We start from the raw sequence: 144,179 nt of genomic DNA, 5'->3' as shown, positions 1-144,179 counted from the left end.
AAAAAAAATCCTATGTGTTAGTTAGCACAAAAAAAACCCTATGTGTTAGGTAGCACAAAAAAACCCTAGTAGGTAACACAAAAAAAAAACCTGTGTTAGGTAGCACAAAAAAAACCCCTATGTAGTAGGTAACACAAAAAAATACCTATGTAGTAGGTAACACATATCTATGTAGTAGGTATGTAGTAGCTACTACAATTGTGTGTACCTTATTGTAAAGTGTTACCGAGAAACCTAATGAAAATGAAAGAAAATGTAATTCCCTTTGATCTTGTTATTTCAAATCAGTTAATTGGTATTGTGGCGTCCTTACATTACAACAAAGGCTGTACTTTTTCCTTTTATTTTTAAAAGGTGCCATTACTCTGAAGGTTTCTCTCTTTGAGGTTCTGCCTGTATCATGACTTTTCCGTTCTCACCACCTCAGCAGTGTATGTTTGCTTTGGGAGCCAAGAGCACTTCTGTAGGTCTATAGGTATTTCTACAGAAGGTTTTTTAGTTATCTGGGTTTTGCAGGCAGGTTTTCAGTGGCAAGCAAGCCACTGATATAGGCTATGTGAAGGTTCTTCATTGATGTGTTGTGATAGAGGCTTTGCTTACCTTTGGCTGGCAGTGCAGTTTGCTGGATAGGCGACCAAGCAAGTCTGCAGTGCTCTGCCTGTGATGAATATAATAAAACTGCTGAAGAAATGAGACAGATTTCATGGTCAATTCTCTATGCAAGTCAAATATTATTGAATCCCCTACGTAGCAGCTCAAGAAGTGCCCACACAATGTTTCAGTTTTAGATTTTACTGCTATGAAAAAACCTGGGCGTACAGCAGAAGGAATTACATCCATGCGCGATCACCGAAGGCTTACTGGATGCACCAACATGATGTTGTAATTACTCACAATTCCTCACGAGGGGGGGTGACAAAAGTTACGCACTATAGCTTTAAACATTTATTCGTCATTTATGTCATCAAAACATCTCTTTTGAATCCATCTCAAATTGTTGCCTTCGAAGCATTTGAAGATGTGTACTTATTTATGATATATTACAGAAAAAACATAATACAGGCTATAATATTTCTCCATAAAGTGCATTAAGATAATGGATAGAGCCAAATTATAGTATGTGTGATCCAGTTGATGCCAATGCCGAATGGACATTATTCCTCATTCTGCCATGTGCTGGCAGGCCATGCAAAGTGTCCCAGAGACCCCTTCTCCCCTGCTACTACTTCCTCCACCCCCTTGAGGCACTCTCATGTCAGATGGGATATGTAATCCCTCAAGCATTGTCAAGGCCATTCCCAGCATCTCCTTCAAGATGTGCCAATAAGGCATTCTGATAAGATTCCTCATCTGGCTCAAACAAGCCCCTGTCAGATAGTTGTTGTAGTTTTACTCCAAGCTCCTCAGCAAGGGCGACATCCTGCAGAGGACACTCAACTTTATTGCAGGGATCAGCGGTCGCACTCTTTCTGTCACAAGGCACAGCTGTGAGGATATGAAAACAAATTGGGAGCGTCACCTTCATGCTCAGCCTCCCCTCCACCACAACAGTCCGATGCAACCATTGCATTACTGCAGATGCTGTACTAATCCAATCATCGATCCCAAACTCGACAAAATAACTTTCTGATCCATTTAGAGATTCTGTTGCCAGACCTGCTATTGTGTGATAACAGGGAGACTTGTGAGCTTTCTTACAGAATGACAATGAATCAATCACTTGACTATGCGATTAAGAAATTACGTCATAAAGATATACTGTATGGTCCCACCACGTCAGACTCCTTGGCTATCTGTGTTAATGCTTCACAGAGAAACCATTGCAGAAAACATCCCAGAAGAGAAATACCTGTCATATTGACATATTTAGCAACAATCCATTATAATTGACTTCATTTTTTAGAAGGGCATTGTTGAATGTTCCATGGCAAGTTTATATTGGTTGACAGCAGGAAATTAAACAATTGGCAGCAAAGTTATATTGCTTTGCTGCTTCCCATATGTAGATTGTTTCAAGGGATAACACTTTGGGATGCCCTCTTACTCAATTGTCTATTAAAGTCTTGGCTGACTAAGGCATTTTTAACTACTTTGTCACTTTTATTTATCCTCATAGAGAGAATAATCGTTCACCAGTCAAAATGCACTTTTGATTATATCTCTTGACATTGACATTTGAAAATACATTTTGGGCTTTAATAAGAACCAGAACTCTGCATGATTTAATTCAAATCAATCATTTTCAAAGCAGCTCAATAATGTGTTTCTGCCTGCTGGCTGCAACAGAAGACATTTGTTTTGTACCCAGGTTCAAAGCAGAATTCTAGATTTCTAAAGGTGCATGTGTCAATGCATGTTTGCCAATCCTCCACTAGCCCTGATCCTCATTAAACTGATGCGTTGTGCTTGTACACGGGTGGCACAAACTTGTTTACAAGTTCTGTGTAATTACTAATGGGCCACCACTTTTCCCTGCTCCAATGTACATGAGGCTGTTGAGTGAGAGTTACTGTACAGTGTACACAGACGCGGAACATGCAGAGCTGCAACAAAAGAGGAAAGAGAAAGGAGACGCTTCAGTGAGTGGCCAAAACAAATTTCACTGATGGATGCCTTTCAGAGATGCACACAGTGTCCAGGCAGGCTGCATACAGAGTCTCTGTCAAGAAGTTGCCTATCACCTTTTCAGTGCAGTTTTGTTATTAGTTACTAGGATGATGATTTGCAGACAGAAACATCAGCCAGACAAAATTGACTATACTTACATGCGCAGCATATTCTGATTAAGGTCCATATTCCGGTTAAGACAATATTCCAAATAATGTGTTTACATCCACAGCAGCTATGGGGATATTCCGGTTTACATGTCAATCAGCATATTCTTAATAAACCAGTGACGTGGTAGAAGCGTCATGATGTCTGACCTCAGCGCATTTTTTCCGGTAATAATTCCTGTCCCATCCATGGAAAATTAACTCACTTTATGTCATTAGCATTGTCTGGCATTGTTTCATACGCTAAAAATGACAACACTTTTTTAAGGAGCCTTGTTGCATGTGTACCAGGATGTGTACATGTAACACAATGAAAACGAGTAGTCATGAGCAGTATGGATGATGATTTGCTTGCTGTGGTTTTGTATTGTTTGATGTTGTAGACTTTCATAATTTTGTTCACTTCTCCCATGAACTGCCTGCTACATACATCATGCCACTAATTGACACACCTGAACCTTGTTTAACAATCAGCAATCCAATTGGCTAGTTGAGAAGATCCTTCCTTTAAAAGACATGAAGGAACCATAGATGAGGGGAAGGAACTGGGGTGAAAGGAACTCCGAGAGAGCGGACTCTCGGAGGAGCGCTCCCGGAAAGGAAAGGAAAGGAAAGGAAAGGAAAGGAAAGGAAAGGAAAGGAAAGGAAAGGAAAGGAAAGGAAAGGAAAGGAAAGAGGAGCGAAAGAACAGAAACTACAAGAGAGGGCTCCCTGAGGAGGTCTCCGGGAAGGAGGGGAATGGCCGCCTGGAAAAAGAGGCGACAGAGGCGACAGAGGCGGTAGTGGCGACGGCGGAGCGGTAGAGGCGATGGCGGAGCGGTAGTGACGACGGCGGAGCGGTGGTGACGACTGCACCTGTTGATGGGCTCGTATACATTCACGTTAAGGAAAGTTGTCACGATAACCCTCAGAGAGTGAATGTGTTTTTAAATGTACCGCGCTGCAAGGCACACATTGATTTTCATGTCTGTCTGACAGTGGCGGAGCGGCCCCTAGGAATCGCTGGCGCAAGCGGAGCGGCCCCCAGTAATCCCTGGCGCTGGACCTCCGGATTGGAGCAAAGCTGTTTCACTGAGTTCCTATATGGATTGGAGCGACGGGAAAACAAGGAGCCAACCAGGAACTGGACTGAGCTTGGTATTTCCCCTTTGGTATAGAACATTGGACAACCAAGAAGACCTTGCTTTTAAATAATTCCGTCCTCTTTTAAGGGGCAATTGATCAACAAGCTTGTCTTTTAAAATAGCGTAATAAAGTGTATATTTTTATAAGAACTCTTCTGTCATTTTTGCCTGTGTTGGTTTGGCAGGGAATCCGAATCTCTTAAAAATTATACAGTAACCCCCGGTGTTACATACACACTCTAGATAACAGCCATAAACCAGGGCATGCGTCACAAATTGCGGCAAATGACGAAAAACGCAGCCACAATATTGTGATTAAGATCCGGATACTCCAGGTGTCTTATTTCGATTATGGCTTACTCTGAATATGAGCTCATGCTGATTACAGTGAGCAAGAACTGCTGTTTAAATGGCGATGTCTTATTCTGAATAATATGACCTTAACCTGGTTAATATCAGAATTACATAGTCATTTATGTACAGTACATTCAATGGATCTGTTCATGATAATTGTGATATGTAGCCTGACAGACATCTTTCTTTCTAGCTATGCCCAGCTTCTGCAACCTTCACGTTAATCTCTGCGTATCACACTTTAAAATAAGGTGCTAAAAAGTGGCAGGAATGAGAGGTTCAGAGACTTAGAAGTTTTGATTATCTGTAGCTGTCTATGACCTCCAGAGTTGTAAATTGGAAGGACTAATTGCAATGCTAGTCGGTTGGTTCCTTGTGGAAAAAGCAACCACGTTGTTCCTACAACAGTATGGTTGCCACAGGGAGCAGCGGTGTGTCAGTCCAACATAAATAGTCAGACTTGGATGACTTTATTTTTAGACATAAATGCAATTACTCTGTCATTTCATTTTTCACATTGAAGTTGAGTCAAACACAAACTCATCACTGAACCCAAGAGAGAAAAAGCACACAAAAGGGTCATGTTGTTCAAGACGAAAGGGGAGGAAAGAAAACGAGTCATAAGAATTCTATTTTGGGATATGATTGTCGTAAAAGGTTCCCCTTGGGTTCTGGCACAAAAAAAGAAATAAACTAATGCTGGGCTTACACTAGAGGACTTTTAAAATACTTTGAAAAGACTGAAGACTGAAACCCTCTTACATCTGAAGACAATCAACTCACACCTGAAGACAACTAGTCATTAGTTTTCAGTCACAGAGTGACATTTTTAAAAGACAGAGGGTCTCATATTGCAAGACTACGACTAGATTCCTTTTGAGATTTTTTATTATTTCCGCAAACGCGATTGTGATTATTTAATAAAAAAAAAAGTTAATTCAATATTCCTAGCGGGGGACTTCCTTTAGTTATTTGACCATCTTTATGTGCTGATCTCGTCCCCCAATAACTTTAACTCCTAACCCTAAATTTGACGGTAAAGTGTTGAGGTTGCGCGGCTGTCAGCCTGGTTCTCCAGCCGAGGCTTCTAGGAAAACGTGTCCGAAATAAGTGCCTCACAGTTGGACACAGGTTGCGACTAATGCCGCTCCTCCTGCGTCGTGCTTGGTGCATGCGAGAGTTTGAAAGTGTTTACGTAATTTCGCCTGAGCCAACAATTTAAGACTAACGAAGACGGGAAGACGACTGGCTGAAATCGGGTCGGATGACCACCTTTCACCAAACGACTAAGATTACGGGCGCGCGCCACAACTCCAGCACGACTCATGTGATTTCAGTCCGACATTGGAAGATTGTCAACGACAATAAATATGCGGTGTTCGGGAGAGTGCAGACATAGAGAATTTAAGGATCATAGCCTTGAGGATCATAAAATACATCATGGTTTTGTGCTACAAGAGATTGCAAATCTACAGTAGAGAACAATGTTAACCCATTAACGTAACTGCAGGACAGTGTGGTGATAACTAGGTACTTAATGAAAAGATGAAAAGTAGTTAGTGGTTTACTTGCACTGTGGTTTAAAGCCCTCTTGAAGAAATTATGGATCTTGTCCATTTGGAGCAAAAGACGTAAAGACTATGTCCCATAATTCAAGACAGCAATTTATTCAATTGAAAATTCTAAACATATTTAACACACCCAATAGAAACTGCACAAAATGGGACAAAAACAATATAACCTGTTTACACTTCAAATGACTACTTCCATTCCAACAGGCTCTTCCGACCTTTTTAAGCATTCAGGACAAACATTACATAAACTCTAAAACTAAACTACTAATCATTAACTGTAGGTCGCACTATTCCGGTCCCCACATCTGCTTGGAGATATTTCCTCATTTGGACTGCCACTAAATAACAAACGAGATATACTGGCCACCTACACAATTGCGAAAAAGGCAATCTAAGCTGGAAAGACAGAAATAACCTCAACATGGCAGTGGCACCTCCCACTATAAGATTGGGTTTCAACAGAAAGATAAAAAGGAATAACCAACAAAATAGGCTAAATTCACACCGCACCATTGAATCTCATCATTATAACTTGACTATCGTGTTTTTCATAATCAATTTGCATACACACACATGGACACATTGGAATGACAGGTAACAACCTCTTACTAAGTGGCTTTGGTACCTCCACATGTTTCATGTTAACTACCAGCAGTCATGAGTAATTATTTGAACTAATGGCCTCACCATCAAGTAATTGTTGTGCCCTGCACTAACTTAAAATGAACCACAAAGGTGTTGGATCAGAAAAGGCATAGGTGATTAGTAACATTTTCACAACGTCAGCCATCTAGTTCTTACATTCTCTTGGTAGTACCTTTTTCTGCCATTCCTGTCACCTGTCACCTGACCCCCCGCCCCCCTTACCTGCACACCTGTTCACATTCCCATCAGCCTTGTTGTAGTATTTATACTGGCTCAATTCACATTAATTCAATGGCAGATTGATATTGAGCTTCTGCGCTCCAGCCTTCTGTTACTGCCTGCATCCTAGCCCCCTGCCTGACCCTTTTTGGACTAGTTTGCTGGTTCTTCTCTGCCCCTCTCGTTTTGACATGTGCTTGTCCCTGGCGACAGGTGAATGTAATTTTTGCTTTTATCCTGTCGTCCTCTGAATGGTGCTTCTGGTATCTGACAAGTTTCTGCAGGGCTTTAAAAGCAGACCTGTCATTTTAAAGGGCAGTGACTTTTTGAAACATTCCATAGATATGTTGGCCATATTCCCAGCTGGCAGTTACGAAGCAGCTTGCAGTTGGACTAATATTCACATGAGATCTTTGTTTCGGTTTGTTTAATATCCTCTGTGTCTTTTGAGATAGCTTGAATTTGCAGAGAGCAGGAACTAATTTGCCTTCCTCCCTTGAGTGCTTTTTGCTATAGCTCTGTTTGTGTCAATGACCTAAGAAGCAGATGTCCTCTTGCCTTGACCTACTTATATTTTATCTTCCTTTTCTCTCACTTAAAAAGTTTTATTAGACACTTTTTGCTCTCTGTATTACCTCTTTCATCTCTATTACCTTCCTAGTCTCCTCCATTTTCCAACGGGGAATAGCATTACATCGTTTTCCCACACCCAAGGACACACACATACACCTCGACGAAAGAATTGCACAATCAAGGGCCAAGTCCCAATTCTACTCTAAGATTAGTAATGGGCTGGGAAAGCTGTTGCTGTGTAGACACTTTCAGATTAAAGTTAAAAAGCAGAACGTCTTACACCAGCTATACCAGGCCCTGTGGTTTATTTTCCTCCCTACCATGCTTACAACCCGGCAACCACCTCTAGCTGAGTGGAAGAATTCCAAACCATCATGAAAGATCTACCCATAGATATAAAAGATACCAGCAAAATGAAGATGTGTGACAAATCACAAGTTTTTTAATAGTTGTATGACAAACTGATAAAAAAATCTCTGAGAAAAAAAGAAACAGATAAAAATGGTCATGCCTGTTTTACATTAGAGTTTTTATGACTTTCCTTTTTCTCTCTCGGTCACTCTTTCTCCAGTTTTGGCTTCTTGTAGGGTAATAAAATGGAACAAAAGTCATAAATGACATAAGGAATCGATGGGCACTGCTGGAAAAGAGGTTATAGGAGGCTGTGCGGTGCACTCATTCTTGGCCACAGCCTCTGCAGCCCTTTTTAATTAGTTTATTTGTTTCTAAATGCAGACAGAATATTTAAGCCTGCTCTCTTTACTTGCTTCTCTGACCTAAATGGAATAAATTGCAACGGGATTACTTCTCGGCACAACACTCACACAGCATGTGATTGGTGAAAAATGATTCCTCCCACAGGACATTGTAGAAAGAAAGATATAAAAAGCCTGAAGGAAAATAGCCATCCTTTGATTGCTAGGACTTTCATTTGCTCTGAATAAATGCAAATAACTATAATTTTCATGTCATAAGTTGATCATTACTACACTGTTTTATTTATTTATTATTTTTACGGTTCTTGTCTTTTTTAATTAAACATATCTTGTTGTAATTATGAGTAATGGCCACCTCCACAGGTGCTGGTTTATTTTTGTACATAATGCACTGAGCAGCATACCAGCAGATGAGAGAGACTGGACCACTGTTGCCATGGTGCTGAAACAGGTATTGTGCAAACACATGGATCTCCAGGTAGTTCAGGTACTAAAGGTGGAAATAAACCGCAAAGAAAAAGTGTGTTTTACCAACAGAAATACCTAAAATGGTTAAAACATTTTCTTTTTTAGCTTTTCCCATCCAGTAAGTTGTCAACAACATAGTGATGTAGGGGGCGCCCTTAGCTCAGTTAGGGCGTCCCCCCATGGGCCTCGGCCAACAGCGGACCCGGGTTTGATTCCAGCCCGCGGTCGTTCTCTGCATGTCACTCCCCTCTCTGCCCCATTTCAACTCTGTCTCTACACTATCAATAAAGCATAACAATGCCCCAAAAATATCTTTAAAAAATAAATAACAACATAGTGATGCATTTTAAATGCAAATTGCATTTTGATTCCATGTGGGAAAACATGGATCAAGGGAGACAATAAGAAATGAACAGGTTGTTTGTGTTTTGTTCCCATTGTTTGCATGCAGACTGCGTGCACTGAAAGTGTTTCATTTCACCAAGCTGATATAATATGATTGTTGCCTTGTGGTGTTGTGTTGCAATTTTACATCGGTAGTCTCTTCAGTTGCTATATGAATACCCCTCAAGCCTGTAAAAGACACCACAGAATTAAGCTTTTTAGCATTTTCGTCTGTCTTTGTTGTATTTATTTAGTTAAATAATCATGAACATAACACAGTATATGTATAAGCCATTTATTTGTAAAATTGTACCAAATCAGTCAAAATAGATTTGCAGGTCTAAAATGAAAATATCTTAAATGTGTCATCCCAAAAACTAGGAGTGTGCTCTGATCCAAAAATCTGGACATTTTGACCCAAAACAATTCAGTCTATGAGAGTCATACAGTTCAGAAATCCAGATCCAACACACTGTGTTGTCCTGGATGCATTTTACAGTCACTCAGTGGCTCATAAAAATGTGCTACTTGCAGAATGTTGAAAATTCTCCATGGATGTTTGGCACTCTTCTTATAGTAGTATAGGAAAGGTTAGAGTCAACAAACAATGAAAAATCAAAATAGTGCAGGCTTTCATCCTCACCCAGTTAGGACAGAGAAAAGTGAACACTGAAAAGGTTTTAAACCGCAGGCACCTCAGCTAAAAAGTTGAATACATGATTTTAGTACAGAGTGCTTGTGAATTTTGCAGATTCCGGTGAAACCAACTTATGATGACATAAGCACACTCGCTGCATGGCCTGGAATTTTTCAAAGGGGCTGTTGTCTTTTGTACTCCCACAAAGTAATGGTAATTTAAATTGTTAAACAAGTTAATTGAAACTGCTGTGTAGATGCCCATTAGTCGTAAAATATGATAAATAAGACAGAGGAACAATTTTTTCAAAAATCGGATCAAAGAAATTCCCATGAGAGACTGCATCGAGTCAGCCTGTATGACCCTTTGAAGACACTGAAAAATGTCATGAAGAAACTTTGACTCATGGAGCTATTAATGCTGGTTGGTCAACTATGCCAAACACTTCAGCAGAATCTGATTTCTGAGGACATCAGCAGGATCAGTGTTGCTGAAAGAAACCGAAGAAGAGGATAGTATGCAGCCTGATTTCCCTGAGCTTATGGAAGTCTTGCCCCCCCCCCCCCCCCCCCCCCTGCTACTCGAGTGCAGCTATCAACCTTTTCAAGGTCGCTAAATGGATGTGTACTGAAAAGATTAAAAAGAAAAGGATGACTGTCAAACTAATAATACGAGCCAGCGCAGGTATAATCTATAGTCTTTTTGTACCAGTGTAATGAATAAGAATCAGCATGTGTGTCTGTTTGCTGCACTAGCTTTGGACCTACAGTATATTCCTAAGATTCAAGTGGCCCATTCCTACACAGTGGGTGTGTAGCGACATTTGTTGATAATATTTCCTGTCTTGCGGCTCTGATGTTAACAGTGTTGCTATTTATTTGACTGGGACGTATGTGTCTGCCATGCTTTGTTACAGCCAGCTAGGCCCAGTCCTTGGGGAAGAATGTCATATACACGAAGGCAGCTTTACACCAAGGGCTCAAGGCTTTGGCAGCCTGCTTTAACATCTTGACACAACTCAGCCAGTTAATGAACAGCATTAGACACCCATGGGCCAGAGCAAACAAACTCATGGACAAATACACTCACACATGTACAGCTATGAAAACATTTTCTCCTCTTAGGGACTCACCACAATTTTGGTATGCTTTAAGATACAGTCTTATTCACGTTCTTTAATTTTTAAACAATCTTAATTCTCTCTGATTCCTTGTTCCCATTTCCCTCGTTATGTTACACGTTTGTGTGACTTTAATAAAGCATGAAATAATTAGAGACTTGTTCTATTGGATACATCAAGCAGAGAAAGACAGAATCAGTTTCCTTCTCATCCTTGCAAAAACGTCAACACTTTAAGTTCGTTTTTTTGTTGAACTCTGTATTCCAGGCACACTAGGTGCAAACATAGATCACAAAGGTGGGCTTTGGCACCTGCCATTCCGAATATCAGAGAGAAACTGCCCCTTTTCTGTGGGGTGTTTTGTTTTTCTTCAATAGAAAGATTCCTGTTTGTGCACAGCATGGCCTTCCTAACAGATATAATGATTGAATCAATGTCAGGAGATTGGTGCTCCCACAAGATGCCCTCTACCTCCCCTTCCTCCTGGTTTCATGCCGCAAAGTGGGCACATTGTGAAGGGACACACATAAAAAATCGCACACAATTAAAAGTCGGACCACAGGAATGAGGTGTAACAATACTGTTCTCTTTTGTTTTATATTAATATTGATGCTTGACACAATTTGGCATGTACGGTATGTGTGCATGAAGTATTCAGCAGCTGGAAATGTGTCAAGTAGCTAGGATGGCTAGGTACAAGCTAGGCCGGTTACCATAAATGCATTTTGATATCTGTTTACCAGTCGTCATTCCAGGTATATATTTATTGAATGATTTGCAAGAATTGCCTTTTATGAATCTGGATCCCGCCCTCTGTGACATTCTCTGCACCCCCCTGCTCTGTTCTATCCATCCATTTTTTGCTGTCTCCTCCCATTCTCTTCCTCATTTCCCCTTATTGAGTTTCCACCAAGGTTATTTTGGCTATTAGTCAACTATATAGTATATACGGATGGTCAAGTTGTATCACTACTTCAGGTGGGCAGGGCTATAAATCTATACTCTAGTGGACCGGGTCAGTTCGTTATTTGGAGCTGAGGAGAAGAAAAATCCTAAATGTCAGGCTAGGTAAGTATGTTTACAGTGACACCTTTTCTCCAGTTTTTGTCACCGACAGGACTGTTCCTACTAAATTGGAAAGTTGGAGTCAAGTTGTCACTTGACTCCATACTTGCACTTACAGACACTGCAGAGTTAAAGATGAGATTTTTCTTGTGCTTTGTAACTTTGACAACCTCCGTAATCTAATAATGCCCGTGAGCGGCATGCTGCTTTTTCGATCCACTTACTGTGAGACAGAACTTGTAAACAGCAGGATGCTTCCATTAATACCAAGCAAGTACTAAACACTCCGCCACACTGATGCTTGTTTACAGCCAATATCTATCCTTGATGTGTTTGGGACAAATATGATTAAAAAAATGATGGATTAATTAAGCCAAATGGCTACAAAGCAGTCAGCTCCCGTGGACCATAAAATACTTTCACCTCTAAAAATGCACACTCTGAGGGTTGTTTTAGAACGACAGGAATTTATTGAGATAGCTATCAAACTTTTGACATCATATCACACCTAAAAGCATCAACAGAAAAGCATGTAGGGAAAAGGGTGTTTTAAGTGTCCATCTGTAAACCCTCTCTGTGATCCCATTGGTCATATCTTAAAAAGAATCTTGTTTGCTTACCCTTCTATACCATTGAATGAAAAGAGCATAGTGTAATAGCACTATTGATAACATGTTTGAGGTCAATGTCAATCCATTGCTTTCTCAGGTTACATTAGTTCAGAGTTGTCACTAAACCTTGACTGGAAACGAGAGCATTATCGTAGGGAACAGAAATGTGTCTGATGCTGTTTGCTCCATTCATTCTAATGTTTTTCTTTCACTTATAATGAGAGGGATAGTTCTACCTCCTCATCTCATTGAGGTTGAAAACATTGACACCTGCTTTCACAAGAGGCGGAGCCGGGGCCATAAGGCAACTTGCGTAGTGAGCATATAAGGCCACACAGGTGCGAGCCCCAGTGCAGGTTTTGAGTTTTAAGAATGCAGCATTTTGATTGGCAGTAATGGATTTGCATAGCAATTCTGAAAGCCTGTCGTCACACATGCAGAACCGCAAACCCCATGTTGTGAAATCCAACACATAAATTATTACTGCCTCAGCTTCTTTTCTTCATAATTAAACAAAAGCATCAAGAGTTGGTGGCCATTGCACCTTCTTGATAGATTAGAGGGTCAGTGGATAATCCTCTGATGCAAGCCATTTAGCTGCTACATATCAACAGAGCCTGTCAAACCTAGCTAATTAAGGAGTGTTAAAAAGGAGATGACAGAGCTTGGCAGAACATCACCGATGCTGGTCTCTGTGGATTTCTCTGCTGCTGGCAGGAATTGTGTGCACAAGAGAACAAAGACGGCATACTTAATATCCTAATAGAGACAGATTTTGCTTGTATATATTGGTGTTCATGACTTTGCCGTTTGTATAACAGAGTATGCATTTTTACACTTTAGTTTAAGCCTGATTTTCCAAAAATATTGGTTTACTTTGTTTATTATGTCCCCGATTGGGCTCAGCCTGCCAGCTCCACTGTCGATCAAAGATGCTCACCTACACACTTCATCAGAGGCGGGCAGAAAACAAATACTATTTCTAATATTTGCTCAGACATTATTGTATTCCCTAAGATGAAAACAACACAATGTAGAAAATATTTCATATGGACTATAAAAGGATTGGATTTATGATTTTATTAAGATGCATGTAAACAGAAAATCTGCAGGCTGTTAAGTGTAACCATAGGTCTCAGCGGCTCTAAGAGGAATCAATAGCATGCCTCCCAAGCCTCCCTGTTGTGTAATACAAATCTGAGCACAGAGCAAGCATATTAGTTGATAACATTAAAAAAAGCCATGCAATTATCTCCAAATGACTGCTAGGCATGTTTGCGCTGTCAAAGAAATCATGTTTCAACTTGGAGAACAATAAATAAGTGACAGTATTCACTGAAGGGACATGGTCTCAACGTTTTTAGGAATATTAGCACGTTGAAAGGAAATCATTTGTCATTGTTATAGAAAGCAATTAGAACTGAAAGTCTAAAGACAGGTAACATGCAATTTGTTCGTATGACTTTTATCGCTTGCGAACTTGGACCTGGCTCAGAGGATTGTAGTTCGATAGAAAATATTATTTTATGTTCAATCTAAATGGCATTGACCTATTTGGGCAATTCACTACAAGTAGTCCTCGTCATGTATTGCACAAACGCTGTGTTAAGTAGAATGCTTTGTCCACATACTGTGCTATGTGTGGAGCAGACATTTGGAGTTCTGGGGAACAGCAGCCAGGAGTTACCATTTGGGACACAGCCATGGCTGTTCTGAATAAGGTGACCCGAAGCAGATTATTTGCAGACAATGAAATGTGGATTCTGCCGGCTCTGCCTCTTTGTCTCTTTTTTTTCTCTCTATCAATCATGACCAACTCTTTGCAGCCGTGCATCCTTATCACACACTTCCCTTCATGACTGGCTGATGATCTAACCCAACCATTTGTTGTTGTCACCTGGTTCTTTTATCATACAAATGATGTACATGTCTCATCTAACCCCCTTTCTCACAGAGCTTCTTGTCTCGCATTCTTATTTCCACTGAATTCCTCTCCTTCCCTAATCATTCAACACTCCCTCTCCTCTCCTCACGAAGACATCTCAACTTTTCGGTCTTGACAGAATAAGTTTCAGAGACAGGCTGCTTGTCCTTCTGGTATTGGGACACACTTTCAGTATGTGAGTTCCAAAATTCCAACCCTGAGTTTACTTGCCTATTGTTTTATTATCTCTCCTTTAAGCCCAGACACCAGATAGTACACAAACGGAAAGGTAGCATCATCCCCTTATCTCTTCTTCTGCCCTGCATTTTTCCTGGACACTCAATCTTGTGCTGTGTGCCTTTGTTTTTATTTTGCTTCTATTATTTCTCTTTTTGCCATTTCTGCTGTTTCCTCTTCAATTTGTCATTTTTCTTAAATATCGTCCTTCTCTCTCATGTTATAGCCCATAGATTCTAAGTCATTTCATGTACAGAACATACTGACAGGATGATGATGATGATTATGCTGATGATGATGATGATGATGAGAAAAGAGGATGGAGATAGATATAGAGAATAGCCCACTTCCTCATAGATGAACAGAGATGGATGGCTTTATTCATTATAGTGAGAGTGTATATTCATAAAATCCCAGGGACGTACCTACTCACACACACACACACACACACACACACACACACACACACACACACACACACACACACACACACACACACACACACAGAAGATCACCAGAAGTGTTGCATTTCAGTTTAAGGAGGGCAAGAACATCTGTACCAAATATCATGATCATTTATGCAAATGTCATTGAGACATTTCACTTGATATCAAAAATGTTAATCATTACGGTGGACCTACAGAAAAGTCAGAGAATCACCAAATTCATCAGGTTTTTATCCTCTGGTAATCCATCAAAGAGTTGTAATGATATTTCGGAAAGGGCCAAGGTGGTGTATTTAATGACTGGACAAGATTGCCAACCCTAAAAAAGTCTGCAATAATTGTTGGACTGTGACAGGATGATAAATTGTGTTCTTCCTAAAGTTCGATGCTTACAAAAAAAATCTACCACCCAACTGTCCACACACTTACTTTTCACCTAGCCAAATAGTATGGCATTTCAAGTTGACATTTGACAAACTGCAAAAAAAAGGAAAAAATAAAACAACTCTGATATGAATGTCATTCTTTGGGATTATACATCCTTTTAATTGCACAATGAAATGTTGTCATTACTCAAATGATGTCAGTGTATACAACAATAAACAATGGCATAACGGACATCGTTGATGACTCATGTCACATTTCATTAGTATCCTGCCATGTTGCATAATAAGGCATTCATGTTGATAAAATGACACACAAAAGAAAACTTCTGGTTCCATTATTTACTCAAGGCCCTTGAACACACTGTTCCTCATGTTTCAGTCGAGAGGATGGACCAAGTCGTTCAGCCTAACTATTGCACAGCATGATATTGCTGGAGATACGATGCAATTAATTTTGATATATCCTGACACTCCTAACTTCATCACTAGCTAGATGACTATAAGGAGGGTTTCAATTCTCCTTTATAATGTTGTTATTTCCTGCTGCCCATTTCTCGCGATCACTTCAGCCACAGCAGTGCAGCTGCAGTTTGGTAAATAATGACCAGAATCAGACAGGGATGCATCATTCCTAAATCTACCTTTGACTGCTCTGTATCAGAAGGCTGGAGTGCTGTCACTGACTATGTCCCAAACTCTGTTGAAAAGAAAAGAGATACTGGGCTACAGCCACATTCATAGTAATGCCTACCTGTGATGTACTGCAAGAAAGTAAAATGTTATATTATAGCATCGTACCTGCTTTGCACTCCCGTGGTTACACTAGCAATTATTTGGAAATAATTGTGTTTTCCAATTCAACTGTCTCAATTACCCATTATAGTTAGCACCATATGGAATGGTCCTCTCCAGGAACGTTAATAAAAAATTAAGGTGTACCAGTTTTTGTCAATTTGATAATTAAGGTCGGAGCATTGTAAAACAAGGCTCAAGCGGTGGTCCATGATGCAATATTCATCAATATCGTAATTGCATGTCAGCATTCAAAATGCTATCTCTAAATATCAAGTAAATATGTGGCTTCAATTTCAAAAAAATAATTCTCAGGGTTGCTGCAAGAAGAGTGTAATGCTTTTATAAGAACTGCATTTCCAAAATTATCTTCTAGCCATGATCATGAGCAAAAGGTTATAGAATATTGCTTTGTAAGTAGACACCAAAGCTTGTCAATACTAGCATATCCAGCGCCTATATTTAAGATATTAAAAGGAATACAGGGCTGGCATCTCACCTTGTCCCTGTTTAAAAGTGCATCTTCCCAATGTTTTAAATTAAATTATATGTTTAAGTGAATGCTTACTCCTGCTTTAGTGCAAATAATAACACCCACTCTACCTACCAAGGATTTGTCAAATTAAATTATCGAGGGCTTGGAGCGAAAAGGGCGTAAGTGACATTTTCAGAATTTTACAGGAGAGCAAAAACAAACTTTTTATTGATCGTACATATTTAATAAAGAACAGCATATGGAAGCAATCTCTACCTTAATAGAGATTAGGCTTCAAGGAATTCATATTTTAGAAAAAATTTAAAATAAAATAAAAAATGTATTAAAATTAAAATAAAGTGTTTATTTTAGTGTCCATATTTTCTCCATCATATGTGGTTATGTCAAATTCTCCAAACACATTCAAAACACTTTTTCTGTAGTATAAATGATGGTCTTTTCTGCAATCCCTCCATATTGTCAGCTCTTTTAGCCTATTTATGATGCACTTACGCCTTTTGTGCGCCAAGCTCAGTGCACTTACGCCTTTTTTGCTCCAAACTCAACTGAAGGTTTTCACTTACGCCTTTATTTTTTCAGCCTTTATTTCAAAAAGTAAAATGTTAAGTGACGTTATACTTTTACCATTTGATAGAACTTATCAAGACCTTTAAAATTATATATAAAAGTCATTTTCGCAAAATATGTCACTTACGCCCCTTTCACTCCAAGCCCTCGTTATATGGTTTGTATTTAGAATACATGGCTTTTCAAAAATCTTTTTCCGAGTATAATTATGTTAATGCAAGATAAAGGAACATTCTTACGAAAGGCTTGAATACTAAAGGTTCTAGGGTTTGCCTTTTTCGCACACACCCAGTAGAGCGGGCTACTAATGGCCAGTAAGACACAGCCAAATGGCCCAATCCTTTTGTTATGTGCTTTAATAATGACCTGAATGAGGGTTTCATCAATGCCATTACAGGCCTACTGTATATCTCAAAGGTTTTACATTACGATGGAGCTCAATTTTTCATGGAATTACTGAAGGAGTACGAAATGAGTCACATATCTTCCGTTTTGTGAAAGAAGCATTATTTCACAAGGCTGGGATGGCAGGAGGAGTTTTAATATCACAATGAATTGGTTTGTGACTCTTGGTAGGCCTTAGCTCAAAGACATATAACGGGGCATATAATGTTCCTTTAGAAGATCATTTATCCTCAGGGATCTTTGGTCAGACCTAATTTTCTCGGTTTTAAAGGGAGCAGTAATATCAAATGAAGAGGAGCAGACGTGATCAAAATCGCTAAGTAACTGTAGCGCCTCACAGATCTTGCTTCATTTGTATCTGTTTGAGTTAGCCATTTGATGTGGGAATTTTCAAAGTGCGGTCTAATTGGCGGCAAAATGTATTTTTTTCTTGGGGGTGACTATATACTATATTAACAAACACCACACTCTCTGCTATGTGTGCTTCTAGGTCTTTTAAACCATTATTTGTGACGGTTGGTTGGTTGATGCCTTCATCAGAACTGTTGCAATGACTGTTTGGGATGTTTCTGTGCTGCTGAAACTCAAAGGACAGACAGACACACAAACACACACAGATGTCTTCCTTTATATCTGCCAGTAGAGACATGACATGAGACGAGGGAAAGATAAATGCAATAAAAAGGTCCCAAGCTACTAAAACCACGGACATTGCCGTTCATAGCTGACATCTTAATCCCTAAGCCAAACCAAGCTCTTTGCAGTATAAACTGGTTAAATTGTCACAATTAATGAACACAGTGGGTTCCTGTTAAAAGGCCATCACTGGTACCTTGTTATAGTGCCTTCATTGTGCAATTAACCCTCCTGTTATGTTCCGTGACAAATTGACCCGTTTTGAAGTTTGAAGATCTAGGAAAATAGTTAAAAGTATTTTTTCAGTATGAAACTTATTCTGCTTGCCTTAGTTAGGGTAATCAACATATTCTATGAAAATAGTTCATCTCACATATTTGCAACCACCCCCTGCATGTTTATATCACATAGATACTGTTCGGGTCAATTTGACCCAGCAGTAAAACTGGAGGTAAAAGGGTGTCAGAAATGACAGACTATTTATTTCTTTACAACTGTGAGACATATTTCACCCAAATCACACACACACACACACACACACACACACACACACACACACACACACACACACACACACACACACACACACACACACACACACACACACACACACACACACACACACACACACATACACCCACACACAGGTGCAAGTGCTATGACTTTTGACGGGAACCATTATGTTCTCGCGGGAACACTCCAACCACATTCAGTGGACACTCAACAGGGGAGGGGAAAAACGTATAAAAGATTATCTGCATGGGAGTCCTACCAACATTACACTGTCAGACAGACCTTTACAAAATGAGCAGAAGCAACATGATGACAGTCCAGGAGGCTCTGGAAGTCATCATTGATCATGCTAGTGAAATAGAGGAGGATGTATCTTGAGCTAAATTCTGATTCTAATGATTCTGATTTTGAACCTATTCCTCCAAGCAAGACAATAATGTCAAACAATGGTGAAATACAGTGGTCTTCATCCCCAAATATGCGTCAGGCAAAACTGTCTGCAGAAAACATAATAAAGACAGTGCCAGGGCTCACTAGGATGGCAGTGACTCGTGTGACTGACATCAAGTCAGCTTTTGAGCTGGTCATGCCAGATTCAATACAGAAAATAATTCTGGAAATGACTCATCTAGAAGGGAGGTGTGTTTTTGGGGAGAAGTGGAAGGAGCTGGACAAAACACATTTAGATGCGTACTTGGGGCTCCTCATCCTGGCTGGGGTCTAGAAGTCAAATGATGAATCGACAGCCAGTCTGTGGGATGCAGAGACAGACAGGGCTATATTTCAAGCCACAATGTCTCTTGAAACTTTTCACATTTTCTCCAGAGTAATCAGAGAGGGAACTGACCTGAAATAGACAATTATAATAATAGATAATGGATCATTAAAGAGAGTAATTGGACCCACGTGAAGAGAATGTCCAACAGTGCAGTACAATGTTTTTGTTGCCCTTAATTTGCCCTGCACTTCAGTTGAGGTGTCTTATATAAGAGATGATTTGATTATATCATACTAATTTGTTTATTAGCCAAACGACCAAGGCCGACGTAAAGTGTTTCCGGTACAGTCAGTTACACTATGCATAATGGACAGCAGCAGACAATCCACATATCACAACCCAATATAAGGAAACTGACAACATGTCATCGCCAGGGCTGGACTGGGACAAAAAATCGGCCCTGGCATTTTTGGCCATGGCAGCCCACCATGATTATTTATACGATATGCGGAGGCAGGAGCGTTGCACCAAATTCTGGGCCCCTATACAGGAAGTCCTGATGGGCCCTCTGAGAGGCGGTCTTACAACACAAACATGTAAAAGCTATGTTTGTCTATAGTCCAAAACGTATGAGTGACTAGTCCCTCTCTGAGCCAGATAACAACACAATGTTTCTATTGATGAATGACCAAATCATTACGGGTACTTGAACACAACCCCTGGTCTAATGACTCTTAGTAAACATGCACACGCACAGTGTTTCTCACAGGAATTTGGGAGACTGTGTCGTGGACCCTGGACCTTCTAGGGGGGTCCGGGGGAATGCTCCCCCGGAAGATTTTTTTTTAAATGTTAAAGTAAAATTCATCAATCTGGTGCACTTTGAGGAGAAAACTAAGGCTAAATCAACTATTTCCTATGTAAGCTATTTAGTACTATTTTCTGGAATAATTTATAGACACAGAATGACCAAAAAGCAGAAAGAAGAAATGTACATGTTTAAAAAATCCAGTCAGCTTCGGGATTTTTTTTACCTTCGTTTGTATTTTTTAATGGCCCAATATAGGCCCCTGATCTTCGTAGCCCTGAACAATGTTAATTAAAAAATAACAAATTTACTGACGAATGAAAGGCCCCTGATATCTGTTTTTTTTCTCCCCTAAATAACATTTGTCGGGCCTTCAAAGATCAGGGGCCTATATTGAGCCAGTAAAAAAAAAAAAATTATTAAAAAAAAAACGTTTTTACTTTTTGAGTGCAGCCCCCCTCTGCCTTGGGCCCCCCAAGCCTATCCGCCGTCCGACGGCCCTGAACGTAACTGACCATCGTCAGATGCTCATAATTACCGAGTAGAAGTTGAATTCGTGATAGTACAATTCAATGCAGCCTCTGAATGGGCGGCCCTCTGCTGTGTGTGTGTTTGGGCCAGGCCCAGCCTAGAACCATTCATAATGAGTAATGGCCTGGGACAAAGTTTTATTTAACTTTTAGGTGAAGTTGACAGCCTGCACGCACATATGTCCACGGCACTCCCGAGAGGGAAGGTACCTCGGCCCTCGGCTGTGTGACTTGGCCGGGCCGGGCCGAGTCACACAGCCGAGGGTCCATATAAAAAAAAAAATAAAAAAAAAAAAAAAAAAAGATTTTTAATTTATTTATTTATTTTTTTTTTTGGACCCGGCCCGGCCCAAAATGCCTGCCGGCCCACCGGGACGATGCCCGGTATGCCAGATGGCCAGTCCACCCCTGGTCATCGCATATACATACAGTAGTATACAGTGCAAGAGGTGCATGGTAACACATGTCAGCGTACATAACTGGCTGAAGTCACGGTATGCAGCCGTTATTTTAGTATAATTTACTGTTCAATGTAAGATTTTTCTAGCCAGCACTATTCTGTTCTGTCAAATATTTTAAAGTTTGGCGGTTTAAGGCTACATTAGTTCCCAGTGGCTTTACAGACATAGATAATATATGTTTCTGATGAATCAATTTTTCTGACCAATTTGAGAAAAAAGCTAGAGGCGGAGTACCCTTGAGATTTTAAATCTCATTTAGAATGTATGAGCTTAAGATGGAATAATCCTGTTGTGTAATGTTTTTTCAGCCCACAAAAACTGTTGGGATTCAGATGTTTTGTGAATTACTTATAGGAGCTTAATGACTCGAGTTTAAACTGGGAATATTCACAAGTGGAGGAATTATTTAATTCACTTTAATTCTGCCATCTGTGGGTTCTCTTACTTGCTGTACCCACATTCTCATCTAACATTTATTTTCTATTGCAAATTCAATCCAATTTGTCATTATCAGCTGGCTGTAATTATGCCTACTTTAAGCTGCCACTCTGATGATCCTTTGAGCAATTTCTACAGATGGATTCACTTAAGTAACTACATTTGAAACACTTACAGTATGTGAACTAGCCAGAAATTAAGAAGATCTAAGGAGGCTGTCGTGTTCTTCCTTTTTTTGTTGTTGGTCTAATTGTCATTCCTCTTTCAGATTTCCTGTGCAGTTTTTTTTTTTACTTTGCTCAGTAATTCTCTATCCCCTTTTCTCGCTGTCCTTGCTGTTTCTATCTGTCCTTCAATCTTCTCTATTCATTGATCATCCTCTGCATCTGTCATTTCTTCTCCCTCCTTATTAGTGAAGGTTAAATGAGCAAGGCACCTTTCTCACTCTGCTGGGCATATTTTAAAAAGATTTTAATAGGATCTGTCTACCTCTTGCTCAGTCCATCTGTCTCTTCTGTCACTCTGTATCACAAATATAAAAAAATGTTGGCCAATGCAATCTAGATTGATCCATATGAGTGAGTAGAAATGAAACCGATGTTCTATGTTTTATCGTTTGTCTTAACATTCTGTTTTTCACCAGTTTGTTCAGTGTGTTGTAAGGTTCAGGCATCGAAAACCGCTTGGTTAAGGAAACCAATGCTGACTTTTGCCTTAACAAAGTCTTGAAAGGCAGCTGTGATTTTCTTTAAAGGTGGTATTAGTAATAAACAGTATGTATTTAGGTGTAATGTACAGTAGAAATTAAAGGCACTTTATTACATTTTTTAAATACATTATTTTTTTTGTCTTCTTTGTTCCTTCCCAAACCCTTTGTTTACCCTCCAGATGTCTTCCCACATGCCCCCGTCTTCCTACTAATTATTAATTAGCTCCTGTATGTCCCTCTGTGGGGTCTTAAGCTGCTGAAACTCTGAGAAACTATGTCTAGCTCTGTACTGAAGTTTAGAGCTGCAACCTTGATATTTCCATCAACATCACCAATTTTGGCAGAATGACCAGCAAGACTCCCCTTGACAAGGCATATTGCCATCAACTACATTTATGGATGAGAACTGTGTTAATATCAGTGGGGCTGTATCCAGAATGCCAGTAAATGAATGAAAAAACACTTCAAAAGACCAGCACAAAAAACTCTGGATTTCATCTTTCTTGTATTTATCTTGGTGACGTGTTTAGGGACATTATTCTATTCTATTCTTTCCCTTTTAATATTTGCTTTGCTAATTTATTCAAGACAATATCTAAATTTGAGACATACAAAAGACAACAACACAGAACAATATAAAGTAAAAGAAAGGGTGTTGTGACGGTGATTGTCAAATGGGAGAGCAGCCACTATTCCAATCCTCCAACAAATTGGCCTGGTCGCCTCGCTCAAGCAGAGATTGCTGAGCAATAGCCTTTTACATTAGAACGAAGCATCAGTATGCTCATACACAATTACCAACTAATCACCAAGGTACATGCGCTAGCAAGTGCTTTATACATTCAGGTTATCATTTTCAACAGCAGACAAGGCCCCCGAAAACAACTACACAAAAAATTCAAAGAAAACGCAAAATAACTTAACAAACTATTGTAAACATGGTCTAACTGACCTGTCTGCAATGCCACTATTCTGCTCGTGCTGTTTCTGCTTTCTCCATTGATATCAAATCCAATCTTTAAGCCAATTCTCCAAGCAGAAGCAATTAGTTTTTCTCAGTTTCCAATTAGTAAATGTTGTCCTCTTTACTGAGAGACATGTTAGATCAATTAGTCGTTGCATCACCCGTGTCTATTCATTTATAAAACACATTTTTTAGATAAAACATAGTTCCTCAGCTCAGAGAGTTTTTGCTGCTGGGCAGTACCAAATTGATCTAAATACATTTAATTTACGACAGGCTGTAAAGTCTTTTGTTATTAGACCCAATAACACTGCCACCAGAAAGCAATTAACATAGTAATTATATTCAGCTGTCAAACCTTATTAAAAATCCTCCACTATTTATGGCATCTACAGATCTATATTGGGTTCTCTCACGTTGAAAAGAAAGAAAGGACTAAGCCAGAAATAGAAAGTTTCTTAAGTTTATGTCATATGATTGGAAAATTAAGGAGTTAAAGGGGGCAGTGGATATCTACCATGACAAATAACATGACTGAACATCCTGATTACCCAAATTGACCCGGTTTGTCGTGTTGGTGAGTTTTTTTGATTTATCCTTGATAATTTGTCTTGTCTCTCCATGAAATAAATCATTGTAAGCAGTTTGTTAATTTCCTTAAACCACCACAGTGGAAAGCTAAGAAGAATGGCAAAGATAAGAAAAGATCAACTGAGGACTAATTCATTTTGAAACCCAAATACGATAAAGGCGAATGTATCCATGTTTTTTTCTTTATTGTTTTCAGTAGCTTGGGGAAATTCAACATTCATACATTTTGTCAAATGGAGATATGATTGTATTACTCAATAATGTTATCTTTTGTGATTTCCATGCAATAGGGGGTTCCGGCTTTGTAAGATGGTTAAGCTGGATGGCTTCACAGTTAGACCAATTAAACTTGTGGCCTTTTTGAAGTCATAAATGAGCTTCAAAAAGGTGAGGAGCTGAGTCAACCACCTTAGATAGTGTCAGCAAAATGTCAACAGCATAAAGATTGGCTTTGAAATCATAGCCATGACGATGGTTGCCAGTATTGTTCCTCATTATCTCTAATAGCATATCAGGCTAATAGTTCAAGTGTTGCAAGTATGAGTAGAGATGCAGGACAAGCCAGAATAGTAGCTCTCACAGCTGAAAAGGAGGTTGAAATAAACAGTTGGTTTAAACAGGTGCTGTATGATTACAATAGAGAACATTAACCAGTATACACATTGGACTAAAGAATATTAAATAAATACGGCCATCCTATCCTGTTAAATTCCAGTCAGCTTCTGGACACTGTATTGACATTCAATGATGTATCATTATGTAACTAGAGGGGAGGTTCCAGCAGTGAGACCCACTTGATTTATATAAATTACCTCTTTCTCAAGAACTATTGCGAATATCTTTGAAAACACTTAGTCGTCATTCAACAGACTTTGACAGAAAAAATGTATCTGCTAATGGTCTTTGCCTATTTCTTCACATAGATAGATCACAGCAGAACTCATGCGGTGTGCCATTTGCCTAATGACAATAATGTCAGTTTATATTAAAGTGAAGAAGGGAATTAGTACATCTTGAAAGCATTTATAAAATGAGTACAGTAATAGTCCTCCCCTGGTGCTTTACCAATGGCAAACATGTCAACTACATTCTTTATCTCTGACCTGACAATTGTTTCTAAATATTCCTTCAGCAAAACACAAGCAAAGACAACATCAAAAATCAGCCACTTTCTTTCTTTTTTCTTCTCTTTTCTTTTATTTAATTTCCGATTTGGTTTGATAATATTTCTGGAAAGTCAAATTTACATTAGGTTGAAATATTAGGCAAGTCTTTTCTCTGAATAGATGAAACAGAAGAGTGTTTCAAATGTACATCAAACAAGTGTGCTTTTTTTCTCCTTTAGTAATAAATCAAATGTATTGTCCACCAACAAATTATTACACTTCCAATATTTAGTTTTTATGTAGATTCAGAATGTTCACTATTGTCCCAGAATAAAGGGCATGGTCAGAAAGTCTTTTTGAAAATAAGATACTATCTTCCCTTGAAGCTGAGGCAGAAAACACTAGGCTCGCCCCTCATTGCTTTTATTTTGGTAGATTCCTGAAGCAGCAGCATCATCATATGCCAAGGACTTTAGATGTAAGATACTTTTCTATCGTGTTCATTTATTTGAGACCCTATTCAAATGTTATGACATAATTTAAATAGTGTTAGACCTAATATGAAATACTAAAATATTATTTATCTGGTTAATACTCACAAACAAAATATATAACCTTGTCTGTTATCCAACAGAAACTGGATACGGTAATTGTAGACACCACATGACTAAAATGATAATGTAAACTGGGCTATGACACTTTTGTCCATACAGTAGAAAACACATTAAAATTCACATATTGGCAGATACTGAATGTGCAGCTTACAATCATCCAATCTTATTATCCAACTGCAGACACGATAAGACTCTTTAGATCTCTGTATGCCTCATCAGTTGATTTATTTATTTATTTGATTCCCTCCATGAGTCTTGTGGGATAGTGAAGGCCATATAGCTGATACCTGCTGCGTGGAGCTTCTCCTTCATATGCCCATATGTCGTATACCTTTGATGTAGGTCAACTGGGAGATCGTTGCGGACATGAAACGGACTATCCATGACCAACTCCTTCTTGGCTGAAAAGCTCCAGGTTGTTCCTCCAGCTTCATGATTCAACATAGGAAGGACACTTCAGTTTTAGGTCCTTTACCTCCTTGGTGAGTTGCCAGGATCTTAACTTTATGTCATCACTTTATACGACCATATTCTGCACACCTTTGCTGTTTTCCATTGGGAGATTGTGGTAGAAATAAAAAGGCCTCTACGAGACAAATCCTTTTATAGCCCCAAAAGCACCAGGTTGTTCCTTCAGCTAAATGATTAAAGGTAGGAGATTTCCCTCTACCTCCTCTATGAGGTTTTTAACAACGTCCTCATGGACTTAATGCTGATCCTCAATAACCCTATCTATCTATCTATCTATCTATCTATCTATCTATCTATCTATCTATCTATCTATCTATCTATCTATCTATCTATCTATCTATCTATCTATCTATCTATCTATCTATCTATCTATCTATCTATCTATCTATCTATCTATCTATCTATCTATCTATCTATCTATCTATTCAATCCATCCATCCATCAGTCCATCCATTCGGCAACCCTGACTTTAACTGGTATGACTCCTTAAACTTATTGAAGAGATGTTGATCCCAAGAAGGTGGTTGGTCTTTTGGAAGTAGCACACAGACGCTGCTCGACTAAACTTATTCCACAATTTCCTTAATTTCCCTACCGTTTCGTGTTCTTGACATTCATGCATCTGCATTATAAAGTTGCTATCATGTGGGTTATGAAAGAGTTTTATTGTTGGAGGATGTTATTCTCACTTTCTCGATTGCCCGTCAGCCTCACACACAGTTTTGGTCATGTGGTCACGCTATCCATTACTCCTTCTATTACTCCTTTTATCTTTTCATTGGATACATCCTTTACCTTTTTCTGTCAGTAAGCTTGGGGTTTAGTTGGAAGCAATACCTCTACTTCAGGAAAATTGTTTGGCAAGAGTGGGATAAAAATGGTTTGACTGTTTCTAAAGCCCCCATGTTACAGGGTGATTAAAAAGTCATCTTCAGAAATCTTGGGAAAATGTGACAATGTGTTTTTTGATTACTTTCTTTCTAATAAATGTTCTCTTTGTGTGTGTGTGTGTCCTTTATTCATTATACCTTGTTATGTTGGCATCAATTTAAAATCGGCCATTGAATTGAAATCCAATCCAATTAGAGAAAGTCGGAATGGATTGACGGAAGAATGAAGGCACAATGTTGAGGTAATGAAGGAATAAATAAGTGATGAAAGAAAGTAGAGCTTACTCATTTGTGAATGCCATTCATTTGCCCGGCTGGAGTCAAAAATATTGAACAACAGGCAGCTTTGTGCTGCCATCTCCTAGTGAGACGGATATCAACTCAGTCGGCATTCTGTTTGGTCTTGTTCCATTTCTTTTCAGTTTCTGTTATTTCCTCACAAATGTGATAGTTGATATTAAAGTCCCATTTAGGTCATTGCTGATGGGTGTGCCAAGGAACTGAAAGGATCTCAGTTATTGTTATTAGCTGGCTGTCGATGAGGATAGGTACTTTTATTGTTTGTTATGCTCTGAAGTCGATGATCATTTCTGTGGTTATACATGCAGGGTCATTTGCCCTGCACAAGTTGACTGACCCCCTTTAAGCAATAATCTTAAACAGGAAGGAGGCTTTCTTTTTAACCCTGAGTGTTTTATTTTGAAATTGTAGTCATCGTTGGAGAATCAAAATTAATTGTAACCGCTTATTTTAAACAAACTTGAAATTTGAATTATTGACCACCCATCTGTCTACACTTATCCTAAACGCTGCAGTGCAACAGCGTTTAGGAGGGGATTACAGGGTTAACCTACATAAAGAATTGTATAGGATTGCTGTATGGTATTGTAAAGTGTGACAGATTTATTAATATGATTAATTAAAAAGAGAACAACCATTCTACAAAAAAGAAAATCAAGAGTTAAATGTATGTAGTACTCTTGTGTATGGAATGTAGCCACTGGACCTTTTCGAAATGGACTAATTAGCTCGGACTATCATTTTATATCAGCATCCAGTCAGAGCAGTAAATCATTAGCAGTAACTTACACTGCCTGTTTTACTTGTAAGAGGCATTCAAAGAAAACAGTATTGCATTGATGCTAGATAAATAGACGTAATTACAAGTAAAATGACGTAAGCTGTGTTTCAAGCTTGGTTGTGGGTGTTTTTTCTCCGGTTATTGGAGGAATTGTTGATCTTCATCGCAGATATCTTCTTCAGACATGCTGTATTGGTATTTCTGCTCACGTCCTCTGATACAGTGGCCTACAAACTGAACTGTGGCATTTTGTGTGGAATAAATTGTAAAAAATGAATCTGCCCCAACAGATTGAATTTTGGATTGATTTAGACTGAATCCTGCTCTAGCATTGTAAATCTGTGCCCTGAGTCTTCTGGTGTTTTCCCCATAAAAGTGTAGCTTTCCGCATTGAGTTTCTTATGTTTTGCATGAAAAATTAGATAATGGTATGTTGTTTTGATTGCTTAAAAAGATATGGGAAAAAGCTAACTCAGACACAGCTTCTTTTTTTGACTCCAAATATATTTAATGTGAATACATAGCATGTAAAGGTCTACAAATTCCCACTCAGGGCACTGATGAGAGAGGAAAAGCTGCTCCCTTTTCATCCTCAAAGTAGTTGCTTTACCCCATAAAAATAACGCTCTCCACACACATTTTGCCGGCAGATTATATATAGAAATAGCTTTTGGAGGTATAACTGATAACACTCATTGCATAAGGTGTCACTTTTTTTTTCCTGAGGGGTCTAATAATCTTGAAATACGGGAAAGACAATCACAATGTTGTGTGTATTTTCTGACATTAAACAAAATAGTTTTGCCCACTGGCCTTTCTTGTGCTCTGTGTGAAAACAGTGTTGCAGGAAGACAGAGAGCTGTGTTGATCCAAGGCACCCTTACTGTGCTGTATACATATACGAAGTGTGAACATTTTGTAGTGATCCTAACTGGAAAAAGTCTGTCAAAAATAAATTGACAGACATACACTTTTTTTTGAGTGGAATTTTGTTTGGACACGCTCAACCCATCTGGTCTTGGCAGGCAATTTCCAGAATCAGCCACCACAATATTTCACTTAACTAATAGGTTTTCAAAGCAGCAGAAAATACAAATGTAAAATAAAATTATCTAAAACATTAGCCCTACCACAAATACAGTATCACTGGTGATAATGAACTGTTTGTTTTGTTGTCGCAGTGATTTGTGATAAAAGGTGTTCATATTGTCCTTTCAGCTATGTATGTCTTTGCAACAAAATCCAAATAATGAACATCCAGAAATACGGCCAAAGGTTGCATGTGTCTATGAGGTTAGTCTTTCAGTTACTACTGTTTAAAAGGAAATCCAGATGGCTAAAATCTCAGCATTCCTATTTTTCTCCTTTCCCTTTATATATAAAAAATGTAATGGATTTCATCATCAGTTATAGAATAACACCGTCATTTACTCACTGCTTAACTACTTTCATTATAAAAAACCCAGTTTGTAAATCACATAAGCATATATCAAATAAAGTCCACAGCATCATCTAAAACATATGCAGTGGGTAAGAGGAATACAGTAAATCCTGTATTTAAAGGAATAGTTCAAAATGTTTAATTTTGAGCTTTTGGCCTCACTCTCCGCCTCAAGAAAAGGTGATGCAAACGGTTCCTGTAACTGGGCGTGCATTTTTGATATAGAAATGGGCAAAGGTCACGTGGTCAGGTTAGCTTAGCCCAAACACTGGTAGTCGAGGAAAGCAGGTAAAAAGAAAAACTTTACAACATCACTAAATGCTCCTGTGACTTAGTTTATTCACCACATTATGTTTCGCTCTATATTTTTACCGATTATGTTATTTATAAACAAAATACATACTGGAATGAAACCAGGAACTGCCTGTGACGGTCAGGTATGTATTTCATTCTAAAATGACTTGACGTTTAAAAATATAGAGCAACACATAACGTGCTGAATAAACAAGTCCCAACAAGCACAACACAGTTGCGTTTAGTGATGTTGTAAAGTTTATATTTTGACCTGCTCCCCTTGACTACCAGTGCTTGAGCTAAGCTAACCTGGATGAACAGCCTTTGCCCAGTTCTGAATAAAAAATGCATGAACAGTTACAGGAATGGTTTCTGTCACCTTTTATTTGTAAAATATTGAACTATTCCTTTAACACTTGCAACTCGATGCATTTACATCAGAATAAAATCGCTTTGAAGAATAAAATATTTAACACAATTGCAACTGGTCTCAAAAGGTAGTGCAGCTGTGAATGCATACAGCTTGCTGTGTGGGTCAGTGTGAGTCCAAAAAGTGCCAGCACTCCCGCTGATGAAGTTCCACAGAGTGTGAATGGAGTCTGATTTTGGCCCCAGCATGCCTGCAGCACCAGCCACTCACTGAAAAACAGGATTGGCTTTCACTGTACTAGATGGAATTTGGAGCTTATTCTCATCTGGCGATGGGCCACAGCATGACTTACATGTGTGTGTGAGAGTGCATGTGTTTGTACGCGCATGCACACACTTGTGTTGTGTATCTGTGAGTCTGCACCTTTCCACACGTTTAACTCTGCTACTCTCTAGCCTTTCACTCAGCTCTGATTAAATGGTGGTGTCCACGTGAAGGCAGCTTTTCATTTCCTCAAGTTTAGAATTAGCCTCCACCCGTGCGACTCTAATTTGTACCCGAGTCAGCTTTGGTCCAGTAGTTGTCTCTCTCCCTTTTATGAATTTATAAATGATTATACAGTATTTGTAATCTTATCTATATGAAAGATTACTGAATTTCTTCTTATTCATTTGTTCTGCCTTACGTACCTAAGTACACAATTTCCTGCTCTGATTTATCATAATCATTTCATTTCACTCCCTCAGCATTTCGTTCTTCCTGCCGCTGAAATGCAAATAACTTTATGCAGAATAGTCAGCTCTTCACTCTCGCAAGGATCCTAGAGGGAGCTTGGGAGTTTGCTCATCCAGTCTACATGTGTTTTGTAGATCTGGAGAAGGCTTATGACCGGGTTCCCCGGGAGATACTGTGGGGGGTGCTGCGGGAGTATGGGGTGAGGGTGTCTCTTCTCAGGGCCATCCAATCTCTGTACGCTCAAAGCGAGAGCTGTGTCCAGGTTCTCGGTAGTAAGTCGGACTCGTTTCCGGTGGGGGTTGGCCTCCGCCAGGGCTGCGCTTTATCACCAATCCTGTTTGTGATATTCATGGACAGGATATCAAGGCGTAGTCGTGGTGGGGAGGGGTTGCAGTTTGGTGGTCTGAAGATCTCATCTCTGCTGTTTGCGGATGATGTGGTTCTGATGGCATCATCGGCCTGTGACCTTCAGCTCTCATTGGATCGGTTTGCAGCCGAGTGTGAAGCGGTTGGGATGAGGATCAGCACCTCTAAATCTGAGGCCATGGTGCTCAGCAGGAAACCGATGGATTGTCTGCCACAGGTAGGGAATGAGTCCTTACCCCAAGTGAAGGAGTTCAAGTACCTCGGGGTCTTGTTTTCGAGTGAGGGAACAATGGAACGTGAGATTGGCCAGAGAATCGGAGCAGCAGGGGCGGTTTTGCATACGCTTTACCGCACTGTTGTGACGAAAAGAGAGCTGAGTCGTAAGGCAAAGCTTTCGATCTACCGGTCGATCTTTGTTCCTACCCTCACCTATGGTCATGAAGGCTGGGTAATGACCGAAAGAACGAGATCGCGGGTACAAGCGGCCGAAATGGGTTTTCTCAGGAGAGTGGCTGGCGTCTCCCTTAGAGATAGGGTGAGAAGCTCAGTCATTCGTGAGGAACTCGGGGCAGAGCCGCTACTCCTTTGCGTTGAAAGGAGCCAGTTGAGGTGGTTCGGGCATCTGGTAAGGATGCCCCCAGGGCGCCTCCCTAGGGAGGTGTTCCAGGAGCGTCCAGCTGGAAGGAGGCCTCGGGGAAGACCCAGGACTAGGTGGAGAGATTATATCTCCACACTGGCCTGGGAACGCCTCGGGATCCCCCAGTCAGAGCTGGTTGATGTGGCCCGGGAAAGAGAAGTTTGGGGTTCCCTGCTCAAGCTGCTGCCCCCGCGACCCGATTTCGGATAAGCGGTTGAAGATGTATGTATGTAAGTATAGTCAACGGTGACAGTTTCTTTCTCAGAGGAACAGAATTGTTCCAACATTATATGTTGCCTTATATGGCTCTCAAGTCCACTTCTGGCACAGGCTTGTACTTTTTTTTTATACCACCGCCTAAGTGAAACTGCTTATATTTAGTGTGCATTCTCTGTGCTGATGCCACGTGTTAACCAGGACCTTCAACATATACTGTCCCTTTGCTGCCGACAACACAGTAATTTCACGCTTGTCTCTATGTTTGTCGGTATGTGACTGGGGGGCCACACACATGCATGCAAGGTCTGTTCCAGTGGAGATTCGGCTATTTTTTATCTATCTATCTATCTATCTATCTATCTATCTATCTATCTATCTATCTATCTATCTATCTATCTATCTATCTATCTATCTATCTATCTATCTATCTATCTATCTATCTATCTATCTATCTATCTATCTATCTATCTATCTATCTATCTATCTATCTATCTATCTATCTATCTATCACTCCTTCCTTCCCCACAATATTGCTTGACTAACTGGTGCATGCTGTGTCCAGCTAATGTGATAATGGTTGGTTCCCCAGCTGTCACTTCTGCGCTTTTTCCCTTGTGAGATGTGTGGGGCCTGTCTGCTATTTGTGACAATTCCTGGTATGACTACAGAGCACTCATTCAACTCAGTGTTTGAAAACTGTTTGAAAACTGAAGAACGCAGTGGGACAGAGGTTGAGTGGACTGTTCATATTATGCTTCCAGAATCGACAAACAGAGACATTGAGCACAGAGCAAATTGTAAAGGACTTTTGAGTGCTAAATGGCTCAAACAAATGCTATTTAGACAGGTGAGTACAACAACACAATCATTGATGGACATCAACAACAGCTTTGTTGCCTAGCAGAATTGTTGTGTCCCTTTCTCTGTGTGTGTATGTGCATACAAACACTTAAATGCAAACATGATATTCAACGTAATTGTAGGATATATAACATTGCTTCTAATTGTCCCCTAAGACCTGAACCAGACGATGGATAATTCTGTTAATATGAACCACTGGATGTGGAACCATTTTCTATAATTACTGTATATATCAAAGAAATTAATTCATGAGACTGTTTCAGTTATTGTTCTCTCATATATGGAACTATTTGTCTATGCTGAAGCACAATGACGCAAATATCCAAAATTGGTACTTTAATAATCCAAAAATGTCATGTTGATGCATTATAATTCTGGAAATTAATTATCATCTCCCAGCAGTGGTCCCTCAAGCTGCCACACCAGTTTTGCCACCATGAAGGGAATCATTTCATCTCTGTCCTCCAGCAAAAAGGTCTGCATGACTTAAGTGGAGTCAGCGATTCTGGGGAAAGCTTGTTGTCAAAATCACTTTTTGTCAAAATCAGTGAATATCTCATCTCCGCTATCTGTGTGTGCACTGAGCGGCTGAGTATTAACACTGGATTTATTTTTTCAGGACACACACAGTACGGACAGGTACCGGATCGGGAAGTGATTTTGACAACAATCGTTCTCCAGAATCACTCTGTTGTGCGTTTCCATGGCACAACTAGATTGGATTAAGACATATACCGAACTAGACACTCGAACGGACCGTGTTACTTGTCTGAGAATACATGGCCCTTCAGTAATCGGATACATTTCCGATGCATGGCTGTCTCCACTATGCTAGGTGGCGCTGTAGCCCTTTCAACAAGTGGTTAAGAGCCACGTCCGGTTCCCTTCCGGCAATAATTTGTATATAGGGGAGAATGGGGGAATCTGAGGCATCGGGTAATGTGAGCCACCCCCTGTATCTAGGCAATGGAAAACATTTGTGGTCATGTGAGATATATGTTTTCAAGCCCCTCTCATTTCCCCATGGCCCTGAAAAAGAGGACCACGTGGTGCTGTGGTAAGCATGTTTTTTTCACCAAAATAGGTATTTTGCATGTAAAAGTACATTTTCTTGCTGTCAACTTAATCAACTGTTGTGCCAAAGCAAATGTATTCACGTAGAACAACTTCTATCATACGTGTTGATGAACTACCAACAAATGAAACCATGTGATGCTGATAACTGAAGATTAGCCTGAAATGCTAAGAGAGGTAGTTTTTTCTCAAATTGTGGTGGTGGGGGAAAGTGAGCCAAACGCTGTGGGGGAAAGTGAGCCACTGTCTCACTTTCCCCCACCATGAGGCACAAGTTAAGTTTAGTCTTAAACATATTTTAATGTAATATTACACAACATATGTTTTATTGTAATGTCATACCCATTGTAAAAAAGCCATCATGCCAAGGAAATACACCAGGAAGACGACCTGGGGCAACCACACGGAAAGAGCACCTTCTCATCTGTCCCTGTAACCTTCAGGGCTGGAATGTAGAGTAGGCCTAGTTGTAGAGTATGACTTACTTACTTACTGCCCTTTATGCCTAGTGGCATGTAGGGCAGCAACAAAGGATCTCCACTCCTGTCTATTTTGGGCAAGCTTTTGGATAGAACTCCAGGTCTGCTTCATGGCTTTCAGTTCTTTCTCCACTGTTCGACGCCAGGTCTCTTTGGGTCGTCCTCTCTTTCGAGTGCCTTCAGGTGTCCAGTGTAGGGCGGTTCTTGTAATGTAATCCTGTTCTTTTCGCATGATGTGTCCAATCCATCTCCACCGCCTTCTTGTAATAATGGTCTCTATACTTTCTTGGTTTGTCCGAGCAAGTAATTGCTGGTTGGAGATGGTGTTAGGCCAGAAGATACGTAAGATTATTCTGAGATTTCTTGTGTGGAATGCAGAGATCTTGGAAAGGTCTTTCTCCGTCATCCTCCAGCATTCAGAGCTATATAATAAGGTGGAGAGAACACAGCTCTGGTATAACTTGAGCTTGGTGTTGATGCTGTACTTCGTGGATTTCCACACATTGTTGATCATTCTGAATGTGTTTATTGCCTTGTTGAGACGGCTTTTGATGTCATTGCCTGTTCCTCCATCATATCTTAAAGTGCTTCCCAGATATGAAAACTCTTCTGTTGTGGGTATATTTATTCCATTTATTTGTATAGGTGGAGGGTTTTGTGTGTTTAAGGTCATCACCTCTGTTTTCTTCAGGCTTATGTTCAGTCCTATTTGTTGTGCAAATCTGTTGACACGGGATGTTTTTTCTTGCATATGTTGGTGTGTATGGGAAACCAGTGCCAAGTTGTCTGCAAAGTCTAGGTCTTCAAGAGTTGTAAATAGTGTCCATCTGATGCCCCTAGGTTGATCTTCAGTTGTTCTTCCCATCACCCAGTCTATGACGATATTGAAGAGTAATGCGGACATCACGCATCCTTGTCTCACTCCAGTCTTGACTTCAAAAGTGTGGTTGCTGTTTCCTACTTGGCATGTGAAGTTGGAGTTAGAGTATGACAGGCTGATGTTATAATCCAGTTGGGTCTTCTCCTGTGTTCTGAGTCCCAGGCTGTTCTCGCTGGTTCTGATTTTCCTATGCTTTGGCCCCCAGACACTAGCTGGCTCTAAGGGTCCTGTGTTCTGACCCCCAGACTGTGTTCTAATCTAACTGGTTCTATCTTTCATTTGAATCTTATTAAAACCTTTTGAATTATAATATGTTGTATTTGATTTTGTTCGGAGTTACTTTCAAGTGTTTAGAAAATTTGCTTTGCTTAATTGACCAAACCCCATCATTCTTTTACTAGTCCGACATTAGTTCTGGAATGTGTGGCTAGCTTTCAGGATTCTTACTGTTACAATATGTGTTGTTATTGTAGTTTCAGAGTGGAAAAAGTAAGTGGATCAGTTTACCCCACGCCACATGACAACTTTTTTTAAAACAATCATATTTTCACTGTATATATGTACACTGTACACTGTATATATATTTCATATATATATATATATATATATATATATATATATATATATATATTTATTTATATTTATATTTTTATATACTATCCATGCAATAACCCTACTATTTTTTTTACGTTGTCTCCTCCGCAGGGATTCTCGAGCAGGCGCGGAAGCAAACTCCGATTTGCGATGTCCGATCCCTGTATACATGCAGAGAGAATGCCGACTATGAACGAGTTATCTAGGTGTTCTTATCCGACTTTGCTTGTCCGTTTATGTGCCGATTTGTGTGCGAAGTAGATCGGATAAAGGTGTTTACATGCAGTTTACAAGTCCTGTTGAAGTCTTATTTGTTTATTTACCCGATTATGAGTCTGCATGTAAACGCACTGATTGACTCCATCTTTAATGTAACTAGTCTTTACTGCACTAGTGCTGTTGAAAATAAAGTGTGCAGTTGTCTCTACCTGAATATGGCTATGAACAGTAGCCTAACGGCCTCCACACACATCCTACCTCTACTGCGCATCTGCGCCTGACTTTTTGTCACTGACTGTGTAATCAACCAACGGCCATACATCGTCATATTGACATCATACTGGCAGCTTTCGCTGTAGTTTCACCATTTCCTGGTGTATCCTTGTTCCACAAGCGAAGATGTGGCAAAAAAAAAAACAAAAAAAAAAAAGGCAATGGGGCGCAGGGATTACTGTACAAACTCAATATTTTAATCAATATAAATCATATGCATCATAAATGACACGAAATAACTTAATTTTTAATGGGAATTATCTATGAAAATTCTATGTAGAAAGATAGGGCTTTTAGAAGCAGCGCTGCAGCAGCAGCTGCTGAGACGTTCCATGTGTGGCCGAGAAAAGTCCGAGAGAGGCAGCAGTAAGGTAAGGCGACGCGCTCCAGAGGTAGACGCAGGATGTGTGTGGAGGCCATTAGCCTTTGCGTCCTTCTCCTGCATATTCTTTATTTATTTGGCTTAATATATTTCCTCCTCCTGTGTTCATCCTAGATTAATTGAATCCGGTGCCTCAGCGGCTTCATTATGGGTACGTCATGTGTTGGGCAGCGTTGTAGGCGAGAACTAAAGAAAGCTCACCTTTAAGCAGACTGTCTGGTTTGATACCTGCTGAGAAAACAGCTCATCAACTGCAAGGTTGACATGTGTTTTGGTGCAGAGAATATTAAGTAGGGTAAATAATTCATACACTACTGAGTCTTGGATCCTGTTTTAAGAAAAGGGATTTTTACTTTCTCCCAAGTGTTGATGACATTCTTTGCAGTATTTCTTAATTGTGAGACTGCCAGAGGGCTATATTGTATCCTTATGTTAAGGGCTATGATTATTTTATTTTTGGGTTACTTTCATTTCTTTATGCTGTTGTTTCCTCTCTCTCATTCCCTCTCCCCAGCTGGCGTCCTCACCAGTTTTACTTTTTTCCTCCTGTGTGTCTCAGCTGCTGTTGTACTGCCTTTACTTTGTAACAAACTATAGTCATGCCTTTTCTGGGAACTGTGCATATAGACTGAGTGTTGAATATGAGTAAATGGCAGAAGCGGCTGTTTTCTTGTGGGTTGCGAAGTGTGCAAAGGTGAAGGATCAGTTAAATCAATGTTACCCAATTAAATTCATGACTGATTTTTTTATTCGCAGGCAGTTGCAGATATTGCAATATGGAGATAATGATCGAAGCGGAAATTGCTACTTGTTCCTGCTCTCGACGGCGACATTTTATGTTGCACAATCTTTTTTGAATTAAATACAATCTAGATACAGTGCCTTTTGCTATCGGAAAAAAGAGGAAGGGCAAGACAGAAATTAAATTAGGAAATTATATTAGTTGACTTTGAAAAAACTCATGGTTTAACAACTTTTATTTTGTGATTGAAATAAATAAATTGTTTAGATGAGGCCAAACACCACTGTTACTCGTTAGTTGGACCTCTTAACCTACATATACACTAAACATTGTGACCAACATGTTCCTTTAAATCAACATTTATTTCACATTAACACAGATTATCACATAAAACATGCATTTAGAAACGTTTATGGATTTTTCACTGTTTTGAGCTCCACAAACAAAACTAAAATTTTAGTTATTTGGCTTAATGCTTGTGCAAGAGTTCACACAAAGGCTCCAGGTTATGGACGTGACCCCCTTGGGGACCTCGGTCACATAGGTACTCTATTCATATTTGTTGCATAAATGTGGAAATACTGCAAAAGAAAAAAACTATCAATGTTTGTGTCCAAACAGTGACCTTTAGCACTAGAAACATTGGTGGATTTTACAGCTATTCCATTGAGACACTGTGTCTCTATCAGATCATAAATATCTATACACGAGTGCCACTCAAGTTCACACTTTTTCCTTTGCAAATGGTCTTGTAACTTCCGCTTTAACATTATTTCTGCATCTGGGTGAATAAATACCACCTTAGCAAACTATTGAAAAGGTCAATGCAGAATAATGTTATACGAATCCAGGGAAACTGCTCCATTAGCTAAATCATTATTCTTTGTCAATGTACAGTCACTCTCGGGTAATTTACAGTGGCAGGGGAATGGAGGAATGTTTCCACTGCATTCACCACTGCTCAATGAATATCAACGTCTGCTTGATCTAGGATGACTATCTGGACATTTTTTGGACTGAAATCCTCCAATAATCCTAAAGTGTTTTGGATCTCAAAAGGCCTAATTTTCTTGGCACTCCTCACTCCCCTCTGTGAGTGTCTTGCACTAATACGGTATGACTCATGGGTTTTCTTGGCCTGTGTGTGTGTGTGTGTGTGTGTGTGTGTGTGTGTGTGTGTGTGTGTGTGTGTGTGTGTGTGTGTGTGTGTGTGTGTGTGTGTGTGTGATTATTATTGCCTTAATCTGCCTCTACAGCTGTGCTGGCTTTGATAAAGCAGAGAAGTGGGGCTTTCTCAGTCCGGAATTGTCCATTGCCACTGAGGAATAGATAACTTTTAGTAGAATCAAGAGTAGTATACAGCAGGCCTTCTCACAATAAGCCCATATCCCTTTATTACCCATCAGATATCCGTATATCCCTTCTAAGGATGTGAGAAGATGGTGTGACATTCAGTTCTTTAGCCAATATTCCAGATGTCAAAAGGAAAAGGTCACTACTGCAGGGCATCTTCAGCAGGTGGAAAACATCTAAATGCCACATATAATTTGACACAAGTTAGAAGCCAGACTAAAGCTGTAATGTCGAGAATAATTTATACAGCCCTCCACCACACTTTCTTCCAACACCAGTTTCCCTTTCACAGCCTTTTGCCTGGTTTTAATAAGGTCTGATGACAGAATAAGCTGTGCACGACCGTGTTGCCAAACTGTCACAGGGATATAGTGTATTTGAGAAACTCTGTACTCTTTAATAAAATCCAGGGTGAGAACTACGGGGGATCCAGGGGTCTCCTCTTAATAAGGCAAGAGCTCCCCTAAGAATTTGATTTGTGAGGTGTGTATTCAAACTTCAAAGCTGTTCAATTCACGCACAATCTAACTGGGAACAACCTACTATACCATGGCAGTACAAACAACTATGTGCTCTTTCAACCGTAGTGTCAACAAGTATAGTTGTCATCTCATTGTAACAGCCTCTTCAACCTTGGAAATATTCATTTAAAACTGGTGCCAAAAATACAAATGAATCAAGTCATAAGTAAGGAGTCATATACATATTTTAATTAGTTGGCCATTTTGCTATTGTCGTGACTCTGTGATTTAGGTTGGAAGGGCTTTGTCATTCGGGTTTAACAACTTGTGTGGCGTAGTTATCAAAAGGTAGAGAATAGTCCCACCATCAACCAGGAATGGTAATAAAAAGGGATGAGGTGAAAAATCTTTCCCCTCCAGGCACCCTAGAGGTGTTATGATTTTCACTCATTTTTTATCGTTGCCATTTCTTTGTACATCCCTCTGTATGAGGCTGTCTGCTAAATGCCTAAGCTGTAAATCCCAAAGGTAGGCAGAATTGTACCCGACCTGGGAAAATAGAACTGAACAGTGCTTCAGTTTTCGAGGGGGGAGAAAAAAGAGGAAGGAAAAAGATTTAAAGTATTATTTGAAGTATTGTTACCAACTGAGGGGTAAGAACACACACACACACAAACACAAACACAAACACACATACACTTATTTACACGGGTACACCATTCACTGATTACCTATAAACACATTTAATCTAACATTTTCCGCTGCGTTTCTGGTCATTCTCAAGTGTGAGAATATCTGAGTGCCTTCAAGTGCACGCTTCAATTGTTTCCCTCCTCTTTAGTAGGGCTACACAGTGGAGACACATCATTCCAGGTGCTTTTAAAACCACTTACCAGCTTGTGCACTTTGTACGCATAAAGTGTTTAACTTAGCCATTCAATTTCAGCCAGTCACGTGTTGCCACAACAGCTCTCATATGAAGTATTTTTCTTGATCCCACTCCTCTAATCGTGTCCTCTCCCTCTTTCTTTCTTTTTCTCTCTCTCTCTCTGTTACTCATTGTCTTCCAATCTGTTTATTTCTGTATGAAATTGTTTCCCAGAGTCCACCCCAATTTCCCTAACAAAGGGGACATTTAGTTGATGTATAGAGTATAGTGAAAGTAGGAAGACGGATGGGCAACACAGAGTGCACACAGGGACTTAGTCAAACCCTTCAGTCTAACTTGCTATTGTACTGTATGTGCACTGGGTCGTGTTCTGCTTAGGATACATTTTCCCTCAAGATCTCAGCTTGACGTTCCGTGGTGCCTGAGGGAATGCCAATCGGCCCATCAGACTGTGACAGAACACAGGGGGAAACACTGGAGCTCTTGGTCAACTCAGTGGACAGTGCCCCACCTCCTATCTATCCTGTCTCTTTCCTCCTAGTGTGGAGCAAAACAGTCATTGTTCCCCTAAAACATTCTCAAAAACATCCCCAAAACTCCTTAATTTCCCTCTCCTCAGGCTCTGGAACATGGGCAAAGCTGTCTAAACAATGGCCACTGCACAACTGTGCCATTAAAACGCAGACGGCTCCACCGTAGTTTGAAAAGACCTCCAATGAGTGCAGCTGAATGGGCAGCCAAGCCTAAATCCCCAAAGAGTTTGGATTTTATTTCCCTCAGAAGGGATCGTATGTGAAAAATTCAGCAATGTACAGTATAAGTGCACTGCATTTCTGTGAGTCATATTTCTGTGGGATATCCCTTAACGCAAGTACAACCTCACGTGCTAGGATGGATTGGAGATTGGAGTTTGATTACCTACAGGATATCGCAGTAACAGTAGTGTAGTTTCAGTAAATAGAATAATTACGGCCTTCAAAAAATTTAAAATACACTTGCAACAGAACATTCACTTCAGGGTAACATCACAATAAGTACCAACTCTACGTTGTGCAAACACTACCATTTACATGTATACTTGTTTCCTTGTCTTTTCAGCTTTAGAGTGGATCTAGGTTGCAAAGATCAATGACAGACAAAAGTGGTTTCCCTCCGCAGTGGGTCCAATTCCGCTCATGCTTGGTGCGAGTGTCGAGAGACGAATGGTCTTAATTGGTGGTATTTTTACTCTGAGTTCATGTGACCTGCATCTTACATAATTCCACTGCCTTTGTCTCTGCTGCCAATCTCTTTCTAACCGAATCCTCTCCTCTCCATGGTAATAACCCCTCTCCCTCTCTGTCTGCCATTGCAAATGCAGCAGTGGTTTCCTGCTGGCTCTAATATTACACGCCAGATATCACATTCAACAAAGAGTGAGGTCGCAACCTGTCTGAGCCTCATTCAGACTGGCATGCATGTTGGGCCCTGCTGGTTTTCCCTTGGCAGAAGTGGTTTTCATTTACTCTCGCTTTGACATAGCAAAACTTCCACCCAATTTATGACCCAGATAAGACGCATGCAGCAAAAGCAGCAAAGCAATAACACAACTTTGACACTGAGCCCAGTCTATTTCCCGGGGAGAGACCAAGTGGTTGTGCTCTCACACTGTTTTGACAGTTGTATTGACCTGCTGACCGCTGTGTGCTCTGTTTAATACTTATAAATATACCCCGTTGCAGTTAGATCTGCTGTTATTATTCCTCATGTCAGTAAATCAGAGTGAGGCAAGTTAAGCTACCTTCCCACATGTAAGTGAGAAATTGGTCTCTCGAGCCTGTTGATGATTTGTGCATAACAAGTCAATGCCTCTCTTTGCATAATTTGGATGACTTTTTTTAGCTAGAAGTATCTTGTATTTGGGATGTTTTGACATACCTTTTTTGATAATATATCAGTTTGTAAAAACCCAGATCCCATGCAATATGTTTAACATTTAATGGCATCACTATGCTTACATTATCCACACATAGTAAGATTACCGTAATGATCATACAATTTAAAAGAAATACATTCAAAATGTTGGTCTACTCTTAATGTATATTGTTAAAATTGGGGAAAGATTTTGGTCATGGTTCAAGGACCTGAAGGCAAAAAAAGCAGGATCAGTTCTTGAAGTCCACGGCCCCAAAATGTTTATGTTCAATTTGAAAAAGCCCTCCAGTGGCAACAGATATGACTCTTGTCCGTCGGAAGGAGACGAGTGAATAAGGTCATATTGTTATAGTGTGGCGGTCAGGGTGGATGAATGGGTCAAACAACATTTTAGTCAGCATTGTTTATTTAGGCATGACCACAATCTTCCTTAATCTTTACCAGATGGTTCTTATTGTAACCATGACGCCGAAGCCTCCTACTTCTAAGAAATAAGTAATTTTACGGCAAACTGTGATGAATTTAACTGTCTACCGTCAATCTAAAATGACTGCCTACGCCCTACGGTATTCTACCCTAGACCTACTAAGTAAAAAACAAGTCATATGAAAACGTCCTGATAAAGTTTTTTGCCCTGTAGGAGGCAGGAATCTGCAGTATTGGCATCCATGCTCCCATACATTAGAAGAAGAAGAAGAAGAAGAAGAAGAAGAAGAAGAAGAAGAAGAAGAAGAAGAAGAAGAAGAAGAAGAAGAAGAAGAAGCTGGTCTTGTTAAACCACTGATTTAATGCACCACCCGGAGTGAATTGAAACAAATCAAACACACCAAAGATGTTGTGTGACCAACAGATGCATCTTGGGCCAGGCTTACATTCTAAATGCTCAAATACTTGAGGTGGAGCCTCAAGTATTTTAGCTCTTTGATTACTACATTTGCTACACTGCTTTGGAACTCCTACCTTCAGGGAGGTGTGTGAGGCCTTTCTGCTGCTGGGGACCATTTCTGTCACACTGTGACCGCAGAGCGCTCAGCTCCAAATGTTTGAAATCTTTGCGGAGCGCAGTGGGACAGACAGGCTTAGTGGACTGCTTCTATTTTTCACTGAGAATGAACGAGCAGAAAAGATGAACCTGGAGCAGACTGTTGTTGACTATGTTACATTCCAAGCTCTAAGAATGCTGTTTAGACAGGTGAGTACAACAACATGCAGTGTGATGAATGCAACTGTACAGAAGGTAACATCAACAAGCACTGTGGTGAAAACTGTAAAATGCTGCTTTGCAACACATCTGTGTTGGTTGCCTTGGTGATGGCCATTAAATTGGCGGTTACCTAATGTTCGATGCCACCACGGCATTGTCTGTGGCTCCTTTGTTTTTGTTTTTGTCAGCTATAGCTGCTTTAATTGTCTTAGTTTTAGGCTGTACAGAGGAAGGCACTTGTATATATTTTTCTAATTGGTTAACAGTTGTAACCACATTCTTTAAAAAGTCTAGAAATGGAACTTGTTGATTTGAATATGAGGCCTCTGTGGTGTGGTGCTGTTCCACTGGTATTGTTTGGCTGACATTCAATTAATTCAATTTGTGGCCAAAAGGTAGTCATTTCACAGTCAACATTTGTTTTCCTGTATAACTCCTATATAATATAACAAAACACTTTAAATGGTTTTGAGTAAAACAGGATATTTATTTTTTCTTCTTCGTATTATTATTATTCTTTATCTAAATCATATAATTGACAATCTTTCTGATTTGTTTTTCTTTTCCCTGTTCCTTAGCATCCAATTGAGGACCTATACTGTGAATCATTATTATGAGAAATCCTAGTATTTGTCAATGTTTCTTATCACCAATGTCCAGCAATCCAGAATCCTGTACATTCGGTAGTCATCAGAATGTGTTATTGTAGCGATTTTTTTTACAGCAAGGTAGGTTAGGGCAAACTATCTCTTTGCCTGCTCTCAACTAGAGTGATATGAAAATGTTAATACTAATCAGTTACATTTCTAAATTGTATTGATTTATTTTCCAGATTTATCTTCTGTGTTAAAACATTTACGAGAGTGATCTATTACAGCCTCGCTCCCGAAAACAGACACATGGACATGCACAGCTGCTGGGAGTTCACATAGAAACAAAGTAATCATTCACAACCTATACAGCGTAACAATTGTGTACGGATTCACCCCCCTGGGTGGCCATAAAATACACCGTTTTCATTAACCCTCAACCTCGAGAACAAGAAAGAAAAGTAGTTAAACTGTGACCGTTGGGTGGACAGGGAAATTTACGATTGTGTCTTGTGGATGTTTTATTGCTCCACATTTCCCTCAGCCATCCATTGGAGCCCACACAGACAAGACATGTAGAGATTGCAGCCTCTAAAGAAAAACAGCTAATATATAAAACCAGAGTTCATCTTCTGTCCTCTCCCAGTGACACTCCATTTAACTGTTCCATTAAACACAAGTGGGCCGGTAAAATTCACTGATTTATTCACAACCGAGCATCACAGAAGCACAGTTAAAAAATCAAATAAAAACTGCTCCGAGCAATTTTTTTCTCCCAAACTACATCATAAACTTACATAGTCAACATCTCCACGGCAAGAAGAAAGAGAGGGGTTTTCAAAATTGCAGTACTGAGCAAGTTATTATCCCCCACTCTATAGCGCTAATCAAACTATCTGGCTGCAAGCATTTAAGAAAGGATTAATACGGGTATGAATGACGAGGATCCATAGAAAGTCACATTTTTCAATTTGACTGGATTATCATCATCTTTTTCAGCTGCATAACATTTCCCCGGCTGCACAGGCTCTGATACACATTGGCCCATAGACACTTCAGAGGCCTTAAGTTAGCGATGGACGGGAGCCATTACTCTTCCCGGCACAATCCACGCTGTGTCCCATCATGGTCTACTGTCTAACCTTTTTATGTCTTCTCCTTATCCACTCTTCTCTTACTCCGTCCTCCTCCTTCTCCCTTTCTCCGTTTTTCATGTACTTCCTCACCTCCATGCTGCCTCTTCCCCCACCCAACTTCCCCCAATCCATCCGTCATCATCCGCACTCCCGAAATTCATCTAGTTAATGGGCAAGGCCCTCTGTGCAACTGAGCGGAACTAGGCCCACTAAGATGCGCTAAATGTGCACTAACAGGGCCATAAGTGCAATACTCAGGTCCACGCACGCAGCCACACATACACACACAACACACTCAAAATAACACAGTAAAGCACAATTGAGCGTAACGCACACACTCACTTTGAGGCTCACACACACATATAGGCGAGCGAGCAGGCATGCACAGATCTGAAAGCATTTCCTAGATTGCTGTGAAGTTGCTGCAATGACTCCGCAGCTAAGAAAAAATCTAATTAGATGTATGTGTCCCGGGGATGAACTGGGTAACCCTGTCATAGCACTCCCTTAATTAGCAACTAGATCCGAGCGGAGTGGCGGGGCGGGACATTCCGGGATTGGGTATGGGGGTGTGGTTGAGGCTTTCCCCTCTAGTACTCATCTGCCAACATTTGAATCAGGGGATGATACATAGGGGGATGGAGCAGTGGAGTTCACATCTTCCTCCCACTCTTAAGGTTCAGGATTTTGGTAGCAGTAGGAAGAACAGCCTGATATGTTTTTGGGATTATTCCTTAAAATAAGTAGACTTTTCTGCAGCAATTTATTGATTAACTTTTATAAACCATAAAAGGCTTCGAAACAGGGATTTTTGTTCAGAAACGTCCATAAAGCACCACTCCCGACTTGCATGTAGCGTAACCTCGTAAAATGGTCGCGTCATGTACCAGTCTGTGTTTTTAATCATTGGCTACCCGTCTCTTTTATATCCCTCCGAGCTGTTGCATACTGCCTTGATCCTCACAGAACGCATGTAAGGGTGAGATCGCATCAATCATTGTATCATCAGTCTCGCTACGATTGCTGTGTAATGAGCCTGGAAACAGCTGCTCACACATGCTTTTCTGAATAATAGATGTGTTGGGCCGGTGCTTCCACCACTCATCATCTGGTATGGCTTCACGGGCGCTCGGATCGAAATCGGCTTGAGAGAAGAGAAAAAAAGACTCATCGACTTTGAATGGATGGTTAACAGTGGATCCATGTTATTCCTTCTTAGGTTAATTGGTGTTCCTTGACGTGATTTTGGAGGTAGAGATGCACATTTCCTCGGGAGGATAACTTGGAATGAATCAATGGCTGGATGTTGTGTCTTAAATGAACTTACTGTATGCCTACAGAAAGCTAATAGACTGTTGTGTTTAGTGCATTCTGTTTGAATTGCGAGCAAAAGATGATGCAACACAGGGGTTAGAGAACGTCAGCAATTCCTACTTTCACTACTTTATCTCAAATTCATATTTGATGGAGTCTGTTTCAGATAATGTCAGATGTCCATCCATACCTCTGTCTCTTCTTTCTACCCAGTTTCAGCACCAGCAAGCATGTTTTTCTTCTACTCCGATCGCCTCAGCGTATAGAGTGAGCTTTTGGTTCATGGTCCAACATGAGTAGGTGGTGGGTTGATGCATGTGTCATGCTCACATGAAGATACGCGGACCAGTGGAGGGGAAAATGAGCAATCTTATGCATTTAGAAAAAACAACATAACAGCACGGACAAGTTGGACCATCTTGTACATTCCTGGACATCAGACGTCATTAGCAGTGATAGCCGAGAGGAACATCAAGTCCTGTAAGATCTTAGTCGTTATATACGCATTGTTTAACTAATATGTATCATACAGGCTTTACACCATGCCTTCTCAGTCATGACGTACAGTATGGACCATCTTTATATATGGACTTTCGTCTTGGAATAAAGTGTTCCTTGGGTATGCTGTTTTGCCCACAGGCGCTGAGGAAGTCAACAGCCGTCATCCTATTCTGTGTGGCCTCGGCCCTGTTAGCATTCACTCTGACTCACCCTGTTGCTCCAATCACTGACCTCTGATCACACTACTTTATCCTTTATGTTTTACCCTATTGATTAGGTTCACTCCCATATCTCGCATCAGCAATTTTATAACAGTTGACAGAGGGTTAAGAAAAACAACTTTTACAGACCCACTGTACAGAAAAGGTAAGCAGCAAGCTGAAGACACAGTATAACGTGTGGCAGCCAAATACTGAGATCAAGCAGAGATGGTGGAGATCAAAACGGGGTTAAGGTGTGCCGGGTGACCAAAAACACAACCTCAAAATAACTTTTTATGTTGCTCCATATCATCTGGATGTGTAAATTAGAAGCTGTTTGCCTAATCAACTTGTGGTGAGAGAAGCAGTTCTGTCCGTTGTAACACTTGTGTCCCAAAACTTGGTTTGATTCTTGAAACAGTGTCATAAGGGTTGTTTGCCGACTCACGGAATGATTCCATTGTAATATTGGATGCACTTTTGTTGTATTTTTTCCCTCATTAACGTGCGTGTAATAGAAAGTCATAGTCATTATGTTTTTATCTTCATTTCTGATTAATAAGTTGTATACATTTTAGGACATTTTTGAGCTCAATGAATAAATAATAAGTGTCATAGTCATTACCGGTATCGAGTTGCACCATATTATGGATATTGGATTTTGCAGTACAGTAATTACCTTGATTGAGCAGGAAAGGATACTCCTCCCTCCCCCAAAAATTTAAAATAATAATAATATTTATTATTATCGAAATACTCATTGTGAATTATATTATCATAATAATAAATACAATATTGTCATCTTCGCCGTCTAAAAAGTAAAAAATATTGTGAGATTAATTTCACATCGCCCACCTCAACTAACAACCTTAAACAAACATCTGTGCCCCTACTCAGCACTTTTTCCACTCTGAAAATTACCATTTTGCAGTGGCCTTGTATCAGAATGAGGTGCATTTACAAATGAGTATGCACAGTGTTAGGCTAAATAGTGCAGAACAAACAAACTCCCACTGAATCAAGGCACTCTGGTTAATTGGCAGCAGACAGTGATTTGTGTTTTGTGTTGAGCAGCATCCTAGCAAACATCCTCCAGGCTGGCATGAATTAATTGCGCTTCTCAATCAGCGTTTTTACAGCATCAGCAAACAGCCACTAACTCCCTTCCTCTCCTAAAAAGCTCTACATTATTGTGTCATTGTCTAACCGTAAGAGAATGTCAGCTGGCGTCACTGCAACATCAGCTGCACACAAACATCCTCAGGCTGCTACGCATGTTTATAATGTTCATCTTTCTTTTGCTCCACCTAAAACTCAGGGCTAATGTCAAGGGGAATCAGTAGTGGGCGTTTTCCTTTCAAATTTACTCCAAAAAGAATGAAAAATAATCTTTTAAAAAGGTTGACAACATATATAGCCTTCTTGAGTAGGGACTATATTTTCCCGTCATGGAAGGCTGACTAAGTGAGAAGAGAAAACTAAAACAGCGTTCTCTTAAATATTTGCAAATAAGGCCTCCTCCACGGATTGAAGGTTTTAACACTTTTCTCGGAAAGCAAAGACCAAATGGGACCACACAGTCAGTCCGTGACAAATTAGGTGCACATTTGCCTATGTTGAGAGGGATTTCAAACTTTCTTCAAACTGAAAGACATACCCAATAATATAATAAACAGTGAAGGCTACCCAAAGTGCCTTGTTACTTTCTCTTAGTTTTTTTGCTCAAGTTTTTAGATTTTTAGTTAGATAAAATGACCACCAGAGATCACCTTTAAAATGGATAAAAATGTCCTTAAACAATTATTTAAGAGGATATTGGTAAATGTAGAACGACCTACAGAAATCTGCTGAAGCTGATTATATATTTATTTTGCAAAAGCTATGTGTAAATGCGTACATCCATTGGCACAACATTTTGGCAATCACAAAAACATAAGATGACTACATTCACGATGGCACACAGATGGACAATATTACAAGGATGCCCTGGAGCACATTATTCTCATTAAAAAAGATTCCAAATTGGTATTTGTGAGAGTTGACAATCTCATCCAACCCCAAATTATGATTACTCTTTCTTCTATGTAGCTCTCCAACTACAAGTGGTTTTGTTCATTTATACTGCATAATAAGATAATATATCTACAACAAAATCAAGAGGAAGCAAAGCTGAGCCCAGTATACTTCAACGGGAGAGGAGGTTTTAAATGCACATTTAACACTATACTGTAAATGATGGAGCCTCTGAAAGGGGGGGGCAGTGTGGGTAGATCTTCTCTCCAAATTATTTGTGTTCTCTCACTTTCGGTGTTGGCTCGCAGAACTTTTTCATTTACCGACATTACTTTTTCCATTCGAACATGTTCCATTATGTCAATGTAGCTTCAGCCAATTTCAATGTAGAGAGTAAATTCAATAAGTCGTTTTATTATTGTGGTGTATTGTTGAGTGCCACGAGCAAATGTGATTAACTCAAACATGAATCTGTGGGAATATAAAAAGTATTGTGTGGGAATGCAATGGAATTGTAATTACAAACACATACAAATATTAAAAAAGGGCTTAAGTAAATCAGAAGACAGAAATACCGTAATGGTTCCTGGGAAAACAGCAACCAGATTTGAAGGCTGAGGATTTAGAGCTATCGATAGCAATATGAGGAATATACAGAACTTACTGATGGATCAAACCCACAAAGAGACATTCCTTCTAGCTGAATTTGAAATATCTCTCGTTGTGCCCTTGACAGCAGCCTCAAACGCAGAGAGTGATTGCAAAAGGTTGAAGAGATCTGCCAGACGCACCCCCTGGTCAATAAGTTAATTCAGATTTCTGTCCAGAGCTGTGGCAACAAAGGGACATGACCCAAACGCCTGACCCCCAGCATATCCATCTTCAGAGTGAGAGGTCCCTGCACATTGTCCCAGTCTCCAACACTGTAAATGCCTTCAGGATCCATAATGCTTCAGAATTTGATTCACCACTTCCCAGGGAAGTTTCCGGTCCTCTGGATAATAAACGTTGTGCAGTCGATGGCAACTGTCTCTACCTCACTAGTGTGAAACATCCAACCCTACAGTACCACACACATGTTGTCTTTATATACTAGGATTTTTTTTTCATTAGCATTGTTTTATTTCCAGTCAAGGAGGTGTGAAATCCTTATATTACACATGCCAAGTTTTAGAATCAAGTCAAAGTGAAAAAGTCAGGGGAGATGGGTTACCGTAAAAAGCAAAAGAAACAGTGACAAGTTCTCATTCTGTTTGAATGTTGTTAACTTTAGGCTACTGAAAATAACTGAAGGGTTAAGAAAAATTGCAATTTTGCAACATTATTGACCATGAATGCCGTGCCTGGACTGACACTAATACAAACTGAATTATGGTGAGAGATTAGATTAACAAAAAGGATTGTAAAAGAGAGAAGGTGAAGAGCTAAAGCTGAATAATGGGTACTAGTCTGATCTCTGCCAGGTCCAATTTCAATTACTTACATTTCCTCTTATGAACAAGCCCAAAGAACAGAAATAAGCCTACATTTAATTGCATTCAGGGCATGTGTAAAACATAGATAGTAAATAATATGGATGTAGCATCCGGGCTGACCTCAGTTATTCACACGGCATCCAATAATCCTGGTTTGTGCGCGTCGCCATTTTGTGAGGGGGAGGGAGATAGCTGACATATACCTCCGAGGCAAAGTGAGGGACAACGGGCGGAGAGCTGTCACTCAAGAGATCGCGCCAATACATTTTAACCTCCAAAAGAATAAAAACTAGCGTGGTCCAAAACAATTCACCCCCCTCAGTGTTGTCATGGAGATATGACCTAAACATACAGACTAAAATAGTTTTGTGGCCCAAGCTGTAAATAGGTTTAATGATGCTGTGAAAACGGCAAGTTTAACATTGGAATCAATGAGAGATGGCTGTCTTCTGCTTCCAGCCCCCAGTGGCACTTCCTGGTTACTACAGTTGTGGTCACTTCCTTATTGGATGCTGGTAAAAATCGCTGAGGTTGGGGCTTGGTGTAAAAGGACAATATACGTATGTATACTGTAATGCAGAATTTCTAAGAATTCAGGAATTAAGAAAAATTACGCTCCACTATTAAACAATTTTCAGTAACTGTATACAATTCTCAAATTGTCTATTGGTTGGTTTGACATAAAAACAAATTTCGGATGCAATGTGTCCATGTGGTAGTGTGGACCTAATATTGAGAGTCCAGGCACTGGCAGCAGCAGAGAGTCTCAATGAAATGTGTGGCTTAACATCCGTCCAGTTTGAACATGGTTGTTGTTGAGAAGGAGAAAAAATAATCTGGTGCTATCGTAAAAGTCAAAACAGTAAAATTATTCATGCTGTGGAATCAATCGGAACAGTAGCCTCACAAACCAAAACGTTATTTTTTTCAGAATTTCAATTTTCAGAAGGACTTGCTGGTCCTGCGCAAATACAATAATCAGTGAAAAACTACAGTAATGCCCCTTATTATTTTTGTATTTGTTTTGAAATAAACCAATTCCACTAATAAAAAAATCTTCAATGCGTGAACACAGTCTCTGGCTATGATTGAATAAATTCTCATGGAAATGTCTTTTCTCACAACGTTCATACTGGAATTTGACAACTGGAGTATACATAGTGTTTTCTTTTAAATTAATTTTATCCCAATTGAAATCTGAAATAAGCTTGTCAATGGGTACGGTCTCAAAAAGATTGTAAATTTCCCCAAAAATAATGGGGTTTAATAACACTGTGGACGAGAACTGCAGCGAGTCCTCTCAAGCAGCAGGGGAATGCTGTGAAGTTTGTTTACTTTCACTCTGTTGATTCCATTAATGGTAATTTAACAGAGGAATCAAAGGGGAAATGGTATATTTTGAAAGCTCAAAGCAAAGCACATTCATATGAACTATGTTCCTTCCTATGAATAAGCAATCAGGAAAATAGCTAAGACTGCTTATTTTATTTATATATTTATTTTTTTGCACACAATTTTTACTTCATTTCTCAATATCAACACAATACATATATCATGAAAATAAATACAGAAAATAATAACTAGGATACAGATATAATACATCCACCATATTTGGCATTGTATTATCTTGATCTCATCATGAATTCATACATCAGATACACCCAATTTATTACAATCCCATATGTCAAATTCATCAGAGAGCATAGGGAGATGGATATAAATACAATGAAGCAAATGTATATAAAACACAAACAAATAAAACAGCTTGGAATAACAATCGTATTCTACTTAATACATTGTGCCAAAGAAAGCCAATCTGAGCAAATCAAATCAATTGTTGTTGGAATTACAAAACTTTTGAAATATATTTCACTAATGTCAATCAAAAAAGTTTAGCAAAAAGAGATGAGACCCAGGGCCTGTAGGGTAAGGGGAAATCTGAATGACATCAAATGAGATCAGTTCAGTACAGGCTTAGCCCACTGCTACTCATTTAAACCTCATATCTGGATCTTCACAGCCGATGACAATTATAGTATTCTATAACACATTTGTGAAGTGATAGTGAGAGTCGGAAATGTGTTGGAAGAACTCTGAGAGTATGAAACTGCAGATAGATGATTATGCTGACTTGTTAATACACCAAAGTATCAACCTGGCATAACACACTTAAAAGTTGGAAAAAGGAAACGATTTGATTTTGCCATTAGATCTTGTCACAGAAGCTACAACTGCGATCGCCATTTAATGTAATGTATTTCCTGACGTTAAAACCCAATTAATGGCTCAACTCAAGGCAAGCAGTTGGTTGAGGACTCTCAACGTGTAGGCATGAGTTCTTTTTACAATCTCTTAGGCCTTTCATCATCTCTAATACCTTGTTATCTGCAGTAAGCCTAGAGCCAGCTAAATTCGTCATCATACTGTATAATCACCATAGGGTGAGTCACTGGTTGCCTTTCATTTGCAGTCATTGTTATTCATATAGTAGTAGGTCAGCACATGCTTAAGCCTCTAATCCATAGTATCCTGCATGGTGGTTTCATATGCGGAAACTGTGCATTGTTATAATCTAGGTTGCATACCTCATCAAGGATGTTGGTATTTTGCCCACTAGCTGTTATAGTCCCTAATGATGGGGATGTCAATTCATCCATCCTATCAACACCATCCTTATTGGAATTACTACACAAAGATGCTATTAATTTAGCTCCTCGCAAAAAAAGAGAGGAAGCTGCTAATCAAGGTATTTCTTGGTACGGAAGAAAACTGAATATAAAACCCATGCTTCACTGGTTTCTTGCCGTCAACATACTTATCGTGACCAGCCTTGGTCTGATGTTCCAGATGAATGATGATGGTTTCATCAAACTTAAAAGACACTCTAATATCTTGGTTGCCCCAAGCACAAGTCATTGTAGGGTCTTCTCCCAAAACAACACATCACACCAGTCCCCTACCAATCAACAAAGACTGAACTTGTGCTTGGGAAGGATCCTCAAGAGGGTTCTTCACCCTCTGGGGACTCTTGGGCCACATTGATGTTCAAAGATGCCGTGCACAGCAGGTAGAAGAATGGGGACTTCAGAAGTTAATCAGAACCTACTGGAACTGAATGCAGTGGTCCTGCAACATGAAGCAAGGATGTCAACAGAGGCAGCGATTCTTTGTTGAAATTGAAGGACACAGGGGGCCACTGGTTATGGACTTCAAAAAAAATGCCATGGCTCTCACCGAAGCTTGAAATGTGTTGAAATAACATGGCTAAAACACTGCTTTGTTTCTGTCCCCCATGTGAACCTCAGAGAACCCCCAGAGAGATTAAAGAAGGAGGGACTGAAAGGCACTGATAGCCCTGGACCAGACACTGATAATTCAAATCAGGCATGTGCCATTGTGACCAGACAGATTGCTCATACAATTGCTCAATAGGCTTTCCTTTGTGGCGATGCCATTGTATGGGCTAGCAAGGCTGCATATGCCAAGCCTACGTAGCCCCACGGAAGAGGACAGCAGGATTGAGAAAAATTCCTCGTTCTACCCATTTATGTGTAGAGTTTAGTAGGAGTGCTCTAAAAGATATTCCCCACTGCAGTTTCAGCAAGTTGTTCCTTGATTGGCTGATGGGTCCAATCGATGCACAGTGTGAAAACAAGTGATCGTGGCTCGGAGGCCTAGTTGGCAAGTTCCACCTATGTTCATAGTCACAAAGAATATCCATAATTATTGTTCCTCAAATTCAGGGCTTTGGGAATTACACATGAAAGAATCTTACACTACTTAATTGTCTTTGTCCTTGTCCTGTTTTCTCAGATCAAAGACTTCATGGTTCACAGACCGATTAGCTGTGGGGCATCTGGTGATGTATTAGGGTTGTGTGTGTTTATTTTTGTTGTTGCTTTATATCACTGATATGAAACTGTCCATGTTATATGCTTATTCAACTATTATTGTTGTGCAGAGGGACCTGAATTGTCTCTTGGAAAAAACTTGATTAAAAGAGCTTCGTATCAGCAGAGAGTGGATTAGTGACAGCAGACTTCCACCATGTTTTGGGGCAGACTAAGTCTTTTGTCTTTGTTTGTTTCAAGGCCCAAATAAAGAAATAGCTGGAAGTTGTTTTGGGAACCAATTATTTACATCCAAGTATTCCTGTAATTACTCATGGAAGATTAATGCAAGAATTAAATCCCAAATCAAAAAAACTAATCTCTAGAAACATGGATGGTTTTACATAGATTATAAGCATATTTCTTGGTTGTATTTCACTGCAATTGTTTTAAATATGAAGGTCAATCTGTGAGTCTGAAAACACTGGATGTTTCTCAGAGCAGAACAATGGGAAGGGATTAATATTTTGAATGTGGTTCTTTAATTCGTAATCTTTTTAAAGTACAAGCACAATAGAAAATGTGCAAACAAAAAAACGTGCATCACTGATGTGACAACAATACAACCATTCACACACATAAGTAAAGCTAGAGAGGCCTAGAGAGAGAGAGAGAGAGATTGGTTCTTAAACTTGGCAAACGTTCAATTTTTAAAATGCCTTACAGTAGCTGCTAATATTAACACAACCTATGGTCATCATGGTGCATTTTCTGCATATTAATAATGAAGGGGACCATAATTATCTTTCTGACAAGTCTTTAGTTTAGCATATCTGTGTCTTGTATGGTTACAAATATGTTTTGCACATGTTTGTTCTATTTTACTGCAACCAGAATAAGTTTCCATTACTAATAAAGCAGACATGGGACCTTTTGTTAGTTTGAGAAGGGTTTAAAGGTTTTTTCAGTAGATATTTAAATATTCTTTTACATCATTACAAGCACTTTCACTCTACCGAGGGACTGATGAAAATTTCCGGGAAGGAAACACAGTATTGTGAGAGATTATGTCACTACTTGGCAGAATCTCAGGTCTTTCGATACACCATTGCACTCCCTGGGATCTGACTGTGTAAGGGGCTCACAGGAAGCTTTGGTCTGATAGTTTGACAATTGAAAGGTTTTTCTTTTTGCATTGCCTTCCAACAATGTGTTTAATTGTGCCCCTTAGCATGCCTACTTTTGTCTGTGTGATAAGAGGCACTTTGGTGTCAACAGCCATCGAATGACCAGAATGCAAATAATTCAAAGGACAGCTATTGGCAAACCCTGAATTTAGTAAAAGTAAGAAAGAAAGCAAAACAGTTGTTCTTGTTAAAGGTGCTGTAAGCGGAATGTTTTTTTTAGCTAACTTCCTGTCAGTTACTGCAATTAGCAGTCTCCTCGCTCGTCCCTACATCACCACATTAATGCACTGCGTTCTTCAAGCAGCAAGTTATCTAGCATCATCTCAGATCCATGAGTGTGATAAAGCATGATAAAAACCATCAAAACAGACATTGGGAAGGATTTTTACCTGCTCCGCCATTGTAGGCGCATACACATTCACCCATTTGTTGCTCTGGCGTGCACCGGCAGTGAGACCATGGAGTACTATATATGAGTGAGACGAGTGTCGGTTTTGTAGCGTTCTCTCTTCTGATTGGATAAAAACTTCGGGATACTACAATAAGTTTATTTGCCAATTACATGCAAAGCAGCTGACTGAGAGATAGGCTTTATGAAACGTGCACATTATGTAAGTGATCACTGTATGAATAAAGAGCGATTTTACACTTATATTAACATTAATAAACCGCTTACTTCACCTTTAACTGAAACATTTTTATTGGGAATTCCCCTCTTTCAGTAGGACAGAACAACTTTGGGAAATGTAAAGTCATAACATCCGGCCCTTATTGAAAGGCTATATAGTGTAATAACACATGCAGATCCTTGCCTGACAGGTGATATTCTGTGCAGGATGTGAGAGGAGGAGATGAACATCTGTGTTAATAGGGAAAGAGAGAAGGATTAGAACATTGCTTCCTTGATGCATTAGTTGTCTGCATACCCCATGGTGCGGCTCTTTCATTGACTGTCAGGGTCACAGCACCGTTGAACTGCGGGAGAGCAGGCAACACTAACTAGCCCCTTCTCGCGCTGACACTTATTAAAATTGGAGAAATGAGGCTAAGTAGCCAACCTGCACGTACTGAAAAAGCAGAGAGCAAGGTAATGCACAACCAAGACACAGCACACAGACGCTGCAGTTAAATCAGTACAGAGTAGCCCTTATTTTACAGTTAAATGTACAAATCTGAGCCAGACTCCCAGCCCATACGACAAAGACAAATATTCCCTTGTAGGAAGATATCCTCAAATTGTTGTTTTTCTGTCCATTGCCATTTTGTGCAAGTGGAAGGGCATGGACGCTGAGAAGAAAAGGATTACCTCTGGGCATGTATACAAGAGCCCCAGGCACAGTTTCAGGGAACCACTTCTTATTTAGGACACAGCTCTCACAGAGATTCTGGGCAGGAGGAACCACTGGGATTATCCCAGAGTCTGGTTAACATGGACAGAGAAAAGGTGCTTAACTGTTGCATAAACAACGTCTTGACCTCTCTTATTTTGTTTTGCTATTTTTTTGGTATAAATCTTTCTTTATTTTACACTTAAGGGAACCAAATGAGAAGGATACGGTAGATGTTGAACCTTCATCTTCACCTTCATGAACCTCATCTTTTTTAAGCCATTAATGTTCCTGCTCTGAACGCAGCCGTCTTTCAGCCAGGATATCAGATTTCATTATGCATGCGCTGCAGCTTGGCAGATTTAATCAAGGGTCTAATCACACTATTCCCACTAATCACAAATACATCAATATGCATTTCACACATGCAGAACCTCTCACCAGCAAACACCGAGCACAGCGTGTTGCATCTCGTATGAAATCTGGGCAGTAAAAGAAGGCCATAAATTAAACATGAGTACCATTGTGGTACAACGGAAACACCTCCTCTGTTCATTTACATCAGATGTAACCTGTAATGAATTATATATTATGAATGCTACCAATCTAGTTGTGAGCCCTAATTAGACTAATTTGGTCAGTAAGGGGAGGATGATCATGGGAACACCTTGCTTGCTATTGTGAACTTCTGTTTTGAGTGGCTCATGTGTTCATCACATCACATTTGGGAAAAAAGGTAGAGATCTTACTGTGTTATGCATGAAAATGTGTAAAAGAGGAGTGTCAAATGGAAGATGGATAGATAAAATGAACTAATGTGAAATGGAAAGCTTTTATTATAAGAAGAGTACAGTATTCCATATACTTAAGTGGCACTTATCTAGCTCTGCTTTCTCTGAAGCAATAACTGTTTATGCCTTTGTTTGATGTCTTGGCTGTCTTGAAAGGAGCACTGTTTATGCCTGGTGACAAGAGAGAGATATGTATATATAACAGGTTTTTAGCACACTTTGTGAAAATGAAATTTGTATGCATTTTGTTAAATGATCAATATCTCCAGACTTTTAACTTTAACTCCCATAAAGTGTGTGAGCTCACCGAGCAACAGAGAATGTCCAAGCCCAGCTTTTCTTGCAGAACTGAACTGGCTAAAAACCTCAGCTTACCCATAACTTCATTGGCAAAGTAGGGCTTACGAAAATGTTTTCAAATAATGTGTTATTAACAGTTTAGTTTTATTAATCAGATTAAATTAAACTAAATCATGTTTAAGTGTGACTTGGCATTTAAATTAACTTTAGATTATACCCCGAAAAACAGAATTGCACTACTTACAAGAATCCTCCATAAACTAATCCTGATAATAAAGATATTAATAATCTCTTATCTGTTTTCACACACTGACAGGAAAACAGAATTAGTGCAGAAAGCACATATTTCATACGGGAGGATTGGAGCTGTAAGGAGCCCTAGAAAGTAGGGGAGAACGGGGTAAGTAGGCACACTTTTTACTCTAGTGGGAATTGCTTATCACCTAAACATCTTTCAATAGTCGTTCCTACATTAAATTGAAGCTTAAGGTGTTGGCTTGAAATGTGAACCCCTCACTTTTTCTATCTTATTGTAATAAAGAAGAAATTAATCATCAAAGACACCCTTACACATTGTGACAACCAACCCCATCAAGGGGTCGGTCGTCACACACTATGGGGTTGTTTGTCACAATGTTATCTTAATGGGAATAATCTTGAAAATAAGGCAAGGAAGCAGAACTAAATTTGAAAGTTTAATTGCATTGTCAAGTTGACAAATAGGCCTACATAACTTACTGTAGCCTTGTCAGCTGGTCTAGTTTGGGATGCACTGGGTTGTTTTGATTTTGTTGCCCTTTTTTCTTTTGCATGCTAGCTGCCTTTTCCTGCTCTATTCTTTCCTTCTCTGTGGTGTCAGTGAGGATACAGCTTGACAATTTATTTCGTTATTGGGTTCCTTTTCTGGCTGCAGCCTTGAGATAACATGTGACAACCAACCCCCCAAAAAATGTGACGACCAACCCCAACTTGAATTTCTTGCTAGCATCAAGGCCAACAACCATCTGACAATTAATTAGCTTTCTAACCACAATCTAAACTATAGTTTACCCTTCACACTTGTTTAGGGTAACAAGTGTTTTGTTATAAACCCATTGTGTAAAAGCCTAGAAGAAAAATATAGAGGAGCTAAATATTTTCAATTTGACATGAAAAACACAAACAGTCGTCTCACCTCAAATTCAGCAGTCTAACTCCAAGTAAGACTATGTAGGTGACCTCTGATCCCAATTCTGGATATTTACATACCAAAATATCACAGACAGCGCCTTCTGGTTCCGAGATATAACGATTGTGACAACCAACCCGTGTGACAAATTACCCCGTTCTCCCCTACTATTTTAAATAAAGAAATTATTCAATATAAAATAAATAGTGTAACATTATTCAATTGTATAAAATTAATCAATGAGGCAATAATGTGTAATACATTTTCTAGGAATGATTTGCACTCAATGATTATCCCTTCTCTTGTCTTTTAGCCAATCACATGCCAGTCAGCATTTATATAGGGCAAGTCAAGTAAATTCAGATTAACGGAATAAATGCACACTTACAAGATATCTTGTCTTGTATTTACACCCCTGTGTTTAGTACTTTTTAGTCAGCATCAGTACCATAGTCTGCATATACAGTAGGCTACATCAACACTGGCCAGACATGATGGCACCATAGACTGTATGGTGCCACCTTCCATCTCATATCCCATGAGATGAGATCATGCAGTAACATTCCTGTACAAAACCCTGGAGGAAAAAAGGACTTATTAGCTGTTTGAAAAATATGAAGTGTCACAACAATGAGCGACGTAGCAGAATACTTTATTTTAGAAAATGTACTTAGCTACTTTACACGTGGTTAAGTTAAAGCTCAAATATCAAATTTCCAACAAACATTGTCTTGATGACTTGAATTTACATGAAAACATGTCATTAAATACAACAGCTGTGTTAGCGGGATGTCCATCAACAGGCACGGTGACTGCTTCCCACTCATGGCGTAGAGTGACAAGAATGTCCCACAGGTTGCCTATTTATACCCTCTGCCTAAAAAAAGAAGTGCCTACCACAGCTGTGTGTGTAACTGTACCGAAGTGCGTGTGAGAAGTTATTTAGAAAAATTCAGGCCGTCAATTTCAAATTGCTAGACAGAGAGCGAGAGAAAAGAGAAGCGATGTCATGCTGTCTAAGCTGCTGCGAGGTTATTTTACCCAAAACACAACTCATCTGGATGAATAGAATCCGATCAAAATATTGTTGTACAAATATTTATTTTCAAAAGTAAGAAAGAAGCACTAAGACCTCAGGAGGAACATCTTTCTAGTGTCAGTTTCTGTTTTCTTTGTGTTTGTTTTTTTTTTTTTTGTACATTTGTGGCCTCCCTGCTATCCCACTTTTAAAAGACACAAACACATGAATTATGTATTATTTCCTGGAGCAAAGTTTACTCGCAGAAAGAGTGCACAAAGGCCTGAAAAAGTCTGCGGCAGAGAATCCACTGTAGATTCAAATGGTGGAGCAGCCCCCCCCGAGCTGCCGTGGACTTGCTGGAACTCTACATCAAAGTGTGTGACAGAAAGATTGGATGAGAGACACTTAGGAAGAAGGAGAGGGATGTGGAGGTGGAATAGGATGCATTGGAGGGAGTGACACCCGCGCATACACCGTGTGCGTTTGATTTACTACACCTCATCCATTACCATCATAGAGTTCAATCCCTGGAGTGATATTGACAACACCTCCAAACTAAATAGATTTTATTGGAATCATTATTTACTGTAAAGCTCATACACATTGGCAGACCTAAACAGGTGTATTAACATTCAAACTTCCCTGTGTGGGGTGGGGGGGGGGGGTTGCATGTAACCAACCTTTAACGTTGGTATACTGGCTGTGTATCTCAATGGGAAACTAAGGTTGCGTTCCGAATCGCATACTTTCTACTATATAGTATGTAGAAAAAAGATTTAGGATGTCCCGATTCTTGTGGCCAGATTTAGGATGGTTAGAAGAAGTACCCGGATGTCCTACTTCATGCGGCCAAGATCGTTAGTGTTGAAAAGTGCATCCTATTTGGGCGATTCTGACCCACAATCCAGTGCGCACGTGAAGTGACGTAACATCGACGAAGCCTCCATATGAAAACAAACGGGGATGCGACGGATATAAAAGCAAGAGGCAAGATCAAGGCGCAATGTTATGATGAAATAAGAGAGTAAAGTATGTCCCAATAGTATGCCTACTGCATCCTAACTAGATTCTTTTTATCGTCGGATGTAGTATGTAGAATAGAAAAAAGAAAGAGTATGCGATTCGGAACGCAACCTAAAGCTCAGAATGGTTTCAAAAGTCAGAAAAAAGGATTGTTATGTTTCTTGCCACTGTTAAGCCAGAATGTAAAGATATCAGTCAGAAATGTTTCTGTATTTATGTAAATGATGGGAATGTCTTTTGATTGTAGTAACTTTGCATCCATTATCAAAGTGCAGAGCACGTACATTAATAAGCTTTATCAATGTGCCTAATCTAACTTCACAATGACAAGTTGTTCAATCATTTCTATTCCAAAGCTACATTTATTTTAGGTGTATTAATCTTTCAGCACACACATACACACAGACACACATACACACATACACACACAGACACAGACAGAGAATAACAAGCCCGTTTCGATTAATAGTTTGTTGACACTCAAGTGAATAAGCTACTGTTAACAATTATCCAACACGGTCTCCATGTGCAAACAGCAGCCAACTTAGACACAACAACAACAAAAACATTGACGTCACTCCTCGGGGATACAATATGGTATATCATTGGAGTGCAGTGCCAGACATGGCAAAAATGCTGCAACAAATATTTAACTATGTTACAACAATGGCAGCCAACACACTCAATTCAGTCCACGTTCACACTAGGCAATGGGTTTTTCATTATAGGATTTGATTGAAGAGAATGAGCAAAATCTTCTCCGGGAAATAGTCTTAAAATGGTGAAACACTAAAGACTGGGACTGAGCCAACACACAGATGCTTAAATGGCTGTTTAAACCCTCTCTTAAAACTGTGTGACTGAAGTTTCTGTTTGCCTGCAGACATGAGACATGATATTCAGATGCTACAATTACCATAATGTTTCTTCTATACGACGAGTCAGACACGTTGAGCGGTTTTAAATCTCTCTTGGTCATCAAAGTATGTCACTGCCTTACCTGGTGGATTTGAATATTATGAAACACAAAATAAATAAGTAAGTGCATTAGGATTTTCTCAGAAGAAGAAAGCATCAAGACGATACCGCTGTTTCGTAAAATAATTATCTTTGCTGCTCAGTAAATTGTTTTGGGCTTTCGAGTGATGTTTCTTTTTTTAATATAGTGAAATAGAAGTGTAATGAGGTGTACAAAATAAAACATCTTTGCACTTCAGATACATATGCAATTTCTCCACTTCAGTGACTTAGCTTCTGCTGATACATACATTTAAATGGGTGCCATTTAACTCTTTGAAAGTATATGGTTGACTTTATAATTAAAAGTCTGTATTATGATAGTATCACTTTTAAAATGTGTTGCTATACTTTCCCGAAAACTTGGATCCGACTGACATCTTTACGTTCACGTAAAGGGCAGAAAGACTGAAAGAGGATATACTATGTATTATATTCAAAAACACAAGCAGCCTGCTGCAGGAGCACTTGATTCATGCATTACATAAATTCATTTATTGTAACTCCTCTTTGGTTAAGGCGCTGCCTGGTAAAGATAAAGGAAATTAAGGCAACTAGTTCAAAACGGGATTCAGACCAAAGCCTGTCAAGACCACTAGCAGCATTAACATTATTTATCAAATAACGATAATAGAGCAACACTGACAAATTGTGATTTGTGCTTTGGGTCTGAACCCATGAGACTCTCAAATTACGCACGAAGCGCGTCATGAATTCAGCGGTGTCCAAGTGGACCAAAAAGTCAACTAAGAAGACCCCCCCCCTCTCTCTCTCTATCTATCTCTCTCTCTCTGTGTCGCTCTCTCTCTCATTTCCTCCCTCCGTCACACAGCTCCCCTGAATCCTTCGGGCCAAATACTCACTCACTCACTCACTCTCACTGCGTGTGCGTCAGCGAACACTGCTGCTGCTGCTGCTACTTGCTCGGGACAAAAACCGCGCGCAGCTGCTTTCATTTTCCAGAGCTCGAGGCACACTGCTGGACTAGGAGCGGAGCTCGCGCTTCTTGCTGCAGGGATATCACCTCTGATGGACTTGGTATAGGACAACAAGACTCATGTCCTACCTCACGCACACACACCCTCCCCTCCTTTTGATTATGACCACGCAGTTGATAGGATAGTTACAAGTGCCGTTTTTATCCACCCAAACAAACTTGAAAACCTATAACGCGCTTACCGCCGCCGGTTTTAATGTGTTTCATGTGTTTGCGCTCAACAGTGAGGTAGACTCATTCGGGCTCACTTTGCAGGAAGGTCGGCGTGTGATTTCTCCCCTTGATGCTGCTGTCGGGGTCGGTGTCTGAGCCCTGCGGGATCAGCCTGTCTTAAAGGGCATCATGCTTTCTCTGCTTCTTCACAAGTGGATGAGGAATATTTCTCCGGACATGCTGCTGCTGCTGCTGCTGGTGCCGATATTGTGGTTTTTACCTCTGACTGGAGGGGCTCCTTCTCTGACCACGGATCAGCTGGACACGGGGGTGGTAAGTTTTGTACCTTATGTTATGGTGGTTGTGGGGAGGGGGAGGGAAGTTTTGGTACTTACTAATACTTTTGCACATTGTGTCACCACTGTGCTATCACGCCACTGGGCATGTAGGCTGGTCTGCCTCTCTACCATGCCCATCTTTTAGAGAGGAAAGTTAACCCTGCTTTTTGGATGTCTGAGCCAAATGCTGTCCTCCCCACACTTGATCTGAATTTTAAACATCACTCAGCAGTCCAATGCGCTGGGGGCAGCTTGGCGTTGTTGCGGGCTGGATGTGATGGAGAACAAAACAGGTAGCCTGTTCTCCCAAAGCGGGAATCAGGATCCCCATAATGGCTTGCAATAAATAAACGTGAATGTATTTGCCTCGAGTCGGCGGATTATCGACCTCTTCTCCACACACAGCATGCTGACATAGTGCATATCCTGCACTAATGAATGGCAAACGGGTCTGACTTCCAGCACATTGACAACCCCTGCCAGAAGACGTTATTGGCTATTTCCCTTTTCTCAGTCATGCCTCTAAAATACTGCTCCAATCTGTCACATGGTGCTAACCTTTAACAATTAAAGGGGTTGCTGCTCAAATGAAAATGTGATGGAGAAGCAGATCCTTCAGAACCAATTACATACAATAGGCAATTCTTAATATTTAGAATTGTAAGATATTAATATAAATGGAGTGAGCTGTGCATTTAGGGGTTTTTCATATTTCAAATGAGTAACAGTACCTCATTTATTTTGTGAATGGATGCCACATGGTAGTTTTACAAATTAGAATCAATCCAACCCTTCCAGTGGTCCGCATCTAAGAGAATTAAAGTTGTAACATGATATTGTCATCAGTAGGTTTGTATTTGGAGTCTAATGAGCAGAGCATCTGCTGATAAAACAAGTATCTGCTAATTAGTAACTCTTGAGATCACCCCCTTTTTAATTGTTTGCTTTCCTGGCTCTAATACAAACATGCATTTCTCATGTGTATGCTTCTTTTTACCTAATTTACCATCACCAGTGTCCAAATCAAATTGGCTCCTCGAAGAATTGGAATGGATTTGTATTATACTGCTATTCATGAATCCTCTCTCTCTCTCTCTCTCTCCAGCTCCCTAGCTTATCTTGTTTTTTGGTGCTACATAAGTTTGAGGAGTTTCTATTGCCGGACCACATCCATTGAATCTGTAAAGATGTGTGTCACAAGCAGACAACCATTCATCTTCTTCGTCTCGAATACTCTTAGCTGCACACATAAAGTGTCCCTCTTCTCCACACATTTTTCTATTTAATGTCTCTAAACTTTTCCGAGGAGAGACACACTGTGCTGTGCAGGACTGCAGTGCACAGAGAGGAGCAGCTGACTGAGTCTTCTACACATTTCATTAGGTAATGGTTAGGATGTGCAGACAATAAGGTTACAGGTCGTATCCCTGGGGGAGCATGTAGGGCGTGTAACAGATTACTTTCCTTTTTGGGCGAAAAAAAAGCACTTTTGGATTATTGGTCAAATACAAGGTTGCAATCTTTCAGTCAAACCAAAGATCCAGCAGCTGTAGGTCGTAAATTACAACTAAATATTGTTGTTGCAGTTTGTATCGTTCACTGGAGATTCAACATATTGGATGTAAATGATCTGGTGTTTGCTCAGGCAATCCTTAAATCTGCCTTGATACTGTCAAGCTCTGTTTAGTGTGTGAGCAAACATCCAGCAGCGTGCGGGTATCACTCCTTGTCCTCTCCGCATATCCAGTGCAAGAGTGATACTCACTGCTGATTTGTTCTTTGTGTGGTTCACCGACTATTGTGAAAGCACTCTTATAGATCTGATATTCAACTCAGCCATGGTGTAGGTCTATATTGCAACTCTCCATTATTTCATATGGTATGTATGAGCCGCCGTGCAGGGGAGCAACTGCCCAAGGCTTTTTACGGACCTACAAACAATGAGCAGTAGTGCTATATCTGTATTCCCGATGAGACTTGCTTTACAAAACAAACCTTTTGCATTGTTGGAAAACAGTGGAGGTTGTGTTATTACCCAAAGTGTTACTTAATGCAGGTTTAAATTAAGAGTATTCCTCTTTCTTTAGGTCCTTCTTTAGGTTGATGATTGAAACCACACTGTGGGTTTGTAAACTCAAGTTTGGAGCAACTTGGAACAATCATGTCTAAGCATCTTTGAAGTGGAGAAGAGGGGGATTTGATGGTTAGAAAAATAGAAGCAATACAATATTATTATAAAGACCATTATTGATGAATCTGCTGATTGATTGATTGATTGATTGATTAGTTGGTTTGTCTATAAAATCTAGAAAGAAATACCAATCACAGTTTCTGACAACCAAAGTTGAGGTCTTTCAATATTTTTTCCGACCAACATTCAAAAATTGTACAATGATATCAAACAGAGATGAGAACATTTTCAAAGAAGCTAGTACCAACAAATGCTTGGCATTATTGCAAGAAAAAAGTTAATATTCGCCAATCGAGTTAGAAGTAAATTCCTTTCTTCCGTTTATATGTGAGTGTGTTTTGTGAGGAACCTTTTACAGTGTACTGTTGTCATCATCTGAGCGAATGGTACACCAGAGTGTGATAACTGGTCCGCTCAACAACGGCAGACACAGATTTTCCACAGGCTGCTGGATTAGTGTGACTGTGGTTTAGGACAACCAAAGGGAGTTTGATGGACACATGAGCAGATGGGCGCCCGTCCACAGACACACTCCTCCCCTGAGACGAACTGATTGACTTTTAAATAAGACTTCTTCTTGCATTGATGGAATTGCTCTCAGCTGTTGAGAGCAGACGGATAATTGGTTGTTGGGGTATGAGTGGTTCTCCACCAGTTGTGTTCATAACAGCTATACATTTGGGACTTTTGGTCCACATAAACAACCAATGTACGCACAGAACCATGTTCTGATCCCCAGCTCTGCTGCTCCCTCGGCCCTGTTACACTTCAGAGCTAGCGGGCTGCATCGCTTGAGCGCTGGATATTTCCATCTCTATCAGTAACTGCTGTACACTTGGTCTGTAATTAACTCAACCCCAACCTTAGGCACAGCTCTGAGGCATCCGTTTCCTGGTTTTGCTGTTTTATACACCAATGTATCACTGCAGAGTGGAAATTTGCCATTTCAGCATTTTAGGGAATTTCTACATAACAGCTACACTGTAATCTGCTGTAGGTTTTTCCGCTCATCATATCATTTTACTCTTGGTGGAGTAACCCAGAACTGCTAAGCTCCTTAGGGGGACTATTGGCCTTCAGAAAGAGTTCTGTATTTACTTTAGCTGCTGTCCTGAGATTGTGGTCAACGGCTCATTGAAGTTCCTTAAATACTATTTGATCTTTAAGAAATTGCACTCAAATAATGTCTTTGTAGCATTTAACCAGGGAAATGTAATTTCTGTCATTTTTTATGTGTTGTAAAGAAATAAAACTAAAGGAGAGCACATAGTTGGCCCCATGGGGCAACCACACCCTGCCAGTCTGCTTCCAATTCTCAATTGGCTCTCTAATTTTTCGCAAGGAGAATACCATCTGGTCCCGTGTCCACTGACAAGAAGAGGGAAAACAAACCTTGGTAGAAGTTACCCTCCTCCACCTACTTCCACCACTCTCCCTCTCTGCTTGTCATCATAATACTGGATTCTCATGCAGCTAGCTTGTGCGGCACCAGTACCTCCACCACTCATTACTTTCTCTTTGCCTCTCTCGGTCGCCAGTATCATGCTGTCCCCTCAAGCTTCAATTTCCTTCTTCCAATCCAGCTAGAAGGCTTCATTTCTACCAATCCAATCTAATTGTCTCAAACAGTGGTGGCAACATGCAGATAGGTAGAAGTGCAAACAATGCTACATTGCAGTTTCATGCCAAGATACCTCCAGCACCGACGTCCCACTTCCATTAAGCTGTCTGACCTTTCTGTCTAGAGCACCGCATCATGTGGCTTATATATCATCAACGTCAAGTGGGAGATGACTACACAGCATGATAGAATGTGTCATTGAGTAGCGATTGCCAGAGAGCACAAAGGTCTATATAGCAAATAAAGCACATTCTAAGTTTCTCAGGAAAAGGGAGTTACTATGAAAAATCAACCAGCCCCTTCAACCCACTCTTATCCAGTCTGTCAATGCAGGTTTGCTAAGTGTAAAAGTTCTCCAGGGGGTTGCAAGTTTCCGAGGAGATTGTCAGAGTTTATTATATCCTTAGAGGCCATTTCAACAAGGATTTTAAGAGCCCTGGCAGTTTATTGGCAGTATGGCGGTGCGGGACTGATGTGCGGCAGCTGCAGCACTTCTGCTTTTTAGTCAATGACAACACCAGATACATTTAAGGTTGATATTATACTACGTCATTTTATAGATAGCAGGTGAGCACTGCATACGTTTCTAGCCTTGGCTTTGACCAACATTGTAAATCCCTGTCTGTTACTGTGGTACCGATTCTGGCTGACCTTGGGAATGTTTCACAAAGATAAACTTTGACTAGAGCTGACTGTGCAAACACATCAACCAGCTCAGCTCCGTCCACTACAGCAGCAAATGTGTGCCCTCTGAAATAATTCCACACAATTTAGCTCTACAAAATGTAGTGAAACAGGCCTTGGATGCCTTGGCAAGGCTCAGTACTTCAACTGACTTGATATTCAGGCTCAGAAATGTTTCCTTGGGCAAAATAAAGAAAGGTCTTTGTTCTGAGTTAGGCTGTAGTGCTGATGGTTGATGATAGTTGATGATAGTGTACTTGCATAAATGCAATGGGAAGTCCAAACTAACTGGATTAAATGTATACAGTTTAACAAAAACACAGATCTTTTTTCAGACTTTCAGATATGAAAAGACCTTACTCAAGATTCCTCAATTCAAATCATTTGACTAACCCCTTCACTAGTAAGATCAGCTTTTGAAAATGTTATATATTTACAAGGGCATCATAAACAATAAAAACAGAGGCAGCTGTTCTAATCAGAACATTATTTACAGCCTAAATATGAATAAATGGTTGTCTGTTGACTGACTTGAGATATGCTAATCGGTGTGCAAGCTTCACGTCACCAATGAGCAGGACTGATGGTTAAGTTTTTGTGAAAATGCCTAACTTTTGTGGGACTAATCTATGAGCAAAATCAAAACTGGCCCAAAACTCCAGACCTGTGTATAGATGTTTTTCTGAAATCGGCTACTAGTGCTCTGGGGAAATTTGTTCTTGTTTGGCATGGGCATTTCAGAAACAATTACAAAGAAAATAATGCATTATCTCTGCTGTGTTACTTTATGTAATAGCACAATGATTGAACTGAACTATGGATGAGTACTTCTCTGACTCGACAACTCTTGGCTGCATCTTATCAGTGTATTTGCCTTTTCATTTCATGATAAAAGCTGCAGCTGCAGTCACAACACATTACAGTTCCACCCCGGCTATGCTTGTTTGATTTTACAGTAGTGATGGGTTTAATAAAGTGGGGAAGGGAGTTCTGTTTTCCTCAACAGAGCTGCACGCGATAGTCTTTTTCCATTGCCTTCAACTTTCTTTATTACATGAGCAGGCCCACTCCAGGGCTCCCCATATAGAAAACCTCAAATCAACTCCATGTGGACAGTTCTATTTTAACCCGAGGAGGCCCGCCTCTCCTTCTTGTCCTCGACCAGATCAAGGTTTCGCTTGCCATTGCTATTCAAAGGACCAACCAGATCTTGCAATTACAGTGGTTTCTGGTGTTGTGCTGGCTTGCATGCTGAAGCCTAAAATAATCCATTGCCCGCCAACCGAACTGCCAATAGACCGTTTTAATAGCACGATCAAGAAAACCCAAAAGGAACAACAAAGCTACTCTGAAATTGCTTGCAGAGATTGGCAGAATTATAATAAATGTGGTTTTGTGTGTCAGTGCATGTCAGTGTCTTCTCGTGTGTCGTGCATGAACAGTGTGTATGCATGGTTGCGCGTGTGGGTGTGTGCGTCACTGCCACACTGGTGATCTCATCGTTTGTCTCTCATTAGCATTTGTCATTTCTTTACAAGTCACGCAGAGAGAGGGCAAGCAAAAAAGAAATGGAAGAAGGAATGGATGACCGTGATTGCTAACCGTCTGTGGAGTCAACTTGAAGACCGTTGTGCGTTCATGATCTAATTTCGCTGAAGGTCCGAGTGAAGTGAGGAGAATAAAAGAGGAGGCGGAGGAAGGCTGAGAGAAATCTGGGTTGGGTGACAGAGATAAGCTTTGTCTCCATCCAACTCTCACTGTCAATTAGGCCCCAATTTCTGTAGTCCACTGTTGATACTGACTGTAATGAGCCACTAACAGTCTGCTGAAATATAAGTGGTACTCATGATTGAGTGAATTGCAGTTGATTGTGTGAATTGCAGTCTGGGCTAGGCTTAGTTGTACAATTGGGTCAAAGTTAAGAACAGAGCCTGGGGTTCAGTCTCGAAATAGAGTCAAACACGTTTTAGAAATGAACACACACATACATGTGTGTGTATTTTTGCATGTGCATACTTGCTGTAGACATGCCAGTTGCCATGCATTCCTCAGCTAACACCGGGGAGACATTGTCTTCTCTGTAAAAAGATCTCTATAGCAACACATGGCAGCTATTTAATGGCTTTCGTGTGGGCATTATGAACTGCATGCAAGGACAATCCACAAATACATACATACCCATGTCCATTTTCCCTCCAACGGCTTTGAACTTTGCAAGAAAGTAACAGAGATGGATACCATCTGGAATACCTTCACATGGCAGTTGAATTAGCTTTACAGTTTCTCAACTACAGATAATTATTTTGACTATTGTAATTAATAAAGTCAACATACACATTAGTAGAATGGTAAAATACCATTTTACAATGTGTACTGCCCCAGGTTTCTGTAAAGTGAATTTGATTGACATTTAACAATATCCGTAAATGTCACAGAGATTAAAGCGATCTCTGTGTGTTATTGATTAACTGATTGATGGAAGTTTTGATGGAAAAACATTTGTATAATCTGGGATGACCTTTTGTTGTGACGTAGATTTGTCAAAGATGAGTCGGTGTAAAAGAGCATACAAGATAAATTGACAGTTTTTTACACCACCTCTCCAACTCACCTTCAACATACTTCTAAAAAACAGCACTCTAAACCCTGTTTAATCTGTAACCCTTCTAAAAAAAAAGTATGATGGGCACATTTGTTAAAGTTGAAATTAATTAAAATGTGATAACTTTGTGCTTTTACCCACGTAGAGAGCATTAATTATGAACTACATGCAAGAACTGACATTTACAGTGGAACACAAACATGTGCACATTGGAAAATGTGCTCAGATGGATCGCCCGAGGCACATACAGGTAAACAAACGGAGATGATAAATGGACAAATTGAAGACTGACTCTGATAGTTCAGATCTGTCAGGTGTGTGTTTTTGCATATTGTGTGTAGCTTTATAGCCTTCTCCTTTATCCTGACAAAATCACGGGGAACACCGGGCGAGCTTTACTCAGTCCTTGTGTCTGTTGGCTTTGGCTGGGTGCCATGCCACATTACTGCCCACAGTGGGAATAACTTCAAAGATGGTTTGGGGGCTTTTTCTCTCAGTGGAGCCACTGAAATGTCTGCCTGTTAAATTAGGCTCCAGTTACAGGGGCATGTTGTAATTGGCTCCTTTAGTTTGTTTATCTTTAATCTCTCAGGTTCCTATTTATCCAATCCCTTTCTATTGTCACATAATCCCTCAATCCGTCATTCAGTAACAAAAATGCCCATCCATTCATCCGTCAAGGATTCAGCCATAGCATTTAAAAGGTTGAATAAAAGTTTAGGAGAATGTATGTTGGTGCACATACAGGCGTGTGTGTGTGTGTGTGTGTGTGTGTGTGTGTGTGTGTGTGTGTGTGTGTGTGTGTGTGTGTGTGTGTGTGTTGTTGTGTATTTGTGTGTGTGTTAGGGCTGCTTAAATTCTTAATGAAATGTGCCAATGCTTAAAAAATGCAAAGCGGATAGGAATTGGATATGCACAAGGATGCCACTGGTTTTGGCCTCGTAAATGTGTGGCTGAGTTGCTGCTGGCTCTAATGAAACAAATTTTGCCTGTGGCAAACAGAATCTTCTGACAAGCCAGAGTTTTACACTCTCAGCAAAGAGGTTCCATTTCTCACATCAACAAGCAAGGAAAGGTCAGCCATTGTTTGCATTGTTCCAAACAATATGTAGGCGTGTCTTTTATGACTTCAAAGTTTCTTGGCTTACTTTGGTGTGGAAATGGGAGTGAAAGTGTGCTTTGCTCATAAAACTGGACTAACACATGCTTGATTAATGAGGCCCTGCCTAATTCCATTGCATGGAAACTTGCTATCCGATGCCCTGATTCAACCTTATTCCTCACAATAATCTGGGTTATTTTTCTGCATAGAGCTATAGTCTTTCCCTTTCTGTTTCCCTTATCTTCCGTTTCACATTCTCATTATTCTTATTTATCTTCTTTTTCTCCTTGTCAGTCTCCATTTTGTATGTTTTCCTACTTCCTTCACTTTCTGTGTTTCTTTCTCCGCCGATCTCTCTTTTTCTCATTTCATCGGCGTCTCCTTTCTCTGTCTCTCTACCTCTTCACATCTCCGCCTCTCCACCTTCCTCCTTGCTGCCTCCAGGAACAGACAAGAGTTGAGAATCTGATGCTCTCTGTACAATAGGCTGATCCTAAACCATGCAGGGATTAGACCGTTCATTTACAGTCAAATCTCAGTCCCCGTTGTCACACTCACAAACATGCACATTGGAACAGATTTTCCTGTGTCTTGAAAATGACATTCCCACTACATTTCCGATTCAAGCACTTTTCATTCAGTCTAAGCACATCCATCCAAAAGTACTGTATATCCTGTCAACAAGTCAAACGTTGTATGCCCCATTATGTGCGCATTGTGTCTGCAGAGGAGCCAAACACTTCCTGAGGTGAAGTGATTGAGTGTTTCAGCAGGGTTGCGTCTGCCATCTGCTTTGCACCATAGTGGGATCGGATTCTGACTGATGACTTTAATGGTGTGCCATTGCTTTTCTATGTCGCCTCCCTTTCATATTCACTGCATACAATCTGGGAAAAAAAATATGTGGAGATTATTTTGCGGCACAAACCCTGCCTAGAAACAGACTGTAACTCTGGCTCTTCATTCCTACCACTGTGGTAGTGATAATTTGTTCTTTGGTGTCCTCTCTAGAAGGGATATAAGAGATTATATGTATTGTATTCTTTATAACACCTTCTTGTTAAGGAGGCGTTTTCACATATCTGTTTAGCGGGGGAGGTGCCATTTGCCAAGCCCATTGTGGATCCACTGGATATATTGTTTACAACATGCACAAATAGTACTAAAGATATCATATCAATGGGCCAGATACATTTGAGGTATTCAGTACAATTTGGCTGATTGTGTTGGGGTTGTGAGTGGTTAAGAGAGGGATTTATCCAGATGTCATGCATCCAAAAGTTGTGTATCACATTGTACTGCTCATTACAGTTAAAGGGGCCATCTTGCTGAGAGAACAGTTTTTTTTTCCTCAAGTGATTACAATAGTGTTGAGATGAGGTCTAGGCTTGGGTCATCAGTTACGGTTGCTGTGAACTGTTCCAGGTTTGTGTGGTCTGTTTACAGGTTGAGCCATTGGTGTATTATGTTGTTCTGACCTTCCAGTTGAGTAATATAGTTTGTTTTGGTCATTGTGATTGCTATCAGGATGCAAGATTGTCGATGATGTGGGCTTGTGAGAGATGAGAGATCCCCTAGAAGAGTGACGGAGGGGGAGAATGGGACGCAGAGGACAGTCCTAAATGTGCTTTTGGTAATAGAAGGTGAAACGAAAAATGAGCTAAAGAGCGTTTACTCCCTCCACACAATCAGAACCATTCTCTGATCAAATCCAGTTTTAGCCTGACTGCTGGTTGACTATTAAAAAACCTCTTGATTTAACACAGCAGAATTAAGTCCTAATTTTCTGTTAGGGAGGTAATATTCAAAAACCATGAATATTTAATTAAAGCACGAGGCAGCGTAAAGAATCTATAACTGGAGCTGAAAATGCAAGCGAAAAATGTCCCATCTGAGATAACTAATGTGAGCAGTTAACAGGCTGCAGTAGACTGCCTATAGGATTGACTGAACACAGGCAGAAAAACATCACAAACACCAGCTGTCATGTTGAATGTTCACCTGGGCAACATATTTTGAATCCAACCATTTTACAATTTCACAATCCACAACAATCAACAACAATGAGCGGCTGTGGCTCAGGAGGGTTGAGCGGTCGTCCACTGATTGCGAGGTTGGCAGCACCTGTTGAAGTTTCCCCGGGCAAGACAATGAACCCCAAAATTGCTCCCGATGATTGACCTGCACTCTGCTCGGTACCCTGCTGCCATCGGTGTATGGGTGTATAAGCTGCAAAACACTGCTAATTGTTAATTGGGCACTAGAGGAAAAAATATTCTTTTGAGATGTGTTTTCACAGGCTTTTTTTTCACAAGTCCAAGAGCTTTATATCCTGAATGCAACCATGCATGGGACATATACAGAAGAAGAGAGAGGTCATGTGCATGGTGATGGGATATGCATGGATTATTTCCCACTCTTTTACCACCTCAATTTCTCTGTTCTATTAAACGGGATGCATGTTGCCCTCAATATCCCCCCTCTTTCTATACAGTCCGTCTTTGATTTTATCTGTTTGCACAAATGCACTCAAGCCTACATTCCTTTAGCAAATTGTGTTTAAGCTAAGGACATGCCATTGGAAAGGTTTAAGGAGCTTTTCAGCCAAACACACTTAGCCAAGCTCTCATTCATTGGATCCTACATCATCCCAACGTAATACTTTAAGTAAACCATCTCTCTCTCTGAATAAGCTGGTGATTTTAAATGGAAAGCTGCTACTAACTGCTCTGAATAATGATAGCATCTTTGGGCAATTTGCAAACACCCATGGATGTTCTGATAAAATAAGGTTGAAAGAAGGGAAGAGTGACAGAAGAATCTGAGGACTGTGTGATGTGAGACATTCAAATCCGTGGGATATGTGCTTATTGGCTTTTATGTCATTAAGATGAAAAATATGTGCTTTTACTAAGAACTGAAAGGAATGAAAGATTGGCTCTCTGTGTAGTCGTAAAAATGGTGATAATCTGGATACATCATATTCCCAGTCATATCCAAAAGTAGAAATTATTTTCCATAAGAGCCTTTCCTACACCTGTTTGTGGAAAGCACTATTGGTTGAGACAGTTTCCCAGATGTATTGTTAGTCCAAGCGTTCTTTCTTGAGGATTTTCCCCTTGTAAATGTGAAATATGAGAGGATCTCACCAAAGGAGGATGTACATCTCGCTCATCCAGGTAGATTTTAAATATCCAGTCACATTCTGACATCCTCACAAATCTTTAGCTGTTACCTGTTTGTTTTAGGTTTTTTTTACCACCCACTTAGCTATTTCATGTTGTGGTGTATTACGGTATAACACATTCTAAAATGACTGTTTACTTTGTTTATCTAGTTAGGAATGGATAGAAGGGTCACATCCTTTAACTAAAGTAAGTTTTATTCACCTAACTCATCCTGACTCAGCAGATTCATTCTATCTTTCAAACTACCACCTTTTTAAATGGAAACCAGTCCAGATACTTCAATGTCTACAGTAGTTCTTGTCTTCTTGACTGGTTAAGTTCCCAGTGCATTCTCTTTTAAAGATATCAGGACATGGTTTCGACCTGTTTGCACTCAGAGATTAATTTCCTACGGGGCAGAAACACATGCTACACAAGAAATCACAATATTAAGGCTGCAAACGACCCATAATGAAACAGTATCTCAATGTAACAAGCTTACTCTGCAAAGGGACTGATGCTCACTGCATTCTGTGAGAGAGGCAACATTATAATTATTATATAATAAATTGTGAACACAGAAATGTCTAGTGTCGCAGAAAATACAACCCCCACTTTCTCAGATGTAATTTCCAGAAAATAAATATCATCTTATATTCAGGAAAATGCAGTAATCAACTGCTTGGTTGTTTCCAATGGCTCTCGTTTTCACTTTAAAAATATTTATTATGTTTTCAAGCCCAGAGTTGAAGCACACATCAGAAATCGCTCTTCACTGCTGCCCACAGCAAAAACAGTCAATGGCAAAATTTATTTCTGCACGATTTACTTATTTTGGTTATGACCTGCATTAGCTGAGATCGGCTCCCATTCCAATTATTTTCTGTCCCTGCATGAGGTGAATCGTTTTAAAGATGGATAAAAAACAGTTTGAAGATATTCCTATTCCTCAGAGTTTACTATATTTAAAGCATGTACACAGAGAAAGCCTGGTGTAGGCCTTTTTTATAGAGACATTGTAATAGTAGGTAAAGCACAGGTGTTATTGTTAAAATTAATTTTGGCTGAAATTCCATTTACCTTTAAACAAGCTACGGACAGTCTTGGCCTTTTGGCAACGCATTCACCCCGTAAATTAAATTATATTATAAAAAGCATAGGCCTTTGTATTGTAATTGTAAATCAATATATTGATGCTGCCTGAAGATGAATGTATAGTGTACAACCCTTTGTCTGCTCGTTCTTGCTCTCATAGGGCTTGCATTGTGTGAATTAAATGAGTGCCCCCCTCCTTTTTCCATAAGCAAAAACAAAGCAAAAAGCACCCAGGAGGGAGAGAAAGCTTCATCACTAATTGGCATTTACTAATTGGACTCCCATGATGGTATCTCAAAACCTTTAAAGCAACACTCTCTTTTCAAATACTTTCACTCTTTCAAACTTTGTCTTCCATCTAAGTGCAGCTTCGTAACCTTTTAAAAGTCCAGGAGGTCGGCTGCAGGTCTGACCTCATCCCGAGGTAGTATAGGGAACAATGTAAACACTATGATGGACTGTGCTTCTTCAGGACCCTTTGAGAGTTAGTGAGGTTGCAAGGTTAAATGCCTCCCAGTGACTCATATCCTGTCAGCGAGGGTGAAGATGAAGGGACTCTGCAGCTGTTCATCAGAGCTAAACAGTGAGGTATTGTGGGACAGAGGAGGCCACGTGCCAAGGGCAAAACGGAATCGGCTTTTTAGAGATGTTGCTGTGGTGATGCCATATTCACAGGACTAAATTTGGGAGTGTGCGGGTGTGTGTGTGTCCGTGTCCGCTGACAGACAAGTTAAACGACCAAAACAGGATGTGAGGTCCCAGGTCCGACAAATGTAACATGAAATAATGTGTGTTATTGTGAGGTTAACAACTGCAGTTTGTAGTTCCATTGCTGTGATATTTTGAAAAAGGTGATGGTGCAGTAGAGTATAGGCTACACAGTTAGAAAAAAAACTTCCCAATTTTCAAATGTACCATGCAGTTGTTTTTCTATTTGAAGGTCAAAGTTAAACAACAGCGGACTTTGACCTCTGAGTCTGCCAGGACCAATTGGAGGTCACGCTGAAACAGGAAACTCATTTGTCAATTCAACAGTTGCATGGGTTTGAATTACAAACGCACTGCTAATGTCAGTTTGCAGGCTGGCCAGCTCATTAGCTAGTCAGCTGCGGCACATCGAACGTATCTGCAAAAATCACTTTGATTGGATTATATGCTGGTGTGGAGTCGACCACTGCTTACAACATGCTGTTTTAACCATAGCATGTAAGCTTGTTGTGTCCCTGCCAGTGTTTATTACCGGAGCTAAGCCTGTAGGCTTCTGTCAGTCAAACACACTATGCCGATTACCGACATGCCTCTCCAGCCAGCAGAAATGAAATGGAGTATTTCTAATATCTCCACAAAGTTTTAATAGTTCCTTTAAAAACATGTTGACAATAGTTTGGGCTGAAAAAAAGAATGTCAATGTGCTTCCAGTTGGACTTCAGTTCACCTTTACTATTTTTTTATTCTGCAAAACTCATGATTTTGGTGTTTGGATTTGCAAATGTTTTCAGTTTCTGTTGTCGGACACATTCATTTAATCGGCTTAACATGGATAAGTCTCAGTTTATGCAGCAGTGTTGAATTTTCTTCAGAGCCTGGGCCTCCCCCTTCTTTAACACTGATTTTGGTGTGGGGGGGATGTAAATATGTGAATAGAATGGATGAGATTAAAAATGTAATTGCATTAACAAGACACAAAAAAACACAATGTATTGAATCACGTAAACACTGTTTCATCATTATCACTCACCCACACAGCAACACTTAAAAAAGTGTACACATTAATCAATGTCTCACACACATGAAGCCGGATTTTTTCTACCTCAAATGTGTTGCTATTCGCTCATTCTGTTTTGTCCACTGTGACACATTGCTTTGAAGAGGCATGATTTAACCAAGGAAAATCTGGGTAATGCACCATGTCAGACATTGCTACCTTACATCTCCAACAATACCATACGTTTGCTCTGTTAGGATTTAGGACTATTTGTAGGCCCTGCTATGTCTTTCTCTTATTTTGATTTTGAATGAGTTTGTAGCTCCTTGTCTATACTCCAGACCTTGCTGTATTGAAGGATTAGAGGGAACAGGGTTCAGGATTACATTGATAAATTATCCTTCCCTTCCAGATACTGCTGCACAGACTTGGAGTAAGTCAAACCCTCTAACACCACCTCCACGCCTCACCAATGTGTTGTGTGTGTATACTGTGAGGAAGTGAAAGGCAGATTGTGTTTGGTCCTCAGTGAATTGATATTGTAATGAGAAAACGTGAATACATGTTTGTGCTTTATTTATGCATGATCTCTTGGATCAGTGTGTGTGTGTGTGTGTGTGTGTGTGTGTGTGTGTGTGTGTGTGTGTGTGTGTGTGTGTGTGAACTTGTGTTAATGAGCTAAATTTAGTAGACAAAGGTACTATACTCTACTCTACTGGAGTACCAATATGTGATCAGCTATCTCAATGCTTCACATTCAAATTTGCAATGCATGCGCCCTGGAGTATATTACAGTGCCAAATTGTGTGCCACACATCATTTCACGATGATTTAGTGTTACAAATCATTGGTTGGTTGCCAGAAAATATGCAGAGAAGGTAAAACGTTAGATGCAATGTCTGGATATGGATATACTGTACGTACAGTATGTCTGTATCAATATGAGTAGGTATATGCACATGCATAGGCATTGTAGTGCAGCTACTTTCTTGTTAACGAGTGTGGGAATAGGGACACTTTTTGTCTACTGTCTTTATGTGTGTTCTGTTTGTGTACTTCTTGTGTTGTAGGTGATCTCTAGGTGATCTTCAAGTTAAAGTCCAAGGCTCTGAGCCTCATTCCATGTTTTACATTAAATGCACACTTTGGATTTTGTTTGTCCAAATGGTGTGGCTAGGGAGAAATGTTTTTTTAAAGGTGGCCCCTGTTTTGTATCCTCAGACACATGCAGACACACTCAGCTTATGCATTACACATTCATTCCTGCCAATGGTTTTGCACTGTTCGACTTATCTACGGGGTGGTTGTAACGCACCAGGAAATGCAGCAATGTGCCAACAAAGCCAGGGAAGAAGAAGACTACTAGCAACTACCTTGAATGCAAACAATGCAGGTTTCAAACATTTAGGAAAACCTTTGCAAATGTTTTCTGAGGAAGCACATTCAGCACATTTTAAGACCTCAAGGACACATAGCGCATTTTGGTCAGGAAGACTAACAGTAAACAGAAGCTTTGTGTGTTTATATGAAAGCTCCATGAGGCCCTTTTAAGTATTTTTAGCTGGATTGTCTTGGCAGCAATGGTTTCAAATTTCGTTGTCGAAGTGTGAAAGTGGCACAAAGGTGATTTGAAGTTGTGACTAGTAAAATGTTGATGAAGCACCCTTTTCTTTGAAACTTATTCTAAAATAACCAATTTTTAACAACCGCGGGCGGGACTCGAACCCGGGTCCGCTGCTGGACGAGGCCCATGGGGGGACGCCCTACCAACTGAGCTAAGGGCGCCCCCAGAAGTCCGTTATTGAACATGAGAAATAATTGATCTCACGTTGCATATTTGGCAAAATGGGGCCCTGATCAATGCTATTTACAACCAGAGTTATCAAAGAAGGAATAGCTTCTTCTTTTTTCTAGACATCATGCCATGAGACAGAGAGCTGAATTTGCTGAGGAAAATGTACTGCTGTTGGTGGTACATCAACTGATGAGTTTGGTTTAGGAGGATGTCTAATTGTACCACAGTGAAGTGCATCAGTGCAGCCCCCTCTCCCACAAAATATACAGCGAGTGATAAATGTCGGCATATTGACAGGGATGAGTCGTTGTTCAGATTGATTAAATGCCGCACAGCTGCCAGTATTTAAATGATTCTGCTAAAAGAGGGAGGAAAAACATGGGTATGTCGATTTGCGGAGCACTGGAGGACATCGGCGTCGCTAATGACGTTTTACACAGTCATGAATGTGAGACGTGATAGATGAGTAAGCTGAAGAAAACTGATAGGACCATGCAGGAAGGCACTTTAAAACTTGATTTCAAATCGTAAGTATTTCGCTGTGACCAGAAATATTAGTGACTAAATAAGCAGCAATTTGGGGAAAAAAAAGGATTATTGCAAAATGGCCTTTTAAGATGTTTTTTTTAACATCGATATGGGTACCCGGTGTGTCTACAGACTCCCACACAGTATGAGAAAAGACAACCCTCTCTCTTTTTCTCCACTTCGACCTTTCTGAATACATTTTGGACACTACACCATGAAAACAGCTTTTAGTAGAAACCCAAAATACATACCTGAAAATGGTTGCATTGATGTGTTGTGTTGTCAACTGAGAGTCACTTGCTTCTGAAAATACATAATCTGTTCGCTGTATAAATACTATTGATCTTCTCACCTTGGCAATAGATCAGTTTTTTATGACCAAGTCCTTTCTTTGAAGTATTTACTGTTATGAGTGGATGTCGATTGACATATTGGGTGAACACACATTTACACTAAATAGAAGTTTTGATTCAAGCACATTGGAAAATGCACAGCGAACTTGGGTACACTGTTATTGGGGTTCTTAGACTTGCAGTATTGCAATTTTGGATTTAGTCTTCCGACACAATGGCACGTGACATCCTCAACGCAGGATCCTAACAATTTCATTGTTATAGTTTGGAAAAGCTTGAACACACCAATCAGTTTTGAATGATAATATACCAGGACTGTGCAGTTCATTTGAGCAACAAGTAGGCTATGTGTTACAGACCCCCTGGGTGCTGAGCTGGTACAAGGGGTCATGGCCCCATGTCAGCAAGCATTGGCTCTGCTGAGGTTATTGAATAGCAGCGTCTGTGCTGCCGGACTGCAGCTGAGCCGGTGCTCTGACTTCACTGCAAGGAGAAAAACACAAAGAAAAGAGAAAGTTCTATACGTTTTTGTAAGTGACACTGTGAGGTTGTCTCCATTGTCACAAATAGAACTGCCCTTCACATATTATTATTATTATTATGTGGCTCTTATTATCTAAATCAAAAATCATAAACCCATGGCTACATTTCTCTGTGATCTGCTTGTTTGCAGTGTTACTCATTGTCTAATTCCTTAAAAGATATTTTTACAAAAATAAAAGGTTGTGATTTGATAATAAAGCATTGGAATACCAAGCTGGGCCAAGATGTAGAGCTGTGCCTATGTGCTCATTAAACCTGACTTTTATTGTGCTGTTGACTGCAGTCTTATTCCTTTCATAAGTTTGATGTATTAAGTCCTATGGAGTCCTATTGTGTCAGTTTGACACATCTTTTTATTACTTCCTTGAATAATGGATGTTATATAACTTTATTTTTGTGTAGCCGTAGAGTTTTGACGTAAGGATTTTGATTTCAGATACTAATTCCAAAATGATTTGTCTTGAACTTTAACGTTTATACATCTTTGTCAGATATGAGGTTTCATTTCTCAATTGATTTCTTTATTATTGTGTCGCAATTGTTCAAAGTCAGTGACTCATAACTTAAAAGTAAGTCAAACTCAGTCAGGACGGACACAATAAAACATTTCAGACAAATGTTTTTTTGGTATTTTTCTTTATACTGTGTACATACTTAAAGTTTTGATTATTTCAGGGGAATGGGGGAACTTATTTTTGTCTGCTCTCCTCTATCTTTTTTTCATATGCTCTCAGCTTCCCAAATAAATACATTGTTAGTTGGTTTGTCGCTTGAGGCAGTGGTTGAACTTTACACTGTGCCATTCAATATGTTTTGGTTACGCTTTTGGTTTTGCATTTGATTACGCTTGACATTTCTCTCTCAATCAAGTAAAAGTCCATATTCTTATTTCATGCAGGACAGAACACAGCAATCAGAACTCTGCTGCAAATTGAGGCAAACGTAGCCCCGTAGCATCAAAGGCTTTAATGACGGCTGCTCATTTGGAATGCGCTATAGAAATACTTGGTTGATGCACACAATTTTTGTGCATTCCGAGTGTGTAGTTATTTGTGTTGCTGTGCTCAACTATGTACTGTATCTTAATGAGCTATTAAAGAAAAGTCCACCATCTGTGTCCCCTTATTGTTAATCAAAAGATTTTAAGAGGATGAATTAGTTGTACTGACCAGATTTGGGGTTTTTCTTTCCAACTCTGCACCAAAGGAGAAAAGCACCAATATTTTTTGGGTTCATTAAAATTTGAGCTGAATGTTAATAATTTAAACTTCGCTATTCCGTCCTCCTTTTTTTCTAACGATCTTGATTCCACCTAGCAGCTGGCCCAGTTGATCGTCTGTGAGGTAAATTTTTACTTTTTTCTTATCTAGCAATCTTCGATTTTTCTAGGCCTATTTCTCTATTTGAACTCAGACGACTTGTGTGCAACATTTTTAAAAGTAAATCCAGTCTCACCTAAACACAGTGACATCCCTTGTATATAATTTAGCGGGGTTCGGCTTGTTGCTGAACTCGTTGGAAGGTTTTACAGCTTTTTTCCTCCCCCCCTGTGAGCTACGATGCCAGGGTTTAAATTGGTTGCTGGCTCCACAAAAAAAAAAGTTTGATGTAGTGAGTGTATGAGTAGGGTGTCAAAACAAGGACTTGTGGTTTTGGAGAAGGCACAGATGAAATCCATCACCACTTCGCACGCCTCGCTTACAGCAAAATAAGAATCTAAACCTGAGTGGATGCACGCACATTCACGCAGTGCACGCAGTTAGGCCTACACGAATGCGCTTTGTCATTTAGTATGACTTGGGTGTCATTTCCATAGTAATGACCATAGTTTATATCTGCTATGTGAACATTTAACTCAAAAAAGGAAATTCTGGGTTTTTGCCAACATCGCAATAACAATGCAATGTAAACCAATGAACCATGAGCTGTCAGCCAAGTTGTAATCCCTCCAACAGTTAAACAGTTTATCAACGTTTGTATTGTTTACTTTACCCCTTTTCAATACTTTTGGAAAACAGTGCCACTGCAACTTCTTTGTTGATTCATAGAGTCAATTTAACTTACCTGCTTCCCTTTTAAGTTCTTTGACCTCTCCAGCTTACCCTTGGCATTACAGTTTGAAACTCTATCAGAAAATTGTTGTTGTTTCTCATCCTGTCTGATGTTGCTTTGGGTCAATTCAATTTCCAGAGCCATCCTCTGCAGGGATGGCAAAGCCAAGGATTAGGAGGCAAACATGGGCCAGCCCAGAGCTGAAAATAAGAGTTAATGGGATTTTCCCCGGCATCGATAAAGAAGGGATGTCTTGTGCTATCGATCCGTATCACTCACCTGTGATAAGTGCTGATCAAAAAGCTATTTAAAATCCGCCACCTCTTATTGGCTGTCGGATTGTGAGGTGGAGAAGGCTTTAGTGGGGCTGAGAAGGATGAAGGGTAGACAGAAACAAGACAAAAAGAAATATCTCAGGGGAGAAAGGGCAAGAGAGGAAAGAAAGAAGAAAAAGAGCCCGACTCAAGTTGGAGCTCAAACGCATCCATCGGTTAGACCTGAATGCACTCAGCATGGGGATGCTTTTAAATGGCAGCATCTTTATCGGTCTCAAATGGAAATGGAGTTGCATTAATAACCTTTATAGACTCTGTACAGGGCTATTATTGTCGCTGGACTATGGTTCTTTTGTGAACATGTGAGCGTTGGTGTGTGTTTGTTTGTCTACATTTTGAATCAATGTATAGGTTGTTTATGCAGGTATATGTATACACACATGCAGAGACTGTAAAATAACACCATCTCTTTTGTACACATAATACTAACATTACCTTGGGTGAAAAAATGAATTATTTTCATACACACTCAAATTGCTTCTCTGCTTACACTCTTACAGAACCGGGAATGTTCATAATGTACGTTGACCCAAACAGTGTCCACAGACAGTAAACATGAACAGGTGTCAGACATTCTCAGCAGCTTTGGGATACTCAGAGTCCTTGAAATGCCTGGGCTTGACTCTTGAACTCTAAACTATCTCCTGTTTCCCCTTCCAGGACTGGCTGAGTAAGTTTGGCTACCTCCCGCCCCCTGACCCAGTGACTGGTCAGCTCCAGACCAAGGAGGCCCTCACCAAGGCCATCAAAGCCATGCAGAAGTACGGAGGGCTCAAGGAGACCGGGGTGTTAGGTATGCCGCTGTGTTGTTTATTTGGGGGAATCAGAGGCAACCTAGTCAAGAAAGCCTTAGAGATATGCATAGAGTTGAATAAGCATCACTCATACACAACCAACGCAGCTATATGTTTTTCCTCCCCAGACCAAGCCACTATGGGTCTGATGAAAACACCCAGATGTTCTCTGCCCGATGTGTCTGAAGCCGAGGTGACAACGGGCCGCAGGAAACGAGGCTTGATCCCTCAGAACAAATGGGATAAGAGGCACCTGTCATGGAGGTAGGGATACATGAACTATATGGGCTATAAGAAAGTATGATGATACCATTCATTTTCAGTTAGCTACATAAATAGACTTAGTACGAGGTTAGGCAGGTTACATTATTTACCACAACAGGCAAAGAACATGTCCATTTTAAGAGGTCTGATGAGTTTGAAATTTGTTATTTTAATTTTGAACGTTATAAATATTCAGAGGGTAGTAGTCAAAGGTGGAGTCTGAGATTCTGGAGAATGCTTGTTTTTAAAAGGGGCCCATCGTAGCTAGCAACATGCCCATTTTCAGATCCTAGGCTGTGTACTAACTCTGGATTTTTTTTCAACACATACGCAGCACAGACAGATAACTGATCATGATGAGGTATTCACTGCGTTTGACAAAAAAGTTTTTAACAACAAGCATTCTCCAGAATCGCTGACTCCACATTTAAGTTGAGTGCTGATTATGTAAAAGAGAGTTTGCTTAGTGTAATTTGTATAATCACTTAATCTGAGCCTGATGCAGTACGATTCAGTCAAGTGCATCACTGTAGTGCAGTGCTGTCAACAGAAAGTCAGAAATGTCCCCCTCCCTCCGCCAAAAGTCAAATTTAATTATGTTAGAGGACTCCTCCTCTGGCCGGAAATTGTGTTCTCTCCGGATCAATTCTGCCTCTCGGCAAGGTACAGAACGATACTGAAAATATGTGTGTCACGTTAGCTAAATTATCCAATTCAATCCACTTCTACCTATGTTTCGAATAATCCCAACTCTAGCAGATAATGCAGAACGTACTATACTGTACTTCCTTGTCACATCATAGCCTGCCCCACTCGCGGCCATTGCCTATAGGTAATGCATTGAATAATGAGTTGTAAAAGAAAGGATTGTTATTGAACATTAGGATCAATAGTAAAGAGTTGTGTAATGCTACCAGTGCTTTGGGCTATGTTTCGAGATAGTTGCGCTTTGAATCTGCCTCACTGTTGGAATCAATTTGATCTCTGAATCCCATGCTGATGAAAGCTGCCGTCATCAGCATGATAAACTCTTTTTTTAGATCCACCTTTTAAGCCCGCGGTGGTGAGTATTAAATACAGGATTTATGGTGGAACGTTTGTTAAATGGTTCAGAAATGCTACCTTTGCTTCATATGGAGCAAAGGTTTTGTTAAATAGAGAGAGGTAGAGAGCTTTTATTTGATAGTTTTCCCATGATATAAGAATATGGTCATCAGTGACCGCATGAGACACCACAGCATATTGTCTGACAGATGAGGCGGAGGTAGTGATATAAGGTCGGTCTGCTATGATTCACGCAAACTAATCGGGGCTGATACAACAATGAGTGGCCATGAGCTGGTGGGTGGTTGGGTGTGTGTGTGTGCAGAATATGAATACAGGTATAATTTGCGAAATCCGCAGAGTCAACACACACACACACACACACACACACGCACACGCACACAGCACAGAACAGTATGCACTGCTTCCCTCCTGGTGGTCTTTAACTTTCTTCTGTTTGCTGCTGCCAATCAAATCCTGTTAGCTCAATCCAATCTGAAAGAAGACAGGTTTTTCTTCAGCCTAGTGAAGCACCTCTGCATTCACAGCACTCAGTCCACAGGAACAGTTGTGGATTATGTGCTGGCTTCAGATCCAGAGAGATTTCCATATGGGGCACATTTTTAAGCAAAGCCCCATAACAAAGCATTGATATTCTGCAAAGATTGGCCTCCTCTGTAATTCTCTGGGTGTGCTTCACGCTTTAGTCTTTTTCATCTGATATTGTAGCATTGCCTCACTGCTTGGTTGAGAAAAATTATATATTTTTATCATCTAATATTTCATGGTATGGCTGCTTCATTAGATTATATGGGCAAACGACAGAGCTGACAGAATGGAGATAATGCGCAAAACAGCTAATGAGTCAGATGCAATCTGCCCGCCATATTAAATGTTAGTATTCTGATCCAGCACATCAGTCAGATTAATGAAAATTGTAAATATATCACATCAATATATCGATTTCACTTATTTCATGTTACAATCTGGAATCTTTTTATTTTATATAGAGGAGAACTGCAATATATTGATGTGCTATATAAATATAACATTTGTATAAAGAAAGGCGTCATAAGTACAACTTGGTTCTCTATGTAACACATGTTCAAATCAGAATTCCTGGACTTTTTTCATTTGTTCCAAATTAAAATATATTGCTATGAAACACATAGTAAAATGCAAATGTGTGTATGTGTTAGCATGCAATGTCCTTCACTGTTCCTTGACATCATCGTCGGTATGGTGCACAGTGAGCACAAACTCCCTCCGGCTACTCATTCAAATGCTGGAATTGAACGGTGACTTCTATTTAGCTATTCACAGACACAGAGATTTTCAGTACCTGCAGAGTTTCAAATGTGACCTGTTACATATGTCAGTCCCTGATCTGGCAAAGGTCTGCCCCTTTGTGTTTAAATAGTTAACTTAGAATATAATATTAGCTTAGAAGCAATGACTTGCCCACTCATGGCTTAATTTAGTGCGCCTGGGTACGACTAACAATGTCCTTCTGAGTGGCATTTCATATCCTCCCGTCCACACACGCACATCAATCACATCATTATGTCCTCAACATGTGTGGCGTAGGTGGTGATTGGTGAGTGTCAGTTATTTCATTGAGGGCTGGAAAAAGATAAGGTGCTCTATGCTGGGCAGCTATTCATTTGAGGGACTTGGATTCAGGTAATGTGTTTTTCCGCGATAGAAATATAAGCACATTATTTTAGTCGTGATGTCTGGGAGTCTCTGTGCCAGAGCTGAGCCCCTAAATCCCCAATTTAACTGCTGCTTACCTTTTTTCCTTTTTCTCTCTTTCACACACACGCACACACACACACACGCACGCACGCACACACACACACACACACACACACGCACACGCACACACGCCTACAGCACAATCACTGCACTCAGTCAAGTATGTTACAGCAGAGTTGTGTAGCAGCCCACTGTTAGCTCATTATCTCACATTGTTAGCCCATCATCACAGCCGACAGCCCGGCAGTCATTAGCAGACCGACTGATAACTCAAACAGATAGGTGTAGCGAGCTGAGTGGAGGACGGAAAAGATGGAAGATTACAAGGAAAGAAAGAAAAAAGTGAACAGGAAAAGGATTATTGCATCTTTTCTTTCTGCAGCTATTCATTCTGATAATGTAAATGTCATATACTGACTAAATGCTGCAAAACCACTGACTCCCCGCAGTCTCTACATACGTCCACTGTCATATTTCAAATGGAGGAAATTAACTGAATAAAGGGGTACAGTAATGAGCATTGACAATGTAACATGCGTTGTCCAAAGCAGCATCAGGCCATTTCATTTAGCAGAAAACCATTATTATTGTAAATCGACCCTAAAGCCAAAGCCAATAGTTTTGTGAGACCTGCATTCGGATGCCAAAGTCAAGAACTCCACCCACTGGGGGCTACTTGGGAAAAAGTAGAGCCATTGTCAAAGTTCAAAAGGCGACAGGTACCGAGAGTACTGAGTGTAACTTTAGCCACAACTCAGCGGCAGGGGTCCATCAAAGTACTAATTATAGCCATAGCTCACAGTGGTTAGTGAGTGTTAAGAAACGCCACCACAGCTGTGTCCAAAGGCACCACCGGTTAGTCGTTTTGAAGTAGCTCAGGGATTATAGGAAGTCATAACTTAAAGCTGCTAGAGCAGTCATGGCCAGGCACACCACCACAGCAGGATACACATTTTTTCTTTGGCACCTGGTGAAAGATTTGAATAGGTCTTGTTGAGAATGTATTAGGTGATTAACTTTGACTACTTCAAAAACGGCAGGGCTGAGCTTTTCACTCTGAGAGGTTACTATAGCAGACCCCTCAGCGGTAATCTTTGACATTTACTGTATACTATTCAGGTGAGACACTGGGGCTAAGTTTCTAATGTAGGAACAAGAAAGCAATCTGTCCTTGAGTGACTAGACTTTACAAAGTTTCATGGAAATACATTAATTAATTGTTGAGGTATTTTATGTGTGGACAAACCGGCAGACTGACATTGTTAAAAATGATTCTGCTACAGAAAACTAGTACTCACACACATAATAACAACACATCATAAAAACAAATCTATTGTAAGTCTCATTTTATCATGACTGACAATATGTTGTTCATACACAGATTATAAGAAGTTGAGCCCCAAATGTGTTGATCCAACTCATGGACACGCTTTTGATGCACACATCTGTCATACACAGATAAGTGGACGTACATTGTTCCCTATTCAGTTATGTATTGCCTCAAATGGTATAAAGTATTTGAAATAATTGCATTCTCTGTCACTGTGTCTGTATCTCTGACTCTTTCCGGCGGAACAGACATTTTGTTATGTAATTTCAGAGTATTGACACATTCATCATTCATCTTCCTGCTGCATTTTGAGGCCACCAACCTCACTTGCGTGGTGGTATTGAAACAATAACTGTTATTGGGCTTTGAGTTGGTGATAGTCAGAAAAGACAGAGAATGAGGGATGAGGGAGACTCAGTCTGAAATGGGTGGAGAAATATTTGTGGAGAAAGGCTAGACTCACGAAAAGCCTTTTAAAGAAGTGTCTTTCATCATCGGCCTTGAATGACATGGCGTGTGTGCTTGTGTGTGTGTGTATATGGGAGGCAGAGCAGTATGAGGAGTTTTTGATAAAACGCAGATTGAGTGCGTGTCTCTGTCACTAAAATATTTCCATGTCTGTGAGTGTGTTTGTGCGGCTATACACATGTGCCCCTCCAAAGCATACGAGCACCTGAACCGCAGTCTGCATGTGAGCTTTCAATTCTCAGGCTAATCAGCTTAGGTCTACCGAGGTGAATCCCACTTGTGCCGTGCCTGTGTTTGAGTGTGTGTGTGAGCGTGTTTGGCGTGCACGTGTGCTTTTTAGCATCACTTTTGATGTCAGCTCATGTCTCTTTGCAGCAGCAGAGCCGCGGGAGCTAAGAGCCTGCTGAGAGGCAGAAGGCGGGGGACAGCAAAAGAGTCTTAGAGCTTTTCTTCATCAGTCTCTCTCCCTCTATCCATCCCTCCCTTCTCTCCTCTCTGCTCCCTCTTCATCTGAATCATCACTCTGCCCATGGAAAGGTCTAGAAGAAGTATGTGGTAAATTGAAAGTCAGGCAGGTGATATGTAGGAGGTGTGTGTGTGTGTCTGTGTGTGTGTGCATAAACTTTTGAGTACTTCGCTATTACGCGGTTGTCAAACCAAGATGGAAATAGTGCCATGAAAATAAAATAGGTAGAGAAAATTAAGGCAACCTTAATCAGCCTTCTGTCCATTCCACTAATTTGAAAGTCTGTTAAATTACCTTTCCCTAATCTTTTGGCAGAGGAGGCAGGATGAGTGTCAGACCTGCTTCTTGCTCATCTGCATACCCAACACACTGTTATTAATTTGAACGAAATAGTGACCTTAAACATGCCTTGGGGCAATATTGCATTTAGAGCTAAACTTGGGAACTTTTCATTGCCTTCTCCATACAGCAAATGGGGCAGACTTGCTGTCGATAGTCATGTGGAAAACTCAGCAAAGCCGGGAAAACTCTATGAAAAAATCAATACTGCTGACTTAAGGGTCAGGACCAACATACTGAATTGTAAAGCATCAAAGTATGTGGTTATTGTGCAAGTCTGTGTATTTCATTGACATATGGATGCAAGGTTGTAATTTCCCAGCCCATTATCCCTACACATTCAACCCATGTTGGATGATTCTGCTCTTTACAGTTTAAGTCAATGTCAACACAGGAAGTGTTCCCTATTCTTAGTGAGTTTGAAAGGTTTCATAAAACGTAACCCAGATCTTTCCCAACCTTGGAAAACGTTTTTGAATTGCCTTATACCTCCCTTTGACTCATCTAAATCTGTCCAAACAGTATTGTCTCACTATCTTGCCCATTATAGTCATTTTGAAATAAGCACTGAGAAGGTCTTGATCACATTTGAATGTTACCATGCACTCACACAGTTCCATAAAACAGCAGCAAATGCTTTAAGGTCTGCCCTGGCCTTCAATTTCCAAGCTTCATACAGGCTTCCCTAACCAACTGCAGCTTGTTGGAGTCCTATGGAGACTGACAGGAAAGCAAATTAGCATGCCCTCCTCACACAGAAACAGAAAAACTTTGCTGCTGTACAATAACTTATATTTTGGTTAGCATTACTCATTCATCTATAACACTGCCATACATTTTGGAGGGCATGAAGACCAAATCATCCTAATGCATTATATGGTACTGTCAGAAAGCCTTTTCCTCCCTATGGAGGAAAGGCTTTCACAAAGTTTAACATTTTCAAAACCAGAACTTTGTCCTCCCCCTTCTTACGCCCACATATCATCAGCATCTCTCTCTCTCTCTCTCTCTCTCTCTCTCTCTCTCTCTCTCTCTCTCTCTCTCGCTCCCTCCCTGCTTTATGTTCTCACCCCATGCCCTGGCGTACTACTCTGTGACACAAGCCATTTTTAAAGTAGCGGGGGTAAGGAAAAGGAGACATCCGATACTCTTGTCAGAGATGAAAATGTGACTTTGTGATCCCCGGTCCCTCTGAGAGGAGCAGCCCGAAGAAACTATTGAAACCTAAGGACTCGTCACTGAGAAGAAAAACTCTGGGATTCTGACTAAAGTTAGAAATGTGGAAAACGAAGCCATGGGGAGTTGTCATAAATATTTCTGCCGTAGAAGAATGTCTGGCTTACTGCCTTTCACACTCCTGCAAGTTCTCCCACCATATTGCAGTAAGTATTTTAACTGACTAAAGTTATCTCTCCTCCCTCATTATTAGCTTCTTACCCACGTCATCCACTTCATTTGGTCCCTTTGATTCACATGTGCCGTGTGTTCCTCTGGAATAAAACAGAGGGTGTCATTTTGCGAAAATAATTCAAAGAACCGGCTTAATGCCTACCAAAGTTTAGTCCCCCATGGACACATATATTTGGAACATAACACAAAATACACTGCCAACGTCAGTGCTGTGTCTCTCTCGCACACATTGCACAATGACAAACGAAACACGCAGCCACTCAGCCTTACCCCTGCTCACTTGAATTACAGCTAATAAGTAAGTGAGTTGTTTGTGGAAAGTAAGCATTTAATGGCAGGCCTCTGTGATAAGATGTCAGGGTGGGAACAAGTTCACACAGCCAATCTCTGGGATCACAGTAGTGGACAAACAATCTTTCTGTCATTCTATTTCACAAAGCATAGAGCCCTTTGGACTCTGTGGTCTTTAGGTACGCATATTAATAAATGAAACAAGTCTGGATAACACTGGGAAGTGTTTCAAATGGCCAGCAGACATAGATGTTACAAATCAAAACAACCCCAGTATCCCTCTAAATGATGGTTATATTGGACGATCCCACTGTTTGCCAACGAGAGAGAGAGAGAGAGAGAGAGAATGCAATATGTGTATCCATTATCATGAACTGCTGCTGTAAGTACACCATTATCACAGATTCTGGGCTATAGTGACGGAGCAAAAACAAAATGTTGGGGGGGGGGGGGGTAAAAGCGTCAGTGAGTGGGATGAGTCACCGGCCCCTCAGCATGAACTCCTTAATCGTGAAGACGCATGAATTGAAACAAACGTCAAGCAGATGATTTGTTTGACAGAAACTTGGCTTTCAAGATGCCACATTCCAAGAAAACTAGGAAATGAGCTTGACGGAGGGCTTTTCATGAACACAACCGTTTGAAGTGACAGAGCGTCAGTCTCTGAACCTCTTTGTGACCTAAATGTTTGCCATGATTGGCACTGCCTGAGTTTGATCAGTTTAGACAAGCTGCACCAGCTATGGGACTGTCAAACATAATGAGGTTTTTGTGGTGACGTCGCACTATGAAGGGGGAGGGTTGGGGGGCAAGCTTTACAACTTGTATTTCAGACTGTCTTTAAGATTTCAGCCTTGGTTGATCAGTGACATCTGTCGTTACTGGTGTTAAAAACAGTTGCAGTTTAGCAGCTCCTTTGTCAAACAAAAGATCAAATGATGTACCTGTACTAAACAAACTGTCAGTCAATAATTGGCCTTTTGCCAGAGTGCCAAAAGCAACTGCTATCTGATATCATGCTGCACACCCAGTGAGTTGTTTCCCCATACAACAGCAGGGCACGGCAAAAGTACTTGTTCGTCTTGCTGAGGTGTTGGAGGTTTTTAGTATTTCATTTGAGTTTAGACAGAGTTAGTCACATAATGTTTGAGATAGAAGTCTTCTGTTTGCATGCCTCGTTATTGCTCCCAAAAGGTTACGTTTCCCACAAATACAATTTTAAAAATGATACTAGAAAAACAGTGTGGTGTCCCTTGAGTAAGACAGAATTAATTCATAAGCCGCTTTGTCAACTGAAAAGTCACAGCTCAGCAAAAGTTCTCTAACCTTCAACTCTTCCCTTCTTTTTTTCGGTTCTTGTTTCGTACAGAATATCTCTCACTTTTTCACCCTGATTTTCGTTTTATATTCACTTTCATTGCCTCTATACCATTCACATACCAGCATTGAATGAGGACCGCAGGTGGTCAGATGGATGCTTGTTCTTGTTGAGTTGTGTCTGCCTGTCTGTCTGTCTGTCTGTCTGTGGTTGAGTTTGTGTGTGTGCATGGTTCTCTGCTCCATCAATGACAATCAATGTGTTGTGTGAATCAATATCCATGTGTGTGTTCCACTTTCGATTGAGCTACAGTCTGGCTTCACTTGACGCTCACACGAAACTTGAAAAAGTATTCAAGATTGTCAATGAAATCCATCTGCCCGCTATTGACATGCAGTGCAATACAGCCTAGCATGATGGACAACCCTGAATGCTATGATAGCATAAATGCTAGATAGGATACAAGTGGACACTGGGCGGTTTGATTTGATCTTTAAATGAAAGAAGGAGGCTCCATATGTACTGTACACCAGTTTGTTCATTCTTACAGCAACAGATTTCCAGCAGGTTGTAAGCTAGTTGTGGTGGCAAGATGAAGCAGTGCTCTCTCTAGGCTAAAGAGCCCATCCTACTGATAAACAGTGATTGAATTTCCCAGAGCGGACTGATATTGCCAAATTGGTTTTTGCATGTAGACAAAGTGCTTTTGTGGAGATGAAGAATATGTTGTGTGTTGTGTAGAGACAGAGGACTGATGGAATATGAGAAAATAAAGGAAAGGAGTCAAAAGAGAGAGGGGAGAAGACTGGGAGATAAAGATTGGAGATGGGGTAGACAAAACACTGTATAGCATGTGTTGGTCTATTTTCTTAACCTGTTTCTACTGTTATTTCGGAAGAAATAGCTCAAGAGAATGTCACAGTGACAAGGGAAAGGAAGATAGTTATATAAGGAGTGAAAACACAAGACGGCAAGGTGAAAAGCTGATGGGTTGTTCCTGAAAGCCGATTCCATAACCTCACAATGTATTCTCAACTTATCAGTATGTGTGCGGGCCACAGGAGCACCCAACCATGAAATACAAAAGCCGATGGAATCACGTTAAATATGCAAACAGTTTTCAGTTTTCCGTGCGGGTCTGTCCCAGTGGCAAACATTGTGTAGCTGACCATTATGTTTTTGGGCTTTTATGCAATTCAGAGATATAAGCCTCTTCTGGTTCCTTTTTGTCACCTGTCTCCTGAGCTCAGGGACCTCTTTGCCTTCCATGTCCTCTTCTACATCTTCGTGTTCTTCTCTGTTTCCCTTCAACTTGACTCACTACTCTTCTTCTCTCGTCTAATTTTGGAATTTGACCTTTCTTGCTAGTTCTTACTCTCACTTTTTCTTACTCTTTTCCAAGCCTTCGTCTCCACTTTAAAATGTGTTGTTCTATCAAACTCTCAACTCCCCCATGTCCTTTAATATCTCCTTCTCATTGCGCTAACTGAATTAAAATGTTCCCTTTCTTCTCTCAGAGTGAGGACCTTCCCTAAGGATTCGGCTCTACTGGGCAGGGACACTGTACGAGCCCTGATGTACTACGCCTTGAAGGTCTGGAGCGACATTGCGCCGCTCAACTTCCACGAGGTGGCCGGCAGTGACGCAGACATTCAAATCGACTTCACCAAGGCCGACCACGATGACGGATATCCCTTTGACGGGCCGGGGGGAACCGTGGCACACGCCTTCTTCCCAGGAGAGAGGTTCACAGCCGGGGATACGCACTTTGACGATGACGAGGCCTGGACCTTCAGATCTCCAGGTGACATCCTAAACTATCTTCCAAATAGTGGAGATTGTTGGCAGTGCGATATACAATATCTTGAGTATCTAGGAAATGTATTTTTCAAAGCAAAGTCACTTTTAAAGGTTCTCCGAGGAACGTTCAGTTTTTGTTCATTCTTGCACCCCCTTTGGGCAAAAGCGGTAGTGTTCTTACTATGCCGGCTATAGTTCCAGGTTGAGGGACCCATGACAAAGGCATTAAGAAAAACTATATGAAAATAGCATTCTCTGCACTGATGGTCTCGTTTGCGGTTACATGTAATTTATGATCATCAGAGGAAAAATTAGACTAGTTCAGAAATATTTAAAAGTTCCTCGTAGGACCTTTAAGTAATGCCAAAAAGCTGATAAATGAAATTACTTTATCAGAAAATTATTAATTCAACATAATAATCGATTAATTGCATAAGCTCCTTGATAAAAAATGCCCCCCATTGCCTGGTTCCAGTTCCTCAAATTTGAGGATTAGCAGCCTGTTGGTCTGACAAACTATGCAAATTTAAAAACGTAATCATTGGCCTTGCTATGTACTGATGCTTTAAGTCATTTTCGAGGGGCCTTATTAACTTGAGTCAGGTAAGTAATTATCAATTCTATAATGCCACTATGAGGTCTGGTATTATAGCCTTCGACACACACAGACTGTGTTGGGCCCATTCCTGTTGAATACTTTCCTTCAGTGTGTTTTCGGCTCTGTGCTGCCTGCGCTAATAGGTTGGTTTATGCAATGTTATCCTGAATGATCGGGCAAATTTTTTCTTGATTACTCGCTGAGGGAGATTGGCGAGTATGACATGAGTACAGGATGACAGCAGCTCCAAAATGGAATTCAATCAGTTGTGCCAGTGGACAAAACTTGTATTAGAAATATCCGTTATTCTTGCATAGCTCTGAAACACACAACAGGGTGCTTCTTTTTGGCTTGAGGAAGAATACTCCCACACCTTCACTGATTCATTCGCTTTTTCATACATTTACTCACCCCACAATACAGTATCTGTTCTCTCTGCAGACATCGCCATTCACTCACGTTCTCTTTGCACTTCTGCTGATCTGTCTGTGTCCTTGATAACTTGTGAATAATGGTGAAAACAGGGCCATTTTTTAAAATGCCACCAAATTTTCGTATAGTTCTCTAGACCTCGGGGATGTTGTCCCTCGGTGTCAACCTCATTTTTTTCCCATTCTTTATTTTCCTTAGCTTCTTTTTTTTTTTTTTTTTTTTTTTTCGAAAAGGAAGTAAAGGCGGTGGCAAGCAAGAAAGGGCAGGGGAGCATTATAAGTCCACTCATCCGATGAAATGAGGGGATGGAGTGATCTTGTCGCACTAAATGCATCGCCAGGCAGGGGCTGTCTCAGTGCGGTCACACGAGTGACAGCATAAATCATTAACTCTCCCACTCTCTCTCACTTGCTTTCTTTAGTCTTCCTTTCATCCAGATGACTGAACTTAGAACGACCTTCCTCTCCTCTCTGCTCACTACCACCATTCATCCCTTCTTTTTTGTTGAAAGATGGATTGTCAGCGGAAGAGAGGGTGAATGGTGATAGCGAGGGAGTTAGAGGTGACGTGAGAAATGGTTGGCTGAACAATCTATCACTCATTTCCAAACTAAGTGAGAACAAGTTAAGTTAAGCAAGGAAGTTTATGTATGACCTCAGAAATATTGGATTGGCACAACAATCCAAACTCAAGGTCAATTTACAGGTGAGGTTGCCATTAGATTTGGGAGATTTGCTCCTCTCTAGTGCTTTAGATCTACCAGGTCTCAACCTCTTTGACAAAGTAGCTGTTATTTACTATCCATTAGAGCTTGGTGCTAAATTAACTCTGTCAGGAGTACACCCTCAGGACACTTGTTAATCGGACCCTTTGCTTAATCATCCAACCTCACACAGCCTTTATGTCATTTAGCTCCACATGGCATTTGCTGTTTTGTATCCCGGGACAGTACTGTTGCTTTGTCTCACTGCAGAGGGGTACAATTTTTTTTGACATGACAGTATCAAAACATTTTGCTTTGCTTTCATGCCTACTTGTTTTGATCTTCATTTCACATACACATTTCCCATATATTTCACATAGATGTATATTCACTCTATAATCCTTATTGCAGTGTCTCAGTGTGATTTTGAAGCATTAGTTTCACAAAAATAAGCATGCACATGAACAAGCTTAAAGGGTTAATACAGAATCATATTAATGTTTTTTTGGTTCCATGTCACAGTAAAGACCCACACAAATCTTTCATTATCACCAGTCGGTCACACTTTTGGATGGTCTCTCCTCAAAGACATTCATGCTGGTGCAAATTGTCAGTTTTCAGAAAGAAAGTAACCAAGAGATGAAGAGGTTTCAAAAGTTTGTGACATGTTGGGATGCCATTTCCCCTCCTTTGATCCTAGCAAAGCCTTTTTTCTCTTCCAGGAGGAACAGAATTGCATGACTTGGCAGCTTCTGCCTATTTCTAACCACACATTTATTTTTCTCACCTCACCCTCAGACATTCCAAATAGACTCATTCCTGCATGAAAGATACATTCAAGACAAAAACCTGACATGAATACCGCATCAGAAGCTTGAAGCAAAACAGAGAGTAATCTTTAAGCAAGCTGCATTTCATAAATGCACTGACAATATGAGCGATTTTACCACACATATGCAATGACAGTAGGGCCTATAACACGGCGTTCTTTTTTTGTTTTTGTTTTTATGGTGTGCATTATCTTGTGGAACGAACTGAAAGAAACAGCTCTGTTACAGTGCATGCTCACCAAGCTCCAGTGCTTTATTTTACGGCTGCTGCATTCTGAATAAGTTGCCATTTGTGGACCATTTCCTGGATGAATTCTGAAAAACAAGCATTACAAGCAAATCATCAGTTTTTTTAGCAAATTTTTCACAAATGTTATCTATAGGGATTTGTATGGATATTATCAGAGGCGGGTGGTGAAAAACATTCTAATGCTGGGCTTACAATACACGACTTTTCACACGATTTGACAGTCGTAGACAAATTTCCAATATCGGCCTGAAATTACGGTAGTCTTGCTGGAGAAATCGTGCGCGACTGTAATCTCATGTGTTTGGTGAAAGGTGGTCACCCGACCCGATTTCAGCCAGTCTTCTTCCCGTCTTGACGTTCCAACAATATCAAACATGTTTGATATTATCCGTAGTCTTTAGGGTTGGCTCATGTGAATAGGGAAGTTAAATGACACCAACAACCAATGGGTGCCCTCTCTCCAGCACCAAACAAGACGCAGGAGGAGCGGCATTAGTCGCGACCTGTGTCCGCCTGTGAGGCACTTTTTTCGGACACTTAGCAGTCTCGGCTGAAGAACCAGGCTGACAACTGCGCAACCTTAACACTTTACAGTCACATTAAGTGTTAAGAGTTAGAGTTATTGGGGGACGAGATCGTCAAATGAACCCGGCCAAATAACTACAGGATGTCCCCTGCTCGGAATATTAAATTCACTTTTTTTAATTAAATAATCACAATCGCGTTAGCAGTTTTTAACATGATCAAGCATGACATTGAGCCTACGCGATAAGGGCATATAGTGGTTTATATTTACTTAACACCCAGTCCATTTTACCTGCCTAAAAATAAATACATTTTATCTGACTGAAATCACTTTTAATCCCCGGTAGCAGGATTGGATATAATATTATTCTCAAAACAAATCAAGTTGTTGTGTTCTAATATGAGACCCCCTGTCTTTCTCACTCTGTGACAAACAAATCTGAGAACTAATGATTTATTGTCTTCAGGTGTAAGTTGATTGTCTTTAGATGTGAGAGGGTGTCAGTCTTCAGTTATTTTTTTAAAGTCTTTTAAAAGTCCTCTAGTGTTAGCCCAGCATACATTGAATCAGTTTCAGTAACCATCCAATAAAAATGAACACAGACTGCACAATACCGTTGCTCTGCAGAACAGTGAGTCAATTTTGAATTGTGATGATGAAAAGGCGAGGCATTCTTACAGAAAAACATAAACAAACACAAGCTTTCTATTTGAAGATTTGAAGGTTCTTCTCATGTGTTCATTGTATTCACCACTAAACCTTGTCAATATGAGTGCGGAAACTTATTCACTTACCAAGACAACTAGCATGACCACAATTCTAACTTTTTTTCCAAAAAAGAGACCAAAGGTTTAGCCGCATGTATGATACCATGGATCTGAAAGATGGAATGGATTTAGCATTACATTCTACCTAACTCCACTTGAAGTGTGGAGGCTAAATGAATGCATGCCCGCTTTTCTAGCCTCTGTTTGATCTCACATCTCTCAGCTAGCTGTTAGGGGAAGGGAATTTGGATTTAATGGATCAGACATAAAACGTAGATGTTCATACTCTCTTCATTAGTAAGACTGTGGTAGCCCGCACAGCAGAAAACAACAAATACTGTATTTTGGAAATGTAAAGGCTCTATCTCTCACAAATATCACAGATTATGGAATGTGAAATTGGTAAATATGTTGAGTGACCTATCAGCAGGTTATCATGTTTTCATTCTGGTAAACGGTTCACAGAAGACCTTGCCCTATGATACATTTTGACCTTATGTTTCAGATTAAGCCTGAACCTGAAGGATATAGTTTAGTGTGTGTGTGTGTGTGTGTGTGTGTGTGTGTGTGTGTGTGTGTGTGTGTGTGTGTGTGTGTGTGTGTGTGTGTGTGTGTGTGCGTGCGTGCGTGCGTGCGTGCGTGCGTGCGTGCGTGCGTGCGTGCGTGTGTGTGTGTGGAGGCTGTCTATCCCAGCTGGTGAGTCTGTGATGGGTCCAGGACCTGTGTGTATCTCCCTCCTTTGTTTTGCGCTGTAAGTGCTACGAGCCATATGTTACTGGACAGCGGCTCAATCTGCTCCAATTAGACCCCCCACCAGGCCACAGCAGTGGCTGGACAAGCAGATGAGACTGTAGTGTAGCCTAAGCGTGTGTGTGTGTGGTGATTGGGGGGGAGGGGGGGTCAGCAGCAGCAGCTGCATCAATGTAGGTTTGGTTAAAAGCAGCAGGGGAGTGATGGATGGAGTGGACAAAGGTGAGACCCAGTCTATATGACTGTAAATTGTTTCTCTCTGTTTCATAATAGCATGCCTCCATGTTCTGCTTTCCAAAAGACAATTGGTTAAAGTTAAAATTATAAAATGTATTACATCCATTTACAAACATATGTTGGTATCAGCTTTTCGATAAGGCATTGTTTAGCTGATGCCTCACCTTGGTATGTTTGTAGTTGCTTATTTGAAGATAATGTATTTATTGCCAGCTAAACACTTCATAGACACTGAAGGATGCCGGTAACCCCTGTGTCAGTACAGTGAAGTGGCCTTTCATGTTGGGGAAAAATATAAACATGGAGCGCTTCTGTGAAACCTTATAACTTTCAAGGATACTTCTCTTCCACTGTGACCAATCTCCCTCAAGGGTAGAAATGTGCCTTCCAGTGCGTCAAACCTTTCATCTGTAAAGCGTCACACACACAGAGACTGCTATTTTTAACTGTAAAATCCTCTGAAGACAAACGCTCCCCCCAAAATGTCTTTCATCAGCCCCCACGAACATTGCCAGAGACGTGGCAGAATTCTCCAAGTCACACTACGCCAGCCCCACCTTGCTGCTATGTCACGACATCCCCCCCAGCATCATCAGCTTTTCTCTAAGGCATTGTTTAGCTGATGCCAGTATCACTGCTTCTACGTATACTTGCTATGCTGGTTAGACAGCAGACATTGAGTCCAGCCTCAGATCTATAAAGTGCTGATCCTATCAACTTTTATTTCAAATGCACGGTTGTCCCCTGAGAACATGTAAACTTGTTAGGTCAGCCCAGAAGGTAAAGAGTGAATGTTGGTTGCTTCAGCAGATTGTAGAGCTATGTAATCGTCTGTAGAAAAATGAGCCTTATCAGACAAATCCGTAGCTGAGTAATTGCCTTTGCTAATTCCCTTCCCCCCTCCTCCCGGTGCATTGTTCTCAGCGGGACCCTAAGGCCATCATCGAATATGCTTGATGATGCTGAATAGTGGAATATTAAGCACCACGTTTAGCGGACCACTTCACCCCTGCTGTGTGATCGATGGTTCCCGCCGTCCATTAGGAGTCGCGAGAGGCGGAATCTCAGTAAGATCAAATAAGTTGAGGTCTGGCAGTGCTGTTTTTGCTTTGACAGGCAGCAGATTGCCGCTATTAATTTTCACTCTGCCTGCAATCTGCTTCGGTAAACTGATTGCCCCGACTAAAACGAAAGCATCATTAAGCAGGTGAACTTTTTGTGGTATTAAATCTTTCTCTTTGTGTGTGTGTGTGTGTGTGTGTGTGTGTGTGTGTGTGTGTGTGTGTGTGTGTGTGTGTGTGTGTGTGTGTGTGTGTGTGTGTGTGTGTGTGTGTGTGTGTGTGTGTGTGTGTGTGTTACTGTGGGTTGAGTCTGCATACTGTATACGTTTATGCAAGGATGTGTTCCTCAGTGACAGAGAAGAAGCACTTATAAAAATGGTTGGCAGATTGATTTTTTTTTAAGGAGATTTAGTTTTGACTCTACAAGTGAATGTCCTTCTCTTGAATGACTTTGTTCAAAAGAATGAAATCATTCTTCTCAAGTGATCGATAAATGTGCTGGATTTCATTTTTTTTTTCTTTTCATAAACTTTTTAAATGGTATCTGTATGAGATTTGTCAGGAACAAGTAAGGTTATGTGAACATGCACATTGTAGAAATAGAAAGGCTCTTTTCCCTGTCCTTGTGTGCCTCTTTCATTTATTTACTTTTTTGTTAGCAGAGGAGAATAAGGGAATTTGTGTCGGAAGGTGCACACAATGCAGATACACTGATATATGGTAGAATGTTGACTCTTTAGACTACATCATGTTGTTATGTGTTACTTCGATAGATATGTGTTGAATGTGTTGGTCACATTCTGGGTTAGGACTTCCAGACTGAATGCTGGCTGTAATAGAGCAGACAACAACAAATTATTCAAGATTAATGCAGAATAGTAAAGAGAAAACAACGTTGCAAAAACAATGCGTTATAGCAACAGGATCAGAACACAGAAACAATAAACAAACTCCACAGTTAGAGCAGGTACAGACGAGAATCAGTACACTCCAAAAAAGAAACCCTATCAACTAAAGTACCCTAACTTACTTATTCTTCGGTAAACCATGTCTCTTAAACCAAGTACATACAATGATTTTAGGTTACACTTCTACAGGGGACATACAGGTGGGTGGCACATTGAAGGAAATACCTGAACAAATGAGTGGAGAAACAAAACAAAAGCAGATGCTTCTGACAGGTGCACTACGTGATTCGATTGAGCAATTAACATTCAGTCATGCTCTGTGGCATGTGTAAACATGCTGAGCAGGCCCAGTTGATTCAGTATTTGTATCAAGATGGCAAAAGCTAAACAGATCTTTAGTTATTTTAAAAGAGGAATAACTATTCCTTTTGTCACTGTGAATGTCAATGCAGAACATGATCAAACAGTAAGAAACAGTCCATCAACATTTACATAGAGAGGGATTTTTATTGTGGTGTTAAATTGAAGAAATCCCTTATTACAAAGATGGATGCACATTTTTTTCAAATTCAGTGGTGCATAAAGACAGGAACTGGTCTACAGAGATGCATAAAAAAGTGATAGGGTCAGTGAGTTATCCTTCATTCTGGACAAGTGGGCGAGTGCATGTGTAGCGTACACTGAGATCATTTTACTGGCCTGAATGTTTGAGGGGATCCGGTGAGTCTCTTGTAGCCTGGCTCCGCCCGCCTACCTATTTCCGCCCAAATTTCATTTTCCCTTCAGTAGGGGAGAACGGGGTAATTTGTCCACATGGGTTGGTTGTCACAATCGTTATATCTCGGAACCAGAAGGCGCTGTCTGTGAAATTTTGATATGTAAATATCCAGAATTGGGATCAGAGGTCACCTACATAGTCTTCCTTGGAGTTAGACTGCTGAATTTGAGGTGAGACGACTGTTTGTGTTTTTCATGTCAAATTGAAAATATTTAGCTCCTCAGTATTTTTCTTCTAGGCTTTTACACAATGGGTTTATAACAAAACACTTGTTACCCATACAAAGTGTGAAGGGTAAACTATAGTTTAGATTGTGGTTAGCAAGCTAATTAGTTGTCAGATGGTTGTTGGCCTTAATGTTAGCAAGAAATTCAAGTTGGGGTTGGTCGTCAAATTTTTTGGGGGGTTGGTTGTCACATGTTATCTCAAGGCTGCAGCCAGAAAAGGAACCCAATAACGAAAGAAATTGTCAAGCTGTATCCTCACTGACACCCCAGAGAAGGAAAGAATAGAGCAGGAAAAGGCAGCTAGCATGCAAAAGAAAAAAGGGCAACAAAATCAAAACAACCCAGTGCATCCCAAACTAGACCAGCTGCCAAGGCTACAGTAAGTTATGTAGGCCTATTTGTCAACTTGACAATGCAATTACACTTTCTAATTTAGTTCTACTTGCTTGCCTTCTTTTTAAGATTATTCCCATTAAGATAACATTGTGACAAACAACCCCATAGTGTTTGACAACCGACCCCTTGATGGGGTTGGTTGTCTCAATGTGTAAGGGTGTCTTTGATGATTAATTTCTTCTTTATTACAATAAGATAGAAAAAGTGAGGGGTACACATGTCAAGCCAACACCTTAAGCTTCAATTTAATGTAGGAATGACTATTGAAAGATGTTTAGGTGATGAGCAATTCTCACTAGAGTAAAAAGTGTGCCTACTTACACCGTTCTCCCCTAGTCAGTCTGGGGCTGGGGTGGTAATAGCGGGTTCCTGCTCGAACAGATTTCTGAGTGTCCAATCAGCGAACAGATCGAGTGGCTGAGAACGATGACGTCAAAGTCGCGCGCCAGTTTCAGTTGAATGCTGCGTTCCTTTATACTCGGAATTGGAAATTTCCAACTTGGTAGTTCCGAGTTCCGACCTGTGTATTTCTGTGCATTAGCTCGGGAAAGTATGTACTCCTACAACCTTTCTTATCCAAATAGTTTTAAACTTCAACAGACACCCGCCTCCAAGTGAGTGAACGTTTGCCAATAGGGCAGTTCCAGACCTTCTGTATAAATGAAATGAAGTACGATGGTCTGGTTGGACCAGGCTAGGTCCCTTGTGCAATGGGAGACATTTTGCTGGCATGGTTTGGGTCAACATCTTGTCCACTACAGTATAATTGCTAAATGTGTTTCATTTTTATTTTCATTTTTTTCCCAAAAATATCTGTCCCCATTATTGATATATACAATATGATTGCATTGTATTACATCATATTAAATTGGACAACTTTTACTTTGTGTGAATACAATTTTTGTGGCAGCTGACTTAGCCAGTCACTTGAATGATGGTTTGACTGAGAGCTTCATACTATAAATATATATGCCAGCATTTCTGTCTGCAGAGTTTGGATGAAATATGAGGCAACACATTAATTTAGTTGCTTATGGTCACTCTTATTAAATTTGATATCTGTGCCTGTGGACAGACTTGACAATGTCAGCCAGTTATGTATATATTATAAGATTGAGTTGTGTCCATGTACCTGCAGCGAATAAACATGTATACACACAGCTCTGTCAGAGCTCATTGAGCTTACTGAGACATCAGTAAGGGATTGTACTCTTGCTGTCTGTAACCATAGGAAAGTTGTCAATCACTTTTGATCAAAATCAGTGTATATCCGCTCCGTATACTGTGTGTGTGCTGGAAAAATATCCAACACACATACATAATACACAGACTAGGCTCTGTAACAGGTTGTTGCTAGATACATAGCAACATACACTTTATTTACTTACCCATTTATAGATCATAGGCTTTGTGGTAACACTGGATTTTTTTCAGCGCACACACAGAATGTATAGAAATACGATCATAAGGAGATATTCACTGATTTTGATAAAAGAAATAAGGGATTTTGACAACAAGCATTCTCTAAAATAGCTGACTCCACCTTTAACGACTTAGTGAACATTCCTCTATACTTGATAGTTCATTCTGGCAATTTGAGACAAGCTAATGTAACTGTTGTCTATCTGTGAAGGAAAATATATGGAAAAGATTCAATGATTTGCATTTATGAACCTGAAATAAAACTTAAACTGTGACAAATATTTATGACTCTCAAGTACTAACTCAGGTCAACCGTAAAAGCTATAACGTTTGTCTATGGCACATTGGCTTTTGTTTAGACTGAGTCAAGTACTTGAGACCAGTGGTTTCATCATACTGTATCAACAAATAAGGGTGCACTTGACTACACCACCTTCATTGCCCAACAAATGATGCTTACATGGAGCACCGGAGGCACTTTAAACCAAGGTGATTCCATCATACTATATGAAATCTGACACAATACACAATGCACCTGCCACAGTAGCAGCATCCACAATACAGCCACTTCTAGTTTTCAACTGACATGTTGTTGGATATGTACAACGAGGTGAAGGAGGAGAGGAAACGAATACCCCTGGCATATTTATATATTTACCTCAGCATATCATTTTCACCTTAACTTTGACAGAGAGGAACAGGAATGAGGCAACCACAACATCAATTTTGTATGCATTACACAAGGTTGCTCCAGGCCGATTATTCAGTTTGCATTTTGTCAAATTCTCATAACCTTTACTGTGAACTTATATGCTAATAAACCCAGGCTTTGCAACCATAGAGAATACTGCACCGGGCTCTGCACTAGAACAAGTTATAAATAAATTGCAATGCAGTTAGAAGAAGTTTGATCACAGAACAAATTATTAAATGCAACTTGCAGCAAAAATAACACACACGGAATCCCAACTATCACCACCGCCAGTTCCAGACCTACAATGTGTGTGACTTAAACATTATTTATTTAAGAAAATAGAAGAAACCTCAAGCAGAACGAGTCAAAAAGGATCCCCAACTGGAACGCAGTGTTAAATGCAACTTTAAGTATTTAGTAATTGCTTAAAGACAATGTAAGAACTAGCTGTAAACAGTGGCTTCTATTGTACATTATGGACCCGATTTCCATATTGATGAGGAGCACTGGTCAGCAGAAGCTGGCTTTCTCAGTTCCAATCATCCAGAGAATCTTCCTGGAACAATGCGTTTGTCGATCCATGTAGGATAAGTTTGTAATGAGGTTGGATGCAAGCTTCTTGGGCTTCTTGAACAGGGGGAATATGGAGGTTTTTCTGCAGAGGTTGCTGATTGCTTAATTATTAGAGCTACTTTGTGCATAACCGTTGATTGAATGTTGGCTGTGGGCCACGCCGCTGTCGATGACCAGCTGTGAGTCCTCAGCTGTTGCATTAAGTGCATCCCCTGATGGCTCCAAAGGTGTTCTGTCCCTGAGCTGTCTAGTGTCATGTCGTATTGATTCAGGTTGATTGATTTTGGTTTGTTTGCCGGGCCATGTTGTTCCATGTCGTAGCACCTCCTGAACTTTTGGAAATAGACTGATCACAGCATTGATGGACCAAGAGACAGTTGCACCTTAGCTCTTCGGAAGTGTTTAAGGGTGGGGGTGTTTGAGGGTCACCCCTCAATTGTTCTCTCGAGGATAAATAAAAGTTAAATGAAAATTAAATGTTTCTTGAGATTTACTCGTGACTGGATTAAAATTAGTTGCACCACAAAAATGAGTTATCATGGGGCGCTCCGGTGGTGTAGTGGATAGAGCGCGTACTATATTGGCTCTGGCCTTCGTTGCAGTGGTCACGGGTTCGAGTCCGACCCGTGGACCTTTACTGCACGTCATCCCCCCTCTCTGTCTCCCCATTTCAACTCTGTACTGTCAAATAAAGCTTGAAAAGGCCAAAAAATATCTTTAAAGAAATAATTAGTTATCATGTAGAGATAAGTCTCTTTTCTAAATTTCTAAACCCTGTAACGACTAGATGTAACTGTTAATGCTAACATGATACCCCTTTGGATTAAAGATGAAAAATAATATTGAGCTTCTTCTTGCTCTGTCTACAGGGTTGATTGCTTTTCATTGGATAGTGCTATACAGATGTGTCCTTGCCTATTTACACATTAATGTCTTGATTACTTAAGGCTTCAATGAAGTTTAAATTTGTGCAACCCAATTAGGTGAATCACTTGTTTAAAACTAGCTGAATAATTGAGTGAGGGATTTACGAAAAGCTGGTGCATTCCAGGATACCAGGAGATCTGATGTGAAGGTGTTAAAGCTCCCATATTATACACTTTTCGGTTCTATTATACACCATAGAAAATGGTCTTAGTGGTCCCTAATACGTTTTTCTTTAATTGTTTGCTGAAAAAAACTTTCAGATAATTTATTGTACTATGCTGATGTTCAGCTAATCTCACAATGGCCTATTTTTTAAAAAGAGCTGCAGCTCCTCTCGTAAATATACAATCTTTGAGCTGCCCCCGCCCCCTGTCCGGAAGCGAAGCCAGATACGCCTCGCCCTCTGTCTGTCAGGGCCGTGGACCAATAAGAAATAGGGGTGTGGGCTGCACAGTGGAAGCTTCTGGCTTTCCAGTTTGTGAGGTCAGAAAAGGCGAAAATTCTGACTGGAGTATATTGGGGGGGAGGGGTGGGGGTTTCAGAAAGGGGGAGAGTGAGAACAGGAGAGATTGTTATTTTTTTCTATATTTTGGCAGTCTCTAGGCACACCGTGGACCCATGGATATGTTAGAACACATTTAAAAAGTGCATTTAGCATAATATGGGACCTATAACTGCTCATATAAAGCTACTGTTTGAGGACCATAGAAATTTGGAGACTGTCCAAGTTAATGCAGACTTATGTTGACTGCGTCTTCAATAAACATTACTTTACTTACTTACTTACTTATGCCTCTTCTTCCCCCGTGGGAAATAAACATGCTGGCCCTGTATAGGCAAACTTCAGGGTATCCGTCGGTGATGTGTTTGTTGTAGCCAGACTGAAGTCTTTCAAACGTCTTCTAAGATCAAAGCCACCCCGTCCTATGATCCTTGTTTTGAGGATTGGAGGAATGGCAGACAGGAAAAGTTTAGAGGTTTACTAAATAAAGCCCTTAATTCCCATTTTCAGCATCATGCAGTGGAAGCATTACTGTTGATAAAAAAAGCTACTTAATGGCTTACTTGTGAATCCACCAGAACAATATTCAATAATCTGTGTTCAACAGTCTGTAGAGATACACCAAGTCCTTTCTGTCTACCTTTCTCCAAAGTGGATCTGCTTTGCCCCCCAATTCTCTCTGCTCTGACTTTGTCCAGAGGCTTTACATCTATTTTGTCACTTGGACTGTAAATGTGATGACATGGTACATACTTAGTTCTAGGCCCTGGTCTCTCTTTCTCTCTATATATATACCGCCTTTTGTCCACCTTTCCTCTTTGCACCATCTGCTCTTGTAGATTTGAGTGGGCATTTTGTACTGATGGCAGGAGTGCATGACCCACACACACGGCTAACTTTAGGTAATGTGATTGCAGCCTAGTCTCCAAGGAACTCTAAGCTAGCTTGGCTCGACACGCTAGCTCTCCATATTTTTTTGCAAATCTCAATCTCAAAGCCTGAGGTTTTGTCTTGGTTCACGGAGTTCGTCGAGGAGTTTGGAGGGCTTTTTTAAGATGAACGTATAGAGGGAAAGGTGCTTATGTAGCCTGCAGCCACTTTAGGTGTCTTTCCGCACTCAGATTTTGATTGCCAGCCCAAGGACTCATGCAGTATTACCATAGCTATCTCACTGTACCACATGCCTAACAGCACTCGAATCCTCCTGAGCTGTCTGTCATGCCTCTTAATTTGCACCGTAAGCAGATGAGTTGAAAAAGACAGTCTTATAGCGGAAAGGTCACAATAGGGACTGCCATTCACCTAAAGATCTTTCATGTCCTGTTCATGCTGAAACTCACAATATATTTAACAATGCATTCAACATGATCGACCACTTGAACTGTGATATGCTATTAGTCACAGGGGAAAAGCCTAATAATCCGTTCACACATCACATCACAGATTTCTAAAGCAGTTCAGCTTCTCCATACACACCGCTGCAAGCCATAATATTCTTGTAATTTCTGTATTTCCTTATAATGTTTTAACACCATGCTTTCAGCTCTTCTTTTGTTTAACAATATCTATCTCTTTGTCTCTGGCTCCTTCAGAAGCTCACGGGATGGATCTGTTTGCGGTGGCAGTCCATGAGTTTGGCCACGCCATTGGCCTGGTGCACACCTCAGCCATAGAGTCCATCATGAGGCCGTACTACCAGGGTCCAGTAGGAGACCCTCTGAAATACGACCTGCCCTATGAAGACAAGGTCCGCGTCTGGCAGCTCTATGGTACGCTCAAATATGTTGTCAACTTCATTTGTGTGTGTGTGTGTGTGTGTGTGTGTGTGTGTGTGTGTGTGTGTGTGTGTGTGTGTGTGTGTGTGTGTGTGTGTGTGTGTGTGTGAAATCAAGATTTTTATTTTTTTTTCAACAATCACGATTTTCATGAAAGTTATTACATATGCCTCTAGCACACACATGCCCTTTATGGTATTTTAGTAACTGATTAGCACTGGGGACAGCAGCTGTCAGAATTGAAACAAAGTGGCCATTTAACTATGGAAGGGGAGCCTAAAAAATGGAAGCAACAGCGTCTATGACATTGAGCCCAAGTCACTGTTTGAATATTTCATTATTCATGTATTTCCAAAATACTTGGAAATACTGTTCTCGACTTTTTCTGCACCTCACTAAAAGCCTATGTCGTTATCTACTGGGCGTATGCCTTTCTATGATTGTTTACATAATAATATCGAAACGTATGCTACACTGCATACATACTGGCAAAATAAGCTCTGCCTTTCTCCATGTCTGATCGGTGCTGTGGAAGATCTCAGCGTGTGTGTGTCTGCATTCACAGTATATTCCTCGTCTCCACTGCCTACGTATATGACTCATGAGCCTGTGCAGTAATGATCTGGAAATGGACGTTTTTTTTCCGGGTTGACAGCCCAGCAGAGTGAGGATACTAGGGACCTCCCAGTGTGTAGGAAGCAGCAAATGATGGGCTCTGTGGCGCAATGTTATTGATTTTCATGAAATCATGATGGAGTTAATTGGCCATCATCATGGCATGTGACCTACTCACACCGTTCTCTCATATAGGAAATGGCAGAGGATCCATGCATGTAGTTTGTGAGATATGTGGGATGTACGTAATAGGAAGGACAAGAAGGGGGGAGAGAATGACTCGCAGCATGTGCTATGTTATGCTATAGAACATAGGAAAAATGGTAACTTTGGAGAGGAACATGTATAGAGAAAATAATTAAGAATCAAAAGAGTGTTATTACATGTGTTTATAATGTGTCATTAATTTGAGATGACATTTGATCACTTAGGTGTCAGAGACTCTGTGTCCCACACAAACCGACCAGGCAACCCCGCCCAGACGGCTGAACCTCCAATCCTGCTGGACCTTCCCGAAAACAGATCCACCATTCTGTAAGTAGATACAAATAAACTTGGCATCTTTCACAGGCAACCTCAAAATTAACAATCAAATGTTATGGCACTATACTGCATAAAAGAAAAACACTCTGCTTTCCCTCAGTCTCTATCTCAGAGGGCAGTGCTCCGTTCTACTGTATAAATCCTTTCAACATGACACTGCCTGTGCTGTAGGCCAACAACAACATGTTGGCACCAAAAGAGATGGAGGCAGGATGCATAAAGATCTGCAAAAATCACAAACACTTTTTTAATCTATGCTCTGTTTCCCTGTTTCAAGCTGATATACATTCCTTAACTAGGCATGTTTACACAGTCATAAATAGTTGGCTTTAGTGAAGCTGAGGTCATATTAGAAGTTCAGCTACATCTATAGGAACACTACACTCTTAATGGGCCTCACGCAGGCGGTAGTTTATTGCAGGGTAAATGTATTTGATCTCATTATAGAGAGATTTCTACGTTTCTGGTTGTTCCCTGTGCATCAGCATAATTTTTAATTTTTCATATTCCTTTCCCCACTTCCCCTGAGAAACAGATTAATGAATCCATGCAGGAATACCCAACATTTATTGTAAAGCGTGTTTCTTTGATAAGAAGTCATGAGGTGCCAACAAAGCAATTAGATTGGAGGCCGAAAGTGATCTTGGGAGAGCCTGCCCGTCTAATTAAGTAATTCCCTAAAGCCAGTTGGGCTGCTATCAGCCTGTACTTTTTCAGATTATCAAGGATAATTAGACTTAATTTGGTCCATTTATGTATTTTGAGTGTGTACATAACACACACACACACACACACACACACACACACACACACACACACACACACACAACCAAAGCACCAAGCACTGACCTTAAAACAGCCCCCTAAAGGTCAGAAGAAAGACTTCACAGAAATATCTTCACTCTGAAGGTCTGCAATTCAGATTTGAAAACACACGTGAACATGCACACACACACGCACACACACATACAACAGTAAACAAGACAAACAAAGTGAGGCAGCGCTGAGGAGGATAATTTCTAAGCTAAACAGGCAGCGGTGGGATAATTCACAATCTTTTTTGCTCCCCACTTTTGGACTTCCACTGCCTTCATTAATAATTTCCCACTGACGCCATCAGGTCACGAGGTGTGAACAGGCTGGATTAAGCCTGACAGGGGCACCTGTACTGACCACTAGAAAGGGGTGTAGTGTTAATTGAGCTCTGAATCAAGACCTTTGTTGGTAATAGAAGGCCTGGCGGGCTCCCTATACTCTCCGGCCCGTGGTGTTTATGGCTTCCTCATTAGCAGGCAGGCTGTGTCAGTGCTTCCAATCACTTAAAAACCCCTGGGATAAATGCACCGAGGGAAGTCACTGTGTCAGCCTGATAGCATCTCCTTCTTTGTGTAGCCTGCTTTTACTGACTCAAGTGCAGGCATCCGAGTAGCGGTGGACGGCGAGAAAAGCGTGAACAACATTTCTATTCATAAAAGATCTTGAAATGGATCAACATACAGTATATCTAATTTAAAATAAAACAAGCAATGTATTGGATGGAGATCAAAGGCTGAAAGTGTGTATGTCCAGTTTTAAATAAGCAGGGTTTTTTTTCACTGAGTTTTCTTCCCAACTTTTCTTCACATCTCTCTCAGGCTGGCGCGAGATGCCCCCGACAGATGCACCAGTCACTTTGATGCAGTGGCCCAGATCCGAGGGGAGGCCTTCTTTTTCAAAGGTATATGGAGTCACGAAAAGGGAGAAACAAAGACAGACACAAGGCTACAGAGCTGCGTGGAAATAAAATACGAAAGCAATGAGCTACATGAGAGGAAGTATAATGAGGAAACAATTAAAAGGAGAAGAGAGAGTAGGAAAGAGGGTGGGGATGAGCGTGCGGGGTGGGTGAGTGTTGAAACCCAAAGGAGCATGTTGAGCCCTCCTCAGAGACTTGCAGTCCAGACGTTACATCAGGCTTTCATGCTTGCCCTCTGGCGGAATGACCTGTGAGCTCCCACTGACAAGAGAAACAAGAAACCCACTCGCATACCTTCAGCTGCAGAAGTGTCGGCAAAGTATGCTGAACTTGAACTAACCTTTTTGTTATATATCACAGAAGATAAAAGTGTATTGATCAATGTTGCTATCATTTAGGTCTTTTAATCTTTTTTTTTTAAATTGATCTAGATTTTTTGCTAGCAGTTTCCTATTTTGTTTTAGTCAACCAGCTAAAGAGGTGGTAAAGAAGACCATAGATCAACTTTACACGGAACAAGTCTGCATCGCAAATACTTCTGACCCTCTTAACTCCAACCAGTCCTGTTCCTCATAGGGAAGTACTTCTGGAGACTAACTCGTGAGAAGCACCTGGTGTCTCTGCGTCCGGCTCAGATCCATCGCTTCTGGAGGGGCCTCCCACCCAATCTGGACAGTGTGGACGCTGTGTATGAGAGGCCCGGGGACCACAAAATAGTATTTTTTAAAGGTACGGTACCAAAATAAAAATGCATTCCAATGTGTTCTCAAATCCTGGTAATGAAAATGTATAATAGGTTCAATAGTGCCAGTGAGCATCTACATTCACTTCACTTAATGGCTCAAATGCACTATGTATAGTGCACATTTTAAGTGACAGGGTGTCAAGAAAATGATTTTGAAAACCTATTTTATATGTGATTCATCTGCACTATAAAGAAGCAAGATGAAAAGAGACGGATCACACCTGTGGCTCCTGGCAGGTGTTTTTGCAAGAGGACATAAAGCAGGGGTGCAAGAACAAGGGCATGTTCCACGTTTGATATTACACTTTGTAAAGCAGCTTTCCTCTCTGACAATGTTCTTCATTGGGCGCATACCAGTGATAGGTGAACATCTTTTGAATTCTGAGAAAAGTGTCCTTTACATATCTTTGAGATCCCTCACCTTTTCAAATGTATCATCTCAAGTGCATACACTGCTTTGTCTGATATATAAAAACTATAGATTATAAGGTCGATTTTCTTTGTCCACACTCTTCAGGTATAAAGTACTGGGTTTTTAAAGACAATAATGTGGAAGAGGGTTACCCTCGTTCAATCAGTGACTTTGGCCTACCCTTGGAAGGAGTGGATGCAGCCTTTGTTTGGCTGCACAACGAAAAAACCTACTTCTTCAAGGACAACCACTACTGGCGCTACGACGACCACCTGAGGCGTATGGACCTGGGCTACCCTAAAGACAGCTCGCTTTGGAAGGGGCTGCCACCACAACTGGACGATTCCATGAGGTGGTCTGACGGTGAGTGGCCATTGAAACTCTTTCTTCTTCCATCACTTGCATGTACTCAAAACACAAAAACACACTCACATACACACAGATGATTTCTAGTAATCTATAAGTACGCCAATACATGTTGGGAGATGTAGTTCCTCAAGGCCAGGGTGTCCTGGTTTTGGGTTCTCGTAGTGCACAAGACTGACAGAGTGGCAATCATTGCCTTCTGGGTCCATTGATCTAGTCAACTGTCACTTTAGTTTGTCTTACTGTTTCAATCACATGGTAGCTTCTCTAACGTATCTCAAATACATGTATGCCGGATAATGAGCTGTATTGCTACTTTTTCAGTATTGCACAAAATAAATGATCTAAAGCATTCGCCCAAAAGCCATCGTGACAAAGGTGTGTAGAAGAAATCCAGTGACTTCTTTAGAAATCTTCTGTTCTTAAACATTGATTATAGACATGATATACCTGTATATCTGATAAATACATTTAACCTTTGAATGATCAATCACCTCTATCAGTTTCTTCCAGCGATACATGCATATATTTCCGTGGGATAAATAGAGTTGTAAGACTCTACTAAAGCATCAGCTCACTGGGACCTTTTGTATTTTATGGTGCCTAAGGCAAGACGGTGCAATATCCTTCTCAGGGGAAATCGTCAAAGAGGAATGAAGAACAAGACACGAGGATGGAACAATTATGCAAGGTTCCCAAACAGACAGCTTCAAGTTTTCGGATCAAATTTTTTAGATTAGGATTCTGAGCAGGAAAAAGTCTGAAATAGTTGGAATCACTTCAATAAGATGGCAGTGTTGATTGGTCGGTCGGTAGGTCAATCTAGGTCAGTCTGACTTAAACATTTCAACAACTATTTCATATATATTACCATCACATTATGTATAGACATGCCTCACCCCAAATTGAGGATCCTCCTGACTTTGGTTTCCATCTGAATTTCTGAAAATCGAAAAAAAAAACACAACTGCTATCATGGCTTGCTTTCAATATCTGGTGCCACTGTAATTATATTGATGTTTGAGTCAGATTTCAAGGTTACGTACCTTGTTTTCTTTTGAATAAAGAGGTCCCTCTTGTTCATGAACAAGGTTCTTTATTTATTGCATGCTAAAAGCTGGGTGAAATTGAAAATGTAATTGTGTTAGTTTAACTCACTTTCTATCTTTCATAGATGCAACTTTTCACCCAAGAAAATCTATTCCAGGTTGAAGTGTATTACTCTTCAAATAGAGCATTCTGTCGGAATATTTCTTTTTATTTCATGGTGGTGTGGCCCCCTGGTCGTATTCCTGCACAGTAGCCTATTTTGTTGACGTGGCTGCGGAATACAGATTAGAGGCAAATTTGCATTTGCTTGTTTAAAAAGAAAAATCCATTTTAAAATCCTTTTTTTTGTGTCAAAATATTATTTTTAACCTTTTATCTGTCAGTGTGAGGTGGCACACATGGTCTTGCTTGCCAACACTCTGCTTCACATTCACACAGTCAAACACATTCAAACCTTGGAGCTCGGCCAGTGTAATCACAGAGGGCCACAGCCGAGTGTCAAGGTCGCAACGCCACAGCTACAGTCATTGGATCACTTGTGCATGTTAATGAGAGGTGTAAATAGTGTAACTTTATCTTGTGTGTGTGTGTGTGTGTGTGTGTGTGTGTGTGTGTGTGTGTGTGTGTGTGTCTTAGGCTCTGAATGATGCATGGGCATTTTTAGATTTTAAAAATACCCTTAGAAAAGTAGCCGCTGTGTCTGAAATTTGAGGCCGCTCGCGATGGGATCCAGGATGTCTCTAATCCCGCCTGCAGCGTGTAAGGAAGCTCTTCCCCTGTGGGGTGTTAAGTGGTCTGTGTTCTGAGAGAGTCCTGCCCCAAGCTCTTTGATGTGTGTGTGTGTGTGTGTGTGTGTGTGTGTGTGTGTGTGTGTGTGTGTGTGTGTGTGTGTGTGTGTGTGTGTGTGTGTGTGTGTGTGTGTGTGTGTGTGTCTGCATGCATGCATGCGAGTCTGTGAGGAGCCGCCAATCACAAAGTACTAGACTCTGACTCAACCCCCGGCCATTATCACCGTGGAGCCTGGAAGGGCCAAACTTGGAAACCTGCATGCACAAACGTACAAAGACAGAGCAGGGGGCCTGGGAACTGCAGCCACATCAGAGCCTGTTCACTGTTTGTGTCAACAGCTCAGGATGAATAGAGAGAATAGAGAGAGAGAGAGAACATACAGGGGAAGAGAGAGAGACGCATGATATGACAGCAAGAGGGAGATATGATGACACCTCGTTATGAAAATAGAACAGAAAGACGGGGAGGGAAATGGGGGGAGGGAAGTGCAGAAAAGAGGGATCCATAAAAGAGCAGATATGAGGACACTTAGGATATAGAAAGATAGTATGACGACAGAGGAAGAAAAAAGAAGGGATGTTAGAAAGATAGATGGCTTGACTCGAAGGAGATGGAGGTAAAAAATTATTGAAAGAGAGAAAGACAGTAAAACCAGAATGGTATAGCTCTGGGGGAAAGAGGAGCATTAAGGCTATTAATGTAGCTGTGATGGTGATCATAATCATTGCTGCTAAAGACAGTTAGGCACCCAGGAATAGTTAAGCCTTTTAGTCAGGCATGGATATTATCTTTAACCTGTACAGGATGTTCACTTAAACAACCAGCCAGCATCCATAAGTGTGGTGGAGCGACAGAAGAAGAGTTAAAGTAACAAAGAATGTGCTACAATAAAGTAGTCCTATATGTTTCATTTAGATAATAGGGATTTTGGATTCCAACAACTACATTTCAATGAAAATGCCAACACTGACAATGTAATGATAAGCATAAGTAGCCTACCGCCTGCAAAGAACCTATTGCAGTTTAAAGTCGTAGTTAGCGATTCTGTAGAAGGCTTGTTGTTGTTGCCTCACAATCCTCTTCTTGTCCATAGGCCTACCGTGTGAGGCCGGAAAAAAAGCCAGTGTTAATACACAGCCTAAGCTCTGTAAACGGGCATGCTGATAGCTACAGTGGGTCGGTTTGTATACCATTTATTCAGATATTGCCTTAAGATAAATCCAATTCTAACACTTTCTAGATACTTGTGTTTTGGCTCTAGAAGTTACTGCACAAAACTACACTCTTTTCAGACTGTGTTTAAGTTATTGATGAAAATAAAATACAAACTTTATATATCACTTTATTATGAGGTGAAGCACAAACAGGAAGAGCCTCCTAGTTAAGTTCCATCATCATTTGTACAGCTTTGCCACTGACTCATCCTCCGTCAGTGAATCTGAAGAATAACTGTATTTTCAAGATGATTTTGGGGTTATTATAAGCTTTTAGGGGTGGTTATGTTTAATATTTAGTCAGCACTTTTGACAGCCGTAAGTCTTTTAGTCTCTTAGGAAAAGAGAGATGAATTTGAAGAAAAGACACAGTGACGTTCAGCCCTTTGGTCTTGGTCTTCCAATAATAATGATAGATGGATAAGAGAGAGTGTGTGTGTGTGCGTGTGTGTGTGTGTGTGTGTGCTCGTTGACTTCTGTTTTTGTGAGGATCAAGGTTGGTTTATACTTAAGAGAGTGAGGATAATTGTGTTAAGTGAGGCTATTATCGCCGTTCCTCACTGCAAGGGGCTTAAGAGAGCTATTTTGGGACTTGTTTTTTATGGTTAAACTAGGGCCAAGAGAAATTAATTGTATTTCGAAATGACGTTGAGAGGTACAATGCGTGTGTCTGCTCACTATAGAGGATACCTTATTTTATTCCAGCAAGCGGTGGCCAGGCTTGAATATCCTCTCGTGATTATGGACAGGAAATTAACTTTTTTCTAGTTTGTGTGTGAAACCTGACCAGACCAGCACCAGTCCAGTACCAATGTACATTACTTTATACATCTTAGGCATTTACATTGTTGTTCTCATGAACACCAAAAAGAAACATGTTTTAAGAGATACAGCCACAGTTTCTTGTAAAAACACTACCCTATGTTGGCTCCTTTCTTACTTACAGTACTTACTTACTTTACCCATGCTTTGACCTTGATAATGAATGCCAAAGAGTTTTTTTTTTCTTCATTGCGTATAGAGACGTAAGCAATTGGTTGCTGCAGTATTGATTTTACCTAGAATGGGATGCAGACAAACACTGTTTTTGCTTGCAAACATACATTCCAGTGTGAATTCCTTTAGTGATTCTATGACCTTTGCTCCTATTTCCTCTCATCGTGTCACTTCTTCCATCAAATGGCTCAAACCTCTACAGTGTTACAGAATCTGATTCAGTGATTTTCTTGAAATATAAAGAATATTGACTCCATCGTTAATGGCGAGATCCAAGGCCGTTAGCAACGAGAGAACATTTTATTTTACTATTCAACATGTATCTGCTTGTTTCAGTCACTAATTGACAACATGAATGAGCTACAATGCAATAACATGTTTACATCTCTGCTGTTGGTTACCTCATTCACTTAGGTGAATAGCCTTGTTGGAGGGGGTCGCCTCCAAGTTAGTTCTGAGTTGCAGGTAAATTAATTTGATTTATGTTAACCAAATATTAAAGTACATTTTTCACTTTACATCAGGCTCTGGAATTATTTTAATTTTTATAATTTTTTTTCTGGTCTTGTATGTGCTACAACATCAAAGAAAAGAATGATTGGCAGAAAAGTTGTCCTCCTAACCTGTATGTGTTATTATCATTTACATAATCACTTCTGATAAATACTGAATCTGTTTCTCTTTTCATCATGGCACAAAGCGCATTGTGGAGGCTTTGCTCTTACAACGTGGGCTTTTCAGAAGAAGCCCACAGTGTGCAGTTTTTTTTTATCTTTCTTTTATTCTGCCAGTGACAGTTTGGTATTTTAGACCGCCCTAATTACCTCAAGTACTATGCATTGAAAAGACAGGCGCAGTAGGGGGTGTGTCACTAACTATTAAGTGGCACAGTGCAATTATTGTGTCAAGGAAGCCGCACACGTAGTACCACATACTATACATAACACCCCTTTTATGTTTTTACTCCTCCTGTTTTACTTAATCATTTTTCAGTTAGGACACATTTATTAATGCACATTAAAAGCATTATTTTAGTGTAACAAAAGCATAAATCCCTGATCAGATTTTTCTGATAACTAATTCAGTTCCCCTAAACAGCAAAAATAAAATACACCTCCCCTCCGAAGACTGTCGTTTAAGGATGGTTTGTGCTCGCTCCATATGGTACTCAATTATCCAGGCACCTCCGATTTGGCTGCTCAATCTTGCAGCTATCACCTGCAAAGTTATTGGCTACAACTCTTCATTCAAGTATATACTGTACTGTACCTCTGCGTCCTTACATTTGGTCCAGATCATCCAGCAGAATCCTGATTTAAATCATTGCCGCAACACGACTACTAACGGCAACCGAAAAAAAATGGCTTGTGACAACACACACTGATTAGCTATTATTTTGAATGGAGAGAATGTTGCCTACCACTTGAGCAGCACACACATCCACTGCTTACCAGGCTGTTAGTTTTAGACTAGTCTTGTGTCAATAGGTGTGCAGATTAGATTCTGTGAATACAGGGTTTTTTTTTTTTCCAGGAGTAACTAGTGGTTGAAAACTTCAACTGTAACACCAAACTTATTATACTATTGCGTACAGAAGACTGAACATCATTCCTTCTCTTTTTCTTTTACAAAAGTTACATCACCATTTCATGGTAGCGTAATGGCTCGCATTTGGCTACGGGGCCTGATTGAAAACACTACCTTGATAAAATAAAAGATGGTACATTCAGATATTTTTTGTTTGATGTGAACTCTTCCCTCCAAATCTCGCTAGTGTGTAGACTCACTTGTGGGACTGCACTGCTGTCATACTGGATGAAATGATATGATTATCCATGATGGAAGCGCGTGTGCATGCCCACTGATATGTATCTTTGGTAATCCTACCCTGTTTCAAATGATTACCACTCCGTCTCTAAGGGTACGCTGACAACAGTGTGAAAGTACTAAGCATAAAACACCTTTGGTCACTGATTCATGAAATTAAGGCCCTCCATGTTTTATGTGTTTATGGTGTTTGCTGCTTATTCCAGACAAGAGCATTTCAGTCCCTTGTGTGAATAATACTAAAGTTCAGTCTTGTGTCATATTCCGTTCTTGTCTTACACACATACACACATACACACTCTTGCATTTCTATCTTGGTGAGGGCACTCATTGACATAATGCATGCCCTAGCCTAGCCCCTTACCCTAACCCTAACCATCAGAACTAAATGCCTTAACACAACCCTCACACTAACCCTTACCTGAATTTATTTCTAATCTGAAACTTAAAACCAAGTCTTAGCCCTCAAAAAGGCCTTTGAAGAAGTGAGGACCAGGCAAACTGTCCTCACTTTACAAAAATGTCCTCACTCCGATGGTTAAATGCTCGAGCTTGTCCTTATAAAGATGCCTGTACAAGTACACTTACTCACACACACACGCACACGCACACACACACACACACACACACACACACACACACAAACCAATACTAACAACAACCCTCTGCCCTTTCCCTCTCTCTCTCTCTCTCTCTCTCTCTCTCTCTGAAGGCTCATCGTATTTCTTCAAGGGAAAGGAGTACTGGCGAGTGCCGGGCAGTGACATGGAGGTGGAGGCAGGATACCCGCGCCTCATCGCTAAAGACTGGCTGCTGTGCACCGAGATGCAGTCGGACTCTCCGGACACGGAGCCCAAGAGCCCCGAGACCAGAGGCAACGTGCAGCATCAGCCCGACCACGCAGAGAACGGATACGAGGTATGCTCCTGCACCTCCGACAGCGCCTCACCTTTAGGGGCCCGCCCCTCCCCTTCCCCTGTATGGCTGCTCACACCTCTCTGGACGCTCTGGCTGGCCCTCCACTCTGTACTGCTATGATGCCAAAGCCTGGGGACAAAGTGCCAATACATGGATGGACAGTGGACACTCAGTGTTGGAACAACAACAACTGGAAAATGTTGTTCTTTTTCATATAACTTGGTATCTTTATGCGCCCTTTTTGTTATTTATTTTACATGTCATTTGGTGGGCACGGCCAACATCTAAAGTACTCATCCTCACAGGCATCGACCCACCCACAGTGCTTGACAAGGTTTTTTTTTTTTTTTTACCGAATGGTCAAACTGCATCCTCTCTGCTGGGAAAAAAATGTGATTGAATAGAAATGTGTTCCAAGAGCGACAACAATGATTATTCATCTTCACGTGCCGCTGCAGTGCATGACACACAGACAAAGGCAACCTGGGATGTGGACAGGTTCAAAGTTCAACAGCAGTGCACATTTCATGATTTACAGCAGATGTTTTATTACATGGTTCGAGACACCCAATTAGCTCAAAATATGTTCAAAACGACAACAAAATATATTGTATTCACACATACCACTAGTGATATGTAGCCATGTAGATGATGTGGATTGTTTGTAACAGTTTCTGCCTCAATACACAATACAATGGAGGTGAAAGTAATATTGTTTGTGCTGTTCAACACAATGGAAAATGACAAATGAACAAAAAAAGCCTTCTACTCTGGATAATTGGCAGATCTCATAAAAGTAATTTCCCGATGCAGTGTGCACCACTTACCTTTCCGTTCACCTACTTTGTATTGGCTGTTTCAGAAATTGGGAAAAATAAACCCTGACCTGTCTGCATGGCACTATAACACCAGAGGTAATTGTAAACCTTTTAATGAACCCCAGAAGCGACATACATATATCCATCCATGTTTAGCGTAAGAGACGGAGTAGCCCGACCAAAGTGCTTCGGGCTCCTTCTCATGCAGACAGTGTGCACACGTGTAACTGCGACTGCTGTACGGATGGATGGATGGATGAGTATGTTGATGGCTGCACCGGCTTCCTGGCTTGCTCAAATCCATCAACTGTACACTCTGAAGTGAGGAACTGCTGCTTAAGCACGTTTAACCCTGGGATTCATCCTTTTCACCTCTGCTTCGGAAACATTCCCTGCTCTCGGTTAAGTTGTATCTTTTTGTATCAAATTCAGATTCAAAATTATATTCCTGTTTATTTCACATTGCTTTGATCAGGTCATAGAGTTTATAGAGCCTTTTTGTGACTCATTTCCTTTATCACCCCTAGCTCCTTCTCAAGACACGAGTCACAACTTGGCCTCTGGATTTATTCTTGCTGTAAAGATATATTTACCTATAGACTGATATATTTGAGTTGAGAGGTTCTGCAGTTATTGCATAACCAAGTGGACTGTGTATATTTTAAGCTGTGTTTTCTAATGTAAAATATTTTTGTATAAAAAATAAAAAAAAATCTTGAATGACTGCGGCCACATGCATTTGTATAGTTGCAGCCTTGTGAGCGGAGTGTTGCATAATTTAGTGTCAATGAAAAGGAGCCCAGCCTTGAAGCGGGATGAAGGTAACGGGACAGCTTGCAGACAGACACTGGACAGCTGCTCTCCATCTCTCTGATGTTTCTTAAGCCTGTTTTCTCTTGTTATGGTCGCTGCTGTTCATCTAGAATGCAAACCACGTCATGTTAATCACGTTGCATAAACACACACTGTGTCTGAGAGGCTTTGTGAACAGATTGGCTGTCAAAAGATGACAGAGCATTTTTCTGGAAACAGAATTGAAAAAGTAATGTCACCTAATCCAAAAAGAAAAAACAAAGATTCCCCGGCTCAGATGAGGCATATCACAGATCAAAGTTAACAGGATGTCAGGCCTGTCGGGACTCGCATAAAGACAAAGTCACTAACACGTAAGGGCATAGGGTTCATTTCATAAGTAATTATTTTTATATATATAAAAACATAGTATGGAAATATTGAACGCTATTTCGGTTATTAATATAAATCTAGAAACTAACATAATTATGAAATTCTTCACATTATATTTCCCCATTAATAATAAAAAAATATAAATATTGGGGGGCGCTCGTAGTGTAGTGGTCAGAGGCTTAGTAGCAGATCTGGGTTTGCATCCGGCTCGTGTTCAGTTCTCTGTGTGTCATCCCCTCTTTGCCCCATTTCAACTCTGTCTCTCCAGTCTGTCTAATAAAGCGGAAACACGCTGAAAAATAATCTTTAAAATAAAAAAACAGAAATGCTGTAAATCAACCTTACCTATAAATCACATCCTACTTTATGATAAACATCTGCATCTTCACTGTTAACAACACTGCCCTCATCTGAGCAATGTTCAATTCCTGCATTTTCTCACAGAATAGTAAACGATACCTTAGTTGGTTACCTTACACACTTTAGTAATGTCCTCATCTTGCACAGGGACAAATAGAGTATGTGGATGTCTTTGCAGGTGTTTGTGTTTTGCTGTTTGTTCGTTTATTCTATACCCAAAGGCTGCGGATGAACCCCCGCCAAAATAATGCAGACCCCAAAACTTTGTTGTGTTTTTGAGGTAAAATTAAGTTGAAAAGTTGAAAAAGTGACTGGATCGCTATTTTTGCCAACAGCAGCATTTCTTTCCCTTACCTCCTCATGACACACTGGAGTTGTATTAATTAAGTGGTGTGGCTCAGCAGAAGCCAACAGGAGAGAAACCATGCACCCACAGGCAAGAGCGGCAGAAATGTCTCCCTTTCTAGCTGTGTGTACTCTCTACGGCAAGATACCATTACCGCACCAATTAGATGTGTTGAATCGAGCAATATTGGAATGTTAGCAAAAATAGAAAGCTAACCTTTTTTTTTTTTTTAAATATAGTATCACTAAATATGCTTAAGAATACCCAGAGCTGCTTCCATAGTTGACACATGGCACTCTCAGTGATTGAGTCTCCAGATGGGACCAGGCAGAACCAATCAATCACTCCGTCCGTAGCTAAAATATTCAAGATTGGAGGAGCTGAGAACTGAGCACAGGGCAGGGAGAGCATACTGGTGAGAGAGCAGAAACAAATGGACAGAGAGTGACAAACTAATAGGCACAGATACACAGGGTTAGTAACAAGCAAACAGGGGAACTGGAAACTGAAGAGATGTAAGGCAGGCAGAGAAGAAAAACCACCAACAAACATGGAGAACGACAAACAGATGGAAGAGATGGGAGGAGAAATGAAATGTCTTCTCCACTGAGACAGCTGGAAAGATAAAGGAGCAATTTAGCAAGTGAGTACATAATCCGCAGAGCATAACGAAAGTTGCTTCCAAACAGTGGCGGCTCAAACAGTCTGTTAAAGGACAATTATGTTGTATCAGTTTTGTTAAAATAGTGACTGAAGTAACTGCTCAATGATCAGACAGGTTATAAACAAGCAGGTGCATGAACTAAACCAATTATCTGGAGGTGTAACTCCAGCGCATCCAAAACAGTTGTTCTCATCTGTCATTAGCCTATGCATGGACAACTATGGTGAGTAGGAAAGTACTAGTTGGAGTTCGGTAATAGGATACTTCCTAAGGTTCACCTGTTGTATTTTCCCTTCCGATTCCAAACTTTATCATCTCACTACCCACATCTCTTGTCCCGTCAGACTCCTTGTTAGTGATGGAGCCACATTCACCAATCTGGGCAAACTTGATGAGCAATAACGATGTGAATACGTCTTAAAATGACTAAAATAAGACCCAAGTTGTAAATGAAAGGAAGAATGATTCTTGAAATGAACATATGGCAGAGTGTAGGCTACCAAATGCCCTGCTGTTCAGACAGATGCCAGTTGTCAGACCTGTGACAAGTTGCTGCTAGTGGAAAAGGGCAACACGAAATCAATCAACTCTGTATTTGAGTTTGGTTTTCCATGTGTGTGGTTGCGTGTGTGTGTGTGTGTGTGTGTGTGTGTGTGTGTGTGTGTGTGTGTGTGTGTGTGTGTGTGTGTGTGTGTGTGTGTGTGTGTGTGAGAGCTAACTCAGACTGGGGAGGTAAGTGCTCTGCAGCGATAGGAATTCTGAACCATGCTCTAAATCAGACACTCTCACACTCTCTTTGTACCGCTGGTAGCTTGGATTATCCCACACAGACACATGCATATGATTATGTGTGTGTATCTTTGTGTATCTTTGTGTGTGTGTGTGTGTGTGTGTGTGTGTGTGTGTGTGTGTGTGTGTGTGTGTGTGTGTGTGTGTGTGTGTGTGTGTGTGTGTGTGTGCGTGCGTGTGCGTGTGTATGTGTGTGTGTGTAGGTAGGTGTGTGTGTAGGTGTGTGTGTGTGGGTGTAAATTTGTGGGTTGTTGGCTTACAGAATATTCCCCCGTGGACTGAGCGGTGGTGGTCATGGGGGAGAGGAGCAGCTGTTGTTGTGGCTGTCCATTTTGCATTTTCGCCTGTCGTCACATCATGCACACATCAAAGAGCCCAGGGCAGAACCCTTGAAGCGGCGCAGGTGCAGAATACACAACACGGACCTCCAAACATATGACACTGAGAGACCCCGTGAAAAAAGATAGGATACCAGAGAGCAACTACAGGGACTACAGTCACAAGTCATAAAGCTATAGTGCGTAACTTCTGTCGCCCCAATGAGTAATTCTAAGTTGGCATCTACATGAGGTAAGCCTTGGGTGATCTTGCATAAATGTTATTCTTTCTGCTGTACGCCCAGGTTTTTTATTAGCAGTGGAATCAACAACTGAAACATTTCTTGGGCTCTTCTTGAGATTTTTCTTGAGCTCCTGCACCATTGTCGGGGACGACACAAGTTCCGAAACACTGCCATACTGAGAAATACAGAGAGTTTTGTGGAGCTGATAGCCTTAATCAACTTTGTGTCAACTCATTTGGCAATGGCTTGTATTGTAACCAACGTTAATTTATATGAAAAACGTACGCACTGTAGCTTTAAGGGTAGTAAAACCTTGGTTTTCCTACTATTTAACTTTCTTACACCCTCTTATCACACAGTTCAGATAACCCTGGCCCAGATTTGAGTGGGTTCAGACAGGGTAGCTGCTCTTGCATTACAAATATGCAAATATATTTAAATATGTGAGCTTCTCCCGGCCAGGCATGGATTATGTTTCCTTAACAGGAAATGACACCTGAAGGCCTTTGAGGCATGCCTGTAAGCCAGGCAGGGAGCCAAACAATCCATCTGAAGTGAACCACACTGAAGCTGCTGGAGCTGTTGCCATGCAAAGCATACCGTAGAACCTGTCATGGGATTGTTGGAGAGGAGGTGGTGGGATGATAACTGCCACACGCACCATCTGCCTTGTGGCGGCAAATGAATTAGCGCTGCTTTCAGAACATGTATCTCAATTTTCAGCATCTGCACTCCTTGTGACTTGTTCAGATAATGTAAGATTAAGAAAGACACTTCAACCACTCACAAGAGGAAGGTCTTGGGGTTTGAATTGTGCTTTCTATTGGAGTGTTCTGGTGAAGAAGTTTCCTTAAGGTGCTACTCTTTTCTTCCAAACACAATGCAGGTTTGATATGGTACTGAGCAGCCATCATAGGAAGGAAAGGCAAAATATTGCTTTAGCTTTCTGGTAAAAAAAAATATTAATTCATATAGTGAAAAGTTTATAAATTCATTATTTAAACCAGTGCACATCTTAGCATCCACTATTTATTGATACAGTGCTGCCCTCTGCTGGTGATAAAACATACACTTTTGAGATGCATTGTTAAAACCAGCTGGATGGTGATCTGGGATGTAAAAGTACAGATAGAGCATGTGAGGTCAGAAACTAATTCACCAAAATGAGTGTTGTAGTCTAGTCAAGAATGAAAACAAACAGTAGCTGGAAACACATGTATAGAACAGCCTAAACTTCATCTCCAATGATTTATGAGTGACCTATCTATAGATACTTCCACAGTAGATCATGCCAAAGAGCAGGACATACATACAATGACTAAATGAACTTATGTTCAAAGCCCTTGCAGTGTCTCTCTCATTCAGTTTAATCAGTGTTGGTAGCAGACGAGTCTGCAGGGCATTTATCTCCTTAGGTGTCTTATATTTGTCAAATATTTCAGTGAACTTCTGTTCAGAAGCTTTGGCCAACGTCCAGACCAGTCTTCTTTAAACCCTCTGTCAGTTTGTATTTCCTCTACTGCCACTTGACTTGCTGACCCATCAGAAAGCTCTGTTATTGGTCAAATATATTCGCCTTTAGAACTTTTCCCTTTAAACAGTTCAAAGCCCTAGAATTCTTACCTTTGTGAGCCTGCTCTTCTTATTATTGTTTTTTTCCCAGACGGAATAATTGTTCTCAATTTCCTTCTACCTTTTTATCTTTAGCTTCCCCTGCCAGTCTCAAGAGGTTTTGCCTTCCCCTGTGCGCCCTCCCAAGGGCTTCCTCCTCATCTTTAATCCCTTTCTCCTTCACTTTCGCTTGCCTTCTATTGCCTTCTTTACGTTCTTCCTCTTTATACTTTTTCAGTTGAACACTTTTCATTAATTCCACTATTTTCCTAAATAGTTTTACATTTATTTTAATTTGTCACAGCTTTCACCCTAAAAGATGGAGATTAATTTTTTCCATTGCATGACAATCCTTACCTCTTTGATAAGACCTTTCGAACACTTACACTTCAGACACTCATTTATAATGGGTTTTAAAGTACAGGAAAAGGAGTGTATACACCTGTATACACTTAATCAATGATTGTATTTGTATAGCCTACTGTATACATATGTAGGTACGAGTGGGTGACAAATTAAATTGTCTTATTGAGATTTTGTGCCACCTCATGTCACCAGAACAGCTTTAATGCACCTTTGCATTGATTCTCCAATGCTGTGTCTGAAATTGCGCACTTACGTAAGTACACTTACATTGGTTGCATTCCGAATCGCATACTCTTTCTTTTTTCTATTCTACATACTACATCCGACGATAAAAAGAATAGTTAGGATGCAGTAGGCATACTATTGGGACATACTTTACTCTCTTATTTCATCATAACATTGCGCCTTGATCTTGCCTCTTGCTCTTATATCCGTCGCATCCCCGTTTGTTTTCATATGGAGGCTTCGTCGATGTGACGTCACTTCACGTGCGCACTGGATTGTGGGTCAGAATTGCCCAAATAGGATGCACTTTTCAACACTAACAATCTTTGCCGCATGAAGTAGGACATCCGGGTACTTCTAACCATCCTAAATCTGGCCACAAGAATCGGGACATCCTAAATCTTCTTTCTACATACTATATAGTAGAAAGTATGCGATTCGGAACGCAACCATTGAGTGCACTTTATTATCCCTACAGTACACTTACTTATAGGCTCAGTCCTCTCATTTCTACAGTGTACTGTCACAACTGCCGTCGCACACCTACCGGAAATGACTTTCCATGTTGACGGTTCTTCTTCGGTGGTATTTTTTTCTGCTTGCGTTACCGATAGCCAAAACAGGCACGTTAAACAGTGTAGTTGTACGGAAAAACAAAACAAATGTGTAATTTAACTTTTGTAGAGCGCGTCCATCTCCACGGTTGCTTCAAGCTCCTCTATTTTGATTTGAATGTTCCGCCCTCTCCGCTACGTGGGCAAGATGGTGGCCGTTGAGTGTGGAAAGTGTCCATTGGTCCACACTCAAGTTTTAGACCGTTTTGAGTGCACAACCAAGGAATTTACAGTGCACTGCATTTTGACACACTCTCCGGTTTTGCGCAAAGTGCACTCGGGGAAACCGGGAGAGTGACATTGACTTTGAATGGGAGGGAGAGAGAGAGAGAGAGAGAGAGAGAGAGAGAGAGAGAGAGAGGGAGGTGTCAGGTTTAAATTAACATATATAAAGTTAACACAACATCAGGCATTCACACACACACACACACACTGTCTGATAGTGAACGGTCTGCAGACCCACTGGTTGTGTGTTAAAGTCAGAAATCATGTGCGTTCATTCCATTCCAAAACTTTTTTTCACTCAAAGCGACATAGGTTACACTGTCGTTTTTTTTCACTCAAAACGACATAGGTTACACTGTCGTTTTTTTTCACTCAAAACGACATAGGTTACACTGTCGTTTTTTTTCACTCAAAACGACATAGGTTACACTGTCGTTTTTTTCACTCAAAACAACATAGGTTACACTGCCTGTTACATGTAATTTATGATTATCACAGGAAAAATTTGACCGTTTCAGAAATATTCCAAAGTTCCTCGTAGCACCTTTAACGTATCAGATGGTTAAAATAAAAAAGACGACAGATATCAAATGACTGTTTTTATTTCAAAGTGTCTGAGGGAAAAGGCACTTTACCAAACCGGGAGAGTGACATTGACTTTGAATGGGAGAGAGGGGAGAGAGAGAGAGAGAGAGAGAGAGAGAGAGAGAGAGAGGGAGGGAGGAAGGGAGAGAATCAGGTTTAAATTAACATATATATGTAAAGATAACACCAGGCATTCACTGTCTGATAGGGAACGGCCTGCAGACCCACTGGTTGTGTGTTAAAGTCAGAGATTGTGTGCGTTCATTCCATTCCAAAACGACATAGGTTACACTGTCATTTTTTTCACTCAAAACGACATAGGTTACACTGTCGTTTTTTTCACTCAAAACGACATAGAATGTTATATTTATATATTTTAGGCATATGTTTGAGTAGAATGAACATTTTGGTTTTATTACATAAACCACTGACAACATTTCTACCAAATTCCAAAGCATTCTTTTTTTACATTTAGAGCGTTTTCAATAAGTAGCCTAATGTAGAGATGAAGATAGAAGAAAAATCCAGACTGGTCTCTTAATTTTTTTCCGGAGCTGTATCACCTCGTGTTTTCGCAGTATAAATTTAAATCTCTGACAAAACAACTAAACTCGCCCTGAGATGTCCTTTTGTTGTTTCTGTCATTTACTATTGTGTGAATAAAGTTGTTCAATGTTTAAATTAAAGGAAATTTGCATTGTTGTATTGGTATTGTTTGTGAATCAGATCAGCTGTTGCTTGTAGTAGGCCTACATATACACTCACCGGCCATTTTATTTGGTACAGCGGTTCAATTTCTTGTTAGACCTAGACCTAGACTTAGAGTCTCTGGAACTTCAATGGAGGGATGAACACCATTCTTCTGAAAGATATTACCTCATTTGGTGTTTTGATGTTGGTGGTGGAGAAGGGTGTTCACTGTTCACTTTTCCAGAGTGAAGGATAACTCATCGACGATATAATTTATTTTCCCACATCCCACAACTTTTGCACCAGTGAACTGTCAAATGTCCATTCATCTTTGTAAGGAGCCCTACTATAATATCCCTCTCTATGTTATAGTGGATTGACTGTTCTTGGTGAAACAATCTGATCACATCCTGCGTTGACATTCTCAGTCACCAGTGAAAGAGTTCCTCTTCTGTATTTTCCTGACATCTCGTTCATCAAATGTCCGCTGTTGACTACAATTTCTGACCCTATGTACTGACGTTTCTACCAAAGATCGAAACGTAGGCATCACTTAAGTCACTGTTCCTACGGAAACAGTAGCCAGTTGAACAGTGGTGTGACTTCAGTTCATGCCATCTGTGCCCCTAAAACGTATTCCATATTTGAGGAATATTCCCATGGGTTTCACAGGAATGGTAAATGTTGAGTGCATTTTGAGACAAAGTGCGGGGCTTAGGCAGTTCAACGCCATCACAAGTAATATCCTCTGAAAGTCTAATAAAGAGCTGAAGATTGTTTATTGGTCTGTGCATTTGTTTCTAGAAACATGAAATGTAATAGAACTTAGAAAATAAATAAACCCAAACATTCTATTTCCCCAGTAATAGTGTAATTTGCAACCGTCATGCTATTGATTTACATTCCTCCTAATGTTTTTTTTTTGCAGTGGTAAAATAGCATTATGTGTTTCTAAAGCTCTTTTGGGAGAAGTACTTTGCATTATTATATGGGGTGAAGGAAAAAGGTAATTTTCCCAATTCCTTCTGTCAGCATGCTCAACAGACTGGAGAATTATGGTCTGCTGAAAGGTGCTATTGTATTACACTGTATGCTGTTATCTCATATGTACTATGTTAATATAAAATATACATGTAACATTAACACTATGCATAAACACATGTATATTTTTCACATTTTGCTTGGTATATTTAATATTCTAACATACTTATCTTTATATAAATACGTGTTTATATATATATATATATATATATATATATATATATATATATATATATATATATATGTTGAAGCCAAATTATTGATTTCAAGATTTATTGTATATTTTGCATTTGTTTATGAATTTTGAGTTGTTTGTTGATTATTTAAATGATTTATGATTAATTACATTTGGTTGGAGGGATAGGACGGTGCGTAAAGCAAACGCCGCCCCACAATTGGCATTGGCGAGGGCGGCTTGTAATCTATATCAGCTGTGCCCAGTCGGGGAACTGGGTTCCCAGGTATGCAGTCACACTGCTTTTAGCACGCAGCAAATTAGCCACGCAGCAAATTAGCCACGCAGCAAGTCGGCCACAAACATCCATATCGATCGCCAGGTAACGCACCGGCCTATTTCTCCTCAATACTGGTAAGAAAGGAATGCCAAATTGTCTGTTGCACCATAGGAATAAAGAACCTTAAACTCAAGGAAAAGTGTGTGGTCAATGTGGGCGCGTCTAGCAGCGCACTGCCTGGTAACCAATTGGAACACAAAAGTATTGCACTTTTATTCGTCTAAAAGCAATAACTGCTTGTTGCATGGACGGCTCGAAAGCGATCCGACGCTTCTAAAGTAATGCAGAAGAGTGATGTTGCGAGCGGCGACTCGAATGTTTATGCGCATTTCCGGATTGTATCAAAGCGCCGTTGCTGCGTCAATACGTCACTGTGAAACGTCATCCAAGTGGGATCAATGGACGTTGTGAAATACGACAAAATAACCTGCCTGTCTCCTAAAAATGCATGTTAAAGCACATCAAGAAGTCAAGGGATATTCACAATTCAAATGAGGTGAAATAATAATAAACAAAAGGATTCCACATTGTTGATTCTCCTCTGCTGTATGTTTATTGAATACGGAGGATCATGGAGGAATTGCAAAGCTTGGAAAGTGACATTGATGTTGCACTGGTTGAAAAACTCAATCAGTTAAAAACATCCAGAAAAAATAAACTGGCCTTAACAACCAGAAGACAAAATGAAATAAAGAAATTGATGGAAAACGTTTGCAATGTTGAACTGGTTAAATCCAAAGTGGAAAATGAGTTTGAAAAGCTGTGTGTGGAATTGATGGAATTAAATGAATCTGTAAAGGCCTTATTGTCTGCTGAGGATGCAGAAAAGGAGCAAAATGAATGGTACAAACCCAAAATGACTGCTTTTTCTGGATTTGTTGAAGAAGCTACAAAATGGATAAAAGGGATAACAAATGAGCAGAGTAAAACTGATGCTGATGAATGCAATGATGATGTAAGACCTCAGGACAGTGTTTCCAACATAAAAAGTGTTCGTTCACAAAAATCAACAAAATCTAGCCGCTCCTCTAAAACTTCTTCCGTCATATCTACAAGGCTCAAATTGGAAAGCATAAGAGTGGAATTGATGGAACGAGCTTCCAGACTGGAAAGAAGGCAGGAACTTGAAAAGGAGGAAGCGCTTCTCAAAGCCAGGAAAGAGCAATTGGACTTGGAAACTGAGATTGCAACTAATGCTGCAAAGTTGAACATCATCACTGAGTATGAAGCCTCACACGTTGCTCAGCCTCAGTCAATGGACAGAATGAACAAATATTTGGAAAAAGGAGTGGATGAATATGATGAAGATGCAATTGATGTATATGCTCAAGCTGCCTTACTGGTCAATCCAGAATATCATGCCCCACCTCTCAATGTGCACGTTCAAAAAGAAATTGAAGAAAGTGCAAGTCCTAATTTACAAGTGCATGTGGAACAGAGAGTGAGTACTGTTCGTAGGAAAACAACTAAGTTCACTCCAGATGAAGAAACTGTTAATGCTGTCAAAAGACCTATGCAGGACATAACTCCTCCCATACAACAGCCACAGAAAGACATGAGGGCTGGTGCGTTTTTGAAGGCTGAACATAGCATCCAACCTATACAATGTGACCCAATAAAGCATCAAGGCGAGCAAATATTTTCTAGCCAAGGACATATGGACCTCAACAATCTGGCGAACATCATGCAAAAACAAAACATGATTACGGAAGCTCTAGTCAAACAACAGAGCCTGTCTTTATTACCACCACTCAGCATACCCGTGTTTAAAGGAGATCCACTGGACTATCAGTTTTTCATAAGGGCCTTTGAGCATGGCATTGACGACAGAACTGAGAACAGCAAGGACAGACTCTACTTTCTAGAGCAGTTCACAACTGGCCAACCAAGAGAGCTTGTGCGCAGTTGTCAATATATGCAACCGGACAGAGGATATGCAGAGGCCAAGAGGTTGTTGAAAAAACACTTTGGAGATGACTACAGGATTGCTACAGCCTACATTGATAAAGCGCTCAGCTGGCCATCTATTAAAGTAGAAGACCCTGAAGCTTTAAAGGGATTTTCTGTGTTTCTTAATGGTTGTTTAAATGCTATGGATACAATGGAGTACATGGAGGAAATGAATCATACCACCAATATGAAAGCTATATTAGCAAAGCTTCCCTACAAGATTAAAGAAAAGTGGAGGGTAAAGGCCTGTAACTTGCAAGACCGGGATGGTAGGAGAGCAAAATTCGCAGATTTGGTGCAGTTTGTGGATAATCAGTCCAGAATTTTGTCTCATCCGATGTACGGAAACTTAAAGGACACCTCCATTACTGAAAGAAGAAGCTCATTGCAACCAATGCCCCGTTCGTATTTGGATAGAGAAAGAAGAAGCAAGAGTGGTTTTGCTACAAGTGTTTCACCAGCAACACATGAAACACGTAATGAGAGTGTGGTACCTAGTTCATCCTCCAAAGCACCTTCTTGCTTATTTTGTAATGGTGCTCATAGTCTTGATTCATGCTACCTGATTAACAAGAAATCACACCAAGATAAGTTGGAGTTCCTCAAAAAGAAGGGCGTATGCTTTGGGTGTCTGGAACCAGGGCATATGAGCAAAGGATGTAAAAAGAGACTTACCTGTAAAGTATGCTCATTCAAGCACCCCACCACTTTGCATATCACCAACAGAGAAGCAAGCTCCTACAAAGAAAACAAAGAGAAGACAATCACAAGTGCTCTTGTGGAAATAGAAAATGGATGGAATGATATTGGGGCCGGCGCATCTGAATCCATCATGCCTGTAGTCCCTGTGAAAGTTAAGAACAAAAAAGGTAACAAAGTGATTGAAACGTACGCTTTCCTAGATCCAGGAAGTACTGACACCTTTTGTACGGAAGCACTTCTCCAACAGCTTCAGATGACTGGAAGGACCACTGACATACTTCTACGTACAATGAACAAACAACAAGTTGTCAAGACATCGGTTGCCTGTGGTCTAGAAATAAGTGGCCTGGAAAGCGGAACGTTCTTTGAACTTCCAGATACTTACACGCAAAAAGAAATCCCTGTGAAAAAGGAAAGCATTCCTACTGAAATGGATGTGAAACAATGGTCATATTTAAGAGATGTAAAGCTCCCTCAGATTGATGCTGATATTGGCCTGCTGATTGGCAGCAACGTATCGAAGGCCTTGGAACCATGTATGGTTATCAGCAGTCAAGATAATGGACCTTATGCCATTAAAACAGCCTTGGGTTGGACTGTAAATGGACCTCTTAGGAAGACAAGTGTCTCACAGGTTGGAAAACCCATTGTTATGGCTCACAGGATCTCTGTTGTAAGGATTGAAGAGTTGATGCAACAGCAAATCAAATATGACTTTCCAGAACGTCAGTTTGAGGATCGCCTGGAAATGTCACAAGAGGATCACATGTTCATGGAACGTGTCTCCAAGTCCGTCAAATTGGTAGATGGGCATTACAGGATTGGATTGCCATTGAGAAACGGAGACACTGAATTCCACAACAACCGCTCAGTTGCTGTACAAAGAGCCTTAAACTTGAAGAGAAAGTTCTCAAAGAATAACAAGTTCCGTGAGGAATACAAGACTTTTATGGCCAACATGTTGAACAAAGGATTTGCTGTTCCAGTGTCAGCTGAGGAAAAGGCTAAGGAAAGCCAGAGCAAGAGAGTTTGGTATATACCACACCATGGGGTGTACCACCCTAAAAAACTCAAACTGAGGGTAGTATTTGATTGTGGTGCTACTTACCGAGGTGCGAGTCTTAATGCCAAGCTTCTCCAAGGTCCAGACTTAACCAGTAGTCTCATTGGCGTGCTCACAAGATTTCGACAGAAACCAATCGCCTTTATGGCCGATATTGAAGCAATGTTTCATCAGATCAAAGTGCCGATGGAAGATGCTGACCTCCTTCGGTTTCTATGGTGGCCTGATGGAAATGTGGAAAGGGAACTGGAAGAGTACAAGATGGTTGTGCACATATTTGGAGCAACATCCTCACCAAGTTGCGCTAACTTTGCTCTGCAGCAGTGTGCAAGGGACAATGTTGGCAAGTTCAAGTCAGAAACCATCACTACAGTGCTCAGAAACTTTTACGTGGACGATTGCCTCAAATCTGTAGAGTGTGAGGAAGAAGCTCTTACACTTGCTAAGGACCTCACATTGTTATGCGCTACAGGAGGCTTTAAGCTCAACAAGTGGGTCAGCAACAGCAGAGCTTTAATACTCTCAATACCAGAGGGGGATCGAGCTAAGGAGGTCAAGGATCTGGATTTTGAACAAGACTCTTTGCCTGTCGAAAGAGCACTAGGTGTACAATGGTGCCTTGAGACAGACTCATTCAGATTCAAGATCCAGCTCCCAGAAAAACCGCTCACTCGGCGTGGAATTCTATCAGTAGTGAGTTCCGTTTATGATCCGCTGGGTATGGTGGCCCCTGTTATCCTCCCTGCTAGACAGATCTTGCAGGAGCTCTGCAGGTTGAAACTTGGATGGGACGAGAGGATTCCTGAAAATCTTGAACAAACATGGTCAAATTGGTTGAGAGACTTGGGCCTTCTATCAGACTACAAGGTTAGAAGATGTCTGAAACCTGATGGTTTTGCACACCCAGTCTCATCGCAGCTTCATCACTTTGCTGATGCTAGCGAAAATGGTTATGGCACTGTCTCTTACCTGCGAATGATGAACCAGCACCATCAAGTTCACTGTGCCTTCCTCATGGGAAAAGCTAGAGTTGTTCCCCTGAAACCTGTGACCATCCCCAGAATGGAGCTTACAGCAGCCGCTGTAGCTGTACGGATGGATCGCATGATACGAGAGGAGATTGAACTCCCTCTTGAACCTTCAGTCTTTTGGACTGACAGCACATCGGTGCTAAAATACATAAAGAACGAAACTTCCAGATTCCACACCTTTGTGGCGAACCGTGTGGCCACTATCAGAGCTGCGTCACAATTGGAGCAATGGAGGTATACAAACAGCAGTCTGAATCCTGCCGATTGTGCTTCCAGAGGTGTCACAGTCCATAGCTTCCTGAAAGCTGAAACTTGGATATCCGGCCCAGAGTTCCTCCGTCACAATGAGTCTGAGTGGCCCAAAGCTCCCGATTTAACTCTCACTGTTGGAGAGGTAAAGGTGCTCGCAGTAAATGTTACTGCCATTGAAGGAAACAACACCTTACTTTGTGAAGTGGAAGCCATTATAAATGACAGGCCTATCACCAAAGCCTCGAATGACCCCTTGGATCTAGAGCCACTTACACCAAATCATCTGTTACTGCTCAAAACAAAGCCCTTCTTACCTCCAGGAACGTTCAAACCAGATGACTGCTACAGCAGGAGGAGATGGCGTCAAGTGCAGTACATGGCAGATTTATTCTGGAAGAGATGGACAAAAGAATACCTACCAGAACTCCAAGAACGTCAGAAGTGGACAAAAACAACAAGAAACTTGGTCAAAGGAGACATTGTGCTCATCATTGATGAAACGGCCCCAAGGAATTCATGGATTATGGGACAAGTCATAGAAACCCTGCCAGATTCCAGAGGACACGTGAGGCAAGTGCAAGTTCGGACCAAGACAAACATCCTCCGCAGGCCCATCACAAAGCTCGCCCTGCTCCTTGATGCTCCAGTTGAAGTCTGATACCCCCCCCCCACACACACACACACACCCACACAAGCATTTTTGCTCATTGACTTTTTTTCCATGGACAATCTTTTTTCCATGACGTTATCGCACGTTGAAGAATCCGTGGATTTTCTATATCTTTAATGAGCTGTTGTTTTGGGAAATTGTATAATGTTAAATAAGAAGAAAGAAGTTTGGCTCCCTTTGTTTAGTTTGGTAATTGTCATGAAATACATTACAATTAGGGGCCGGAATGTTGAAGCCAAATTATTGATTTCAAGATTTATTGTATATTTTGCATTTGTTTATGAATTTTGAGTTGTTTGTTGATTATTTAAATGATTTATGATTAATTACATTTGGTTGGAGGGATAGGACGGTGCGTAAAGCAAACGCCGCCCCACAATTGGCATTGGCGAGGGCGGCTTGTAATCTATATCAGCTGTGCCCAGTCGGGGAACTGGGTTCCCAGGTATGCAGTCACACTGCTTTTAGCACGCAGCAAATTAGCCACGCAGCAAATTAGCCACGCAGCAAGTCGGCCACAAACATCCATATCGATCGCCAGGTAACGCACCGGCCTATTTCTCCTCAATACTGGTAAGAAAGGAATGCCAAATTGTCTGTTGCACCATAGGAATAAAGAACCTTAAACTCAAGGAAAAGTGTGTGGTCAATGTGGGCGCGTCTAGCAGCGCACTGCCTGGTAACCAATTGGAACACAAAAGTATTGCACTTTTAATATATATATATATATACTGTATAATGCATGTAATGTATACAATTTCCCTCCTAAAGTTTGATTTGATCTTTTCAGGGCACTACTGAGTGTTGAATGTTGAATTGCATTGCATTGCATTTTGGGGAATTATTGAAAAAGAGGACACCTTCAACAAATCCTTCAAAAGACAAAACAATAACGCTATGCAAATACATAAAATACAAATTGCCAGTGCGGATATAATCAAAGCAATTTCAGTCTTTAAATAGAGATCCAGTAGGTGGCAGTATTGGTAAGTCAGAGCTTTATAGTGAAACTGTGGTTTCTAAACATTTCTTGTCATCTCTACAGTTGTGGAACAGTGGTGAATATGAATTAACCATAGTATGTTAATTTATTGTAAGGTAAAAGCTACACTATCCTGGCCCACATAATGAATCTATCTTATGTAGTGAAAGCACTGGAATGACTTTGACTTGAATGATACAATGCATGTTGAAATGTACAATTCTCCCTGGATATTTGTCCTTCTAAGATCAGATGTCACTTGTTTTTCACCAGCGGGGTCATGCAAGGCATCTTCCAGCTGCAGCTCAAAACGACTTTTTGAAACCACAACACTTCCTGTGCCATGAGATATTTTTACTGCAGCAGAAGTGATGCATTACCGAAACAAGAATGTGAATCGCATGTGGTGGCTGCTGACATCAAACAGCACACAGAGCTGCGGCCTTCACTTTTGCAGTATCATTGCTGATGAAACTGTGGAGCAAATGATTTAAAATCCATTGTTACATTTTGACTGTCAATCAAGTACATCCCCATGGTTAATCATGCTTAATAAAAAAAACAGATGTTATTGATATGTTCTTCAAAAATGAATTTGACTTTGTAGCTAGTAGTTGCAAAAGTGTCACATGCCGCAGGCGGTAACAGGCTGAATTCCATTTCCAAGTCCGAAGTTGATTTAAGCAGAGGAGAAATGTTTCAACATGCCTACTTCTTGTTGGAGCAGGAAGGCCTCAGTATGCCAGAGAGAGACGCTTTTTCTGAGAGTGCTGTGTATCCAGGAGAGGTGTCTCATACTGCTCAGGCAAATAATACATGATGTACATATGCACGTCCTCATACAGAACTTTACAATTATCCCAACACCTTTGAAACAAGGGGTTCAATATCAGCCAAATGTTCTTTAAAAATTGAAGAAGATAACTGACACCATCTAATCAAGACCAGAACTTTAACTATAGGCACTATATACTGTATAGTTAGTTTGCAAATAGGAAATGGTCAGTAAAACAAACTCAAGAATGATCATTTCTTTCATTCATTTTCTTGGGTTTTCTGGTCATTCTGATAGCTGAGAGGATTTCAATTTAAAGCGTTTAAAATAAAGTTTCTCTTGAAAGAGAGTGCATTACAGAAGGAGCAAAGGGCAAGAGCGAGAAACAGCTGGTCTGGGGCTCTTCCCAAATCTGAGCTCCCTGAGTTCTTAAGGGGTGATGGAGCATTAAGGTCAAACTAATCTTAATGTCCGACCCCACCCCACATAAATACATTCTAATGCATGCAGATGGTGAATCTGTGAGTGCTCAGGACAATCTAGCTGAATGTACTCCCTCACATGAACCCATGTGATGAATATAGAATTCAGGCATTTGGCATCTGTGCTTGCATTATACAGTATAAGTTAATTCTGCCTTTTAAACATATTTAATGAATTGAGATTTTTGTTTTGTTTATATAATACAAGGGTTTTATTGCCATTAACATGTGCACCACTGTATTACTTGATATTATTGATCAATTAAAATCAGCAAAATGATGAACTCTTATGCTTTTTAATGATATTGTAAAGTCTTGAAGTAGGTAAACAATAGGTAAAGAATGGTATAGTTTTAACCCATGTCCATTGCATGATATACAAGGTATTCTGTATCATCCTATTCCAACTCTTCGTCGAAGCTGTATGCTCATGGCAATGAAGGCAATGTCCAACCCCCCAAAGATCCTGTGTTTCTAATGGCTGCACCATTCCAACAAATTGAAATATGTAGGACGTTTTTTGCATCTTTTGATACACATTGGCATATTTGCTACCTTTGGGAACTTTAAAGATCTCAACAGGAATTTAAAAATCATGCTTTTTTGTGGGTTTTAACAACATTTCTTCGCATGAAATTTGTGTGGGCTGAAATCCACTGGGCTGTATAGGCTTTGAACATTGTCCTCTAAAGTCTTAACTGCTGCTCTTCCCTTCCTCCCGTTAGTCTTTCATGTGGATGGGCTGTTAACTGCTCAGCCCAGGGTACTGTAACATGAAGGGGTGGAGAGTGGAGGGGGGGCTGGGAGCCAAATGGCCTCACAGGATAAGCAGCCTTTTCTCCCATTGTCAAGGCTACACACCAATTGCGATCACCTCTGTGATCTGCCGCCTTGTCCTCAATACACAACTGGAGCTGCCAGGAAGGGACCTGTCTGTCTGCTCTTCCATCCCCCCTCTGGGCACTTTGAAAATCTGCTCACTGTCCTTCTACCTGGGCTGAAGATGAGTGGCTCTTTTATGCATTTCAGGCCTAGTACACAGATGAGTTTTTCGACATGTGTTATGGGAGCACTACTGGACTTGGCAATCATGTCTCAGGTGGATTATTACTATGCCTTCCTTGTAGTATTTAACACCATAGACATTGTTGTGATTGTTTTGGAGTTCCTAAAAGTCTGTTGTAAGGTCACTCACAACAACAACAACCAGTGAAAAGAGTGTAAGTAAAGCAAATCAGGAACGGACACACACCGGTTTTAGATGTATGTGTGTCTTCCCATTTTGTCCATTATCATTCATATCTCCTTGTGTTGTCTTTCCAGGCATTCATTTAATTTTCTTGCATTTATTTCTGAAATAATTGTATGTAAAACGGGATGTGGATAATTACTTTACAGTTGAAATTAGCTAAGGTATAAATTCATATTATTTTGACGGTTTAGGTTTGTGATGATGTCACTTCCGGTTTAGTCACTTCCTGTGATGTCATTTCCTGTTAAAATCTTACCTGTGTAGAAGGAATGGCAGACATGTGCATCGTCTGAATGTAATCTAGCATCCACTTGAAAGCATCAAAGAGGCAATGCCGTAAGTTTGTTTACTCAATAGAGGACATGTTTAAGATAATATATCACAGTGGATTTAGTTAAAAATGATGTTTGATGTGTTGTTTTAGAACGTTTTTGGATAGCAATTGTGTACTAGCTAAAAACAATGCAATTGTCAATCAGAATGTCTACATACAGTGTAAGACAGTTTATATTATTATTTACAACTATGTACAACATGCTGTTTAGTCAAAATGTACACTCAGTATTTTTGTATCCTTTTATTTACAGTTTTCACCGTCTGTTAATGAGGAATTGTGACAGTAAATGGTCAACTTTACTACGACTCTGTCTTCATTGGCTACGGTTTAACTCGGTGTTAAGTCAGAGTTACAACACACTGCACGAGAACACTACAGTGAAAAGGCAGCATTGGATGTTTTGAAGTGGTCGCCATGGCAAGCAACAGATCGTCTGTCGGCAGTGCTAAGAGCATCAAAACATCAGCATCATCAGTAAGTGCAGCCCGCGCCCGGGCTGAAGCAGAAGCTGCAAAGGTGAGAGCTTCATATGCTAGCCAGGAGGCTAAGCTAAAAATGGAAAAAGCTGCTAGAGAGGCTCAAAATAAAATGGAAACTACAAGAATAGACACAGAGTATACATTGGAAACTACAAGAATAGACACAGAGTTGGAAGTGTTAACCCTTCATAGAGAAGCTGACGCAGCCATGGTGACAGCTCAAGTGTTGGAAGACGCAGAGGCGATGCAGTCTGTTGTCGAAGACAGGAAATCTGAATCTGAAAAGGTGAAAATTAAACGCACCAGTGAATACGTTCAATCCCAGATCGACCTTAAGAATCATTCTCCTTCCTCACCATTACCCGTTGCTCTCTCAATTAATGCAAGGTCACATGACACTTTCATGACATGGCATCCACCTGTGGACGACAATAACCAACTACAACCTGTCAGCAAGTACAATGCTGACAGTAAGCAACCATCGCCACCAGACTTACTTGACCCAACTAAAGCTGAGACAAAGGCTAAGGTTAGTAGAGCCAACCCCAACATGAACGCTCATGCTCCGTCGTATACTCCGCTACGTTCCCCTCAAACTGGCACACCCATATCCCTTTTAGGGGAGCCTTTGGCACAGTATTTGGCACGACGAGACCTTGTGACTTCAGGGCTGTACCAATTCGATGACAAGCCAGAGAATTATCGTGCATGGTACTCCTCTTTCTCCAGTGCAGCCAGTGAAGTTAACCTCACAGCAACCCAAGAGTTGGACCTCATGACCAAATGGCTGGGAAAAGAATCTAGCGAACAGGTTAAACGCATACGATCGGTGCATGTCAACAACCCCAATCTGGCTCTAGACAAAGCATGGGAACGGTTGCGTGAATCCTATGCTGCCCCCGAAGTCATTGAAAAGTCAATGTTTCAGCGCTTAGACAACTTTCCGAAGATTTCAGCCAAGGATAATTTGAAGTTACGTGAACTTGGGGATCTACTTACAGAGATCCAAGGTGCTAAAGAAGATGGATATCTGGCCGGCTTGTCCTACCTGGACACCTCACGCGGCATTGGACCAATCGTAGACAAACTTCCTTACGGGCTTCAGGAGAAGTGGGTGTCTGCAGGGTCACGGTACAAAGAAGGAAACAACCGTCGCTTCCCTCCCTTCGAGTACTTTTGCAACTTTATTAGCTACGAGGCAAAAAAGCGCAACGACCCTAGCTTTAATTATCAAGGCAGCACAACAACACCCACCAAACCTGACAAACCATTTTCACGGAACTTGAACACCAACGAACCAATCTCAGTTCACACAACGGATATTTCAACAATCAACAACGAACCCATCTCGGTTCACACAACGGATATTTCCACTACCAACAACCCTATCAATAACTGCCCAATACATAACCTACCCCATCCCCTTAAAAGGTGTAGAACATTCAGGAACAAACTCCTCGACGAAAGAAAGGCCTTCCTCAAAGAGAAAGGAATATGTTTCAAGTGCTGTGCCTCCATCTCTCACCTCGCCAAAGACTGCAGGTCCGTTGTGAAGTGCTTTGAATGCAACAGCACCAGTCATGATACAGCCATGCACCCTGGTCCACCTCCTCAAACTGTCAAGGCTCCTCCACCGTCACAAGAGAACGGCGGGGAGAGAGAAGATCACCCCGACATAGCTGTCGTTGGAGCAAGCTGCACAGAAGTTTGCAGTCCAGGTCATTGGAGCCGCTCATGCTCAAAGATCTGTCTCGCAAAGCTTTACCCCAAAGGTTCAAAGGACATGGCCATCAAAGCCTATGTAATCCTGGATGACCAGAGCAATCGCTCGTTAGCAAGACCAGAGTTCTTTGAGCGGTTCAGTGTGAAGAGCAAACCATTCTCGTACCATCTCAGAACTTGCTCTGGCATCATGGAAACATCCGGCAAGAAGGCAGAAGGATTCGAAATCGAGTCACTGGACGGCACAGTTCTCATTCCTCTTCCACCACTCATTGAGTGTCGAGAGATCCCGAATAATCGGTCTGAGATTCCAACACCGAACGCTGTTCTTCATCAGCCTCATCTCCATCATATTGCAGAGCGCATCCCTGAACTGGACCCAGAGGCAGAAATACTACTGCTGCTAGGAAGAGATGTTCTCAGGGCACACAAGGTAAGGCAGCAGGTCAACGGACCACATAATGCCCCCTTTGCCCAACGTCTGGATTTGGGTTGGGTAGTGATAGGAGAAGTGTGCTTGGGTAATGTACAAAAACCAACAGTCAACACATTCAACACCAACGTGCTGGACAGCGGTCGCCACTCGATCTTTCAACCTTGTACAAGCTCCACGCACGTCAAGGAGACACACCAAAGCTTTAACAGGTCTGGTACAGCATCCGAGAGTATGCAGGGACAGACAGTGTTCAACCATACTGAGAACAACAACAAACCTGCTCCATCAGTGGAAGACACCAGCTTCATGAGGATAATCGACACAAACGTCAACAGAGACGACGCTAACAGTTGGGTTGCCCCACTGCCATTGAGAGAACTACGCCAGCCTTTACCAAATAAGAAAACGCTGACAGCTGATAGATTCAGCTTAGTTGAACCTGAAAAAGACTCCAAAATCCGACCACATGTACAAACTTCTGCTACTCACCTGGAGAAATCGGTAGTCACCTCTGGTTGTTTCGAGCGCTTCTCCACCTTTACTTCGCTGTTGAGAGGAGTTGCATTCCTCCTGCTCATGGCAAGATCCTACAAATATTCAAACCAAGACAAGGCGGTGCAAAGGTACCTCAGCGGACAAAGATGTAGCTGGGATTTCAACCACCCGCACGCCTCTCATATGGGAGGTTACTGGGAGCGTATGATTGACGTTGACAGAAGAATCCTCAATTCAATGCTCCAACAGCAAAACACTCGCTTGACCCATGAAGTGCTTTGCACACTAATGGCGGAGGTCACAACGATTATGAAAGCACGCCCACTTCTACCTGTGTCTATGGATCCCGAGAAACCATTCATACTCTCTCCGTCCATGATCCTCACACAGAAGTCGGGAGTTCCACCTGCTCCTGGAGACTTTTCTGACAAGGATCTGCACACAAAGCAACGGAGACAAGTCCAGGCCCTTGCAAACCAGTTCTGCTGGAGCCGAGAATACTTACCTTCCTTGCAGCT

At 40.6% G+C, this 144,179-nt stretch overlaps 1 protein-coding gene across 1 annotated transcript; it reads left to right on the top strand.

Moving 5' to 3' along the window:
• Window positions 1-63,228: 63,228 nt before the first annotated feature.
• Window positions 63,229-121,951, top strand: LOC307265518 (matrix metalloproteinase-17-like). Its single transcript, XM_080047270.1, has 10 exons — window positions 63,229-63,811; window positions 84,250-84,382; window positions 84,512-84,647; window positions 94,589-94,875; window positions 109,045-109,221; window positions 110,274-110,376; window positions 112,020-112,102; window positions 112,697-112,849; window positions 113,383-113,640; window positions 120,232-121,951. Exons 1-10 carry the CDS (start codon window positions 63,668-63,670, stop codon window positions 120,555-120,557), a joined length of 1,800 nt encoding a protein of 599 aa, XP_079903396.1. The 5' UTR covers window positions 63,229-63,667; the 3' UTR covers window positions 120,558-121,951.
• The last annotated feature ends 22,228 nt before the right edge of the window (window positions 121,952-144,179 follow it).

The sequence above is a fragment of the Ammodytes marinus genome (assembly GCF_949987685.1).
Source record: "Ammodytes marinus genome assembly, chromosome: 18".
NCBI classification, from domain to species: Eukaryota; Metazoa; Chordata; class Actinopteri; order Uranoscopiformes; family Ammodytidae; genus Ammodytes; species Ammodytes marinus.
Note: the sequence above shows the minus strand (reverse complement) of the source record. Positions and strands in the feature narration are given on the sequence as shown.

Bases quoted from the DNA above. Each gene is read 5' to 3' on its own strand.
- LOC307265518 (XM_080047270.1), top strand. From the start codon at position 63,668: ATGCTTTCTCTGCTTCTTCACAAGTGGATGAGGAATATTTCTCCGGAC. The intron at 84,383-84,511 runs GTATGCCGCTGT...TTTCCTCCCCAG, and splicing joins CAAGGAGACCGGGGTGTTAG to ACCAAGCCACTATGGGTCTG. The intron at 113,641-120,231 runs GTGAGTGGCCAT...CTCTCTCTGAAG, and splicing joins TTCCATGAGGTGGTCTGACG to GCTCATCGTATTTCTTCAAG.